This window comes from Lonchura striata, chromosome 2, assembly GCF_046129695.1.
Source record: "Lonchura striata isolate bLonStr1 chromosome 2, bLonStr1.mat, whole genome shotgun sequence".
NCBI classification, from domain to species: Eukaryota; Metazoa; Chordata; class Aves; order Passeriformes; family Estrildidae; genus Lonchura; species Lonchura striata.
Genome location: NC_134604.1, coordinates 80525017 through 80669195, shown reverse-complemented (window position 1 = coordinate 80669195; position 144179 = coordinate 80525017). Strand labels below are relative to the sequence as shown.

General features: G+C 34.6%; 1 long non-coding RNA gene across 1 annotated transcript; it reads right to left on the bottom strand.

The window, feature by feature from the left end:
• Positions 1 to 54746: 54746 nt before the first annotated feature.
• On the bottom strand, positions 54747 to 128894 carry LOC110470575 (uncharacterized). Its single transcript, XR_002465440.1, has 3 exons — positions 128876 to 128894; positions 116993 to 117062; positions 54747 to 54768 (listed from the first exon to the last, which is right to left on the bottom strand). It is a non-coding gene; the product is annotated as an uncharacterized LOC110470575 (long non-coding RNA).
• Positions 128895 to 144179: the final 15285 nt, after the last annotated feature.

Genomic DNA, 144179 nt, shown 5'->3' with positions numbered 1-144179 from the left:
GATCACTGCACTTTAGCTTCAGTTTTACCCAATACATATCTGCCCATAATATCCTCTGCTAAAGGTCTCAGGAACACTAATCATTACCTTGGCATGTGGGAAAATATTTTAATACCATTGTATTTACTTTTAGAAGGAGTTTTTGCTGTATTTGTTATTTACAACATTATCATTGTGTCCTCCTCCTTATGGCTTTTCACAGATTTATTGACATTTCACACATTGACTGTTACCTCCTAAAACACTAAAATCCTAAAACATCCTCTTAATCTCTCCTGTCACTTTTAATGCTGCTGTCCTTAATATTTCTTGCTCCAACTGTGTTTTTATTTGGACCTCTCCAGGTCTTCTCTGATTTCAGGTAAAAGCTGCCTCTGTTTCCCTCCTTAACATCTAGTGGTTATTCATAAATTTTATTAATAATTTTTGCTTCAGAATCTGGACTCTTCTTGTCTCACTTTTAAGATTGACCTGTCAGCTTTGAGTTGTAAGGATGCTGATATTTTACTGATAGATCAAAGGAGCAGACACAATTTAAATACATTTAAGTGAGAGAGAGATCATGATAGAAAAACATACCAAGGAAGCCAAGTTTGAAATTTGACTCTAAAAATGTTAGATTAGAAACAAAATACAGAAGGTTGAACAACTTTTTCTAGACAGTTCTGTAAGAAAAGTTTAAATCCACATTGGGGAAAGGAGGTGGGGAGAGATTTGGCTGAAGTAAATGTTTCTCAAAGTATTTAATTGAGTGGAAAATCCAAGAGCCTGGCAAATCTGTTTTAATAAAAAAAAAAAAAAAATCAGCCAGGCTTAATAATTAGCTACCAGCGCAAATTAAAAACAGTTCAGTCTCCCTCATTAGAAGTTTTGCACTAAAGCCTGAGCACCTCCACTAAGGCTGACTGATGCTTCTGTGAACTCATGAAAGTAATAATAGGAATGTTTTGCTGAGCTCCTACTTCTCTTATGGAAGCAGTCAGGCAAAGTGGTTAAAAGCCTTTTCACCTTGAAAAATACTAAAGATATTTTAGTTATATTATTATGTTTATATGTATGCTGTTATCTTTTGTTTGGTTCTTTGTTTCAGCTTTGTTTCTATGCCTCATTCCTCTGGATATATGAATTTGATCTACTTTTTAAACACTTTAGAGGTTCACTTGCCAGCAGTGTAAGTATTTTCAGGTGCTCATTTTAGCCATCCATCCAAAATTAAGAGCTGATGATATCTCTTGCTGATGACCTGTCCCTATTTAGAAATTGCCATTAAAACAGTCACAAAGGATAAATCTTTCTTTAAAGTATAAAAATTAACAAAAAATTGAAAGAGGAGACTTTTTTTGCACTGTCTAGTTCGTCTTCAAGCTGACATCACTCCACTAGCATCAAACAGTTCTGCAGTGGGAAAGGTGGTTCCTGTTGCTACCACTGCCCTTTCCAAAGGAGTTTCTGCCTCTTCCTTGCTCCTCCCAAAAATGGGAAATTAGCTACACAGTTGAAACAGGATGGGGACAGAAAAGAGTTGATTCAGAAGAAACTAATTACCTCCTGTCCTTTGTGAATTATGAATGTGTCTCCCTGGAGGCATTCTGTAATAATCAATTAAGCTCTGGGTAAAAAATGTTGCTGAAGAATTTGCATGTTCATTGAAAATCGTGTCGCTACATCTCCAGCATGAGTTTCATAATTCATAGTTATGAATTATAGATATGTAGAAATCTTGCACCAGATATTTACCAAAGCCACTATTTTTGTACATTGAAAATAATTTTATATTTTCACAAAAGGGATATGACTTTTATTCACCTCTGATTATACTAATTGGAAATGTGAAGGATCACCTTTTTCTTAAGTTGTCAGTATAAATTTCCATAGTCCTTCTCAATTCACCCAACAACATTATTCACTATTGTTCTCCTCCCTATTTCTGCTTATAAGAAAGAAATGCAAAGCATGATAAAAAAATACAAATCAAATATGCAATATTATTTATAGTTCAGAAACTAACATGTATAAAATAAATATAAAGTGGACTAAGCTTATTTCAAAAAAATGTAGCTCTCAGGAAACATCATAACATTATTTTTCATATACAAACCTTTCCATTCTCAACAGTATCTCTTCTTGTTAAAAGAAAGAGAAAGGCACGCATTTTCCAGTATTCTATGTATTTATCTGGTTGGAAAATATCTTTCTATTAGAAATGGTTTAGGTATAAAACTTTATTGTCCCCTTTCAGATATTATCCTTCCAAATTCTAGTTATTTCTAATGCATTCCACTTCTTTCCTCCACAGAACTTTTTATAAATAAACGCTTTTTTTTTTTTTTTTGCTTCTGTGTCTGCAGATAAAAATTTTGTTCTCAACAGGCTTGATTATCAAAAGATAGTACTGTTACAGTTTTCTCTGAGAATGGAGGATGGAATTGTCTGGTTGAACAGTGCTTGATTTTCAAAAAAATTCTGGCTTCTAGGCTTACCTAATTAGACTAGTTTTTTTCATTGAAGTCTTTAATTTTGTCCTGCTAAATGTAAGCCACTTCTGTTATGACTGAATAAAATAATCTTCATGATGAAAGAATGTCCCATAATAAGGATTATATGAAATGAGACTAATATCAGATAATACACTCTATGGGAATTGCAAAAGGCAGCATAGAAATCTTGAGGATCATACAGGCTTTTATCCAGAAATAATAAACTGTACTGTGCTGTGATGAAACACAAAAACATGGCTATCAATGCAAATGTCTTTTGTACAACCTATACAAAAATTGCAACCAGTATTAAATGACAATTATCTAAACAGTGTTGAATAATAAAGGCAGAATTAGGAAAAAAATAGGTCCTGCACTAGGGTCACAACAACCCCCTGGAGCACTACAGGCTGGGGGCAAAGTGACTGGAAAGCAACCCAGCAAAAGACGACTTGGGGATGCTTGGCAACAGTGGCTGGACATGAGCCAGTGTGTGTCCACGTGGCCAAGAAGGCCAATGGCATCCTGGCCTAGATCAGCAATAGCATGGCCAGCAGGACCAGGGCAAAGATATTTTTCTGGTAGTCAGCACTGGTGAGGCCATATCTCAAATCCTGTCTGCAGTTCTGGGCCCTTCATTACAAGAAAGACACTGAAAAGCTGGAGCGAATCCAGAGAAGAGCAGCAGAGCTGGTGAAAGGTCTGGAACACAGGTCCTGAGAGGAGCAGCTGAGGGAGCTGGGGGTGTTTAGCCTGAGGGTAAGGAGGCTCAGGGGTGACCGTATCACTCTCTTGTGATTGGGCAAACTGGGACTCAGTCTCTTTTCTCAGGCAACCAGCGATGGGATAAGAGGAAATTTCCTCAAACTGTGCCAGGGGAAATCCGAGTTAGATATCAGGAAGAATTTCTTCACTGAAAGGGTTGTGAATCGTTGCAATGGACTACCAGGAAAAGGATAGAGTCACCATCCCTGGAAGCATTCAAGAAATTATTGGGTATGATACTTTGGTGCCAAGTTTTAGTTTACCTGACAAGGTGGCAGTTTGTCAAAGATTGGATCTTGGAGGTCTTTACAAGGATACTTCACAGACAAATAAACATGATGCTTCCAAAACATTGCAGTATATTTCAGAGAAGGAAAACCCTGTACCTGTGACAGAATAATGACCCATTTATAGGAGAACCTTATAAGGCAATTCATTTCAAGGTGTGCTTTCCCCAGAGGAAGGCTCTTTAACTCTTCACATCCTTCTCAACGATAAAACCTATAAACTCAGATAAATTTATACCATCAGGAAAAAGTTTCTCAGATAGCAGTAGTGTGGAATGAAAACATTGCGCCGCAGTCTTATATAAGATCCTATATTGTCTTCTTACTCTCAAAAATGAAAAACAAACAAACAAACAAAAACAAACAAACAAACAAATGCCAACAAAAAAAAACCAAAAAAACCCCAAAAAAAGCTGTTTCCTTCAGGCTGTATGCCTTTAACTCTTAGTCTTCAAGCATTCCTATTTAACAGGCCAGACTTCAGGAACAATGAAGAGGGCTAAGTCAATCAAGTACTTGTTGGTGACTGTAGGTCAGCCTCAATAATTTCCTCCATGGCTGTTTCTTGACAGTTCTACCACAAACTGAACTGTCTATTTTTATAAAATGAATACCACCTACTCAAGAAGCAACTTTACTACACTATTAAAGGACTCAGAAAATTCACTATACTCCTGTAATTTTTACTGATTGCTCAAATGCCAGTAAAAAAAATTACCCTTATTTAATTCTTCCTTCCTCTGGTCCTGTAATTTCTCTCACACAATAAAGTTCAGCTATAATATGTGAAAAAATCCTATCTTGTCACTTAACTGTTTCTGGCAAATTCCTAATGAGTTTTATCTTTGCCCAATTAATTATCACAGTCTCTATTTGAGAATAGATAGTGACATTGATGTGAAAAATCTAGATTAATAAAGAAGAATTCCAATTTGAAATGTGTGGTTATGGTGAACTTTTATGAGCTCAGTGTGTCTCCAGTCATGATTTCTGGATGTCACAAGTAGCCAAGTAGAAGACTTGGATACTGTACTTCTTATTTCTTTGATAAAGAAAAGTAGCGCAAGAACTCTTAGATCTGTGGTACCAAAATGGTAAAAATGAAGAATCTTCATGATCTTGAGTAGCATGTCTCTCTTTATAAAGGAAATAATGTAAACATTTCAATAGGGTGTGGATCATTTGAATTCAGTAATCTGTTATATACCACATAATAAGCCACTTGCAAATGTAATGAAAACAGCAGGTCAGGAAAATTTAGTGAGAGCTATGAAAGTACTTAAACTGACACATTTAGATGGTTTATGTGCTTCTTAAGGATAAGTGTAAGATACAAATAGTGCCAATGGAAAGGTAAATCCTCTTTTTACATGCTAATTTCACTCTGAAGCAAACTCATATAAAACTTTGAGAAACAGTCATGCTACACAATATACATTGACTAGCAAATACTTTTATTGCACAGCAGTCATCTTCATACTCTAGCTAATTCTGCAATTATAAATCAGTCACACACAAATAATGTTGAATAATGTCTTCCAATTCTAGTGTTGCTGCATGTATTCTCTACAAGAACGAAGCTCAGTGGTCAGAAAATGCTGTAATGATATGTTCATATTAAATACAAATGTCAGTGCTTCAAAGAAATTTTGCTTATTTCTGTTGCAGCACTTAAGTGCCACCAATAAGTCAAAGGTTTTTTTAAAAAAAAGATATTAAAAAAATAATCAAAACAGATTTTTTACTCTGAAATGTATGATGACAACAGTGAAGAGAATGGTCATGGTAATAATTCTTGTAACATAAAACTAGTCTTTATATAACTTCCTGCACTGATGTCTTCCTTACCTCAAGATAAAAAAGAATGGATTTAATTCCAGTAATATTTGATATCTAAATCTTCTTCTTATAAAACTGAAAATTAGAGATTTAATTAGAAAACTTCTTCTATTCAGCCATTCCTAAATTTGCTGTTTATTCATTAGGCCACTCACAATATGTAACAACAGTTATATAAACAATTATACTGCCTGTGACTTGCAAATATCAGTCTTGCAACTGTTTTTCTTCCTGGCAGTAAATGTTCATGTTATATCATATTTGGACCTCATGTGCCTGATTGGAAAGTACAAAATCAGTAATTTGTACATGTACAAATGTACAAATTTCCTTATGTTATATTCAATTTAATGAAAAATTGTGCAAGAGCTTATTGGTTTTGAAATTGTTATAGATACATACACTTATTTATTAGTAAGATTTTATTTTTTGCATTGTTCTGAATTTTTCATTTGTTATCAAGAAAGTAATTTTAAATTAAAATCTTAAATTGACACAGAAGGATTCTGTAGATTTGAGTTTGTGGGAGTTTAAAGGTATTTTTTACAAGCTCAGTGGAAAGTACATATTTTTAATTTTAGAGAACTTCAATTTTCTACTGAAAATTAAATAAGAAATTTTCAATTGGTCCCATTGCTTGTATAATTGAAACACCATTTTTTCTTAGCAAAGTACACATGGAAGAGAGCATTTCTCTTTGTACCTTTATATGAAAACCCTCTCTTCTTCCCTTCTTCCAACTGTTTTTCTGTTGATTAAAAGATGTACATGCACAGTGTCTGTTGAAGAATATTGAGTTCAAGGGAAGGAATGGGTCAGCCAGGGGACATTCAAAGTTATTAACAGACATTTTATGTGGATCCTGGATGTCACACAGAGCTCTGAGTGGAGGCTTTGCATTAGACAGAAAGGTGGTAGAGACCTTATTCTACCAACAAAACACAGTAAGTATTTTTATGATCTCAAGCACTGCCACAATGCAGTCTACTAAAGCTGTAGTCAAAAATTCAAAATATTTTTTCTGATATATACTTAGATAAGAGAGCAGAGATAATTAAATTACTTGTGTTAAAAATATGGCATATGGAAATATGTGGAGCTTCCAGGAAATATTAAAACAGGTTTGGGATTTTTCTTGTGGTGAACAGGAAATCCACCCCTTCTATTGATATACTAAAGAATGCTTTGAAATACACATAAAAAATGGATAATTTAATTAGATATGCTACTCCTAACAGACATAGAGAAGGGGAGGGGGGGAAGCCTTGAAAAAACACTGTACTAATTAAAAATAACTAAGTACTACCAAATGGAAGATATTTTTACAAAATTCATTTTTATTCACATGCAGTCTTTTCAGGCTATGCGTGTTTAAGTCACTTTTAGGCAGTCACAATAAAATCTCAGCTATTCTATGTTAACTGAATCTCAGCTATTCCATGTTAACTGGATATGAGACAGATTTACATAAGTGTTATATAATATTTGATACCTTGAGGTTAGTGTTAGCAGTTATAAAATATCTCAGACCTTTCTCCTAGAAAAAAAAGGGGATTAGGTTTGTCAGCAGACATGATCCAAAATTTTCTTTTATTATTCAGAGGAATCACTGTTAGATGCCAATCTCCTCATTATGAAATATGCATTTTTGCTCCAACACAAAACAACATTTAATGGCCAATATTTATATTCATTAAAGTCAACTGTCAATATTTCAAAATAAATTTCATGCTATGATTGCTTTCAGGATTTCAGATATTTTTATACTATTGAGGCAAACTGCAGGTCCTACAGTTCATAGAATCATAACATTTTTAGGGTTTAAAAGACCCTTCAGACCATCGAGTCCAAGTATTAACCTAGCACTGCCCTGTTTACCAATAAACCATGTCCCCAGGTGCCACATCTAAATGTAATTTAAATACCTCCAAGGATGCTGACTCCACCTGAGCAGTCTCTTTCAACCTTTGAAAACTTTCTCATGGAAAGAAATTTTTCATAATATCTAATCTAAATGTTCTATGATGCAACTTCAGGAAATTTACTCTTAAAACACTTGTTTAGCATAATACCTCACATCACCAAAACCTCCTTTCAAGTGATTGTAGAGAGCAATAAGGTGTCTTTTTGGTAGAGACACCCAAAACTGAGCACAGAATTCAGTGTGTGGCCTTACCAGTGCTGATTACAAGGGGATGATCATGGCTTTAGTCCTGTTTGCCACACTACTTCTGGTACAGATCAGAATACCTTTGACCTTCTTGGCAACTGGCTCATGTTCAGTGACTGTCAACCAGCACACTCATGTCCTTTTACACTGGGTAGCTTCCCAGCCACCCAGCCTGTAGAACTATATTGGATCTGTGATCCAAGTGCAGAATCTGGTACTTGGTCTTGTTGAACCTTGTACCACCGGCCTCGACCCATTGATCCAGCCTGTTCTTATCCCCTCTACAGGGCCTTTTTGCCTTCCAGGAGATCCACACTGCAGTCCAACTTGGTGTTGTCACCAAATGGACAGAGAGGGTGCACTTGATCCTCCATCCAGATCATCAATCAAAATATGAAACAGGTCTGGCCCCAGTACTGAGCCCCAGGGGACACCACTGGTGACCAGCTCCAGCTGGATGTAACTCCAGCCACCACAACTCTCTGAGCTCAACTGTCCAGCCAGTTTCAACCCAGTGAATAGTGTACCCATCCAAGCCACAAGCAACCAGTTTCTCCAGGAAAATTCTATGGGAGACAATGCCAAAATCTTTGGTAAATTCCAGGCAAACAACACCCAAAACTTTTGTCCCATTCACTAAGCAGGTCACCTGGTCATACTATGAGATCAAGTTGGTAAAACAGGACTGCCTTCTCTAAACCCCTGTTGGCTGCACCTGATTCCTTGGTTGTCATGTGCCTGCCTGTGATGGCACTTGAGCTGCTCCATGATCTTTCAGGCACCAAGATCAGATTGACAGGCCTGTAGTTCACCAGATCCTCCTTCTGACCCTTCCTTTACATGGGTCTCACATTTACTCAGCTCCAATCAACTAGGACCTCCCCAGTGAGCCAGGACTGATGGTAAATGATAGAAAGTGGTGGGTGAATGCTTCCACCAGCTCCTTAACTTTTGTTAATTTATGTCCATTTTTATCAAGATTCTTGCATCTTGACTTCATGTTTAATTTAATTAAGAATCGAATCCCTATCTGCATATTTCAGAAAATCTTGAAGTGTTTTACAGTTACCATTGTGTTTACTGAAGTGATTCAAGAATTTATTCTAGTATATTTAGAGTTCTTTCTTCTTAGCATCTATATAGTTCACAATTTATAGAATGGTATTCTTAGCTGGTAAAAATGAGATTTGCTGCCATCATAATCAGTGAAAAGATTGTTATTGGAGGCTAGAGTCAGAAAATCTGTCATCATGGTGTGTATTGTGGCAGCTTCTGAATTAATAAAGGAGAAAGCACAAGTATATTCTTTGTTCAAATAAGCCAGGATAATTTATTTCGCAGATATTGTAATAGAGGTCATAGCTGGAGTTTTGGCAGTCTTTTGATTCTTTGTGTAACTAACAACATGCATTTAAACCAGATGGAATCATGACCTAAAGATTTTCATTGCAACTAACTTTTTGGCTTCTGTTGGTTTGCTTTTAGGGTTTTTTTAATTAACCCAATAAATGCTGCAAGAGAAGTAATAAACATCACTGGAACAATTTTGGCTGATGTGCTGGGTCAGCTGGAAGTAAAGAGTCTATTTCCATAAAAAGATAAAGACGTCTGGATTTGTTAATGCCCATTAGTGGAGACCTGTATGTGGTTTATATTTAATTTAGATCCCTTTCTTTTGTGGATTGAATGGTTAGTAAATATTTTTATCTTCAAAAAAAAAAAAAAAAGCTATTTTCCCCCTCCTTTTATGTTATATACTAGTAGGGAATATTTAACAAAACTGAATATTTAACTATAATAGACAATTAGCTATTTCTGATTACCAGTAATAAGTTAAAAATGTATCTTGATGATACTTCAAATTAAGTAGAGCAGGTTTTAAGTAACCAATTAATTTTTCTTTTGATACATAAATGTTTCAGGGTGAAAAAGGAAAAATAACAAAAAAATAAGAAAAACCCAAAATCAAAACCTTATGGCCATAAATAAAAATGAAACACAAGTTTAACATAACCAATAAAAATAAAATAAAAACTTCAGACATGCAAGTTTCTATTTCAGAATGCATTCATTGCTTTCAGATAAATGCTGCTGTGACATAAAGTAGCTAAATTCATTCTCTGCTGGAGTTTAATACAACTGTAAACTTTTATGTACAAGTATATTGGATACCTACAAATGTCCAGAAATAGTGGCACTTTTATGGGCTTTTAGTTGAGTTATTTTCCTTCAGTTGTTATGTGACATTCTTTGTTACATTAATCAGATATTTTCAATTACTCTTTGCATTGCTACTGCTTTTACTCTTTATTTTGGTCCATACCTCTAGCCTAATTATAGACAAGTAGCAATGGAGACTAAAAATGTATTTGTGGTTGCACAGAGTTAAACAAGATAAATACCAAAACTGCTGCTGAAGGATCACACCTGCTGAACATTCTCTTTAACCCTTCTAAAGCATGAAGGATAGCAAAGATGTCCAAGGAATGACTGCTTCTTAGATTTGCTACTATCAAGAAATCAAAGGTGGAGAATTAGAATCAATCAGATCTAACAATGGGTCTTTAGAGACACAAGTTATATGAAGATAATATATGCATCCTTATGTATAGGCTGCTATCCTATGTAGAAATATTCAGAATGTATATGAACCAATCTTAAAATTACTTGCATTAATTGTTTACTTGACTGGATTCTTCCTTCCATGGAGACAATGACTCTTGATAAGCTGACAGAAAAAGGAACATGGAAACACTAGAGTAACTAAAACCTGCCCGTATAAAAGCATTTGAAAGCATGAGCTCATGTGTGGTAGGGGACTTGGGGAAAGCCCCCCCGAATATGCCTTGGGAGGAGGCTGTTGTATAGGATCCCGCCTCCAAGCTGCCCATCAAACCTACCACTCCCCTCATGTTATGTAATCTTCAGTTATGCCCACCTTTATGTCAATCACTTTTGTACTTGCCCTCAGTTCTAGAATGTTCTTAAGTTCTGTGTTTGCAATTGGTTCTCCCCCAGTTACCACCCCCTTCCCTCATCCTCATTTGTTGTACCCCTATTATCTCATCCCAACTCCTCCTCCCAGCCCTATTCCTATTGGACCCTTTGTACCCTGTCCCTCCTACTTGCTCCTAATATAAGCTCTACTCCGCCCCCTGTTCGGGGCTCTCTGAGCCTGCTCCCTTGCTGTGTGGTCGGGTCACGGATCCTCCCTGACACCCACCCTCAGTGAATAAAGCAGAGCCTGAGAGTCAACCTGCCGTGGTGCAAGCCTTATTATTGTTACCATCGCGTCCTCGTCGGGGCTTCCACGCCTGAGATCCCCCAGGACGCACTCATGCATATTCCTGAAGAAATCTATGAGGTTTAAAGGATATCACTTCAAAAATATATCTTTTAAAGTGTTTGGGATGCCAGACAGCCTCCAGACCTGCGTTTCTAAGTTCTTCAAGGTTCCCCTATACTAACTGCTGCCAGCGTTGGTAACTCCCACTTGCACAGGCTTCTTTCATCTACAAAGATTCACTAATATCATCACCATTTTCAGCACCAAGTTTATTCATGCAGCAAAGCCTGAAAAATATGTATGAATCAATATCCTTTGCTTCTTCAGATATCCTGAAATGTTTACTTAGGAATCTATATTTAAACATGTATTTAAATGTAGACTACTAATTATTGCTATCTGATGGACATTCCTGTACTTACCATCTCAAAAAAAAAAAAAAATTATTATTATCATTATTATTGTTGTTGTTGTTATCATTATTATTATTCTTATTATTTATCATTTTATGTGTAGGCAAGTCTAAAAAAATGTTACCCTCTGGGACAATGATTAATTCCATACTGAGGTTTACTTAATGCATTAATGAAGTATGTAGGAGATATAGGGCTTTGGTGACTCTTCCCAATATTATCCTTATTCTTTATTCAAACATGATCCTAATACTAAATACTCAATTAATTCCTCCTCAGCTATGCCCCCCCCCCCTTTTTTTTACCCTATTTGTAGTCATTTTCTGCATAGTCTCTGATCAGTGATGAATGTCTTACAAAGGTGAACTGCTCCACCTGTTCCTTCAATAATTCTCCATCTCCAAGATGAATTCAAAGAAAACAGTAAAGAGGAATGACATTGCCTGCATCTACATGTTAGTGAGATGATCAACCTCATGACCATGTACTAGAATCTTAAGCGTATTTTCCCGCAGTCACTTCATGTATGGAAAAAAAAAGATTTTTCATAAGAAAAACTTTTTTGTATTGATGATTGAAGTTCTTTCCCTTTACACTTTTGAGAAGTAACACTGGGAGATTTTTGGTGTTGTACGTAATGAATCAAATTTGATTTGAACTTGTCAGTATTCAAAAATAGAACAATGTGATAATACCAAGGGAATACCTAAATATAGGAAGTATTTGCATCTGGGAGGTAGTTCTAAATTTTCTATATGCTTATTTGAAATTCTGTCCTACTTTCAATAAAACCAATAGTAAAATTTCCTTATTTCAGCTGTACAGAAAAAATAAAACCATAGGCATTATGATTATTCACCATAAAGAGGATTAAAAGAGAAGTCCTTTTAATCTGACATTCATTTCCTAGTATGTATTAACAATAAAAATAAAATAAAACCCACAGGTAACAAATATAGAGAACATGATATTTACAGAAAATTTCTTCCTAGTCACAAAACTGAGTTACCTCAGTTCCTGAAACAGAGTTTTGTCTCAAGTAGAGTATGGATGATCTTATTTTCTATATGAGTTTCTACTATTTTCAACTAGTCTTATCCTAAGCTTAATGCTAACTTGAGTTAGAAAATAATAAAGGCTAAAACAGCCATCTCCTTTTATCAAATTTAAATTTGTCTTTTAATACTTTTACTGTGTCTTCTTATTTTAGGAAAAAGAATTAAATGTTATTTACATTTTCCAACCTACACATTCCTTGTATTGTATGGCTCAGATTTGCTCTGTTCAACTTCAAAAAACCCAACATACTTAAAAAAAAAACCTGAAGACTTCCTTAATTTTCCATATTGACCTGAGGTCTTAGACATTGTCTCTTAAGGAAACAAACCCTTTTTTTCCAATTGACTTGTGAAAAAAGCCAGCAAAATAGCACCATGGTAGGATATGCTTATTCTAAATGTACACTAAATATAAAGTCTAAATTTAAAAAAAAGATGTCAACTTGACAAAAGAAATGTTGCATATATTCTAAGAAAATAAGAAATACATTGATGATAGTAATCTGTATTACCTCTACCAAAGTAAAGGTTAAACACTCTATTGCATATCTTAACTTTTAAAGTAATGCACAATTTTCAATATTTACATATCAATTTTTGGATGGCAAATACACCTTTATGACAGGTGACCTTATCCTTGTCTGAAAGAAATATATGTTACAGCTGTTCATCAAAATGAAATACATTCTTTATAATTCTGTCACTGTACTAGGGTAGAATGACATATCTCCATTCAATGAATATAATTTAATTTTGAAGACTGAAGTTCAAATAAAGAAAAAATACAATTAAAAATTATGACAGAATTACATATTTTAAGGTAAAATTGATAAACAGTGTAAAGATATTTTTCTCAATATCTTGACTTAAAAGATAATGGCAGTCTTTTTTCCTGTGTATTTTTTTTTGTACAGAGGATATTTTCTATCTTTTTGCTTACACGTTTTGTCCTATGAAATAAGCTATTCTGATATCCTATTGATATCAGTTCTAACAGTTGTTTCCTAGGGAGAAGGGGCAGCAGGGGAAGGACAGGAGTGGTGTGGTCTAGTTGATCTTTAGAGACCCCTTCCAACCCAAATTATTCTATGATTTTCTGTAAAGATTAATTGTTGTTCAAGTAAATTCTCAGTATATTCCAGGAGATGGAACAAATATGTACCTGAGAATTTGAGTTACATCTAAAACTACTCCCTCTTAAATGTCAAACAAGTGATGCCTTTGCCAAATGACCAATTTAATTTGACTGTTTTACTGCAAAACATAAAAGTCTGTTGAAGTCCCAGAAAAGAAACCTTTATTCCAATGACATGTCAAAATTTAGGTAAAGTCAGAAAGTCAGACCTTGACATTGGATTTTATTTAAAGTACAGGAAGGAGAAGAAGGGACCTTATGGCTCTCCATTTTGACAGTAAAGTATGGCAGCCACATCCTCAGATAAGACTGATGGGAGGATGATGAGTATCAAGCCAGCACTGCATCCCAGTTGCCCTGGTCTGTGGAAAAATTCCAAAGGCAAATGTTAAATTTACAACAGAATTGCAATAGAAGTCAGGTAGGCATGCAAACCTTTTTCCCCCTGTTTTCAGACAATTATGAAAACAGGTCTGGGTACGTGGTCTAAAGGCTTTGGTTTTGTCTGTGCTTTTTAATCCCTTCTCTTCTAAACACATAGCACAATCTCTGTGATACCTAAATTACACTGCAAGATAAACTAAGTATTCAGAAGGAGATGCATACAGCTTTTAAGAGTATAAACTTATTTTCCTCAATAAAAGATGTTTCCATACATTAATATAAATGGTGTTAAAATTTTTTCAATATTCAATACTTTAATTTAAGTATGGAATTTTAAATAAGATTATTCCAGGATAAAGAAAACAATTTCAGATATTTATTAATCACTGAATCTTTGTCAGATTGCCATTCCCCTACAAACTTTCAGCAATCAGTAGCTGTCCTCTGGAAACGTATTTAGTAAGGAAAAAAAGTCTGGAAGGACACAACAAACACAGCTTGAGACACATTTTCTATCTGTTGTGAGTGCCACGGTTGTGCACATTCCCATGTGCTTTGACTGGTGCTTTCTGCAAGCCTGTAATACCATCTCTCAGGCTGAATTTGCAACAAGTGTTCTCCAAGGCCAAGAGGTTAAATCAGCTGTTGGAAGGCTCTAAAAGCTGGTCCATGGTATATGGCAATATGTTGTACTCAAGAGGAAGGAGGAGGAGGGTGTTAGGAATCAAAACTTTTAGTAGTGAGAAGCTACTAGACCTGCTTAATTTTTGCAATGAGTGATACAGTTAAGATCACGCAACAAGTATGTTAGAGAGCAATAAAAACTAAAACAGAAGAGCTTTGTTCTGATACTCCCTCTTTAACAACATGACTTCTGTTCCCCTCAGTAATAAAATCTGAAGTGTGCCACTTTATATGTGCCATGTTTTACAGTACAGCTGTGTGCCATAGAGGGTTTTAATGTGACATCATACCTTATATGTCTTTAGTATATATACATAGTAAAATATAGTTATAGTATATAGATGATATATATAGTAAAAAGTAGGACAGGAAAAGAATATTTATTTTAGAAACAATATGGTGATGATCTCATTTAAATGACATGTTTTATATAGGAAATATTCCACAATCAATCAGGTATAACCTAGTGTTTGCAAATAGTTCACCATCAGGATACCTCAGAAATAAAAAAAAGTCATGTTAAAGAAATTGTGGCAGAAAACACACCTTTAAAATTTACTAGATAGTAAGACATTTGTCATTTCAGGAGGAAAAAGTCAGATTAGACACAACTGCACTCAACTTTATGTCAATTCTTCAACTCAAACTTCTATGGGTTAGTTAAAAAAATAAACAAGCCAATCCTAAATGAGTCATATATGTCTTAACTTGTTTACAGAAAACTTTTATTAAAGATGATTTTTTTTCACATTTTTCTCCTTATTATTTTCTTTTACAAGATTGAACTAAGGATTTTAAAAAGCCTTTAAAACTAAAAAAAAAAAAAAACAACTAAAAATGTTCAGTTTTTTTTTACTTCCTCACCCCTCTTTCTTAATTCAAAAATGTACAAGGGAAGTAACGGTAAATGTTCATAATGATAAATTTAATTACTACACTGGAATATGAACCCCACTTGCAAGCACTCCTGAATACTGGAAGGGCAAGTGTGGATCTGAGTAATTTCTGACTCTTGTCTAGAGTATTTAGACTGCAATAGTGCTGCTTTCTAGGTTCATTTCATACTTCTAAATCACTGTTCATTTCTTTCATCTAAACACACATCTACTAGCAGGGCAGGGCTTATTGGCAGCAAACTTTCCTCTCACAGAGGTCAGTCTCTGATGCTGAAAATGGTGGCTAATGGAGAGGAAAGCTTCAAAGGGAACATCAAGACATTTTGAGAGCAACAGGGGCAAACTTAAGGGAGTTAATTGACACTGCCATAAAAATGGGAAACACCTGAGCAAATACATCACAGATCAAAAGAGAGAGAAATGACCTACAGAAAATCAGACAGAAAGGAAAAAAGGAAAGTAAAATGCATTCCAAAACCTAAAAAACTGTGTGTGTAACTTTGTTACATTAGTTAAAGAGGTACAATCAAGCTTCAAAAGTCAGATTTTGTATAACTCAGAGTTTAGGGTATTAAATGCGCTGTTTTGATTCACACCCTTTTATACATGAAAGTATAAGCTTAGTGAAGAAAAAAATATTACTATACCCTTTGATAACCAAAATATTTGCACTGAAAAGCTTTTCTTCTTAATATTCTAAAGATAAAAACACATTTTCTCACGCAGTAGGAAATATGTATAAAGGTTGATTATTTTTTCCCCATTATTTTTCCTTCTAAAATATCTAGAGGTTTGTTCTAGCTATATGTAAGGTATGTCTTTGAATGGCAAAGCTAACATTTATAAGACATGCATTTCTTTTACTAGTTGATAATAAAAGGATTATTTTTTTCTGCTCTTCCTCGTCAATAAGAATAGGACCTTGGTTTTTATTCCTAATTTTTCTTTTAGACCTAGAAAACTGAATTCTTATAAAACTTGAGAGCTTGAAAGAAGAACAGATTTTAGGGAATGACACCCAGTATATGCTTTATCTTCATTTTATCTACTTAATTGCCAGATTTTCTCACAGTGAGCTTATTTTCATAGTTATTGCAAACCACTGACTACCTTTAGAGTGTTATAAAAATAATAAGACAAATATAATGCTTCAAAGGTGATTATTCTGAAAATATTATGTCATCCAGTAGTCACTTCCTAAATAGTGATTACTGAGGTACCTTCATAATCAGAAGTACCTCCATCATTAAATATGTGACATGATGACTTTTTTTTTTGTAGTTAACACAATGACTATTAAACAGCCCACTTATCTGAGCTTTTTCCATTCTGTGTAATTGCAAAGTTAATTATGACCATGATAACTATTAGTAACAATGAATGTCAAGTTACAATTTGTGTGGCTTAAAAGCTGTAATGTAGAGCTCTTCATCTAGAGTAATTTTTCTTACCAACAGATGAGCAGAAATGAAAGTACTTACTCCTTCCTGGTCCTAAAACCCTATTCATAGTTACTTCTCAAAGTCTGGGATTTCAGGATAGACTGGGTGAAAGTAAGATAAACTAAATATTTGTTGCATACAGGAGTTAAGGTCCTTCTGACTGGCTATTCTGCCTGTGCTGAACTTCCCAAGGCGTCAGTGTAGCCACAGCTTTTTACTGTCTTACATCAAGTCCAGGAACCAGTCATAGATGCATGATAATGGTGATTTCCTTGTAGACAATGTTATGACATGTCAAAATATGGAATTCTCATTACTTGAAACATTTATTAAAAGGGAGAGGAACGATGTTAGTTTTTCTTTTTAAAAATAGCCAGTTTCAAGTCATATGTTTAAATATTTTGTAGAGCCTATTTTGAATTGTAGACAGGTAACTTTGATGAATAAGTCTATCTTTTGTAGGCAGATGTCTCTAAATTTATGAGACAAAAGATATAGTGAAAGACCATCTTGATCACCAGGAGTTCAGTAGGGCTTTTTTCATTGGTTGCAGTAAATATTGTGAATATTTAGCCATAATACCCAGATTCCTGACAACATGTACAAAGCTAACAATTTTAATGAAAAGCAAGAGCAGTTAAGCTTCCATCTTCCATTATAAAAGGGATTTTAAAAGTGGTCTATTTATAACCTCACATTAAATTTAGAACTAGGGGAGCAAGTAGTGGTGATGAAAACATTGGCATTAAAGCACTCCAGGACTTTTATCTAGCTGCTACGGGCTCATAAAAAGACAAGAACTTGTGTTGCTTTTAGTTGCTTATGCCACAAAGAGTTTGAAATTATATAAGCCATTATCAGGCAGAGTCTGTGCTTCCAGACTATCACAGGCATACAGAAATGGATAAACATTCACACTGGAATTAGTTGCCATTAGCTTACAGAAAGAGAGTTGTACACAGCCCCAAAATACAAAACTAAGTGCAACAAATACTTATTACTCAGGAGTTAAAGATATGTTGAGCCAGGAAAATAATAAAAAATGACAAAAAGCAACAAGAACAAAAATCCATTCAGTTTTGAAAAGCTGCTTTCTGGTAAATAAAAGTCAGGCCAGTGATGTCATCAAAGGAAAAAAAGAAGCTCATTAACTGAAGAGAGTGACAGTGAACTTAATATAACTAGCCATATACATCTAGTGGCATTCTAACATGTCCCTCTGGAGAGCTCATGAGGCTGTCAGATAGGACACAAGAACTACAAGAGACCTATGCCATTTGGAGCAACATTTGATAGTCAGGAAAACATGCTTCTCTTATATAAATGTTACACACACACATACAGGTTTATGTAATTTACTTTAAAAATAAAAATGAAATAGTCACATTCTTTGAACTCAGTTAAATGAACCAGGTTTTCAGATTACACAGATGGACAACTCCAGTTTACAGAACAGAAACAGAAATAATACAAATATATTCATACTCGATTAGACTCAGACTATTTTTTCATTGTTTTTCTGTCTTCAACATCACACGTTCGCAGTACTTGTCTTTTACTATGAAAACAGTGCATTTATCTCTAGAGCTGGAATAGTAATATCTTAGGCTTAAAGAAAACTGTATAGCAACTACAAAAAAAATAATACAGAATAAATGAGTTCCAGATGGTTTTCTGTAGGATGTCACAAGACTGCTGATTAACTTAATCATATCTGTGAATTCCCTCTAATACTACCGACATACAGAATTAAGTCTAGGGTCTTTATTATCAAAATCTAGCCACATCTCAAATTCTAGGTTACTGGCTTCAGCTGGTGTGTGACTCCTCCATGTACAATTTCTGTTCAGAATACCTATCCTTAAGACAAAATACAGTAGAGACAGAATTAGCAATAATTTAGGGTCCCTCTCACCCTCTGCTACCCAGTACCAACCAAGTATAAGAGTTTCTGACTACAGGATCAGATGAATGTCATCCGTTTAATTCACTGGCTTTTGTGAAGGGAAGGAGATGATGCTGCTTGCTGCATTATATGCTAATCAATTTAGGACTAGGGTCTTAATATCACTAATAATTCCTATGGTTACAAGATCCCACTCAGATCATATATTTCAGAATCACATTAATTTTCAGCTTTATGTCATAGTCATCCTGTGATTACTACAAATATACAATTTCTTTCTCCTAAGCTTATAACAAAAATTCTTATTAGTCATCCTTTCCCTGTGAGCTCTTAAATTTCAACACATTTTGTTAATTGTAATAAACCAGACTGTAACCACAACCGAAGCCTTATGGACTTCTATCATGGTTTAACCCCAGCCAGCAGCCAAGCTCCACATCCAATCACTGCCCCACCAGTAGAATCAGGTAGAGAATCGTAAGGGTAAAATATGGAGAACTCATGGGTTGAGATAAAGACAATTTCATAGGGAAAGCAACAGCCGCATACAAGCAAAGCAAACCAACAATTTAATTCACTGCTTCCATGGTCAGGCAGGTGTTCAGTCATCTCCAGCAGAGCTGGGCCCCATCACATGTAATGGTGACTTCAGAAGACAAGCACCATCACTCCAAACATGATACCCCTTCCTCCTTCTTCCCCCCTCTTTACATACTGTTCAAGATGCCACATGGTTTAGAATATCCCTTTGGTCAATTTGAGTCCCCTGTCCTGGCTGTGACTCCTCCCAACCACCCCTGCACCCACAGTCCCCTCACCAGTGTGGCAATATGAAAAGCAGAAAAGGACTTGCCTCTGTGCAAGCCCTGCTCAGCAATAACAGAAAAATCTCTGTATTATCACCCCTATGTTCAGCACAAATCCAAAACACAATCCTATAGCAGCAAATAATATTAGATCTACCCCAGCTGAAAGCAACACAAGAATCCTCAAAATCCTTCAGTACCTTTCTCCCCTGATTTCTGTCATGCCTTAGTGTCAGGGTCTTCATTTAAATCTTCAGTCAAGGAAGTTATTTCCCTGGAACATTAATTGAGTCCACTATTAAAAAATAATTATTTTTTTTAGCTCCTGCATCTCAATAATAAAATATCCCTAAACTGTAGCTTTAATATGGTCTGTCTTCTAATCATTAAAATCTCTTCTGTGCCCCTAGGAAGTCTGCTGAGCTTCCATTTCTGCAGCTGAGTGTAGTCATACTTTCTTCATAGTGCTGGTTATTCCATTGACAATTCAGCTCCGTAGCATTTTCCCTGCTGTTATGTCCATTTCAGCCTCAGGTGTAGTTTAGCAAGATTCATCAATGTGTTCCTGGCAAGCAGCAGAAGCTTCAATTTCCTGAATCAACTCTAGGGTCAGTTTTCAAATTTTTGCTAAAAAGCAGGTCTTACTAATGGAGATTTGACTCTTGATATGAATGTGAATTTCTGGCTTTGTTTTCTGTTCTGCTACATTATACCTACAACAGGATTATACCTGTTTTCATGTCTTCTGTAGTGTATGCTCCTTGCCCTCTCTTGCTACCATTGATACATATTTTCTTTTGTATAACTTTTATTGTGTGTTTGGTGTTTTATTTTAAATTTGTTAAGACATGAATTTGTTATTTGTTGTTCCTGATATTTTATTTCTTCTTTTTTTTTTACCATTGCCAACCTCAGATCTCAGCAGTTGGTGTGATAATTTCTTCATTCTTGTTCTTAAAAGAAACGTGACCATCTCTGCAAAATTCCTTTAAATAAAAATAAATATTAATATAACCCTTGTGGGGAGAAGATACATACTGCAGTAATAGTTTTTAAATGGAAAATAGGTAAAGATAGATAATATAGGTAGTAGCATATAGTCCAAAGAAATTATGTTGAAAGATAAAAAAAGATAAAAGAATTTAAGTTGAAATATTTTGTTCCAATTTGCAAGCATATATAGGTCTCACAATGTTATTTTTGTGGTCACCTCTTACATTCTCACAGAGTACCCAGTTGTACAGAAATCCTGTTTTTAGAGTAGTTTAATGTAACACAATTATTGTATTCAACAATATCTATCATCTTCAAAAGGGCTGTACTCTTAAAATGAAAGTCCTTGGAAATTATGTCTTTATAATTTACAGTTTTGATCAATGAAGTAAATGAAGATTTTTGCACTTCAGTTAAATAAAACCTGTTCCATGCAACTAATAAATTGCAATGAGCCATTCAGAGTATTTGTTGTTGTTTTTTTTTCTTGAGTTTTTTTTAACAGTCATTTGTTTTGAATAGCCATATCTTAAACTTGCTAAAGAATTGCTTGACACAAAAGTTCTTCAAACCATGGACAACCGTTGACTGTGCAACAAAGAGCCACATTTTAAAAGGAAATTATATTTATTCCTGTCATACAAGCTAGACAATTGTACTTCTGAAACACCAGGGTTTTAAGTGGGACCTAAATTAATCTTTATTAATCCTTGTTATCATGATTGCATAATGTCTGGATTTAAATGTCTGATGTACAGCACTCTTTTTCCTGGATCTCTGGTAATCAGAAGTGTGAAAATAAACCTTACACTTTAAAAGAAACACTTCATTTGAAAAAAATAGATACAATCATCTGTACTATTAAAAAAAAGTTTTACTTCACACAAGAATAAATATACAGCATGTCAGAGTTTCAGACTTGCTATTTTATGTTAAAATATGCACTGCTACATGTCAGAGCTGTGAAAATGGGAGGTAAAACAAGAAGGCATTTGGCCAAATAGTTATAGCAAGATTTTTTTTCCATTAAGATTTTTATTTTTGAGAATACTGCTCCTACAATTTAATTACAACATTTAAAGCACTCTCTAAAATGGTCTCTGTGTGCCCTACTGAAACTTCAAACTACCCTAATTAATGATTAGATCAGAGTTAAAAACAAAAACAGGTTTGAGTTTGGGTCTTCTTGGGCTTTTTTACAAGCTTCTAAACTGCAGAAATGAGCCATAATTTGAAAAACCACTTTCAAACAACAGATACAGTGTATAAAGACATTTAAAGAACCTTCTACAGACACATCATTAGTTTAGAGTTAGCTTTACATTAACTTTACCATTGTAAATCTAAATTTTAAGAGAAGAGGGTTTCTAACTTTATTGCAAAACATGTTCTGACTAAAGAAGCTTAAAGAGAGTACTCAGCTGGAAAAGATTTCTTACTTAAGTATGTTAGTTCTCAGAAATGAATGAAGAGTTCAGGTTTAAAATAATACTATCAAAAGAATATTTTTCTCAACGTGTGTTTGGGCTTTTAAAACAATATTAAAAGTTCAATTACTCTAGTCTTAAATTAATTTGGTCTTATAGAGTATGAGTAAAGAAAGTCTATTTCTCTTACTCTAAGGGTGTATGTTTGTGTGTTTGCTTGCTTTGATTTATGGGGTTGAGAGAAGTCAAATCAAACTGTAGTTTCACACTATATGGATGAAATGTACTGTATAAATAACTGAAGACATATTTCCAGAGAAATATTGATTATTGACTTCTGTTTAGACAGTTATGCTGATACAAGATTTTTACTAATTTAAGGGCAATGTGCCACGAAAGATGTGCATTTACTGTTTAAATGATAATACAGACCATGTGCAAAGGTCTTTTATAGCCGTTTATGTCTCCAGTGGCTCATTCACGATCCATTACTGTTTAAAGTTTCTCTAATAAGTGGCTGCTTCTTAAGGGTTGACACAAGGGAAGAGAGCTACATCTACTGACATAACAAGCTGTTCTTGAGAACATTCATAACAATAAACTAGCTTAGATTAGATGCAAACTGGCTTCATTTCTATAGCATATTGTTATATATGTATATATGTACCTCCATATATGTTATATATGTTATATATGTACCCCCAATGCACAAGCAAAGACAGCCTTGACAATGGGTATGCCATTGTCTTCCTTGCAAGCCACTGGAATTTCCTCCAATATTTATAACACTACATGTGACCTGTGAGATCTTCTCAACATCAGGGTAAATGTCACTATGGAGCATGCAGTGAACCCCAGCAATTTTGTAGAGACCCTTTGAAAGATTTCCTAATTCTCATACTGTAGACTTTTCAAGCATACAGCAGGAGTAGGAATCTTCACAAATATCTTCCAATTGAAAAAACGGGAGTTATATTTTCCACTTGATGAAACAAATGCCACCTATTTGTCGTCCTATTTATTGCAGGAAGCTTATATATATATGGGGGATTTCATCGACCTATGAGAAAAGTGGAAAAGGAATGGCCTTTTTAGAAGGGCATGTAATGACAGGACAATGAGGAATGGCTTTAAACTGAAGAAGGGCAAGTTTAGAAAGAAAATAGGAAAAAATTATTCACTTTGAGCATGGTGAGGCACAGGAATAGGCTGCCCAGAGAAGCTTTGTTGATGCCCCATTCCTAGAAGTGTTCAAGGAACGACTGGATGATGTTTTGAGCAACTTGGTCTAGTAAGGGGTATCCTTGCCCATGGAAGGGGGCTTGAACTGGATGGTCTTGAAGGTCCCTTCCAGCTTGAATTATTCTATGATTCTGTGTTTGCATGTGATTTCAGGCCATATAACAGCCCTGATAAACTCAATCCTGAAGTCAGTCACTGCAACCAAAATACCATTGTCATTCTCCCATTGTTTTTCATGGTTTGTCTATTTTTACTGTAGCACATGAATATTTCTTCTTTTTTCCACACTGCATATAAATTTCTAAACTTTGAGTTCACTCTTCATAACCCAGTGGACTTAAATACTTTTCTCTTAAGAATTGTTTAAGAATCTAATGATTTGCTATAACCTCCGAAGAGTCAGAGAAGATATATTCTCCTCTGCATGCTTCTAGTTAGCCTCCAGATGAAGTGAAACAAATTGCCTTGAACCATTTAATTTAAACCACTCTCAGGGGACTAAAAATACGTATGAAGCCAGATACCCCATTTCATCTGAAAGGAAGTCATCAACAAATTGACATTTTTTTTCCTTGAACCTTTTTTTCTCATGTGTAGTGCATGATGAAAACTCATTTTAATGCAAAGGCAAATACACTAGATTGAACCTAATCCAGAGATGTTTTAAACCAGTCTGCTCTGACTTTATTGGGAGATATTAGAGATATTCTACTCCATGGCTGAAAGTGTTAATACAGTGATTACATACATTTTCAATTAAAAAAACCAAAACTATTAGAAGACTGCTGAATTTTGTACACATGAGCATGGATTAACATGGTCAGTGTATTCAGAGTAAAGTTTTGATTTGCATTTTGTATGCCCCAGCTTCCATCTGTATGAGATTTCATACATGCTAGGGTGAAAAATATATTTCTTCAAAACATATTCAAATATGAATGCAGTTCTCAACTGATTTCCAAGTATGATTAAGTCATAGATTTATTTATATTTCACTAAAAAATAATAAAACTTTTGTTTTTTTCAGGTATACTTTAGGTATGAAGTGTTCTGTATCACTGATCATTCATATTCCTTTCTTTTGGACTGTCTCCATCATTCTTTGAAAGTCAACATATTAGAGCTGCTGAAACTTTTTTAGTAGACTGGAAAATTATTCCTATTTCTGCATGAGATGGCATAAGACATAGGAACTCTGTATAACTCTTATTTTATTTTATTTTTTACCCAAGAATCTGAAATTTCCATCTAATTTTCATTTTGTGTGGCTATCATTAACATGATTTTACCTGGGAAAACCATACTGCTTGTTCAACACAAAATGGATAATACCAGATGAAGAAAACAAAACAAAGTAAAAGTAAACAAGAGAAAGTTTGATTTAAATGTCATCACATCTATTTCTCAGAGTTTTCCACTTTCAAGAGGAGTCATTGTATTACAAAACTGCTGACTTTAAGCTTTCATCTCTTTTACTAACTAGCTTTGTTTCATGTGTATATGTAGCATGATCAGCTTAAATGCTTGCTTAAATATGCATCAGAGTATTTCCAGGTGTGTGAGATGTGATTCATTGTAAGAAATATTATTGTTTCTTTTCTAATACTGAGATTACCTTACTACCTTAATATGCATTATTATTATGAGCCTTCAAACTGAACTTATATTCTAAGATACTCAATTACTTGACCATGAGGAAAAATAAAAGAATTACTATCAGTAAATACCTTCAGAATTTGCAGGAAAAAACCAACCAAACAAACAAAAAACTGTAAGAAAACTTGAGTACTGCACCTTTAAATATTACTTAGTTTAGTAACTTCACAATACTAATAATTAAAAAAAACTCCACTAGGTTACTTTGCACCTTTTCCTTGGCTAAATTGGACACTCTTGCTGCAGCTATGATATTGTGTTGCATATATGGAAGCTTGACATATGTCACACTGAGGACAAGAAGATTAAAGAGCTTTCCTTTTCCACTGTTTTCCTGACAATTAATTCTATATTGCTTCAAGACCTAAAATATGCAGCTTGCTTAATAATGCTCTTTGAACTTTGTAATGATTGATCTATTGCAATTAAACTTTGAACTCTGAATATTACCAGGTCATCTTATTGTTGGTGGTAGTGGACCTGTGAGTCCTCTTTAAAATGAAATCCTATGGCTAAGTCACTGATCCAAGAGAGGACAAAAACCATATCATCTCAATGACCAACAATACCCTCCCAGAGGGGAATTAACACATGGAAAAGAACAGTCACTTTGAAATGAGAACATATTTCTAAATTAACACTGAATTGTATGATTGCCATTATTAAATAGGTCCACTACTTCAGTATAAAATTTCAAAATAAAACAAAACAAAGTGCTGTGCTAGAAACCAGAGTTCTCAGGAGCTTTGAACAGACCATTTTCTTAAAAATGTCAAATTCTGACACCATATATTGCCACTCATATCCAAGCTTTTTAGTCAAACTGAGACATAAACCCCTGTGCCCATAAAGACATTATTTTTTTAGTAGCTGGGAGACTTAGATGAGATATGGCAGAGAGAAATGCAAGATTTTCTTCAGCATCAGACAGACCAAGGAATAATATGTCTTTCATTTCTCACTGAGTCCTCTGAACATTGAAACTTGGTGGATTTCTCTAGTGCCATAAGACTTCTTTACTAATTAACTTTAGCTTTGATATTTTTCTCAGTATTTGAATAACAGAAACTTTCATGTTTTCTCAAGAAATAGAATGATTGCTTTTTACCTTTTGCTGTCACATCAGGAAGCCAATCTATTATTAGATTTTTTTTTTTTACTATTTAGATTAATGATAAAAGCTCAGAAAATTGGGATAATTTCTTCTGAATTTTATGTTACATAGTGATTTTGAAATATGGAAAAAGGGGTCTGTCTTATTTTTTGCTTTAATTCTAAGTACTTAGAAGTTGAAATTATTAATCCAAATTATCTATATATGGAAGAAAAAATAGCAATTTTGCTTTTGTGGATCTTCCTAAAATTTTCCAGAATGTTGTATCTTTATATGAACCTGTTTAAATATGAGAATGGTCAAATTATGTAGAGGAGACAATGGACTATTTGAAAGTCTTGAATGTGAAATAAGTCTCAAACCTTTATAGATGCAAAGAACTAAATATAAATACATAGGTTTAGATAGGCAGAGGCATCACAGAGAGGATACAAAACCAGCTTCCAAAATTCCAACATTTTTCTTTCAAATAAGAAAATAAAATATTCTTCATGGTGCTCATTTATCACAGCATTATGTGTAGTTATAATTCCAAATCATCAGATTCATGAACAACCACTGTCCTTTTAATTTCTTCTACTAGACATCTTCTGTTTCCCTTCATGTTAGACATCAAAAACAAGACAGTGAGAAAATGTCAGTTTTATATTTTTTTCCTAGCACTTGAATATTAATAAAATAATGTATCCAAAAAAACCCTTTAAACATTTATTGCCTGCAGATTTCCACAGAGGCCGAATACTCTAGTTACTTTAAAACACCTCAGAAAAAGACAAGAACAACTTATAACAAAAGAAAAAATAGTGCTTCCTCAACTTTGCAGTATGCTTTCTATTTTCCACTCAGAGAAGATAAAGCATTTGTTTACAATGAAATTATACAAATATAATTCTCTCGATACAAGTCAAGGCAACACAGCTTATTTTAGTGGCTTATGGATTCCAAAGGTTGTGCCTTACTTTCCTTTCCAAAATATGTCTGTACATAAGATAAAGTGTACAAAATCTTACATTTGTATTGTATCTTCTGTTTCATAAATGAATTCTTACTTTTTCTTACAATCCTGATTGGATCTTCTATGAAAAATCAGAACTTGGAAGATCTTGTTGCTGCCATACTTTTTTATCCAGCCCTATCCTGGCTGCTGTTTTGCTGGGAGTCAGCTCTGGGCTGGGTTCCTCAAGATAGCTTGGATGAGCTGCTTTGAAAATGACTGTCAGATTTCATTTTTCATTTAAAGCAACAAGTAGAGCTATGCAGCTTCAGATTGAAGAACAACATTTTTTAAAAATGGTTCACAAAGAGTGTACTTTCCCCCCAAGAAAACAAATGCTTTCACCTATATCACGCATTAGGAAACAAGGAAAAAGAAATGTAACCTAAACTCAACTTTAGAAAACCATTTAGAAAAATAAAAACTATATCATAGAAGAAGACATTATTTCTGATGAGAGAGAAACAAATCACACACACTTATAAAATTTTTGTTTCAAATGACAGTAGAAGAAGAAATTAATTGTGGTGCCATGTATTACATGCTTACTCAATATACAAGTATCATATAGCTTTTTTCTTTAACCACAACAAAAACATATTACAGACATCTAATAGTAGCAGTTGATATTCCATTTTGCTCATTAGGTTTCTCAAAGGTAAACTTGTCCTTGAGAATTGACAGTGCTTTTTATTATCCATATAGATTATAAGATCCTATATGGGGGTATATTTGGATTATTTAAAACTTGAAGGTGCTTTCTAGATGAATTGGTCTATTGAATTAGTTCAAAGTCACATTAGGAAAAAATAAGAGCAGGTTTATTTTAAAGAGTAGGGTATATCTGCAACTTCTGAAATGATTTCTGTTTACTGAAGAATAGCACAGAGGAAGAAGAAACTAAAAATCAACTCTAGACTTCTGGTGTAAATTCTCACAAACCAGCCTACACACAGCCTTGAGTAATGAGGTCACTGGAGAAGTATATTATTGATCAAGAAAATGCACAGCAGAGTGCAATAAGAGCATCTAATTTCCTATACTGTTCCACTTTAACCACAGCAATTTTTCCTACATTTTACCTACATTAGTCAGGAAACATTAAGGAAATCACTTGTTCAGAAAGCTTACCAAACTTACATATAAGCTTTCCAAGACAAACCTTTACTTGCAAAAGTATACAACATATAGAATGCCTATAGTGAGAGTTTTAATTATTTAAGATATTTTTAAATCTCCCCAATGTATTTAATTATTTTCCCTTTTGCTATTAAAATAAAAATCAAACTTACTAATTCTCTTTTCCCCCATTATTTTCAACTTATTCCACTGATAATATAATTTAACAATAATCAAGCACCAGTCTTAAAATGAAAATGTTCCTCCTAGTACCAAAGCACCCTAGTTTAAATGTCTGGGGAGATTTGTCTATGTTTCAGTTCCGAACTTATTTAAATTTACTTACATATCCAATATTCTTAGGCCTAACACTCATAATGTTAGCCAGCTAAGACTGGCTAGCACATCACTTCTTGTTCCAAAATAATTTGAGATTGAAAGCTTCTTTCAGCTTTCTTTTTCTGTGCACTGACTCACCTTCCACCTTTACAAGAGATATGTTATTATCTTGTTCAGTTGACTCTACCACATCAGCTCTGACGGGAAGATAAAGTTTCCAGTACCATAGTACATGTCATTTCTCAAGAATATTTTTCTGAAAGTAACATAAATATGTAGTACTTCTTAAAACCTCCTGCCATAGTGAAAAAACTTTTCAGGAACTGAAGATATTTTTGTCCAAGTTTGAGGAAAGGCTTTAATTTTCCAAAGTGATTTTAATCAGTGGGGAATTATACTGAGCAATGATAAACAGACATGCAACTACCATACCCAGGCTGATAATAAAGATGAGGATATGACAGTTTTGCATAATAAATGTGGTGCAGAATGAAACATCTACACACTAAAGACAGAGTGGACATTATCCCATCTACACAACTAATACACTCACTTGTCAACTGATGGTCAAGTAATTCAAACCATTATCAAGATTAGTAAAAACAAACAAAAAAAAAAGATCCACTGTCTTTCATAAAGTTGTATATCAGCTCTGTGAGCTGCTCTTATTATGTTTTCTTTTTTTACAATTAATAGCCCAATTCAACGTGCAGGGCACAGGATATGATGTCTTCTGTGACTAGCATTACAGAAAGTAATATTCAAAGAAGTATATTATCTGCTGAGTTTGAGAGATGAATTTAGTAGCCACTTTTGGTAGAAATTTATTTTGAAAATTGAGAAACATATTTTACATTTAGATGGACATTGGGTTACTAGCAAAGATCTTCCTAGGAACAAGGAAAAATACCCTATAGACCTCCCACAAAGACTCTCATACCATTTTTTTTCCTTCTACTTTTTTTTCCATAAAAATAAAGAAAAATCTTTTCTGTTAATGATAAGTACTTGTTTTTTTTTTTAACTCTGTGACCACAGCAGCTTGACATAAATTAGAACTGACCATGTGTTCCAATGGGATTGCTATGAATTGGAATGTGCAAAGACATACTTTGAAACCATTTACATTAAAATTGCTATGACTGCATGCTTGGAGAGAGCTGAGCTTTTAGCTCCTTACTCTTATTTTCAGGATATGAAAGAGGGAAAGGATAAGAAGACAGGAAAGTCCCATATAGATGAATTATTGTTTTATGTTATTCTATGAAATGTAAGTGAAGATGATATTTTCCTGTTTGACTGAATAATTACCACAAATACCTAAAAATGACCCCACCTGACTGGATAATCAGAACCAAAACACAATCAAAGGAAAAAAATCTTGACAGTTTAACTAGACAAATGGAAGATTGTCACTAGGGACTGAGGGACAGAAATGCTGAATCATAAAACCAAGCTGGTTCTTCCAACAACTTAGCAAAATATGAGAACCCCAGATTTGTGGTAACCTGGATTTGAGATTTCCCTTTGGTAGGTCTGTGTGAGAGCCAGACCTCCCCACCACCATCTGGCTGTATTCCATCTGGATGCTCAATTCAATCCAGATGTGGTCAACAGGCTATCACATCATCAGACTGTGGAGCCAGATCCCTGAACACCTTCGCAGCTCATTTTTACTGGGACTTCCAGCACATGTGGTTGCCTTGCTGCTGTCTAGTGGCATAAAGCTTGAAAACGCACAGACATGTTCTAAGAAATTAATGTTTTTCTGGGGTTTTCTGCTTTGAATTACTATTTCACTATCTGAAGATATTCTGGTTCACAGAAAGAATTATAAGGTCTTAGATAACTTAAGATAGAAATTGTGTTAAGAAATTATAGATAAGTAACAGCACAAAAAACAAATTTTTGATTTAAAAAAATAACTAGAATAGTATAAAGATTAATTAAAATATGCATTTAGCATCTGTACTGCATAGCTCACACCTTTTTCATCTTTTTTATTTTTAGTGAAAATTTTGAAAGTTCTGTTGTCAGTGCCCAGTTGCTCAGGGTGCTTTGCATATTTCAATGTCTTTTCTTTCCTTCCCCTCCCCCCTACCCTTGATGCATGCATCACCTGCTTATCATCATACACATTGACTTCCAATTGTTCATTTAAATTAGAGAAAATGCTGCACCAAGGGAGGTTGAGGTTGGATAATAGGAAGAATTTCTTCACTGAAAGGGTTGTAACACACTAGAACATACTTCCCAGGGAAGTGGTGGGGTCATCATCCCTGGAAGTGTTCAAGAAACACTGGATGTGGCATTTAGTGCTATGTTTTAGCTAACAAGGTGGTGTTCAGTCAAAGGTTGGACTGAGGATCTTGGAGGCTTTTTCTAACCTTAATAATTCTCTGAATTTATGACAAGACAGGAATTAAACAGGAAGCAAACAAGAAGATATTTACAGAATGACTTAATGAATGTTTTCAAAAGAGGATTGGCTTTTCCTCTTTGTGGTAAAATAGCAAGACATTAGTATAAAACAATAAAATTATCAGGAATTTTATTATTTTCTTTTTCCTTATTGTCAGACCTCTAGGTAGACAAATGTTTAATGTCTTGATAATCCCCTGGGGTACCCCATGCCCCCCAAAGTTTTTGATAATGATCAGCTAGAAGCTTGTAAGCAGTCGTAATATCTTTATTTGCAAAAGAAACTTAAAAATTAATGTGCATGGTGAGAAAAAAGAGAGTTCTAAGTAGGATTCAAATTCTTTTATCTTCCTCAATAAGAGATAAAATATATTAATATAAAATTATAAAAATAATCAAAAATAATAATTAAATAGAGCATGAAACGAAACAAATGATATTTCTTTTAGGAATCAAACATCTGCAGTGCTTTTGTTTTTCATGTATATATAGTTAAGATTAAAGGAATGTGACTTGGTTCTCTCTCCCTCTAGAAGAAATATTACAACTATAAAGCAAATTCTATGGCAGAAGCACTTAGCTCTACCTAATGTAGTGTTTGAAATTTCTGTTGAATTATGTCATTCACCTTCTGCCAAAATGAATAATCCTGAATTAGCAGTTAGAGAAGTGACCTCTGTCTCTTCATCGTTAACACATTTCAAGTGTTCTCTGTGTAGTATATACAATGTAATTGACATTAATACTTTTACTACTACTGCAAGACATTTGATTTTATTTTACTACAATCAGCAAAATAGTCTCTTTCAAAATGTAAATTCTCTGGAAACATTGAGCACAGCTAGTGTTAAATGTGCCTTTCCTAATGAATATTCTACTTTATGTTAATATACTTTACTCTGATTTTTGTGGCAATGGAGAAGGAAAAGTTCAAATCACATCCAAGCAATGATTCCTGCAATCTTAGAGTGAATGATTGACTTTATATGGAATATTTTACTCTTGAAAAATGCTTATTTCATCCTACTAACTAAAGAGCAGATAAAATTCTTAATTTTTAAGTAGCTAAAGATAGATGAGATCAATATACTCTCTTTGTTATCATTTACAATAAACTTTGTGAGTGAGTAGCTTAGGGTCCCTTAAAGAATCACCATCAAAGGTACTAGCAAAAAGAGCTGTAATATGAATTTATAAAATCATAAAAATGATTTTCAATTTTTTAAAAATAAAAATGTTTAAAATCAGGATTAACAACATATTCATATCTTTATCCAATTTTTCTGTCTCAGAAAAGCTCAAAATTTAGTAAAGTTCAGTAACAGCCAGCCATCTAAACCAGACAGAATATATTATGGAATTTCAACAGCAGGCTACTTCTGATGCTAGCTGAAATACTAAATAAGTAATGTAACAAGTCTGTAGGTTACATTTGTCAAGATTTTTTTTTTTGTCCAGATGTTCCAATCCAAAACACAAAGAGTATCAGACAGATAACAAGCAAGGAGAAAACACTTCTGAAAATGCAGACGGTCTGAATTCTCAGAATTTATGTATTCTTTATGAAACATTTCACTACACAGTTTTATTCGCTTCACAGTTTTATTTTTAAGATGTGAGGTGATTCAGCAAATTTGCACTAAAAATATCCAAGTATTTATTAAGAAAATTATTCAAAATAATGCTGATGAGATGGAAAAGGATCTATTTTTAAATGTGATTACCTGCCAACAGCACAGTGGACCATATTACCAGACAAAAATTTAGAAAGCACCAGGCAGAACACAAAAACAGAGGTCTTCACCTAATATGATCCTTGGTTAATGTGGCTGAACTGTCTCAAAAACTTTGTGAGAAAGAACTAACATTCTGGCTTATCAAAAATCCGTCCACAGTCCTACCTCCAGTCTGCTGTCCATTACCATATATGTCCTTTTGCAACATTCATATGTATGTTGTTATTTTCTTATTCAATATTTCTGTTGCTTCTCAGTTTAATTCTCCAAGCATTCTCCCTCACCTTCTCATACTTGATCACCTATGCTAGATGCTCATACAGCCTCTATATGATATACTTTAATTCGATGTTGGCTCCTTTTTTATCTTTATTCAAACCAGTTTCTGATTCTTGGATTCTGCAGATACAGGAGGGTGCAAATAATAAAATTTACTTCCTATGTTTTCAGTGTTTGTATGCTATGTACCTTGAAGCCTCTGAGAACAGTGGAAGAAAACCCAGCTCACCTCATTGCAGTGTTTGGAGACTTTTTAATGCAAAAATTTAAGAAGCCTCCAGCTAACTCATTTTATATCACATCTTCATTTGACCAATATTTTGTACATTTTTATAAGATCAGTAAAATATGCACCAAATGTAAGAATAATAACTGGAAAATGTTGTTTCCTACTTTCAAGTAGGGAGGTTCTAGCACTGCTCAACGGAAAGGGCAGTAATCTCTTTTTCTATTGATTTTTCTAATAGGCATAATAACTTTTTCTTTCCTTTGCTCTATGTGGCCAACAGGTTAAGAAAGGGGATTCTGCCCCTCTACCCTTATAGGAGCCTCCCTGAAGTGCTGCATGCAGCTCTGGTGTCCTCAGCACAGGAAAGACATGGACCTGTTGAAGCAAGTCCACAGGAAGGCCACAAAGATAATCAGAGGGCTGGAGAACCTCTCCTCTGAAGACAGACTGAGAGAGCTGGAGCTGTTCATTCTGGAGAAAGCTCTAAAAAGACATTATTGCAGCCTTTCAATATTTAATATTTATCATATAAGAAAGATGGGAACAGATTATTAAGCAGGATCTCTTATGAGAGAACAAGATGTAGTGGCTTTAAGCTAAAAAGTAGAACCAGACTAGGTATAAGAAATATTTTTGCTATGAGGATGGTGAAACACTGGAACAAGTTGCCCAGAAAGGTTGCAGATGTTCAAACTCTGGAAATATTCAAAATCAGATTGGATAGGTCTCTGAGCAACCTGATCTCATTGAAGATGCCCCTGCTCATTCCAGGAAGGCTGGACTAGATGACCTTTAAAGGTCCCTTCTAACCCAAATTATTCTATGAATCTATTTTTGAAAGTAGAACAATTTGAGTATTTTATTCTTTGGCTTTATTAATAGGTCCTGATGCCAGCAGTAATTTTTTTTAAATAAAAACTCCCAGCAGAAAGGCTGTAGAGAATACAAGGCTACTTTTTACCTTTCTATTTAGGAGTCAGTACACATTGCAAATTAACAGAAAAATTTACCTACAGCTAGAATAGAATTGGCTACTTTGATCTCACACTGATTCAATTTTAAAAAATCAAGCAAAAATTAAAAAAAACACTTTTATAGTGCAAATCTTTCAGATGATTCTTACAGCAGTTCTGTTCTTTAGTTAATTCCTAGTATTTCAGGAAATGCTAATTAAACAATTTTAATCATAAAGTCATGCTACTTCAGATTTTGAAACATTTATAAGAGACTGCCAATTTTTTTTTTTCATTTAACCAACCACCATTATCAAAAATAACACATGAAATCACTCCATCTTAATTTCAAATATTTAATCAGAATAATGTGTGTCTTGGGGAAAACAGATGCACTCCTATCTGTAGAATTTGTCTTCAAATCCATGAAAAACCAATTAGACTGAAAACAGTACATGCTGCATACAAAGTAGAAAATGTCCTACAAATTTTACTGTTGTAAAAGTTATAAATTTCATATGCAGATATCAAGGTTCCTTCCTCTGTACTATGGTATGTTGTTGTATGGTAGCAATATTCGTCAATTAGACCTTTCTTACACTGACACTAAAATTCAATTTCTTCATATTTGGGCAACGTATCAATCCCCCTTAAACCATGTAATTTCTTTTCCTTATATAAAAATTATTATTGTTCCCCACATTTTATTAATATCTCGAGTACTGTCTCCTAGGTAAAAGATTAATTACTTGGCTCTGTTTCATAGGACTGGAGCTGCAACTAAATTACCTATGTGGCATGTCAACCACTTCTTTTGTTATGTCATGACGTACTGCTATTTAAGAGTGGAAACAAAGAAGTATTCATTTTCCTGTAAATTGCCATGGTCACATCTTGGGAATAGCATCAATAACCCAATCAACTGAAGATTATTAATCGGTAACAAATTTTTTCTGTCATCAACAAGCTTCATCTTTAATGCCTTCTTCACTTCAGTGCTTATTAATTATATTTAGGTCAGCTATACTTGTGTAAGCCTTTCACCACAGAAAGTATTATTTTCTCTTTCAAGTGGGTAGGGAATGGAATAAATTTTCAACTAATTAAAACAAAATATTGACTCTCATTTTTGGAAAAACCTTTTTTTTCACAATTACACTATACATGGGAGATACCATGAGTATAAATGAACTCAAAGGAAATTTTCACTCTTGTAATCAAGGAGAATTTAGTCACTTTACAAATATCAAAGAGAAAGAAATATCGTGGGGACAAGTTGGGGTGGGTTTGGTTTTTTGGTTTTTTTTTTTTTATGGTGTGAAGGACTGGTATTTGGGGGTTGATTTTTTTTTCCCCACTACAGCAGTGGGAAATGTAATATTTTGAATTGTGTGTCAATAAACTGTGCTGGTATTCCTACCACACATTTTAAAAAGCTGAAATATTGAAATCATACATGTATCAAACAACTAACAATATCACTGTATTATTTGATTGATCTTACCTGCAGTCACTGTCAACCCTTTTATCAATTTAGGAAAGAAATCTGAGTATTCAGATAAATTGACTTTAATACTATTTAGGGCAGACTGTCATTACTTAAAATCTTGAGCACTTTGTATATGATAAAATGGTTTTAATCTAACCTTTCCTATCTCTGTATAAATATGTCATTAATGTCGCTAAGCTTGTCTTTAAATGGTTTTGTCTCGTAATTACAGAACCTGGTCATCATCCTCTCCTTTATATTAGAAATACTGTACTCCTCCATTTTTTATATGACATACTGTTATATATGTAATATAAATACTTCCTACATTAAATATGCTCCCTACATACTCCCTTACAGTAAATAAGTTTTGCTGATTTAAAAATTTCAAATAATTCTTTACTTGCAAAACAATGCTTTCTTACAGTTTTCAATTCTGAGTATTTTTTTTTTTTGAAAAAGAGGTACAGTCTGATTATTAGTGGGAAGTGAGACTATTTACAAAGCAAATTGTTCTATGTTTAGTTTAAATTTCAGCTTTCATTTTAAATAGTAGGATTTTTTAAATGTGGCCTTTTAAAATAGACATAAACTGTAGCTACATTCCTTTTTCTAAGTAGAATTATTTATAAATTGGCCACCAAACTAAAAGTCAATGTAATCTCCCTTCATGGCCCATCTCTCCTCATTGCACTTTTCTACCTTTTTGATCTTCTTGGTTTTGAAAGAATAATTTCAGTCCCTCTGAAACACTTGAATTAGTAACATGTAACAAGTGTTATAAGAAATTATTCTACTATTTAAAAATAGTTCAAGCATGGAATCATAAAATCACTTGGATTAAAAGAGAACTTTCACATCTGAAGAGCAAAAGAATAAAATGAATAAGTGGGGTGTCAGGATATTGGCTGATGGTTTAGACTTTTATCATCTAAATAGTAAAAGGAGAAGGGATCATGTACTGCTTCTGTATTTCAATATTTGCACTTGTAAGCTTTGGCCTTATACTTCTACTAGAATGAGAAGTTTAATGATGGTTGAAAGACAGGGTATTTTTCTCCTTGGTGTTTTTCTTTGAAGACTCTGGTAATTAGAGAATGGAATGTCTTTGATGCAACCATGTAGAAATTATCTAAATGTATCTGCAATTCTATGACAGTAATTGTCCTTTTTGCTAATGCTAATAGAAGGGTAAAAAAGAAACCAAAAACAACCCACATACACTTTGCTGACCTTATTTTCCTTATCTGAATTCACAAACTGGCCTTTTAAAAATGCATGATAAGGATTAATTAGCTGGTAGCAAGAGAGTATGAGCTTGGGAGAGACTACATGGCTGAATTGAAGGGATTGGAAGAGCATGTGTTAGCTGTTACAAATTAACTGTACATACCAAGGCTAAGTGGAACACAGTTAAGTAACACTTCTACCTAAACAATTTCAACACTAACTCAGGTGGATCACAAGGCATATTATTATTACATAAATAACTGTAGTCTTCATGTAAGACAGCTATTTAAATAATTAGATATAGCTTAAAAAGCGACATTGTATGCTCTTAATGTTTCATATTTCTAAAATTTTAAAAATATTACTAGAAACATCCACCAATGAAAGAAAATAAAATATACAAAGGCTAATTGGTTAGAATGGATTTATATTATGAAGTCATTTTACTGACCTCTAAAATTCTAAAACTGATTTTGTTTCAACAAGGTGCTTAGACACATTTAAATTTATGTGTGAAAATGGTTTACCTGACATTTATTCATAAAACTCTACTGTGTGGAGTGGGAAGCAAGAGACAAAGTATCCCAAGATAAACAATCTATCACATTTCCTTTGCAAGAAAGGCAAAAATAGATATATTTCATGTAGAAATATGTGAGCAACTAGCTCTTTAAATCAAAACAAATCCAACTCAGAGTTCAAATCTGTAAGTATGTTCAGAAATTTTAACATGCCCTATTTAGAGATAGCATTTTGATTAAGTTATTTTTTCAGTCTGATTTGCCAGGTCATATTAGCAGATATTTACTTAGTATTCTTGACTTGTCTTCAGAAATCACTGTTTGGATTGATAAAAATATTACTCTAGTAAAACAGATTGATCAGCCACTTTAATTAAAAAATAATCTTCAGGAAACAGCACAGTGGGCAAATCCCTATGACGAGGGTAAGAGGTGAAGACAAATAACAAGAAAAAATAGTATCTCTCTACACAAGAATGGATATTCAAACCAAAGGTTTTTCATATGCAAGGGGGAAAAAAATGAGATTATAACACATGTACTACTCCAAATACATTTTCAAGCACTTTTCCAGAATTCTACAATGCTTATTTATTTTTTTTCCATTCTTTCTGTATACTATGATTTTTCTATCTATTGAGATGTGTGTTGTGTTAATTTCGAAGTCAAAGTTTAACCTTTGCTTCAGGAAGCTTAAAATTTCTCTTTGACCACAAGTATGCTATCATTTGAAAATTTCCTAAGTCTTTATGTGGGATCTGTGGGTGGAGAAATTCAAGATGTAATAAGTGGATGTAATGATTTTTCTGTGGAAAATGCAAGGCGAGTTTAGACAGACTTAAGGCACTTCCTCCCCATTTAGAAAACATTCCATTAGCAATTTCTGCCACCATATAAAGCCTCAGAAAGTATGAAATTCTGTCACATACTGACAGACAATACTGAAAACAATATAATTTTAATTTCTGCCAGAAACTAAAATTTCCAACATTTTACTGTAGGTGTAGATTTACCATTCTGATACCTGAGTCTGAGGGCTCTGCTGCATTCCAGTATTGCAACTTTCAGTTTGAAAACACAGGACACCATGGTTGTATCAGCAAGCAATTATCTTGCTTAATAATCAAGTGAAATTGCATTTTTGATACAGTTCAAGTTCAGTCTAGATATTAAAAAACGCTTCTGTGGGCAGTGATGCCATACAATTCTTGTAAAACAGATACAGCTGTTATTACTTAGTCTGAAAACAATGCAACCTTTTTAAAAAAGTATTTTAAGTATTGACCCTCTGGGTTTAAGATTTCTTTTCAAGCAAAGTACAGTAATTTCTTCAACTATGTCAGAATTTTTTAAATCAAAGAATATTAACCCAAATTGTAATGGAATTTTTTACATGGTGATAATTCAGGGAAAATGTTTTGAAACACTAACCAAGAGTTACAACAATAAAATGCCATAAAAGAGAGATGCTCTCAGGAAGAAAACAAAAAGTTACATTGTTCTTCAACATGTATTACTAACAATATATCTGCTAGAAATGTAAAGTAATAGTAAAAGATTTATATTTAATTTTATCTTTTCCTTTTGACCAATTTTTAAAATATTGAATTCATTAATTCAATTCATATTGACTATTTTTAAAATATTGAATTTAAAGTTGTCTTATACTTTTATTAATAACTCAGTTGTTGGCAGTCTTTCTCTGTAATCACAATAACAGCATATCTTGTTTCATAAAAGAGAGTTCTCCTAGACACTCACTCACCATGGAATCATAATTGATTTTTATGTTTTCTTACCTGAGAGAAAATCATATTATTTTGGGTCAAAATCTTAACTAAAATAATTTTGAAAAAAAAAAAAAAGCACACATATCACAGGTGAGTGATTGTGATGTTCATGGAGGACTCTTACAAATATATATAGGATGCAGGTGTGTATGTACATTTATGTGGTATGAGACCATGATTTTTTATACTGGCAGAGGAGTTGAAATGGTCCTTTCTTACTGATAAATGATTTAGTATACTGTGTACTGCAACACTGTCCAAAGACTTTGAAGCTGTTAAGTAATTTTATACTCAAGGAAAAGATTAGAGGTAGGTATTATTAAATGGCTTGGACAGCAGCTCTTTGGGGAAAGAAAAGGGAGGTGGTGACCTCTGCTCTGTGTACAGTACAGATATCAGAATCATAGACTGGCCTGGGTTGGAAGGAACCTTTAATATAATGGTTACCTCAACCACCTAACTTCATCCTATATTTTCTGTATAGTATGGTGAGGACCATAAATGATTTATGGTAGAGAGGACTGCAGAGAGCTGGAACAGGTTTGAGGAGTGTTTCTTTCCTTCACCATTCTTAATATTTGGACAGCAACAATTAGGTGAGGTAAGTGCAGGCAATTCAACCTCACAAAGCCATTTTCTCACTGTCCCATAGTGGAATGGGAAGAGAATAAGAAAAACACAAAAATCCATGGCTTGAAATAAAGATGGTTTAATAGGTAAAGCAAAAGCTGTGCACACCCCCAAAACAAAAGAAGGAATTAATTCATCATTTGCCATGGGCAGACAGGTGCTCAGCCATCTCCAGGAAAAATAGGCTCTGTCATATGCAGTTGTTACTTGAGGGACATCCCAGTCCTCAACATCCCTCCCCTCTTTCCTTTATCTTTTCTGCAACTTCTGTTGCTGGGCATGACACCATATATAAGATATGGTATATATATATAAGATAGTCCTTTGGTCTGCTAGAGTCAGCTCTGGCTGTGTCCTCTCCCAATTCCTTGGGCACCCCCAGCCTGTTCACTGACAGAGCAGAGTGAGAAGCAGAAAAGCCCTGGGCTGTGCAAACACTGCTTAGCTAAAAACCTCAATGTGTTGTCAACACTTTATAAAAGCAAGACATTGAATTGCCTCATACTTTATTGCCTACTATGAAGAAAATTTACCCTGTCCTAGCTGGAGCCAGTATCGAAACACAGGTATCAGCTGCGATGGTGAACATAATGAGTTAATGCTGCAAGATTGAAAGCAACAAAGAGCTTTTTGGTCAGGAATTATTGATAAGAAGGCAAAAAGTAAATTCTTTAGTGTAACTGCAAAAAAAGCCAGTCTAATCTACAACAGTAAAAATCTTCTCTTTCCCTATTCCATATACTGAATCAAAAATACTGCAGCAGCAAACTGACTGTGAACAAACTTTTTCTTTTTATAAAGGTGACCCTGAAAGCTAGAGATGAGTGCAACTTAATGCAGTATCAGGGCTGTGAATTGAACAATGCCTATAAACAAGAGGTAGGTCTATGATGTGTTGAATGTTCTTTCCACAAACACCAGTCTCTGAAGGATACAAAGCAAAGTCAAAGCTGCCTTAAAGCAGCAGGTGAATGTTTTGCCACCTGAGGGGCTCAGAACCTTTGTGAATCAGATCAATAAAGATTTGATGATTCAGGAGGACACTTTAACCCCTAAAAATACCATTATTTTAGCAGCAATTCTCAAAGGAAAGCTGGGGAAAGAAACAAAAATGTTGTGGTCAGCTGCTGCATAATCAAGTTGTCTACTAAATAAAACTGAGACCTTCTCTTTGTCCTACAGCTCTGTCATATTTTTTTCCTCAAAACATTCCAAAGAAAATCAATAACATATCAAGAACACAGTGATACTAGGCAGTTTAATTTCAGAAAGTCTGCAGATCAATAGCTGTAGAGAGGCTTACAGTTCTTCAGAATATAAGTACAGTAACTAATGCTGGGGACTGTGTAGGTGAGTGTGTCTGTGTGTGTGTGCGTGTGCATGTGTGTGTGTCCCAGAGAGAAGCTGAGATTTACATTCATTACTGGGATTTTCTTCAACATTGTATTTCAGTCACTACCTTTAACTGTTCCTTTGTGGAAAGCTTTTAGAGGTGGATGTTTTTCATTCCTTCACCTTAAATAGTTATTTGATTTAAACAGCTACAGAAATAACTTCAGATTCTCTACATTTTAGACTGAAATAGAATTTACATTGAGGTGTGGATTCAGAAGTTTTTAACTCGGTCAAATTTGCCACAGGTTTGTTTACAATATCTATGTTTGGGATTGAATTATTCCTGACTAATGATGGATGTATTCAGTTATTTTAAAGTGAAAGATAAGGACTGTTTTTGAAAAATTCTTTCTTGGTATAATTTCAAACTAACATAGCTTCAACACAAAAGATGCTTAAAAGGTCTAATTAAGAATTTTTCTTTATATATGTTTTGAACTAAACCAATTTTCAATTTCATTTATTAGAAAGAATTATGTATACAAATATTTAAAAAAATAAAACAAATACTCCTCATACACCAAACAAACATACACCAAATATTTGTCTGTCTACAAGAACGGCATATTTTTTGATCTATAAAATGTATGGATAATTATGCACAGATGATTCCACAAAGCTTTATAAAATGATAATTCTGGATTAATTGGCTGATGAGTGAGTTTGATCCAATAGATGAATCCAAAATATATAAGTAAAATATATATTTAATAAGAGGTCTACTACATTTTATGCCTTATTCAAATGTTTCTCTCATGGAGAAGCATGAGAAACAATACAAATATTTACCAGTCCTACACTAACATAATACAGAACATGCATTCTCCATTTTCTGGCATACAATATGATTGAGAAGAATTCAGTTTAAGATAGTCCATTTAAATACTAGAGATTTAAAAGATTATTTGTACTCTATTTTGGGTTTTAAAATTGAAACCTTAAACTATGCATATATTGGTTTGGATTTCTCTCAGCTTACTTCATGAACCTACTATAGTTAATGAAGAGGAAAGGAGGATAGACTCAGATCATGGATAATCTCCTGATTTTAGACATCTCTCATAGAATGAATGAGAAAAATATCCTTATAAATGTACATATAACTTCCCATTGGCTAGACAGGAATGGTAGACAACCAGACGTACTCTCATATTCTAACAAAACAAATTCAAAACAGATAAACATTCTGAGCAAAGTGTAACCTCACACACTTTTATACCTTTCTGAATAGGATAAATGCCAGAAAATGATTATGGTTTTTGCTTGAATCTCTTTTTTCTGCACTCCATTAATAGGATAGTAGCACTAAACTCCAAATAGAAAGCCAATGGAAAACTCAAAAACTATTTCTATTTGTTTAAAATGGTTTCCTTCTGGAAGTTGCGAAATGTATATCATTCGGTCGTGATTTCAGGAATACATCCTCCTTCTTAATTTGCACGTCTTCAAAGGACATTCTGCAAAACTGCCTTGATCTGGAAAGGCAGCCTAAGTGCTGAGAACAAGAAGCCATAATGCTCTAGATGTCACAGACACCTCACCACCTGGTTAACCTTAAAAAGATAAGGAATCTCTTTGACTTCAAAGAAGACACTTATTACTTCATGGGTAAGCACTTGTCTAGACAGAGTCATAATAACTTTCAAGAAGTACCTAATATCCCTATTATTTGTCTGGAGAAATCACAGTCAGGTTCAAGTGTTCTTGGCACCAGCAATAGGTGTGAGCTACAAGCACAGTAGTTTTGAGTAAGTATGTGGAAACTGATTCACTAGGAGAAAATAGATTTGGTCACAGGTAGTTTCATGTGACTGCTTCTTCTTTCATTTCCTTTCATTTTCTACAGACAGATCTTACTGTACTACTGGCTGTTAAAAAAAGCATTTCAGTTGTGTAATAAGTATCTTACATGACTTTCCATTCAGAGAGGCAGCCTAACACCTAAGTCTAACCAGCTAAAGGGAAAACTTCAAATACATTGGGGCTGTGCTGTCCTCTTCAATGAACTGCACTGATTGATATCAACTGAGTGTTTGGATCAAAGTTTCATTTAATGGAAAGTAGTTCCTCCAGCATCACCACTAAAATTTAAAAACTGGTTTCTATAATGGTAAAAAAACCACCAAACAACCAAACAAAAATAGTACACTTAATTCAGTTTACTTCTCACAATTTTATTTTTTAGGTGTGACATACTATTGTAGCTATAACACTGGCCTGATATTGACATGCAAAAAAGAATTTGTGAATTGTTTCCAGTAACAATGAAGTTGTAAATTCCTAGTCAATTTTACATCAGCCAATATTTACACTCCATTATGCATCAGCCTTGAATGATATATAAAGCTTCAGGTTTGCTGTTCATGCTGCCACTAATTATGCAATTCATTTATGACCATCCACACATGAATCACATGTATAATTATGTCTTTTTATCAGCTGACTTTAAGGAACTCCCAAAATATACTTCATTAGCTGCTGCAAGACTGATTGACCTGCTTGCTCTGTCACCCCTATAAAACCCTTCAGAAGCCTTTAAAAAGAGTCAATATTTTCTCATATTGAATAATATCTGAAAATTGTTACATGAGTTGAGAGGAAAAGGCTCTGGGCTTTCAGTGCCTTCAGGATGCTGTGAGTATCACTGACATCACGTTTTTTATATATATATAATTTTCACAGGATACAGGATTGGTTCAGGATAAGTCCTTTATTTCCAAGATACACAAGCAAATGAAGTGCCACAGCATTCAACATTAATTCTACTACTTTTCTGCACTCAAAATTCAGCATGCTGGAAAATAAGATGGACAAAAAATTTGGGAAGATGAGTGTTTCAACTGCAGAGGTACATGGAAATATCCTAGATATAGAAAAAAATAAATGAACACAAACAGATAATGAACAGAATGACAGAGAAATTAAAGCTACTGGATGACAAGTTGTAAGAAACCACGTAATAAAGAAAAAAAATTAAGACAGATTGAACATGCAGAATATACTGAAGAAGTGCAACCCTATCTTTCCTTGAAATTTGGATTTCTGCTCTGCCTAAAAAAAAGAGGAAGAGGAGGAAGGAATAGAATAAATCTGCTGAGAATTTTTTCACCATGACATGAAGTACTTGGGGTATTTGTTATGTTACCATAGTTAAATAAAAGGTTTAAAAAAGAAAAATCACTAAAAATGATGTAATTATAAATACATGTTAATCTTTGAACTGAATTATTGAGTTATGTCTAATCTCTGACTTTCAATACCTTTTTTTATATCTAAGAACAGGCTGCACTATAGAAAAATCAAAAATACAGCTGCTACAAAAGGTATTTTCTTAATTATATTTCTGAAGTAGCATTGCAGCTACTGTAAACATCTAATTTAGATATTTCAGTATATTGAAAACATACTTTTTTATAGTTTTATAGACATTTGAAAACAATATTCCTATAAGAATCTTAGTTCCTAAATTTTAAACACACTTCAGTTTTTTGATGATGTGTGATAAGCTAGGCATAGGAGACTCATTTTGCATAATTGCAGAGCCTAGGAATTAGATTCAAATGCCAAATGATGTAATTATTATTTTTTTTCTAAATTAATTCCATTCTTGTTTCTTTCTTATATTCTTATTTAATAGCTTGTACTTTTTGCAGTACTGTAAAGTATTAAACAAAGATAAGTGATAATATGCCCAGTGTTTTGTCTCACACTGCTGAAACAATTTGTTAAGTCCATACTTAATAATAAAAATTTCAAAAACTGAACATAACACACTTGTAAAAGCAAAGAAATAAAACAAACCACTGCCAACATCAGAACAAAGTTAAACAGGAAGTAAATTTAGATACTAGTGAATAGTCGACCCTTCTCTTCTGTATAATAACCACATTAAAAAAAATTGTTTATGAGAAGAATGTTATCTGTTTTCTATACAGGAAACTGAGTCTATATGAGCTGAAATCAAATTATGGAAAATCTATGTGTGTCCACATGCAGAAAATGAATTATTCCATATAGTCAGTGATATAATATCTTAGCTGTCTGGACTGCAAGCACCACTCTCCAACTACATGACAATACAGTTTATCACAAAGGGGGAAAAAGCAAGTTGTTGACACAGAAGGAGAAGTACTATGTGATACCTCTTAGCCAAGCCACGGTCACAGAAAGGGTAAGATTGGGAGAGACCACTAGAGGTCATCTTGTTCAGCCGTCCTGCCTAGACGGGCTCCCCGGCGCACATTACTCAGATTTGTGTCCAGACAGGTTGTTAAACATCTCCAGAGAAGATTCCACAGTGTCACTGCACATCCTGTTCCAGTGCTCGGTCACCCCACAGTAAAACCTACACTGCTTCAGTCTCATGTCTAAAATTTCCCTTTTCCCTCCCTTTTTCCCCCGCCGATAAATGGTCTCTATTAGCTAATACAGACCTCTGCAGAGAGATAGCTCTGAGTATTTCTGCACAGCATCTTTGTTTTCCAGTTAGACTGATCTTACTGTCACCTTTTTCAAGGAACAGCCACAAGCAAATCAGATCTCTACAATATAATATGCAAACACATATTATACAGTGCTCTGCTAGCAATAATAAAAATATGAATGAGGCAGTGCACCAGCCTGGGACAAGGAAACCTTAGCAAAGCCAGACAATAATAATTTGAAGATGAATTCAGACAAATCAGCCATTAAAACCTATTCTTTTTTCTTCTCCAAGCCTGAAGAAGTCATCTACTACAGTTGCGCACCTTCAGCACAGCTCAGCTTACTCAGTATTTCAGAAAAAAGTAAAATCATAGAATCATAGAAGATAAGTTTGGAAGAAAACCTCTAAAATCATCAAGTCCAAGATATAGGCTGGGACCAGAGTGTTCATCACTAAACCATACCCGCAGGCATTACCACTGTGTGCCTTTTGAACACTTCCACAGGCAGTGATTTCACCACTTCCCTGGGCAGCCTGTTTTAATATTGGTGTGCTATCAACATGGTTCACGGCAAAAAACTTAAAGACACCATAGAGGCTGCTATGAAAATCCATCCCATCAGACACAACACAATATTTTTCATCTTTAAAGTGCTGAAAATTTTCTGAAAAATATGCTCAATTTTGAGGAGCCATTAATTAATACAGTACCATTAATTAATACAGCACCATTAATTAATACAGCCATTACTTAATATAATAAGTACTACTACATTAAAAGTAAAACAAGAGTTATCCTCATGAACAGTCTGTAACTTTTGATTTTTTACTCCTGACAAAACAAACTAGGAAGAGAACATCAATAATTTTCAACTAGAAGTCATGCCACACTGCCTTCCTAATAATAACTATCATAATCTTAGAAATAGACAGAGGCTATTAGAAGCTCTGGTGACTGAGGAAAGAGGCAACTACTAAAGTATTTGTGGCAGCCAAGCCTGGAGGATAAAAAAATAAATGGAAAAAAGTCTGTGTTAGACTTCTGCATTTATCTGTTTCTTGTTGGAATAAATTAAGCTATAAGGTTGGAATCAATGGCTTGCCACTGTTTAATTTATTTTCATTCTGTTCTCATGTGTGGATGAAGTGAAGACAATTTTGAAAGATGTTTCCTTATTTTTAGAGGTTAGTGCATTAAACATAATCAATTACAACTTGAGAATCTGGGAAGCATCTAATGCTTAATCTAAACAGATTTTTAAATATTCAAAGATTGATTTTAATAGGTGCATTATAGACATCCATAAAACGAATTCACACAGTTTTTTATTATATAATTATTAATTGGCTTTCAGGACTCAGAAGGGTGCTAAGTATTTCAGAGCAAAGAGCAATATATTCTCTCCCAGGATGTAAGCACTGAACATAAAAAGCAACTTGCAGCTTAAATTGCCTTCCATATCTCAACAAAGAGACTGGTTGCCAACATTACCTACTCACAGCTCTCTGCTGAAACACACTAGAGAAAACAGGGGAACTGTTTCATTCAGAAAAACTCCCCTAGCCTTGTTAATCTCTGCAGTCAGGGAATAACCAGAGCATTTAACTGTCTGCAACTTCCAATAGGCTTAAATCACTGATTTCTAAGTAAAACACAATAATCTGTGGGTTTGCTGTATTCTTAAAATATTAGATTATATGAATCTGTATGTGAAGGTACATTTTCTCCAATTTTTTTACTTTTGTGTTACTGTTAATTTCCTACTCTGTTTATATTTGTGTCTTCTTCCTTTTGATGATTTTTATAATTTTAAATGCTGTTCCTATCTCTTAATTTTGTTTTCTTTCTCGCTCCTTGAAAATGTCACTTGCACTTTTTTATTGCCTTATTCTTTTACTCGGTCTTCCCAAACACCTTTACTCTTATATTTCACACCAGGTTTTCCCTGTCATCCCTCCATATCCAGTCTTCTAACAGCAAAGTGTGTTCTGTACTTAATGTTGTTTCTATCTCTCAATTCAGTCTCCTAGTTATTTTATTTTCCCAGAGTCTGTATAGCTTTCTAAAGAAAAAAATACTTTTCACACCACTTGCCTGAAAATTCTTCCCTACATAAAACTGTGTCATGGTTTGAAAGGAATTAATATCTTCGAAGCTGATCAGTTCCCATTGCATTACTGCTCTGTATGCTCTTTTGGTGCTATGTTCCTCCATTTAGGTGTTTTTTTCTTGTACCTTTTTGTTTGCTGAGGTCTTATTTCCCTTCTTTCCAGCCCTTGCTCTATCTCATGGAGTCTTCTTTCTTCTTGCTGTTACTCCTATCACAGCTGTCCTCCCTGAGTTTTCTCTTTGACTCCAAACTAAAAAAAAACAAAGTTGTTGGTGTTTTTTTGGTTTTTTGGGGTTTTTTTGTTTGTTTGTTTGGTTTTATGCTATCAGGGATTGCTGGTTAATTTTGAGGTTTGTTGTTGGATTTGGGGTTTTTTCTGTTGTGTTGTTGTTTTTTTTTGTTTTAAGCTATTGTTCTTCCACAAAATTCTCTGATCTATGTTCTTGCTATCACTCTGTCTCTTCTCTGCACTGTATCTTTTCTTTTCCCACTCCCAGCTTAGTTCCCCTCCCCCCCCCCCATTTGTTACAGTGCATAGCTGGTTCAGAGAAGTTTTGCTGGCAATGGATTCAGAAGCAGTTGTTGCTAGACTTTTTCCATATATGCATTACCCACAGATATTTCCATGACGTATTCTTCTGAGCAAACTCCCCATTTTCAACTCATTTTTAACTGTTCTCTTTTTAATTAAAGGATGAATTTAAATTGTTTTCATAGATATGACTAGGACAAGAGCAAACACGGCTATGTTGACTTTATCACTTAGGGACAAAATTGTTCAGCATTTATATATGTTTATGCAAACATTTATTTCAAACAAACAATAGAACTCAGCTAAAGTTAATGGTTAAAACAATTCGAATGTATGAGGAAAAAAAATACTTGTAAGCTATGCTTTACCAGGCGGTAATTAAAGTACGAGCTACTATCAATGTGGTAAATTACATATTCATATATGTTTTCTGATATACAGAAAATAGAGTAAGTTTTAGAAGCATTAGTGAAGACTATCTTTTAGGCTATTGAAAGATGCTAACATTTTATAACTGACTGCCTGTAGTTAATGCTTCACAAAAGGAAAAGAAAAGAGAAAGAATTATGGGGAGACAAAGTGGAGACCAATAGTTAGTCATTGCTTATGATAATTACTGTCATCCATCTTTCAAAAATGCTAAGGTTTTTTTTCTGCTTTCACATTTTGCATTCATTGCTGCGTTCCCACAAGCCCCCAAGCAATTCAGGATTCAAAACTGTACACTTCCACTACTAAGTCATTTGTTTTCACTTTGCATAATAATCACTTTTGTTTTAATAGCTTATGATACTTCATTTGTACATTTTCATTAAAGAATGATTCTTGTTTTTTAAATATCATGAACCAACAATCAGGAGATGAAACTACTGGTGGTAACAATGAATTATATGTGAGTGAATTTCTGACATCATATGCAAATGCAGCAATGAGCCACAGGAGCTGAGTGGTGCTAGTTTCACAATTGTTTAAGTAGCTATTCTTCATCTGCATGGCAAGAGAAGGAGCCACATTGAAGGTCATTATTACAGACTGGAGAATAACATTATAATGGCATAGGAAATAGGGAAAATTTCTAATGGGTAAGTTTTCCTCGTGCAGATTCTTGCCCTGGCTACCAGCTTGCATTCAAATAAATAATGTTTACAAAGCACAAAACTATCTCAATAAAGAGTAAAAAATGGAACATTTCCTTCCTAAAATAATGTTAGCTATACAATGCCCTTTGACACATTAACAACCCCTGCTAGTGAAAATACCCTGTACAGTATCAATCTTTATTTTTCACCTGCTTTATGAGAAAAAAAAGTGAACTAGAGACAGGTTTTCTGTTTAAAATGACATAAAAACATGAGGTTTATCCTGAATAGCATCACTTATAATATTTCAGATGTGTAGTAAAAGAACTGTCCAAAGAATACTGTACTTTGGTAGTCAGTTACTCATAGACCCATATAACTTTAGCCTTTAAAAAAATACAATATTTTAAAATAATTACATTATGAAGATGGTAGCTGAGTAGGCTGATTTACTGCAGCTGAGAAACATGTTCACTTATGAGAATGTGAGCGACATGGCCCAACCCTGGCTACAGGCATGCCCAGATGCATAACAAAAGATGACTTTTCTACAAAGCACATTAGAAATATCACTACAAAATTAGGGAAGCTTTTCTTCAAAGAATAGAAAGACAGACAAATGAAATAAGTGGGAAAACACTGCTCATTCGTGTTGAATTTCTAATTGCTATTGCCAGTATTAAAGGAAAACTTACTGCTTTTATCAATCCTAACTGGAATAATCAGACAAAATCCTTAGAGTGAGTAAACTATCAGCCTGGAGAACAGTGAAAAAAGTTCTTATTAAATGGAGCCAGCAAGAAATAATGACCCAGGGCAGAGGTTTCACCTCAGTAAAAGAAAGAAATGAGGAAGTGTAATAGTAAACAACTCACCATCAGCAATGACTTTGATGTTAGAAGTTTCCAACACCTGCAGAAAATAGTCTAGTGTTTCTTTTCACTGTGATTCATCTTGCAAATTATGCTGTTCAATGTATGAAAAAAGGCTACATATCAACAAGATTCTTTAGATGATTAATTGCTTTCTACTCTTTTAGGTAATATGAAAATATAGCATCTTTCTGAGGAAAACATAAAAAATAACCTGTGTTTTTTTTTGAGAAACCATTCGCAATTATAATGTCATTGAAAGGTTGCTTGTGCCTGTATTTATTGTAAGTTTGTATAGTTTGCCTGTATATTGAGCTTTCAGCTACAGTTCATGACTATAATTACTTGGTGTATTGTCTCATAAAACATTTTAATAGTTTTCCTTCACTAATAACAATGACGATCTAAACAGCAGTGATGGACGAAAGTGTTTAAGGAGGCCACTAAAAGTCTCACTGCTCCTATCAATTCCTAGATGATTTATGCAACAAGCTTGCATTAATGCTAACCTGAGTTTTGCATATAAATCCTTTGTTCATCAGCAAGAAAACAGACCCAAAAGTGTTTGATTTAATTAATCTCTTGCCTGTTCCTTTCACTAAGGAAATAATCTAAATAATGCATAGGGATGGGGTATTAGGTATCTTTCTACAGTTACAACATGATTAATTACAATAGCTAAGCCCCTAAACATTAAGATGAATATTAATTTGGAGGCAGAATCTTGAACTGGGAAAGTGCAAAGGACACATATTTTCTGACACAATTTTAATGCCACAGTAGTGAAAGAGAATGACAGAACTTTGGCTGTGACTTCTGGATACCATTTGCATAGATTAAGATCCCACAATTGCATATGTACTTTTTAAAGAAAAAAAGATTATTTTAGATCCTAATCATTCAATATGATGCAGACCTGGGTTTGATACAGTTTCTAAAAACTCACTGTCCGCCAGGAAATACTTTGTATGCACACAACATCTATAATTGCAAATCTGCTCATGGAATGAAAAGGGCAAAGGTCTGGATAGCTTTATTAGTGGTCTATTAAAAGACATAATTATTCAGGGCACAACTGTCATATGACCATCTGATGCCACAGATAATGTTTATGCAAATGTTGCCATGGCAATCTGATGCATTAATGTACATTAATGTAAATTATCATTCATTTTCTGCTGAGAGTAAGGCTTACGTGAGAATATGAGAACAATGCTTAAATGATAAAACAACCAATTGTATTTAATTCCATTTTCATGACAGTCAGCACAAATGACTAACTGAAAATGCATAATGGGTAGATTATGGAGTACTTCAGCCAATTTTGGACATAGTTTGTTGTGTATGCCCCATAGAATTGTAATTAAAATTTCAGATTGAAGTTTTCATCTCGGGAAAAAAAAAACAGTCAAATTGCCTTTCAGAGAAAACTGGTAAAAAGGCAATGGTCGTTAGGGGAATTAAAAACAAACAAACAAAAAGAACAATCCACAATACACTAAAACCTCCATATCTCAAAAAACTGAAGTAATCCCATAGAAATAATAAATGCCATATCAATCAGCCTGCTGGACACTTGCCAATACTGTTTGCTGTAGATCTGCTATATGCAGCACCGACCCAGGACAAATTCCACAAAAGGTCTGGATGCTGTACTACCACAAGTGTCCCAGTCAATATATTTTTTCTCAGGCTTGCCTGTGATCACTGGACATTCCTGCTGCATGACAGAGCTGCCCCTATCACTTACCTGTAGTGTCTCCTGCTGGAAAGTGACAAGTATGAAAAATACTTGGCTCCGGGGCTTGCAGAGACACTTCATAAAATGAAGCAGATGGATGGTTGTTTCCTCAAACCCAGTGTATGATAAATCCTGAAATCTCCACAACCACTATGCCAAGCCCATTGACATCCATTTGTCACCAGAGACCTGGAAGTATACGATATAGAAGAGAATCTAATAAAGCTATCATATTATCTGTCATATACAAATGCATAGAAAGCTGGGAAAGTGTTTTCTGCAACTTTTTCTTTGCAATGTTATCTTAAAACAAAAAAAAAGTGGAAGAAAATTTAGTGCTTATTTTGAACTGGATGATACACTTTGAGAGGATGGGGGAGGAGAAAAAAAAGTAATAGTGACCAGATTTGTCCCATGTGTGCTCCTAAAGTTTGCCATTTGGCACCAAACCCACCTAGGATGAAAAAATAACAATAAAAAATGCATAAAACAATAATCCATCTCTCTTCAGCAGTCTAGCACAGATTCTTCAGAGAACAACGCAATTTTACATGACAGGTCACACACATAATATATGAAATGAAAGCTATTGCTGGTAAATGGCCTGTCTGTTACACAAAAACAATTTTCTTTTGGCCTTTACCTGTGGTTCCCATTTCACAATATAAAGGGACACTGTCAGTTAATGTTATGCCTTTGTCTGCAAATGTCAAGTTTAGAATACCTCATACACTAACTACAAGTCTACAACTGAAACAAATAAATAAATATATTCTCCTATTATTTCAGACTTAAATCTATGCATGTGACAACATAGTACTCAATTTTCAGTTAGAACTTTCAGTTGGGAAACACATTTTTAAGCAGTCAATAATGTAAAGAGAACATACAATTTAAAGACCTAAACAGATAGGTATTGTTTTTCTCTAAGTAATTTAAAAAAAAGAAAAATATTGCTCTCTACCATGCCATTTAGATGAAAAAAAATATTTAAAAATATAGAAAGAAAAGTATAGCTTAATTTCTGTAGAAAAACAGTTCCCTGACTGCTTTTTCATCAAATGCGCTTTGCTGGCATCCGTTTTATTTTCTGGCCTTCTCCACCACAATTACTGATGATACTCTGTAATTTGAGGAATGTCTGCATGGCTGCAACTACTTGTTTTAATTCTATATTCTGTGTGAATGGACACAAAGTACTCACTTTGCAGTCATTGCAGCACCTTCCACAAAACACACTCTTTTGAAATATGTAGTGTATAGAAGGAAGCTGATAAAAAAATCCCCAACTATTCAAAGAGGTGCAATCCTCAAATCCCACTTGAGTTGCCAGTACAGTTGCCTCTTTGTACTTACATACACAATAGGCTTATCTTGATAATAACCTTCCGTGACAGTCCTGCTCTGTACTGATTCTGCAGGCTTTTAAGATGTTTTACACACAGCCACATTGTCCTCTTAGATGGATTTACTCTATTTAACTCCTGATATAAATATATACTCATTCCTCATGCTGGACATTGAAATCTGCTTTTGTGCCAGATGAAGAATAATGGAGAGGTTTATGCACTTCCATAATTTTCCATAATTTCCTTACCTGAAGATTGGAAACAACTAAAATCCTAGGAAAAAGACATAAAAAAGAATTGAAATTAAATATTGATTTATATTTAAAAGTTCTAGCACTCAAGTGTCCTCTGTTACTTAGAATGAAGTAACTGAGAGTTCATCTTCTATGCCAAGATGAAAAACATCAAGTTAAATACCATGTGACCTTTTTAGTGTAATGATTTCTCCACGTCTTGTACTCACTACCACATACTGTTTGGCATTCAGTGCCAGATATCCTTAAGTTGGACCCTTGTTTGATAAATTCAAAAGACTAAACCATGCTTTTTTATTGGAAAAATATAATTACATCTGATTTCTGTTTTACTCAATTAAAATTGGTGAATTAATGTCATTTACATCATATACTTATATTCATATGTCATATAATCTCATATATTTATAAATTCATAGTAATATTAAATTTTCTTATTAACATTTACATTATTTACTTTGATATAATATAATATGATCAACTTTTGGTTTAAATATGATATTCAAGGTTGTGAGCATTGTATTAAAATCTCTTCAGTTTATATGACCCTCTTTTTGAAGTCTTTTAAAAATATTCTAATTTTTATAAGGAATTCATCAGATGATATTGATTTCTTTCTTGACAACCACTTATTTTACTACAAAAAATAAAGCCAGATTCCATAAGCAGTAAAAAAACCTTTTAAATAAATCAGTCTATTGCCAGTGACACAAACCCAACCAACTACATTAATGACAAATACATTCAGAGAAGAAAGTGAAAAAAGCTAACAAAATATCGTCAGAGGTGAAAGGACATGCAAGGGGAGTAACATAGCAGAGGGAAGGCAGCAAAGACTATTTCTGGAAGAAAAGGAGAAAAGGATTTAGAAAGCAGAAAGGTATTTTCAGTCTAAGGAGAGAGAAGGAAAGACAGTGGTATGAATCTGAATGTCTGAATATCAAAGCAATTGTCAGATTAAGGTTTTCTTGCTGTTGGGTTTTTGCATTTTTTTTTGTTTTGTTTTGTTTCTTTCCATAAAGGAATACAAAAATGTACTTAAGAAAGGCATTGCATTTAGAGTTTTTTTTAAATTATTTCAAATTTGTTTTGAGTCTGAAACTGACTGACTAGTGGTCAAACATGAATATAAGGTAAAGAAACTCATGGAAATGAATTACAGAGTGTGTGACAAATTAACATTCTTCAAATACATGAGTGGAAATGTGTGTGTAGATTCCAGGCATTCTGAAAACATACCTTTTAGAGAAAAATTTAATATCCAAAGATGCAACATGATATAGAAGGTCAGCTGCCAATCTAAAAGAAAATGAACCACATGAATAAAAATGAGTCCTCAAACTGTAAGAGAGATTCTCTATCAAGACTGAAATCAAATAAAATATTGATAAGACTTCTGGCTTGCAAATTTATTTGTAAGTCCTTAATAATTGAGGGTGCTTGACAAAATAGGTTCTGCCTCCCAGACCTCCCACTTTGCAGTCATTATCTTGAATGAACTTCTCTTCACCATGAAGACAAAGGTGAGAAAGGTAATGTAAATCCATCTTGTGCAGGGTTTGTACAACCTCTTCTTTATGACTGGTTTCACACAACGACCAATAGACATTTTCTACTGAAATTTTAATTAAAAGCTATAAAAGCAGTCAGCTGTAGGCCATGAATGTGTTGATAACAAAAAAGTGCCATTATAGAGTAGAAAGATCAAGCACTGTACAAATTTAGTGTGAAACCATGTTAAGTAGATCCATATGCCTGCGTTTAATGTAATTCTAAGATCTACATGGTAGTGATGGAAATACTAAAGTAAAATGTCAATTAAAGCTAGGACACCTATTTTAACTAGAATCATGTTAATTCAATTATATATTAAGAATATTTCTCTTCTGATGTTTGCAAAGAAATCCTACCATGTGAAAAATACTTTTTTTTTCTCTGATTGTGGCTGCAAGTATCCAGGTATCCAGATTATCATAAAATAAAATGTTAATTATATACTAGTGAATATGAAATTTATTCAACATAGCATAGATTAGAACTATAATTTTATAGTAGAAATAATTTTGAACAAAAAAGAATATTTAGACATATATTGTCAATAAATTAAACTTTTAAATTAATTTATTCCTCATATAATTTACAATAAAATTTTATAAAATTTATGGTGTGGAGCGATTGTGGTTTCATAATAACATTTCATATTTGGAATTCAATTTGTTTTGACTGAAAGAATAAATCATCCTGTGTGATTTGGCTGCTTGTTAAGATCAACATTTATTTAGTACCACCTTCCTATTACAAAAATATTTAAGTATTTTATATTTAATTTTACATTAACTATTCTAATTTCCAAGGATATGCATTTTTTTATTCAAGAACCAGAATCCAAAATCACAATAAAAACAGTATTTTTAATGAGCCTAAAAAATACTTGATAAAAAATTTTAACTCAATTCCCTGTAAATAAAAAGAAAATATTATATTATTATAGCTCATACAAAAATTCTTAGGTAATGCTTTTACTTGATTAATCAAATGAATTATTTTAATGGTTAAATTTGCTATTCATCAATTTGTGGGTAATATTCTTATGCAGAATATCACACTTGAATATAAATATCAATGCCACACATCCATAGAAGACAATTCTCTCATTAGATTAATCTGGAAATACATATTCTAAATTATTTACTGAAAGCTGCTGTAGTTACAGAAGACACAAAAGACATGTAGAAGCACAAGTTCAAATCCATCAGCATAGGTTTTAACTTCTGTCCATCTGGTACGCTATCTCTATGGTTATTTACTGATAACAAAAGCACATAGTTATTAAAAAAGGACAGTACATTAGGCCATAGAATTGTGTTTTGTAGAAGCTTCTTGATTTAAGAGAGCTTCGCTGGGAATTTGAACACAAATTATTTCTGAAGTCTGTTCTGATTATTTCATACCTCTGCTCAAAAACACAGTCATCAGGGAGGTTGTGTATATTGTACATGAAAGCAGACTCAGGAAAGCATTATATGTCTTCACCCTTTCATTTCTCTTCCAAAGGAAATGGTACACTGACCCCTCAGAATTCAAGGCAAATATCTCTGATGTTTCTTGTTTGATTTCTACACAGCAGAAAGTTATTTAACATGCCTGAGACTGAAATGCAGAGTAGAAACAACTTTGTCTTTGACAAGTAAGGGAAGATATGATCCACACACAGGCTTATCCTCTGAATTTCTGGACCAGAAATTTATCTCCAATAAATACTGAAAGCCTTCCTGAGGATATATTCTAAACACTTCACAGGTAATGCAAACAGCTTTGGAAATCACTGTGGGTGCTCTGAAGCAATTCTAAAGCTCTTGGCATAATTTGGTGCCATGCAACTTACACGGAGGAGTCATTTTATACTAGAATTCCTTTTTACTCCATAAAATTATACCCAAGATGAAAGTGTTGCAAAGCCATTGTCATTTTAACTGCAACAGGCTCTTACTTCAGCAAAAGTCTTGGTGAAGTGCCACTAAGAGTCTGCTCAAGATCTGCTAGAAATGCATACTATTTAACCCTATATCTATTACTGATTTTAAAAAAAAAAAGGTGATGACAAGAGTATAGGGAATTGTTTATGAATTAGGGCACAGTACAACAGTCATCTGAAACCCAGTTATTCTTTCCAGACAGTGTTTTCCTATGATCTTTCTCATGAGCTTTTTAGCTAGTGTGCCACTCATATTATGTGAAAATACCATCTGAACAGAGTCAAATTTCCAGAAAGAACATAAGATTCAGCACAAGTCACAGTTTTGTGTCAGTACTATGCACAAAAAGATTGTGATACTTTCTGGAACATCTATATCTCTACATCTGGAGATATAAAGTGCAAGTGGGGATATAGGTTGTAGGTGACTTCAGATGGACTCTTGATTGTCACCTTCTGTGTGTTAGGTGACCATTGTAAATGCCAGTCCTATTAGCTGAATTTAAAATATTGCTTCCCTGGTCATTTTAAAACAACATACTTTACAATCCTTGCTCAGTATAACAGAGATGTGTTTTAGATTTAACTTTTTCCACCTGGTCATGCACCACAGTTGTCCCTGTCTGTAAAAATACAAAAAAACCCAGCTATCCTCTACTTTAAGAAGCACAAATTCTTTTCTTCTGTTTATATTTTTCCAGACATAAAAGATTCTAGAAAATGCATGTGCGATGGAGGCGTAGTGTATACAGGAAGCTGTGTAACCAACAGATTGACTTTGTGAAGTATTCATCACTGCAGGTGATGGAAAATTTTGCACATGCAAAAACATAACAAAATGAGCAGCCACAACCTAGCTGCAAAAAAGAAGTCTTCTATTAAATATCTTTTAAAATCTACTATAACCTCAAATAGAAAGTTTTCAAGAGTTTCTCAACAAGAAAGGTTTTTTGAAATCATGGCAGTGTACAGAGCTGGACACGTCAAGATGTATTCTCTGAAATGGTTGACCAAGAGCAGCAAAAAATCAAACCAGGCTTAGTTGAATCTACATTCTTGGAAATAATTCTAGAAGAAAAATCCAAAGTATGTAAGTGCTGTATGGTGGAGAGTTGAAAATATTTTGTACTGTCACTTTCCAAAACAGTTAAAAGACAAATAGTCTACTTGATGTTTCTTCACAGAAGAAAGCAAATTCAATAATTCATCTGATTTGTCAATAAACTTTTTTTAATATTTACTGAATTTGTATTTTTAGTCAGGAACTATTTTGGGCGAGATAAAATGGAGAAGCACATTGTACTGTGAAATAGAAATTCATATGCAACAACTTGGATCATATAGATAACTTTTTTTTTTTTTTCGCCTTTTAAAAATCTTTTTGCATTCCCTAACAACACTTTCAAGACAAGGTACCCTTTTGGTATGTAAAAGCAAATGTGATAAAATGCAGTGAGGACATACTGCATCTAGCTAAAGTATAGTAGGACCTTCAATACTTATATTACATTTTTCCCCGTAATCACATTCATTGTATAAATGCATACCAACTCATTCTTATCAAGGAAGAATTATCACAAAGATGAAGATAGTCCAACATGCATGTTTCCTCTATTTTTCTAGATGTAACCCATTGCAAAGAAAGAAATATTAAAATGTTTATTAAACTATAAACGTGCCTGACATTGAGTACATTTACTTCAGTAGATCCAGTATCAGAAAGATTATTGCCAAAAAGAAATTTTTAAATTATGATTGTCATGGTAACTACCAGCTGCTGTTGCACCAGTTCCACCAATGATACAGTTTTTTTAAGGATATGCTGGAACTGTAATGCAACAAAGAAAAGGAAAATACTTATTTGATCACACAGTGATTAATTTTTATAAGCTTTTCAAAACCTGCTTTTAGAAACACTCACACTATAACACATATAATAAACTATTAATAAAAATATGTGTACACTTAAACTACTGAAGACCACTTGATTTCAGCAATAATCTGCTTTGGTTTTTAACAGCCTAAGTATGGCAAGTGTGCACAATCTCATTGATAAATATGCACCAAATGACAAATTAATATGTCCTGACCCTTCTCAGCTACAGCTACAAATGTAATTATAGTATTTTGGACATCAGTCAGTTTTGTCTGTGTGGGGAAAGGTTGATTCAAGCAGCATATGGATCTGCTATAAGGAAGTATAAACTGCCCTCTATGTGAGGAGAGCGTGCATAATATGTGTTTAAAAAAAAGAAAAAAAACTTAAAATCATGACTATTAGAAAGCAATATATTTTATTAAGCTGCCAAATCCATTAAATTGTTTAACTATAGAGAAGACTGTTATTGAAATCCCAGTGGGACTTCTGTTTAGATGATCTGGGAGCATTTTTTCCAACAGCTAGCATGTAATTCCACATGCTAAGTTTCCTGATTGTTTTCACTCTGCTTTAAACAGGAAATTGAAAACCTGTAAGATTTTTTCCTTGTGAAATGTTCAGATGATTCTGTAACTCAAGAAAGTCAACAATACATATGATAACAATGATAACAGTGCATAGGACTAGAAAACAGGGTCTGCCATGTTATTAAGTTACCTAATTTTTGAAATTGAACAAGGATAGAAATTACAGAAATAGACTAAAAAAATCTCAAAAAAGTTTATTTTTGTAGCCAAATGGATAATATGTGTATATAATATGTCAAAAATATTTTCATTATAGTACCCTATATTTAAAGTTGTGAGCTGGCAGTTTTGGTATATTTGTCTGTTTAGTTAAAACCAGGGATTAAATGTCCGCTGAAAACTCAAAGATGCTTTATAGAAGCTGTCAGTCATTTCCTGACATTTTCCATTGTCTTCTAGTTCTGGTATTTTTTCTATTAACTGACTTCCTTGTTCAATTTATGAAGCAGATTTCCTCTGCTTTGAAACAGCCTGCACTGAATTATTACTGTACACAATGGGAGATGTACTCTGGTAACTATGGTGTAGAAAGGATCTTGACCTTAACTCTTGCAGAATTGAGCTAACTTGTAAACCAGTATGAGGGTGAGCTTGGATTATTTCTTGCAGGCAGCTATCAGTTGTCTGTAAAATTATTAGTTTTATAGCGGAGGTGAAATTTTTATTTTGAATAGAAATTGAATTTTTATTAAGTTGCAAAGAATTTGAATACAGCAAAAATCCTACAGGTAATAGATCAGTTAAAAATGTTGCAGAAAGTATCTTAAATCTAAACAATTGTTGCTTACATATTTCTTTCAAACAGTAAATAAAATTATACAATGATCATCATGAAGGAATAAAAATTTGAAAAAATAGGAGCAAAAATGCAAAGGAGACACACCAGGAAAAAAAAAAATTACCGTTTTTTTTAAACAAGGTAAAGTAACTTTTAGATATGTGCTTGATCCCAGAAACTAATATTAAATTTTCCTAAATTTATGGTATTTTTGCTGGAAGCAGTTCCAGCCCAGCTGAGAAGCAGAGACCTGGATAAACTAAAGATTTATTCCATTGTAATTATGTTTTTTTTTTAATTGTAGTAAATGCACAAATCATTGTTGTTCAGTTGGGTAGATCATAATAAGGCACAAAATTGGTTTCTGTGGTTCTCCTTGAATGATACTAAAGCCTCCATTCAAAACCTCAGAATTAGAAAATGGGAAAATAAATGTCATATTTGGAACACTGGAAAGGTAACAAGTTGTTGCAAAAGAAACAGATGCTAAGAATTTAACAACATATTTCAAAATAAGCAATCAGCTGGAAAAAAAACACAGAAAAAAGGTCTATGAGTCTGAAAAAGCAATGTCCTCAATCTGTTCTTAATTTGAAATATACACTGCAGTTCTACTTCTATTTGCAACTTTATCACTTCTCCTTAATACACCAAAGCCAAATTCAAAGACAAAATCATCCACATTCAGCAGAAATGTGGATGATGATGATATTGCAATATTCTGCAATGACTTTGCCAACTAGTAATCTCATGGACTCTCTAGAATTGCAAAAAAAAAAAAAAAAACATCAAAACAAAAATCAAATAAAACAAAAAAAAAATCCCACCCAGTTAGGACTCCAAATTAAAAATATAAAAGAAAATGCCAATGCACTTTAGCCTTCTTCCAGTGCAATTCTTGAACAGTGCTTTCTTGTGAAACTTACATGCTTTCAGAACACCCTGTCTCTAGAGCAAAATACCAAGTAAAACATAAATCCACATAGTGCTGTTATCCACTTATCAGCATCACTTATCAAGCTTTTGTAATTACTGGAAGTCATTTCTCTCTTTTTCATTAGATTAAAGACCAATAAAATACAATGAATACATTTAAAAAATTAATTGGAAAACAAAGTCAAAATGAAGGAAAGAAAGGAAAGAAAAAAACACCACATTACAAGATCATTTTGATGTTCCCCTGCATAACATTACAACATTAAATTACCTACAATCCTGCTAAAACCTCCCTTTGGCTGATTCATGAGAACAGGAAAGTGATGGATGCTTTTATTCTTGGTTCATCACCTTTGTCTGCTTCTGATACAATAAAAAGTCCCCAAAATCACTAGAAATAAATGCAAACCAGTCTGACTGATCCTGTCTCCCATCCCTGGTAGACTGCTATCTTGTCCTTTCAACCTGTTTTCAAAGCAATATATTTATGTGAAAGGGCTTTCTCTCCTAAAAGATCAGTCAAAAAAGCTCTTTGTTCAAACTAGAATCTGAAAATACCTCTGATAGAAAAAAAAGGTAATTTCTCTGCATATTTTTTTCACAAAAAACATATATACAACCAAAAACATCCTCTAAAAGCTAATCTAAAACAATCTGCAATTTTGGTTGATATTTTCCTTCATATACAAACTCTCCTTTTGTGTCACCAGTAGGCACAAGAATGTCTGAACAGCTGAAGTTCTTCAGTACAAAATTTCTACACCGTGGCTCTGACGCTGGGAGTACATCTATTCTTCTATTTATAGAAGGAGGACAAGGAGAACACTCAAGCTCTGGATGATATGGTCTTCACCTTTTTCAGAATTTCACACCCTTGGTTTCCTCACTTGCCCCAAGACAAATGCACAGCCATTTATTGGCGTAAACTTCCTGCAATTTCCCTAGTAAATTCTAATATGCTATATTGCTTCTTGTATTCACAGTATTGTTAAAATTTCTTTTCTGAGCAGCAATAACTAATTTGGAAGTCATCATTATCAGTGTGTTTCCATGTGTAGATTGTTTATGTTTTATCAACCTTAAATTTACATCCAGAATTTTTGCCTGGTTTTTTACTACTATCCAAGTCTTTTGTGACTAGGCTTGCTTTATTGAACCATCTTTAGCAATTTGTAACAGTGCCAAACATTGTTAATTCACTATTCACATCACTTACCTGAACATTCAAATGAGGAAGCTCAGGGATGTAATTTTATCCATCATGAGAATGCTTATTTTTAAATGAAATGTTTTACAGTAATTTTAGCAGCTTATAATGTCACACAGCACTTGTCGAGCTGACATAACTGCTTTGAGGTCTAAGGTATAATTAGTGAGAAAGCACAGCAAATTTGGGATTGACTTGAGTGAGATTTATCAAATATTTAGTTTTAAGCCCAAACTTTAGCATGTTGCTGAATAGGTGTGTAAGCTGAGATATAAAATTAAAGAATTAAACAAAAAGCCTCCATAAAACCATAAATTCACATTTTTGAATTCACTGATATTTTTGTGTATTTTATTCCAATGGAATAAATGTGTTCTAATTAGAAATAGCTCACAAACCAGCCCTAAATTATATCTGATTTTCATACTTTCAATACACTTTTTTGACTCTTATTGTTGAATGTTATTAACTCTGCAGACCAAGAGAAAAAAAGGCTTCAGAAGCCATCAGTGCAGAATATCACTGTGCAAACAAGAAATACAACAAGCTACAGGGTGTTTGGGAATGTTTCATTTAATGCACTAAAGGCAATATGTACTTCATTAATTGTATAAAGTCACTTTTTTGGTTTAAAATACCTAATAATGAAGAAAGCTGCTCCTTGCTAGGGATGTGAAAAGCCCTGTATAGTTTGATGACAAGATTGTCACTGTCAGGTAATAATTCTATTCTCATTGAACAAATCTGACAATGTAAAATCACTCTCAAAATAAATCCTTTTATACTAAGAAACAGTAATAATAAAATATATTGGGAATGTTTTTCTACATAGTTATTTTCCCACTTCATAAGCAAATGCAGCTACCAGTAACTGAACAAACTCTAGGTTAAAATTAGCAAAGTTACAAATAAACAGGTTTTTTTCTAAATTGTCATGGCTAATGCATAATTCAAAATGAGAACAAAGGCTAAATTATAAATCACCCGATAAATAAATTAATTATAATAATTCTGCATTCCCCATTTATAAGTATGCAAGCACTACACAGTCTGCACAGACACAAAAAACCCTTTCTTCTCTAGACTTCTACAGCCATGACCACAATACACATTATGACCCTTGAAAAGTTTAAACTTTAAATTAGGTCACTGCATAGATTTTGCTTTTTTGAATTGTCAGAACCTCTTGTGAAGTGGGAAACATTTGTAATTTATTTTGAGGAGATATAGAAATGGGGGCTGAGCATTAAAATGTTCATAAATTGAATTTTGAAATATTTTACAGTGCCATGTGTAAAACATGAAATGGAATTAAATTTGTGTGATACAACTGAAGAAAAAAATGTTATGCTTTTCTTGGTGTGATCTGTATATTGATATATGTAATGATCAGTCATACAAAGTCTGTCTGGTGGATTAAAAAGGTACATTAATAAAGAAATTAAGAGAGATAGTGAGTTATTGTCCAACATGTGTGTTTCCTGTTGCCCCATATTACCGAGAAATTAATCTGTCTTTTGATTAATAGAAGAAAAGGAAAGATCTTTATATGATACTGTGGTCTTGAACTTCTTCCAGTGCCTCAGACTAAACACACTTGGACATATCCTGCCAGTGAATTTACTGCCAGTTAAAAAATAGTGTGCATAAACGAACAATCAATCTCAAAGTAAAAGCAAAAGAAAGTATTTTTCAGTATGACATTCAGCAAATTCCATACTACAGGAACAGGTCTTCAATGATTTATTTTTCTATATTACATGGAAGAACAAAGCTATGAGCTATAAGATCACAAATATGAGAAATCAGACTGTCATATACTTTCCTCAAAAATTGTGTATAGTGGTAGGGGGTCAATTGAAAATTTGAGTGAGCCACTTAATATTCTCTCAGTTTCTTTAAATTATCTTCACTGTTGCTCAATGTAGTGTACTTAAGTAGACCTGCATGCATTTTTTACGTTTGTTTGAAAATATAAATAATGTAGAATAATAAAAATCTGGGTCAAGGTCAATAAATGTCTAAACATCACCTCCATGGGAAGTTGAGTATGGAGTAAGATGCAGAGTAACAGTATATCCAGGTATTGGAAGAGCAAACTACAAGATTAACAACAGTTCTCCCTTCTCCCTGGTCATAAATCATTTTATACTGAGAAGTTTACAAGAGATTTTGCTAAATTTATGTATCTTATTTAAAACTTTGATCAGTCTAAATAGACTGCTTCACAGTATATCTTATCATTTATATATTGACCAAGGTAATGTGAAAGTTTTGAATCAAGCTTTTCATTAAGAGGTCTTTTCCCTTAGGAAAATTTATCTTAATATAGTCAGAGAAAATTGTTCTGAGATTCATGAGGAAATACTAGGAATGAGGGACTTGTCCAACCAGGAGTAGAAATGGCTTCAGGAACACCTAAGAGTCTCTGAAAAAGGAGAACAGGGCTGTGCTTCTCACAGACAAGCATGAACTGGGGCAAGTGGGATGGGAAACGACAATGGACATGATCTGAAGTGAGTTTCAGCACAGTGAGAAAAGTCAGGCAGTGGGACAGATTTGCCTAGAGGAGTTGAGCAGTCTTCATTCCCAGAGTTTCTCATGAGATGTTTCAAAAACTACTGCACAACCTGGTTTGATCTCACAGCTGATCCTCTTTGTACACAAGTTTGGACTGAGGAGATCTCAAAGTCCCTCCACATGTGAATGATCCTGTGATCTTATGCTAATGTCAAATACCAAATTTCAACATTTAATATTTTGAAGGTTTTGTTCCAACATAGGTTTCTGCCTATTAGTGATTGATTTTTGTATTTTCAACTATAAGAAATAGTTGAAATATTTAGTGTAGGTTCACTTATATATTCCATATAAAAATAGTTCTAGATATGAAATGCTTGCCTTTTTTATTTCAAAATTACAGGCATTTTTGTACAATATGAACAAAATTTTAATTATATTTTTTATATTTCTTCATAGTTTTTGTTACTCAGAATAAGAGCAAGAATTGAAAAACCACAGAAATTACAGCTTGTGGTTACAAGTTAAAAGAAAACGCCAATCTCTGCTTTTGTTCCATAAAGTATATATTGTTTCATACCTCAAATTTTCACAGTTAAAAAAAGATTTAATTTAATTTTGAATTCTAAAATATAGTATTTTTTAATCATAAATACATTATTTTAAGTATATAAAAACACTCCCAAAATCTGTAATCACAACAGTGACCCTAGTTATTCTCTAGAGATATTAAAGCCCCCCCAAACCAAAACAAGCAAATAAAAAACCCTTTCTTTTTCTCTCCTACCAAATATTTTTTTTTTTTTTGTCTCCAAACTGTGAGGTTTCTAAGTGATTGAATTGCAGTGAAGAAAAATAACCTGCACAATAGGTGGTCTAGGAGCTTGTAGTAGTCTTCATATGCATTTTCTTAATAACATATCATCTGTAGTTTCAAATCTGTAATGAAAGATATCTTTCATTGATTATTCTGTACAATTTAGATTTATAATATTGCTGCATATCATAAGAAAAGGCCATGTTAAAGGGGTAATCAAAATTAACTCCAAGAAAGAGGTTGACTAATGAACCAATGTCACCCTTCATGCTATCATTTCTCACCCACTCTATGTGTGACAGTTCTTAAGCCTATTTTACTTGATCTCAATAACAATCATGACCAAATTTTCTGAAGGCCAACTCATTTATCTTGTACTTAACATTCAGGTTTCCTCCTATTCTCCTTGAGCTGTGAGCCTTCCATTGGCCTTCAAAGTCCAGTAGCAGGTAGGTAGCAATGGATTAATCCAAAAGTAATACACATATGAAGAAGACATAATTATCTTTCCCAAGAAGAAAATCTTCTAAAAGAAGAAAAGGATCAATGTTCAGCGGCTTTATCAAATTTGACAAGCAACCTCATTGCAACCAGAGCTGTGTTCCTGAGCTTGGGTACATGCAAGAAAAGCCAGAATATGAAGTTATTAATATATAATTAAGACAAAGTTAATTCTTTTCCAAAACTCAGAGAATTAAAGGAACAACTTCTATTTAGTGATGCTTAAGATGTTGCAAATTCTAACCTGAACAGTTGCTCTGACTGAGGCATCAATTGTACCATAATTACATTCTCCATGTTACAGTAATTTCTTTACTAGGACACTCTGAATGTCAGAATGACATAACAGAGGTGATAGTTTTAAGGTTTGCAAGATTCTGATCGACTCCTGCTGAAATAGTAACTACATAGAAAAGGAAGTAAAGTAGTATAGGTCCCATTGAATCACTCTGCAATGAAAAATGTAGGAGTTCAAACTTACAGGCCACATAATTAAGCAAGTGTATATTTTCTTTTTTTTTTTTTTTTTTTTTTCAGTTTTGGGGTGGGTTTTTTATTTGTAATAAGGACCCTTCCAAATATTCTTTAGAAAAAACAAATCCAAGGTCAGTCATGAGCTACTTCTGAATGGGGAATGACTATGTATGCTTTTGTTAGGTACCATTCATGAAGGCTAAGAGTAATATAGATTAAAAAGCTACAAAACTGTGGAATTAAATTCTAATATAAAAATCTTGCAAGAAAATAAAAATGAAAAATCCAATCCGAAAATGGTTGTTTCAGTGAAATCATAGTGAAAATTAAAATGACTGTGCATCATATGCAAACAAACCTGACAACCATACATGTCATCTTTATTTTCTTTACAAAAAATCTTGATTTACTAAATTTCACATTCAAGTAATGCAAAATCATTATTTTTAATAGGAAAGATAAAAATACAACCTATGGTGACTAATCATTTTCAGCAAGCAAAGCTTTTCTTTAAGTACAAAGAACCTTGTCCCCACTTTGAACAATAATGATTATTATTATTAAATATTCTGTTTGTGTTCTTTAAATGTTCATTAAAGTAGTTTCTGAACCTTTATAATTTGATTTAATAGGAAGGTCCTGTAAAATAATACTGAGATTCTGCTCTTGTGCTCTTAGCTATACTATTTGTTCTTCTTAGCACTTGAACAATTACTGAATTGGAGATTCTGTCATGCTCAATTGATATAGATTCCATTATTCCAGCAACTGAATTATCATCAAGCATTGTGTTGCTAAGTTTTATGTTATGTCATGCTTCCATTAGCATTAGCAGATTTGCTTTATTTCCTAATATATAACTTTTTTTTAAAACCCCTAAATGAAATTTGTATCTGGCTAAAATTATTTAATACATATTCTCTTAAGAACTGGAAAGATAGTTTAAAGAATTCTCTTTCCTGGGACAATATAATGGGAAGTTACTTGGAGATTTGCAAGGATTTGCATTAAATTATTTTAGAATTTCTTCAAAAAAAAAAGTTTAAAATAATCCATTTATTTTAATTCTTTTGATCCTAATAGGCACTAATGTACATAGTATTACCTATTTTCTATTAACTAAAAAAAAACAACTTCCCAAAAAAAACCTAAATTAATTGTCTTTTGGACAAATGTCACATCATATCTGAAATGTAAGAAATATTTTTCTTGATGTTATGATTAAGAAAGATACTTTTACAATTAAAAAACCTTTATAACAGAAAGCATAAGAAAAATTAAAATCCTTTCAGCCATTCAGCATTTTATTTAAGCATATCCAAATGCTTGTTTCTGCTTTAGAGTTTTAGGTGTGCCATAAGTGGCACATAACAGATTCATTTCCATGATGAGCAGTTGGAATTCCCCTAAAAAAGCAAAAAAAATCTCCACCAAAAACATGTCGAGGGTGGAGAAGTAGAGAGAGAGAAAGAGGGAAAAAAGAGAGAGAGATTACAGTGAGATATGCTTTATTTGACATATTCTCCCTATGGAACAATTAATTTGGGGAATTTAATGGAGTTTTTCACTAACTGATAGAGCTGTGTAATGTTTCTCCATTCTTCTATTAAAATATTCTAATTAAATCAGTCATCCTAGTCCCATCTGTTATATACTGCTCTCATGTGGGGTGGCTGCTGGATTCTCTCCAGGGCAGCCACTGTATTTAGCTCTCTTCATGGCTGGTTGGATGTCAGACACAGCAGAATCTTGTCCTCAGTTAGAAATTACTGCTAAAATATATTTTGCTGTTACATCACACATGAAAGAAACCCCAGGACAATATGCCCATTAGTAAAAATTGTAGGTTGACAAGAAAAACTGAATCATATCTCCCTGTTATTTTCTGTCGTGCTGGAATGTTTTTTAGTTCTTTTGAGACAAGGAAGGACAAATACATCTTGGAGGAAAAAAAAAGGTGTCTAATTAGCTTTCAAAGTATACTTTGAGCATTATTGTTCTCCACGTCAAAGAACACACTCCTTCATAATAATTGCTGTAGAAACTGTTTATCAAAGGAATGTTAACTGAGTAGATGACAGATTATCTTGCAGTGCTGCAAGGGCAACTGAAATCAAACACACTCACAAATCTTCACAAGTGCATCTCAGAGCTGGGTGTCACCAGACCACTTGCTTACAACACTGTGCACAAAACCCTGGTTCCACTGAAGTCACTGAATTTTACATTGACTTCAGTACAGCCAGGATTTCTGCCTCTGATGATAATCTATATGCATCTGTCAACTAACTTAAACTAAATATGGTTTCTTCACTCCCTAGAATAAATGAGCTTTATGTTTTTCAAGGTCAAATTTGTTTAAATTGGTTCAGCTCTGATTACTTTGTCACAGGAAGGAGGTACCACCACTTTAGCTAACGATATAGTTGTGGTGAGAGACATATGTTCAAGTGGAAAGATTTATCATGTTTATACATTGGGTTGATAGTTTATAGTCTGTGTCTGTAAAATTTGCAATAAATATGTAGAGTCACCTTTAAAACCAGCCAACCATCAGCTGATTCACTTAAATGGTTATGTTTCTCAGGCTTTCATACATTTTCTTTAAAACTTCCACACAATTTTCTGTATCTATTTGCATGAATAGAATACAAATACTTGTCAAAGGGCAAAACATAACTCTGAATTCCTTTAGAGGAGTCAAGGGGCAAGAAAAGTATTTTGCAGATTTGCACAGATAATGTATAACCCTACAGAGTCTAGTGAAGTATAATGGATAGCAAAGGAATTACAAACAGACTTCAGTAGAGCCCATGGACAGTACCTGTGAAAAGTAATGACAAATGTAGCATTCAGTACACCCAAGAACTTGAAGATAATTCTTGAATAATAGTTCCTATTGAAATAATACAACTTTTCTCCTCTTAAATGTGGTCCATTAAACTCCTAGAGAATTCTATGCCAGCAGAAGTAGGATTTACCACTAAAAGATAGGGCATACTTAGTGTACAGATGGTTCTCACATCTGCATATACACTGTAAAGGAGTGAGAGATTTGAATACCTGAACCAGTTTTATGTCATTCTCATTTTTAAAAACCAAAAGAGTAATAAACTTTCATTGAAAAAAATGCAGTCACTAATTAATTGAGCATTCCTTCCTTCAACTTAAAAAACAAATTATCCAATCAGAATGTAACGTACTGAAATTACCATTAAGTTATCAATTAAAATATTATGAAATCAGAAGTATACAATTAAGATAGTTTTCAAATTATTGGGAAAAAAAAGCACTCAAAATTTATACAAAACATAGAACAGGAAAAGATATATACAGATTTCTTCTGAGTTAAAAGCTCATCTGATCAGCATATCTTTACTCATAAATATCTATGTATAGTAATATTCTAAATTTCATATTAAATATCTGTAGCTACACATGTGAAGCCTAGAAGTTTTATGAAATAGAACATCAGGACTACCTAGCTCCAGTACTTTCCTAACTCAAAAACATGTTTCTTAATCATATGTAACTCTTAAAATAATATATTTTATAGAAAAGGAATCTGTCCCAAAATGTAAACTTATTAAAACTAGTCTTCTCCCATTATTCTATTTAAGATTTCAAAAATAAAAAATTTAGTTACAAGAATTTTAAAACCATCTCATAAAAATCTTTATGGAAAATAGTATAGATCTATTTTTAATATATCTTTTAATTAATCATGTCTCATAGTGGAAGGTGTCCCTGGCCATGGCAAGGGCTTTTGAACTAGGGCATTTTGAAGGGCCCTTTCAAACTAAACCAAATTCTATGTTTCTCTAAGTATTCTGCATTATTGAATTTGAATGCTGGTTTCATTCTCTTATCTTTATGAACTCCGGTACTTGCTGTTCTTTTCTCAACTACGAATATTATTATTACTGCCTAAATAATGGTTAATGTGTAAGTCTACTATGGTACGCTTATTTTTGCTGATTCTTTGGTTTTGATTGTTTTTATAGGTTCAGTAGTTTCTGTTAGAGATCAAAAGTCTTTGCCTTTTGTCAGCCAGATGATTCAGTTTCCATGTTGAGTGGGAGGGCCACCTTGCAAAGGCCAACTGGATTAAAAAAGAACAAGAAACAAAGAGTAGGAAACCACATTTTCAATACAAAGCCTTCAGAAATATCAAGGCAACTACAAAAAGCAGGAGGTGAGGCAGTAAAATAGAAAAGACAGTCAAACATATAATATAATATGAGTTTTGATATTTCATATTATTTTGGTAAGACACAAGATGAGCATGACTCTATCATATGCACATGCCACCCTCCTAACAGACTGCAAAGACTGTTTCCCTCAGTAATCACTGAAAAATTCAGTAAGATAAAAGTAATTTCATGATGCAAAATGGTTCCATTACTTAAGTGACTTTTCATAGTATAAAAATGGGTGATGGAAAATGTCTAATAAATCACTGTTTCATTTTACTGCTATTGAAGAATTGATCAATAATTTAGACATTCCTAACATGTACATTTAATTTTAATGTATTAATGAGTTATCACTGATAATTTATTCCTTGGGGAAATACAGCTTATCCTCAGTTTATTTTACCTAACATTTAATTTTATCTAATTATTTTTATTCTTCTGAATCATTGCTTTTACTTTCCTCTACATTCAGAATTTACTTTTCTCTTTTTATTTTGGTATCAGAAGGCCATTTTCAACAAGATTTCTTTCCTAAGCTGTGTTTTAGTTATGAAATATTTATCTTTTTTTTTTTCCAAAATAAAATTTCTTGACAGCCAGAAAATCCTGGAACTCTTCTGTTCAGATATTAGTGCTGATTTCTACACTGGTCCATGTATAATCATGTACTATTACAAGACTGCAATATGTCTGTAAAAGACAACAAATTTGAAAAGCTGGAGTTTCATGGTACAGAAGCAAATTACTCTAACCCATAATTTACTTTGGTGTTAGACATGAATATAAGATGTTTAACTATTGTTTGTTTGTTTGTTTCAAATGTCATATAAAAATATGGGTGCAGTATATTCAAAAAGACATTTTAGATTTTCCCACCTATGGGTAGCAATTTCACTGTAGAAGGAAAAACATTTTTCAAATACGAGCTAGTTCTCACTTCTAGTCCTACAGGACTAGAGATAACGAACTTTAGCATTGTGACATTTTTATGTACTGAAAAAATATCTCTAATTTTAACAGATGTTTATAGTGCTCTTTGAGAATCCTTTAAAAATGGGAGTGTTGGAGTAGTGGTTGCTGCTGACTATTGTCTGTTCCCAACAAGCCTCTCCTGTAGAAAAGCAAGTTGAGATAACCTCCAGGCAACGCAGTCAGACCCTCACTCAACACTCACCACAGCTGGCTCAGTAATAGAGGCAAGAAAGGCTCTTTTTGCAGGGTTTTATTCCAGCAAAGGATGTCACATTCAGCTGAAAGGAGCCCAGCAAGGCAGAAGGGGGTGACAAGGTGGAGAAGGCATTTTAATAGAGGGTAGGGGGTGGGGGTGGAGCTAAGGCTGGGCACAAGGGTTTGGTCTCCAGGGAAAGGGGGGTGGCCACTAGGGATACCTATCCAGTGAGGGCACGGGGAAAGGAGAAACCAGGGGAAGCTGTGGCCCAGAACTCCATCTGGGAGTCTGTTTTTGCCCTTTTGCCCTCCAGAGAACTGACTCTATGGTAAGCAATTACTGCCATTGCCAGAGCCAAGGACTTGGGAATTGACTGAGGTGGGAGAGTTCATGGGATGCTACAGTCCTTTTCTGTGAAGCTCAAAGCATTGCTATAAAGGTGAAGCATCATACACAAAAGTAAAAAAATTCCAAATAAATCCCTGGGTATTCTAAAATATTAGGATTTATTTTTTCCTGGTCCTCATTTTATGAAATATTGCACACTGTAGGAATGTGAGTATTGTGTCTTGTTTTGCTTAGGTCTTGCATAGAGCTAGGTGTTGACTCTCCATTATCAGCTAAAATATGTCCTTTGAAAATGGATTTTTCTCCTTCTCTTTCACAATATCCCCAGAATGGCTTTTTCAGAAAGCATTTTTGAATCCAAGCTAATCAGGCAAAGGAAGAGAATGAAGAACAGTCCTTGAAGCCAAACCCAGTGGAGCTTTATGGGCTCTTTTTGCTGGTGAAGGGAGCACTTGATAATGAACACTGAACACAAGCCATGGTTTTATAATAGGTAGTCAGAACAAGCCAAACCAAAATGCTTCTAACCTAACTCTCATAAAGAAAGACCTCATTTACATACACTGTCTCGTGCTGGAAGCTTTGTGTGACTTCCACTCATCTTCACTGACAAGCAAATGAGTGCAAGCAATCAGGCTCTCAAGAGGTAAGTAAAATTTAGGTGCATATTATATTCAAAAATTAGGTAGTCTTCACTGTGCACTTTTAGACCTCATCACACTGTCATACTCCACGTATAGTAGCAATTTCAGAAACAAACAGGCTTTTTTACAAAATCAATTTAAGCATAAAACAATTAAAATCACAATAAAATTGCTTACAAAACTGAAAAAAAAATTATATAAAAAATTTGCAGCTATTTTTGCCATGTTTAAGCAATTTTCACTGTTTTTTCCATAGTCATAGGGATGTTTTCCAGATATTAATACCTACTCAAGCATATATTTTTCTCAACAACTAAGATCTTTGGGGTGATTTCATTTGCATTGGTAAGAACTTTTTCTGATTGTGAAATGACATGTATCTCCTTGTATTTTCTCCTCTTGCCCATGTAAGATGAGTCTAACTCTGGCTTTGGCTGAGCAGGAACTCTGAGCTAAACATCTAAAGGACAGGCAGCAAGTTAATGAACATAATGCCTGATATTGACCCATGGCATCTGCATAACACATGTGAACAATGGAGCAGTTCAAAACACTGTTGACAACTCATGCTGAGTTCATTATCTAGCACAAAATAGGCTGGCAAGTATATAGGAGTGTAGTTTACAGAGAGAGGGAAAGTGGGAGGATATTTTATTTATTTATTTATTTATGAAAGAACAAGTAGGGCAGTTGGAACAGACAAGTCAATTAGTTGCAGGGAATAAAATGTTCTTGCAATTAAAGTTTAGGAGAATAAGAAATCTTGTATCAAATGCAGAAACCAGTCCATATCTGCATAGCAGTCATTACAGTAGTTATATTTAATAAATTTTGATTATTTAAAACTAAATTAAATTTATAAAAAATGCCAATCTATAAGAATTTACACTGCATATTACAAAAAATAAGGCTATCTTTGAATGATTAGAAATAATATCTACAGAGGATTTCTTGACTAGAAAACTGTCCTTTGTGCCCTCAAATGTTTTGGGATTTTTTTTTGTCCAGACACAGTGAATAAAAGTTGCAGTGCAGCTCTTTAGAGCCTGTGAGAAAAAGTAACAGAAAAATGTGAAAGAAGCAGAGACAGGGTTGTTGTTCCAGGAATTAAAAGGAAGAACATCACCCTAATCTTTCCTGAGGCTGGATCAATCATGTATTATGAACATGAAAATTTATTTACACTTTCAGTATAAAGGGCTTACCTACTTTTGTTCTGCATGTTGTTATAATATCTTTCTAAAAAGTACAAAACCCAGATATTAGCTGTAAAAAAAAAAAAATGGAAAAAAGTAAATTTGCAAGTTTTTTTAAATTTCTTAATATGCAAATCAAATTAGAGAGTATTTCAAATTGGGGCCACAGTCTTTGTAAAGAATTTGCTACATTCTTAAATGTACTTTCTTATTTCTACTTACTCATATTCTCTTACTTCTCTGTCTTTTCCTTCCTTCCTTTAGGAGCAATTTCCAAGTGAAATGCAAGGTAAGTCACACTTTGCCCTGATTTAACATTGACCATTTAAGTAAATGCACTCTAAGTAAATGTTGAAATTATATGAAAAAAATGTAATGGAAATAAAGTTAAGGTGCTCTGTGACTTTTTACAGAATTCTCATATTGAATATATTTTCTGTAAAAAAAATCTAGCAATTAATTTGCAATACAGTCAGCTAACATACAATTAATACATAGTAAAGTTCACAAAATCACCACTTCTAAGAGAAGTAATATTACAATGCCAGATATCACCAAAATGTCTGAGAAAACAGTTGTGAATCCTGAACATTTCAAACTCAGCATCTAAACTGCACAGTTTGAAAATGTACAATTCAGTAGCTATTGGACTGTGTCTTCATACCACTTCTTTTAATAAATGAGAATGTTGCATTAAAATGTCATCTAGGGAAAACTGGAAAGCATTTCAATGTTCCTAAACTTTTTCCACAAGTCCCAGTCTGGAAATATTTTGTTCTGTGTAAGTACCTCAGAAGGAAAGACGAGAGCAGGGAGAAAGAATGACAGGGGCAAAGAAAGAATAAAAGATAGGAAGGTAACTCAGGCAGAAAAATTTATTTCTGCAATCAACACTGTAAGTATGGAATGAGATTTCGGGTTATAGACTCATTTCATTCAGATGAAAGACAGAAATACATTATAGTTTCATGCCATGTCAAAATGGGGTGTTGTCTAACTTTGAAAATCTTCCAACTTAATTGCTTGCATTTATAATAATGATTAATATTTTTTCCAAATTCCATTTTAATCCTGAATATAGGCAGCTAAATTGATGACTGTTAATTCCCACAATAATACTTTGACCATTTAGACTGGAACACAGTTTAAAATAGATGCCACTTAGGGAAAAGAAAAAAAAAAAGGGAAAAAAAAAGGAAAAGGAAAAGGAAAAGGAAAAGGAAAAGGAAAAGGAAAAGGAAAAGGAAAAGGAAAAGGAAAAGGAAAAGGAAAAGGAAAAGGAAAAGGAAAAGGAAAAGGAAAAGGAAAAGGAAAAGGAAAAGGAAAAGGAAAAGGAAAAGGAAAAGGAAAAGGAAAAAAAAGGAGAGGGGGAGGGGGAGGGGGAGGGGGAGGGGGAGGGAGAGGGGGAGGGGGAGGGGGAGAGGGAGGGGGAGGGAAGGGAAGGGAAGGGAAGGGAAGGGAAGGGAAGGGAAGGGAAGGGAAGGGAAGGGAAGGGAAGGGAAGGGAAGGGAAGGGAAGGGAAGGGAAGGGAAGGGAAGGGAAGGGAAGGGAAGGGAAGGGAAGGGAAGGGAAGGGAAGGGAAGGGAAGGGAAGGGAAGGGAAGGGAAGGGAAGGGAAGGGAAGGGAAGGAAATATTAATCACTAGGACATTCCTGTCTCAAATATGGTGTTAGTATAAGAAAAGGACACCTATTCAATTGTGTGTACCTTTCACATGTAAAAACACTGACACTAGAGAAATATTTGTAACATCTTTCCAATATGGACAAAGACAAAAGTGTCTAAGAAATGGACCAAGCAAAACCTGCTGTCAAATTTTCTCTTTATGGGGAAATGCTGGCTATACATGCTGTAGAAATACCACACAAATGTTTCTAAATGTTACATATCATTAAGGTCTGCTGGTTCCCAGAGACCATGGATATGTAATATATTAAAAAGTAAACACTTTCCTGGCATAAGAATAAAAACATCGTTTAAAAAAATCAAAGAAAGAAACAAACAAAACCCAACAGTGAAATAAAGTAGTTCTGTTGTCCACATTTCCTTCATGGTTTCTTTGCCCCTATCTTTCATTGATTCTTCTGGGAGTTGATGTAGGATTTCAAGAAGGGTTTTAAGATTAAATTTCTTTCTGTTAATCCTCTAAGCTTTTCCCTTTGGAATCCTAACTTCAATGACAGACTGTTCATTCACAGTATTCAAACCCTATTTGTTTTAGTAATGAGGCACTAATGCAGCAGTGTTGCTCCATTCTCAGCTGTCTAAAGATTTGTTTTATTTTCAGAGGGGCAGATCCATCTCCTAGAGGAACACCAAAGTACTCTTTAGGTAAGAGAGTAAGAGAGAGAGGGAGAAAGAAATGAACCTTTACAGCTCCATGACTGTGAACAAACTATGCAGAATATTTTCACTGTGCTTAACAATTGACAGTAGACCACAAAAAAAACAGTAAATATAACACAATTGGAACTATTTTGTGATTTCTTTACTACAGCATCTAAATTACAGATCTTATCATGAATACAGCAAGATATTTCAAATTACTTCTATTTACAGTTTTGCAACATCCTGTGGAAGAAGTATTCATCTTCAAATAGTACTTTATGTTTTATTTTACCATGGCACTTAGCATCAAAGGTAGTTTTCTTTCTTCAAATTATCTTTAAAATTTAGTGAAGTATATCACTGTACTATTTCAATACAAATTCTCTATCTGCAAATTTTATCCTGTTATGAATTCTGAAGGGATAGTAGAAACTGTCCATTTATTTTATAGGAAGAAGGATTTTGTTTCTGGATGATACTGAGCCCAAAATATTTGGAGAAGTAGTGTGGAGTGATGCCCTTCCTCCTTCTTCCCCTCACTTTATACACTGAGCCTGATGCCACATGGTCTGGAATATCCCTTTGGTCAGTTGGGGTCACCTGTCCTGGCTGTGTCTCCTCCCAGCATTCCATGAATCCCCAACTTTCCCACAGGCGTGGCAGTACAAGAAGCAGAAAAGGCCTTGTCTCTGTGTCAGCCCAGCTCAGCAGTAACAGAAATATCTCTTTATTAATCAACCCTGTGTTCAGCCCAAATCCAAAATGCACAATTCCACACCAGCCACTGTGAAGAAACTTACTCTACCCCAGCCAAAATCAGCATAGTTTGTTACTTCTTAAAAAAAAAAATTCTGCTATCAAGATATCCATTCTATCAGTTAAAAAAATTAGTTATGGTGCATATATGTAGACCATTAAAATGAAATTCTACAGATGGTGAAAAATTCTCTTTTATTTGTAATTTTTCTAAATTAATTTTTACTTTATTCATAATCATGGCATATCCAGAGACTGACTTCCTCAAAGAAAGAATCCTTCTCTTCCCCTTGCCTTCTCCCTTTCCTGAAGGACAGGAAAAATGTCTGCTTTCTATTTTTGCAAGGTATTATCACAAAGTTTTAACTTTCAAAACTTTATTTTTTGGGGGCAATTTTCTTTGATTCCTAAATGTTTTATATCCTGTTTCCCTGTCTTTGTACAAGATTTTTAAAAAGTCATAAAAGTTCCATATGCTAAACATTATGCACATTAAAACAATAAGTATATATTTGCAACTCCACCTGCCTATTCTAGTCTGCAATACTTATTTTTCAATGCAGTAGAATTCCTTCCAAACTCACAAAGTTTTCCATTTCTTCTCTTCACCTCTTTATCAAGGCGAGCAAGAGATCAAAGGCAACACATCCAGTTTTTATGACAAGACTTCTAAAATTTAATTCCTATTAAAAATATAATACTCTTTCTCTAATCTGTTAATACTATGTGTGGAAATTGGAAGATATCATCTTCTGGAAAAAAAAAAAGAAAAAAAATGTTTTTCCTTCTTTGTCATCTGAGATTAATTCCACTGATCTAATAAGACTCTCTATTAAGTAAAGCTGATTTTAGGAGAACTGTTTATGAATAGTTAAGAACCAAAACCATCACATAAAACCTTGGAAAGTGACTCTACACAAATATTGTCTGACGGTGACCTAATTAGAGTCATTTGCATACTAATGAGACTTTGAAAGAGATAAGCAATAGCATGCTTGTAATAGATAATTAATTTGTGTTTCAAAATAAGCCATGGTTATTTAACCACAATTCTTATGACACATTGAATTAGAGGAGTTGAGCAAGTTATTTTATAACAATAAACAACTGTTACAGCTTTTCAGTTTTACTTAAACTCCCATTCAGGAAATTTCCTTCATGGCAAAAAGGTAATGCTGTTTATTAAGTTTTGGATTTTGAAGATTGTTTTGAAGAAACAAAAAAGAAGCTAGGGAATAAAATAGTTCTGTATATCATAAAAGCAGCACAACCTGTGCCACATGTTGCCCCTCATTTAGTATGTATATCAACACATCAGCCACTGCAGCTGGCATATGGCTTCTTTTTCCTCCTAATCATTTTTCTCTAGTCACATATTGTTTTATTTGTACAAGACATGACCAGACGTCATAACATTCCTTACAATTCTGAAGTTTCAATGTAAGAAATGAGGAAATGAGTGGTTTAAGGTATTATAAACTTAGAAAAGACACTTGAGTTGTGGCTCTTGACGTATATTTACTAAAGTGCTACCATTTTCAAAACACTAAATTTCACATCTTTTCCTGTAAGAATTATGGTGAAGCCATAAACCTCAGTTTTAGCTTACCTCAACTATATATAGTTGAAAATTAAAGTGTGTAACAGCTCTTTCAGGGTAGAAAACAACATTTCTCACATCTATGTCACTAACACATAAGGAACTGCATAAGCTCTGATGCATAAAGAACATAGACTTTTGAGAAAGCTATTAATATCTAATCAATATATATGTCTGAAAATGCTTATTACTGATATGTAAACCATACATTTAAGTCTTATGTCAACCTTACTTCTTCATTCCCCTCCTACAGTAAGGTGACCATGTCTGTGTACAGCTCCTCTTTAAAGTCCCTCTTCCTTCTGCGGCAGAATAAGACTAAGTGACTAATGTTTACAGATTATAAAAAATTACTGAATAGCTACATAGAAATGTGGGAGGTGAGGGTCTGTAATGACACAGAGTCCCCAGGCAGGTGCAAAGGAGAGATGCTTTATTGAAAAAAACAGCCTTTTTAAGCAGTTAGCCGGTTATCAGCTACACAAGTTTAAATCATAACATAATTCTACCAACCACCATACACCACGGTGTGAACACGTGATGGTTATATAACTTGTTTTTCTACCCCTAATTCAGCTGATTCTCTTCCCCATAGTCCTTCTCTACTTAGCCAAAGTAACAGGCCTGAGCCATGATTTTACCAGACCTCTCTTTTATAAAGCCTTACCTATCAGTAACAGAAATGTAAAAACAAAAGTTAAAAATGTAAAACTAATTCAGTCTGTCATTTTCAGCCATAAAATTGCAACTGGAAATACAACTTTGTTGATTGGGCTGAGTCCCTGTAGAAATCACTGATAAGTGGTGTCCCCTGGGAGTCTCTATTGAGACTGGTATTATTTCATATCTTCTTAGTGACATAGATCAAGTGCACTGTCAACAAATTTGCAGATAACACCAAGTTGAGTGATGCTGTTGAAACACCTGAAGGAGGGCATGCAATCCAGAGAGACCTGGACAAGTTCAAGAATTGGGCTATACTGTAAAGGTTTCATAAAAACTATGCAAGTTTAAAATGATACTGACATTGAAAATGTCTGTGTGTCAAGTACAAACAGAGCCATCTTTACACCCAAAGAAAATATATGGCATTAATCGTACCTGTATTTCCTCTTCTACAATTAAAAACTGCATTGCATTTTTCTTCATTCTTACCCAATTATGTAAAATTTCCCATTTCTTTTGGTAAAATTAACTCAAAACATAACTTTAAGTATCTATTCACTCGGCTAAGTTTGGACCTCATCTTTTTGTGAAGAGAATTTCTCTGATAAAATCTAGAAACTGATAAGAGTAAAATTTAGCTGTAATATTTACCTTTTTAAATGTCTTGTTTACAACAAACCAGACATTTGCAAAAAACAAAAGTAAAAACACTCCAACCCCCAACAATGAGATTTATATTAAAAAATCCCTAAACAAAATCATGGGATACAGGACAAACTTCTTTTGAAAATATTCTATTAAAAACTTGAGACCTCGGTGAGGTACAAGGCCCTAGTGTTTGAAAAAACTTCCCAAATGGATAAGTATTTATTCTGTTTATATAAACTTCCCGCTAAACAAAAGTAAAGTTTAGTATAAAGTTCTACTATTTTCAAGAAACATGGTGAAACACACTTGCCTGATATATGCCCAGAAGTATGAATAGGTCAGAAAAAAACCACTTCAAGCAAAGATGGAGTGTATCAATGTCTCCCACATTTTCATCTTTCATGATGCAAATCACAAAGCATAGAGTTCCAGCTAATTCACTGCAACTTAGTACAAAACTACAAAAGCTTTACAATATCTTCCTCTTCAAAACCATCAATCTCCATTTCATGTAAAACTGAGATTTGCCTTTGGTTTATTTTCATAAAGTCAAGTCACTCCACAGTAAAGCATTGCTGCTAACAATTACAATGCACTTTGTAATGCTAAAAATATGCACTAAAGATATAATTGTGGGTGTGCAGTTCACATAATAAAAGGACTCTACAGAAAGACTTTCAGACATTTTATTTATCTTCATGGTAACTGAAAGGTCACCAACCAAGAATGACATTAACATGTATTTACAGCAATGAACTGTCTGCCTTTTTAGACACAAAGGTACCTAGATGATTAATATCACATTTGAATGGGTCCACAGAAAGCAGAAGGGAGGCTGGCTAAAGAACAGTAGTATCTAAAAACAGATTTTTTTTTCACAGGTTTTCCATATGTAGGCTATTAGTTGGAGACCAATTTTGAAAAGAGTAGCCAGGGGTTCTCATGTGTAGGAAAAATAATTCACTTGAGTAGATATCTAAAGGTAGAGACAAAAACTTTGCATAGAGGATTTAGGATCCTTGTGGGGTTTAGATAATTCTGGGGTTTTATCAGACACAGGAACCACGCTTTTTAAAAATATGGTATTGCCACAGGAGATAATTTAGTTCCGCAAAAATTCAATCAGAAAAATGAAGGATGAAGAAATGAAACTTGATATTAATAAATTAAAAGTTGTTGAAATAATATCCTTCAAAAAATGAAATTTATCTTATTTGTTGATTCAGAATAAAAAATAAAAGCATACTATTTTAAATTATAAAGTTTTACATTTTTTCAGTGCTTGTTAGCATTGTTTTTCTTGATAATGCAGAAATATATAAATCAAATACAGTAATGCTGGTTTTTCTGCAAGCTTGGTAAAACACTATATTCTGGCATCAATTTAAGACATTTTCTTGCTGCAAGCTACAGGAATCAGCCTTTATACATAAAGCTGGGGAGCACTGAAAAAATAAACAGATAAAAGGTATAAGAAATATTGTAAGAGTAGTTCCTTCTCTCCTGAGAAGTCCCACTAATGGATATTATGGTACAGTTTCTGTCAAGCAATGCTAAAGATAAACATTAAATTTTGCAATGAAGATCATGAACTTCTTGATTTTTGTATTAAAAAAATTGTATGAAGCAGCAATTGTATGATTCATTATACAACTAGACAAGGTAAAATGTAGTTTAGTCTAATCTGATCTAACTGAAAAACACATATTGTAGTTCAGAATGATGTCTTGAGGTAAGCCTTGTAGAAAACTAAACTCTGAAGCTTCTCTACAGCTAAAAAACCTGCATATCCTAGTGAGGAGAGGATGCATCAAATCCCATGTTTGGTTTTGTGCCCCTCACTGGGAGAGACATTAAGGTGCTGAAATGAGTCCAGTGGAGGACAGTGGAGTTCGGGAAGGGTTTGGAGCACAAGTCTTATGAGCAGCAGCTGAGGGAGCTGGTTGTGTTCAGCCTGGAGAAAAAGAAGCTCAAGGGTGACCTTATTACTCTCAACAACCACAAGGCGGGAAGAGAGGATGCAGTCTCTTCTCCCAAGTAACAAGCAATAAAATGAAAGGAAATGACCACAAGTTGAAAAAGGGGGGTTTAAAATTTGATATTAGGAAAACTTTTCATACTGAAACAGTCACTGGACATTGGAACACATTGTCCAGGGAACTGGTTGAGTCACCATCCCTGGAAATGTTTGTGTAACCTATGGATGTGGCACTTGAGGATATGGTTTAGTTGCAAATGTGGCAGTACAGGGTGAACAGCTGAACTTGATGACCTTAGAGGTCTTTTTCAAACTTAACAATCCTATGATTGTATTACTGTAAGTAAATATGACATTGATTCTTGGTGAATCATATGATGATGTCCATAGAATTATATCCTGAAATCTTCAGGATCGTTTTGGTGTTTGATAGAGATTGTAAGGCCATTAGATTAAGTAAACTAATCTCATGTACGTCATAGGTTACTTTATTGACTCACATTAAATCTTCTTTTAAGCAGGATCATGTTTCAAAATAAAACTTTGCTCTCATTATGTTATAATGCATGTTCTGGCAGATCAAAATATATATTGGCTTGGTAACAAAATGTAGAGCCTGAGGTTTGGAACTAAATTTAAGAGATGTACAAAGTAGGTGGGTGAGGACTTGAGCCTCAGTTTACTCTGTAGAAAAAAATAAGCCAAAATAAAAAGGAAAAGCAGATTAGATATGGGAAAACAAGTGCTTGGTTCCTTTGGCTGCAAGATCTATTAGGTTATTTAGGCCTGGTGAAATGGTTTGGATAGAAATAGCAGACAAGAATTCTGAAAATATTGAGGAATATTTTGTGGCAAGACAGATCATCTACCTAATTGCAGGGTTAATTTAGCCCTAACTGAGCTCTCCTCTTCTTCTGTAAAATCTGTACACTTGAGGCTGATAATTTAACTCTCACATTACTCCCGTGAAGTATAGAAGAGGAGAGACTTACTCAAGAAACTAAAATAATGACAGTGATTTGAACAAGACTGCATCAGTTAAAAACAATTTTCTAGAGCTGGTTTCATGCCTATTCTACTAGGCATGTAGATACCACTCCTCTACAAATGTAAGAGTTAAGTAATTGTGCATGATACTTTTCCTAGTCTCTGTCAGAGTATTCAATAACTTGCTCAAATCTATCAGTAGTTAGTTAGAAGAAGACATTAGTATATAATGTCTCTATGACAGTAAATATGTTTTTCTTAATATCTGAAAGCAATTCTTATTGCTATTTTTATTTTTATTGCATTATTAAAAAAACCCACCTATAACAACAATAAAAACTAAAAGACTAAAAGAGCCTTTCTTTCTAAAAATCCTGGCTTGTGACTCACCTTTCATTTCAAGTATTCAAATTGTGGAAGGTTTGTTCAGATGTACAAATCAAAAAGTATTTTTCTGTTCTTGGGCTATGTGTTATTACAAGAACTTTCAGAGTGAATACTGATATTATAAAAACTTTCAATTACACTGAAAATAATAGTTAATGCAGAAAATTCTCACATTTATTTAGAAAGAAAGATTCTAAGAAGTGTTGAGTGAACAGAAATTGTTTACAAAGCCCCTATATTTATCTGGTCTAAGAAACCCTAGTGCAGTTTCTTCAACCTAGTCTGTGTCATACGCCAGACATTTAGGCTGATTACTGAAAAAGCAACATGCGGCTTTGCACATTTAATAGACTCCTAGAAGGCTGTCTCGAGAAGGAAGCCAGAGACACTGCCAATTTTCCCGTTACGTTTCTTTTCTTTATTATCCCCAGACACCTGGATGATCAGTCAGGTCCAATATCACAGCAGGCACAGTAGGAAGTTATTGAAGAAGCAGATGCCTAAAGACACCAAGACAACAATGGTGCTTTTACACCCAGCCTTGTATTAGATATGAGTAAAGTTCTGTACCTTCAAAGAAGAGACTTTGGATAATTTATATTTTTGGGGGCATGTTAATGTACAGCAGTTTGTTTCTATCCACAGTCCAGCAGAAGTCAAAATAATCATTTTCCCAGGTCACTTTCTCTCCAGCACTCAGCATCTCACTTTCCAACTTTCTGCCAGCAAAAATTAAACTTCGTTTTTATTCTTACAAGTTCTGAGCTTACAGCACCAGCTAAGTTCAAGTAAGCTTAAAACTTAGCTTTTGCTTGCCTGCTAATGACAAAATTTACAGGTAATGAGACTAGTAGTGACAGAACAGAAATCCCTTCTAAATCTAATTAAAAATATCATTAAATTTGGTCTTTTCCAGACAGAAATTAAGACAAATTAAATAAACATATTGTCTATTTTACAGTAAACTTTGATGTTATTCTCATTTCAGATGCTTTTCCTTGTTTTTCTTCTCTAAAATTCCACTAGTTCTGTGGTAGTTACAAGTACACTTTTATTTTTTTTGCTATGTTATGGAAATTTTTATTTCCCACTTGCTTTCCTGAAATTTGTTTCTTCTGCATGGTTAAGAACAGTTGCACTAGCCTAAGTCACTGTTACACATTTTATAGGAGTCCAGTGTAAACATCTGGAGTCACAATTTTCCCTCTGGGATATCCTTTCCTCTTTCATTCTTCATTTAATTGTCTAGGATTTCAGTTCTGGTTTTCCTTCATTTTCTACTGCTAATGAAATACTTGCAAATGGAGCAACAAACAGAAGTACAGAAAACTGGTAGTCATTGCACTTCATCAGTTTCCCCTTATGTCTCCATGTAAATTATTTTGGAATCTTCTGAAAGAAAAAAAATTATGGCTTAGCATATTCTGGGCTTTTGTTGTTTATTTTTCTCCTCCCTCACTCACCCTTTCATAATGACTTAATAATGACTAGTAGTATGTCCACAATTTGTCTCTCAATATACCTCCATATTGTCTCTTGATCAATCCAAATAGGAGTGTCTGGTATTGAGATGGAGGATTAGAGGGAATCAGTAAAGAAAATTGGTTGAAGATTCCAGTGAAATTCGAAACTTCTTTACTAATGTACACTTATTTACTTGCCCCACCAAAACATCATTCTCTTAATAACATGCCTCACCTAACCTGGAACTTGTAAGATTAACTATATTATAACTATTATAACTGTAATATTATAACACAGTGAAAATGCTTCTTCATATGACAACACAAATATAAAACTCTAATGCTCTGGGAACTAGAAGAAAAGATTAATAAAAATTATAAGACAGCTAACCCATACAGAATTATATTATATTATGACTACTTGTTTTGGTATTATGTCCAAGTAAAATGCATAAACTTCAGGTGTATCTTCTATTTCTAAAGTTCTATACACAACCACAAGAGTAGAAAATAACAAAAAAAAACCCAACAAAACAAAAATAAAATAAAAAAAACCCACCACCAACCCAAAAATGAACAAAAAACCAGCCACATCCATTACTTAGTTTCTTCAGCTATTATACATTTATCAAAACAGCACATAAACTTGGCTAAATCTGTATCAAAACTTCAGACTCTACTGAACTGCACACTCTGAGGTGATGAATCCTGATTCCTGACCTAAATCAGCCCTCAGACTTTCCAGTTGAGCTACCACTAGGTTTTATTAGGTCACATTTCACTTTTCATCCTGAGTGCAGAAATAAGAGAGAAAAGTGATTCTGCTAACCAGATTCCCACATACCATGAGTTCTATTATAGAAGATTCCTCGTTTTAGAGCCTTAAGTTAAAAACAAATTTATGTAGCTTCCCTGACAGGTGAGAAAATACTGCCCCACTATTGAGGAATGTTGTAAGGAGCTACTCTTTTCAGAGTATAACCAAACTCTGTGAGGGACTGCATTAAAAGTCACCTTGGTGATGTGCAATAGAAGCTGGAGCATATCACAAAAATGGCATTTTCTTAAAAAGAAAGGTCATCTGTTGTATTGACTCCAGGTAAAAATAGCAGAGTCTGCCAGCGCTGCTCTTGTGCAGCTTTTTCATGTCCTCATAGCCCAGAGAAGCCAACTGCAGAATTCAAAATTGAAGTTCTGAATTAATCCCATTTTCCAAACAGACATGCTGTTACTTTAAAATCTGTGGTTCTTCCCATTAACATTTCTCTTGTACAACACATGGCAGTGGATTTTCTGGGCCACTGAACAAGTGTGTGATGTGACAACTGAGAGAAGAGCAAGGGTTGAGAACACAGGTGGTTCAGTTATCATAAATGTAAGTAAGCAGTACATGCAGAGGCAAAAAATCCTTTTCACTGCATAAAACAGCACTTGAAGGGAAATGTAAAGACATCGGCACTTTATACCTTGTGCATTAGAAAAAACAAAAATACCACAAAATTCTGCTGAGAGACTCAGAAAATGGACACAATTAAGCACCATTGCATTCACTTAGGCTCTGTGAGCTGCAAACTTTGACCTCTTTACTGACACAATTCTACATTGGTCAAGTGCATCCTAATCTTATACAGGGAAGTGCAATTAAATTAAGAATAGATCTCTTTACCACTCACACAGTCACACTGCCTTTTTTTAGTGGCTTTAACTATTGTGCTTCTCTTTTCTGACATTTGAGTTTATAATTTATACTGTGTCAGGTTTCTAGTGGCAATTTCATTATAATACATAAAAGGGTGTAAACAGATTTTTAACAAGGTGTGAGCCTAATAGTCAATTCCGGCATGAGTCAATTGGGCTGATGTCAGTAGAATTAGAATTACAGTGGTATTACTGAAAGAAAAATTTCATCCAAATGAATTTTTAGATACATTGGCAATAACCATAAAATATAATCATAGAATCATATAATCATTAAAGTTGGAAAAGACCTCAAGATCATCAAGTCCAACCTTTGACTGAACAGCTTAAACTGAACCATAGCACTAAGTACCACATCCAGTTGTTTCTTAAAAATTTCCAGGGATGATGAGTCCACCATTTTTCTGAGCAGTCTGTTCCCATGTCCAACCTGAATTTTCCCTGCCACAGCTTGACCCCATGTCCTCCTATCCTTGCCTGGAATAAGCCAAATTTTTGTTTAAATTACTATCTTTAAATTAAAATTTTACTATTAGATTGATTCAGAGTTACTTTTGCATAATGTGTGAAAGTCTTAGAACAACTGTTTTTTAACTCTTTTATAAACTGAAGAGAACAAATTGAGTTATTTTTTTTCTCTTGGCAACACTGGTTGTCCAGCACAAAGGATGAATATGTCCACAGTGATCTGAAACTTGTTTTTCAAATAAATTGACTATAGTGGAATACAGGTCCTTCAGCTGGTACCTATGAAACTACAGGCCACTATAGCTATACCCCGTGTATTTGTAATGGCTAGAAACCATTCAAAACTTGCATTACGACCTCTCTGCTGCACAATACAATTTAGTTTCTATATACTGAATTTGTGTGAGGGCATGTTTACCTGGGTAAGTGTTTTTCTAAGGGAATTTTGTAAATTCAGCTAGGATTCCATTGGTGCTGTTTCATATGGAAGTCATCTTGAACAGTGAACTGCTCTCAAGTGTTTTCAGAGAATGCAGTTATTATGCATTAGTGTTAGAACACAAAGCATCTTATGCAGCTACTTGAATATAGATTTACATTAGTCAATTACACAAAACCACCTGGCATGATCTTTTCCAAAACAAGGATCAGAAGACAGATCCGCCCTTAAAAGATACTAATTGGCACAGGATGATTTTGCAGTCTAGCTAATAATTTGAGATATGCAATCATACACCCATAGAGAAAGGTTGAGAGACCTGCATTTGACCTGCCATTTGTATATTGGATTATAGACTAATCTCAAGGCAATTACTTCCCTCACTGAAAGACAAATTACAATATGAAAACTGAATTATTGATGTTTTCTTGCTTCTTAAATTTCTTTGACGTATCTGCCCCAAAACTACCGTATAGAAATGAAGATTATAATGTCCACTCCTATGTACCCCATTTTGTCATAGATTTAATTTTGATTTTATTACATGGTTTAGAGTAATCAAATCTGAATGATGTTGCAGGTAACAGCAAGAAAAACATGCATGAACAGATATCACTTATTGTATTTACTGCAATTACTATTCTAAAAAAAATCCCACTATTTACTTACATGTTGTAGGTATCACTTGAACAGATATAGAACTTTCCTTTCCTTTCCTTTCCTTTCCTTTCCTTTCCTTTCCTTTCCTTTCCTTTCCTTTCCTTTCCTTTCCTTTCCTTTCCTTTCCTTTCCTTTCCTTTCCTTTCCTTTCCTTTCCTTTCCTTTCCTTTCCTTTCCTTTCCTTTCCTTTCCTTTCCTTTCCTTTCCTTTCCTTTTTCTCCCCTTCCCCTTCCCCTTTGCCTTCATGCTACTGTGATTAATCATTCCTCCAGAAACTTTTTATACATTGGGAAACAATTCGTATAGTATTTTTAATTCTGAAAAAAATACTTTTAGGAACATATCTACAAATAGGAATATATCAAAAAGAAATGTTATATCACTACGATGATGTTTAGTTATTCAAGATCATGTCTGAGTTCCCTGCTTTAGATTATAATTTTAATAAAAGTATCTGTGAAATGCTATTGCATTTTCCAGTTGCACCTCTGGTCTTTAAAAAACCCCCAAACTCCTCTTATTTTTCAGCAATCAGTTTCATTCTTTAGATTTACTACTATTCTTAGGTTTTTTAATTTCTTTTAATATTTCCTGTTAGGTTCTTTTCTGGGAAAAAGTACACACCCAAAATATTTTGGTTTTAGTTTCTGTTTTGATTATTATTGGTACTTTGTTGGGTAGAAACATTGATAGACTGTCATGAATTAATGAATTCACATTTTTTCTTTTTAAAGATGACAAATTGTTGGCTTAAAGAGGTAGGGTCAACCAATAGCTACTGAAACCAGATGTGCAGATCACATGATTATAGCAAGAATGTTATAGGCAGTACAGAGACCATGGAACACTACATTAATCATTATCACACCTCTATCTACAGGTGGTCAAGGTTTCTATAAACTTTTAAAGAGATTTCAAAGAAGAAATGAAGAAAAAAGAAATGTTTTTTCACACATGATGGAAAATGTAATGGTGAAAAATTCAACAAGCATGCATTTAAGCAGGTCAACTGATGGGAGACTGTTGTGAATTAATGCAGTTGTTGCAAATGTGCAATAATCAGTAGAACCAGCACATTTTTTTTTTTTTTTTTTTCTAATTCTTGCCTCTTTTTTTTTTCCTTGTGGAGTAAATTTTTTATAAACCTTTTATTTTCTTGTCTTTAAATCAGCCCCTAGGCATTTGTGTTACTGATGGAGGCAAATTTCCAGATCCCTAGGCTTCTGCTGCAAGTAGGTCTTTTACTTTGATCTTCAAATTGTTTTGTCTAAGCCCAACTAGAATCTAGACTCCTCTGGGCAAGAACTCTGTACAAAACACACAGTTGAGACTTAGGAAATGCTAGCATCTTTTTGTAAAATAACTCTTATAGCCCAAATATAAAAAATATGAACAGCTCAGATATAACATATGAGCTATTATCTCAGTCAACGTATTGAAAAAATGGAATTTAGCAATGTAGGAAAAATCCTGGTAGAATTTTTTTTTTAATTTAAAAAAAAAAAAAAAACAAAGAAACAAACAAACACCTCTCATAATTGAAATCATATTTTTGGAAAAAAGGTAAAAGGAATTGAGAGGTCATTAGTTTCCATCTTATTGTCTCCCTATGCCAAGTTTTTTACCTTCCCTGCCAAAGATCTTGCTAATTCATTACTGATTATAACATTTGTGTTAAATTCCATATCGAACAATATTAATAACCAGTTGATGATTTTTGGCTCCTGCCCCAGAATCTTTCATTCTTTCCTATTCCCTGTTCCAAAATCTCATTTGCTGTCCTGTTTCTCATTATTACAAGTCCTTTTCCTGCCTATGTGAAGAATTGGACAACTTATTTCCCATTTGAAATCTTGCAGACTTGGATAGGGAAATACAGTAATGTAGTGTGAATCCTTAGCCCACACACCTGCAGCTAAGATTTCATCTGCTGTGATTTGTCAAGTGAGATTTCAGGAGCCTAAACAGAGGCAGCTAATTCCATCAGAGACATCCAAGTATCTGAGACATCTGCACCAGACTGATATATGATGTAAAACCTCAAGGGAAGTTTTTATGTCCCAGACTAGCAGCTGGAAGTTGCAAAATTTCTTGGAGTTACTAAGGTGATACTGTACAACCTGCTCTACCTATGCATATGTGCTCACAAGGTGAGAACCAAACATGATTCTAATATTAATGGCAAAAAGAGCCAAAGTTACATTAAAAATGTGTTTCTGAATATCTTTTTTATAATTTGTGGATAAGAAGAACAACTGTGTGAGATAGATTTGTCTACACTAGTTTAAGGAAGTTAGAAATAAGCAACAGTATATTATAATCTCTTAAAAGCAAAACTTCTTTTATTTGAATTTTTGAAAACGTAAATTAGTCAATCAATCTTTATCTAGCTATCCAATTTTTCATCAACTTAATTATTTTTCAGAAGTCTCCAGTTTCATTTTAGCCAGGAGAGTCTTACTTTCTCACACCTTTTACTAAACTAAAGCCTAAAATATTTTTCCACTCATTTTACTCTAAACACAGGAGTCCAAATGATGTTACTCATGTAAGTGCATAAAAACATGTAAAACTCTTTCTAGAATCAAAACACATCTTACAGATCATGAACTGACAGAGAACTAGGTAAAGGAAAAAATACTTCTGCAGAATAATGATTTGATTATTTATTTCTTTTTACACTAGATACTTAGATGTATCTAGGAAAATACAGATTTGTTTTGCTGTTAAATAAACCTTTTCTGATCTTTAGCTAGCAGCTTTTGTCTGTTGTGGTCTGGAAATGGCTTAAATTTTGCTCTAAAGTAATAAATGTACAGTAAAGCATAATTTAGTTAGAAATACAAAATAGTTTCAGCAATTTATAAGGAAGAATGAAATATATTATATCAACTTACATTGTTTACAATATTATAAGAAGAAAACTCCAGCGGAATTTCATTCTTGTTTTGGCAAAAGATTAATTAATCAGCCTTAACTTTAAGAATTCTTTAGCAGCCTTGGCACCCAGCCTTGATGCATTTCAGTTACTGCTTGGACACCCAAAACCCAATTGTTTCAAATATGAGTTAAAGAAACAAACACTATTTCGTCAATATGTTTGCTCTACAATGGTAGCAGCATGGCCAAGTGAAAACAGAAATTTAGCTGTGCAAATTGGAGTGACCAACATGACAATACTTCTGGCAAAAACATAAGTCAAAGTTAGCAGCACACAGTCTCCTCCAGGAAGACCATTTTTCTACACGCAAATCAATTTAGATTTCAATCTGCTTCTATACCATGGTGAATTGACAGTAATTATTCTGAAGTCAGATGTAAAAATAATATGTAAAAGAGATCATGACTCAAAGTATATGATACATTTAAATCTCTTTACTTAATTATCTTGAGGTCAGATTATGCTTAATTTTCTAGGGTGAGCAGTAATAGAAGGGCAAGAGGTAAGTCTACTTTTTCAGGCTTAGCTTGTCTTAATACTACCCATTGGAACAGTTAGAAATCTCAACCTATATGGTGTTGCACAGCTGCATGGCATTACACCAATCAAGCTGCAAATGAGCACAGACCAATTATTTAGTTCTTCATTCTTGACCTAGGGTCAAAACAATTAAAACCATCTAAGGAGATCTAGTAAATTTATGCAAAATGAATGCCACAGAAAGGCACATCCCATGATCTGTTATCTCCCTACTTGCTGCTGTGATCATGCCCTACGTGTATAAGAATTGATTTCTCAAGTACAAATTAAGCTTATTTGTTCCGGATATTTTTTGTTTTGTTGGTTGGTTTGGCTTTGGAGATTTTTGGGATTGTGCTGGGTCTGTTTTCTTTTTTGGCTGGTTGGTTGGGTTTTTTTTTTCATGATGAGGGCTTAATTAAATAAGTCTTTTATCTCTAACCTATATGCATTTTCCATGGGTTTCTCTCACTTGAGCTATATATCTGACTTGTATAATAAACTTCGTAATACTAAATTGCTGAAAGCATTTTGTATCACCTGCAAATTAGATGTGTTTTAAATCTCAGCAATTGCTGTGCATTAGCAATGTTTTCAAGTTTTAGTAAAAGTCAGCAAAAATAGCTGCTGTCTTGTTCTGTTCCTGTGGTAACAAATACTTAGTACTATAATCAAACCAGTGAAATAAAGAATTTTCAAAGAGGAAAAACAGCTTTTACTCCAGAAACATCAAGTTTCAAAGTGGCAAAGCCTTTATTGGCAATTTCTTTTTTTTTCTGAATGTATATAATCTGGCAATTTTTAGTACTGTAATCTAACAAAGATTTTCTATTTGACAAATGTATAGAAACTGCTTCCTTCTTTTATGACTGACTAATAACTCCCCAGAATTGCATGAAGGGTCAATAGAGATAGACAAATATGACTGTTGTTGTTTAGGGATGGTCATACCTAAGTAATGGAATCACAGAGTTCACTAGTTTGGGAAAAAAGCTTTGAAACCATTGAGTCCAACCTATGACCTAACACCACTTTATCAACTAAACCATGGCACTGAGAGCCATGTCCAGTCTTTTTTTAAACACATCTAGGACAGTGACTCCACAACCTACCTGGCCAGCACATTCCAATGGCAAGTCACTATTTCTGTGAAGAATTTTTTCCCCAATGCTTAGCCTAAACTACTTCTGGCATATCTTAAGACTGTGTCCTCTTGTCCTGTCACTGGTTGCCTGGGAAGTCCATGGGCCCTCTGTGGGATGCTCCCATGAGTGCCGAAAGAGCTGACAGATGTCATTGCCAAGTCATTTTTGGTAATGTTTGATCAATCCTGGCAACAGGAGGAAGTGTTCAAAGGCTGGAGAAAAGCAACTCATATTTTAAAGGAGGGCAAGAATAAGGCCCCAAGGAATCATCTGTCAATCAGTCTCACCTGGTGATGGAGAGAGTTGTGACTGCTTAGCCTAGAGAAGAAAAGGAAGTTGCGGAGAGGTCAGAGCAAATTCTTTTCACTGATGTCCAGTAAGAGGACAAGAGACAATGGGCACAAACTGAAACACGAGAGATTTGTCCTGAACATTGGGAAACACTATTTGACTAAGCACTGGAACAGGTTGCCCAGAGAAGTTATGCCTTCTCCATCCTTAGAGATATTCAAAAGCTACCTGGGCACGGTTCTGGATACCTGCCTTTAGGTGTCTGTGCTCAGTTAGGGGCTCAGACCAGATGACCACCAGAGAACCCTTCCAATTTCAAACATTCTGTGAATCACATTGGTGTTGAGATTGAATTGTATATTGTAATTCATGTACTTTATAAAGTGCAACTTAAATTTATATTGTATTTTTTGCATATTTGGTATCATTGCTAAATCAAAGATCTCATGTAATACAAAATATCTTAAGTGCATTTCATATTGAATTTTATACCCTTCCTGTATGGAATATCTAAAATATCCTTATTGAAGAATATTAGAATCTGATATCTTGTCATAAAGATTACTTTTTACTAGCAGAGACCATTATTTTTACTGTAAATATGAGGTACACAAAAAGTTAATTCCATATGAAAGAATTAAATATTCACAGACTGTGAAACAAAAAATTTGTTGATGGATTTTATCATCCTATGCTATCAGACCTATGGGTCTGATATGTACTTTAATCATCAAGATTATATTTACTCTATTGTACTTCGGTACTAAGAGAGGGTCTTTAAGAAGAAACTCTAGAATTTTTGCTCTTTTGATCACATTTGATTTTTTAAATGACAGACAGTTTGATTGGTCTATGTGTTTATTTCCTATCCAAACTCTCAAAAATACTGAAATAACTGTAAGACTTATAATAATTAATTTCAACTTCTGAATGGATAATAATTTCAGAAATCAATTCCCTTTTATCTCCTATTTTATGCCTTTGCTAGAAGCCTAGTGTCACCCACAATTCTTGCTGGGATGGATTTAACTGTGGGGAAAACTGATGGTGGTATGACCCTTTTTTTTTTTAATTTGCCTCAAATTTTCCAACATTATATGCCACATGTATTTTAAAGCTATATTTTAAAGAGAAATGGAACTTTTGTCAAAATTTATCCTACTGTTTAGCTTCCAGCAACCACAGGAAGAATTGTCCATTAGGAGTAAGATACGCTCCTTGGATGTCCAACCCATAAAAGATTTTAGTTTTTCCTTTTATTTGATGCAGCATATTACCTCTTTTCCTCTTTTTTTTTTTCTTTTTTTTTTTTTTTCCCAGAGCAATAACAGCACATTTTTCATTTATTTTTTTCCATGCAATGATATGGCATTTAATATATCCAGTTAATTTGTATTGATGAATACCTAGTTAAGGTAAATCTATTTTTCAAAGGAATGTATGGGCATAAACATTGAAAACTATTTCATTAAGTCAGTGACCTTTATAAAATGAATTCCTGTTGATAAAACTGGATACCACCTAAAGGCAGAAAGAAGGGAAATAGAATTTATATGTGTATTGGTTTTCAAGATTGATATCCAGGAAGAAAACTAGAACGACAGCTGACATCAAAAGCACGAGAAAATATCTACAACAGTTATTCTAGCTCTCAGAACTGCAAAATATACATTTATACTTGATTTTAATTTGAAATAATAGCAAGTTCACAATGTCTGGTTGATTTTAATTTAATACCTAGCAATACTAGAGTTTAACACTGTAATTTTATCTAAAAAGTTTTGCATTTATGCAAGCATGAAACTAATGAACTTTAAAAAGTCTTTCTTTAAACATTAGGTAAAATATATATTATAGTAAACCACAGAAAGCTGTAAGCATGTTAACTATTTTCTCCTTTTACTCCATAATCAAATAGTTTAATTGCCCAGTGAATCTGTAGATACTAAGCAGGCTTCTAGCAGTTGTCCTCCAGATTATCGTCAGGGCCTCCAGGGAAAATAATCGTTGCAGTAATGACAACTTTTAAGGTAAACAGTGTTTCTATTAAATCAAAACATCAGCATTTGAGTAGACTAGAATCTCATTTATTTACATCAATTAAATATGCACCTTAGGACATGCTGGGTCACAGTTGAGTAATGTATTGCATTTCCTAGTGTTTTTAGAAAGAATGAATAATGTCAGTGGAAAGGCTTGGATTCATTAAAGAAAAACAAATTTTGGAGCTGTGCAGGTCTTTATTTAGAAGGAGTTTGTGATATGAGTTGACAGTTGCTTTGTTTAGACAAGTGTCATAACTTTAGTTCACTGACCAAATTTGCTGAAATCAAATAGGACAATATTTCTGCACACACACTAGGTAAATGATAGCATCAACAGGATAACAGTTTCAAACTGATTTGGAGCAAAATTCTAAAGTAAATAATCTTCTTCGGAAAGGAATGGCATCATTTGACTTAATCTAAACTTCTGTCAAAGATGAGCTGCAAACATCAGGACTGAAAATTAGTCACCAAATCTCTGTGTTTCCTCTTAAATTATAGTTTTATTCTCTAGCCCTTTCTTGTTCTCCAAATCCTATTTATCCTTGTACTGGATTTGCATGGCCAGATTTTGGTCGCCAGGTGCTACAGATGTGGTTTTTGTGAGAAGCTGTCAGAAACTTCCTCTGTGTCCAGTAGAACCATGTCCAGTGTTAGTCAGCTCCATGACAGACATGCTGCTGGCCAAGGCTAGGTCGGTCAAAAATTGTTATAATTCCTCTGTGATGACACATATTTAGGAAAAGGAAAAAAAAAGAAGAAGAAGGAAAAAAAAAGCTATTTTGAAGATCTGTTCCTGGCCAGAGAAGAGAGGGGTGAGAATGTGAGAGGAAGAGCTCTGCAGACACCAAGGTCAGTGGAGAAGGAGAAGGAGAAGGAGAAGGAGAAGGAGAAGGAGAAGGAGAAGGAGAAGGAGAAGGAGAAGGAGAAGGAGAAGGAGAAGGAGAAGGAGAAGGAGAAGGAGAAGGAGAAGGAGAAGGAGAAGGAGAAGGAGAAGGAGAAGGAGAAGGAGAAGGAGAAGGAGAAGGAGAAGGAGAAGGAGAAGGAGAAGGAGAAGGAGAAGGAGAAGGAGAAGGAGAAGGAGAAGGAGGAGGTGCTCCAGGTGCCCAAGCTGAGATACCATGAGTACATGGTGAAGAAGTTTGCTCCCCTGCAGCCCATAGGAAACCACAGGGATGCAGAAATCCACCTGCAGCCTCTAGAGGAGACCCACACTGGAGCAGGTGGATGCCGGCAAGTCCATGGGAAATTCACAATGGAGCAAGGTCCTGGCAGAGACCTGCAACCTGTGGAGACAGGAATTCATGGGCCGGTTTCCTGGAAGGTCTTCCAACCCTCTGTGGGACCACTCAGGAGCAGCCTGTTCTTGGAGTGCACTGCATGGAAGAATGTCCCACACTGGAGCAGGGGTAGGACTCCTCTCCCTGAGCAATGGCAGAAACATGTAATGAACTGACCATAACCCCTATTCTCCATCTCCCTGCACCACTGAGTGCTAGGAGGTAGAGCTAGGAAGGAGGCAGGGGTGGGGGTAAGGTGTTTTTGAAGACTTAATTTACTTCTTACTATCCTGCTATTATTTTTTTAGTAATAAATTCAATTAATATCTGTAATTTGAGTCTGTTTTGCCTGTGGCAATATTTGGTGTATGATCTTTCTCTGTCCTTACTTCAACTCACAAATCCTTCATAATATATTCTCTTCTCTGTCCAGCTGTTGAGTAGAATGATAGAGAGGTTTTGCTGGGTGTCTGGCATCTGGCCACAGTCAATCCTGTAGTTCTCAAAATCATATTACTGATTTCTTAGGCATTCAATGACCTATTCTGTGATACCTAATGCAATCTGTCTTCTCCTTCCTTTTTTTATAAGCAGTGTTTATTGCTATTCATTGGAGTCCAAACCTGACTCCCAGTGCATATTTTTTCCTTGTTACAAATCAGTGTCTTCCTGAAACAGATTATAAATAAAGCATTATGGAAAAAGCAGAGACTGAGAAAGGGATTTTAGGAGTAGGAATATAACAAAATTAAATGAAATGACAAGCTATCTCAAGATAAGAGTTGTTTGGGAATTTTTAGGGAAAAAAAATGGTATAGATTTAGAGGAAAGAATTAAGCCTGCTTTCTTCCTCTGGTAAGAAAGTATCCTGCAAAAGTTAGTTGTGATTATTGCTTCCCAATGCTTCAAATAAATCACAGTTGTCCAATGTTCTCAAAGGGAGTTTTCCACCAATAAATGATTTTTTCCTATGCCAGCACTGTCTGCTATTTAGCACAGTAGTTTTCCTTCCTGCTTCTTTATGTAGAGGATGTAGAGAGTAGCTGTATTCTGTCACAGGCACCACTTGGCTTTTCTAGCAAATCCACCCTCTCTCATGACTCACTTATTCTGTATGCATCAGAGAATAAAGATTTGCATCAAAAGGCATACTTTGGAATACGGAGTGCTATGACTTTTTGTGCTATGCCAGATTAGGAAGCAAGACTGATCAACTCTGGCAGTCTGCCAAGCTCCTAGGATACCTAGATTATCCATGAAGTTCTGTGATGCTAGTTTGGGCCACAAAACACTAGAACTTCATTTCTGTTCTACCTTGCATAGTATTATACTTTAACTTAAGGCTTTTCTATTCTTATTTTTTATAGTTCCCCTATTACGGGAAGTACTTTATCTGAAGGCTTTGAATCGACCCACCTGGTTCATAACTCTTCAGCAATTAACAGTCAATGCAGATTTTTTTTTCTTAGCTGATCAGGCTGCAGTTTCTAGCAGGCATAATTGTTAAGTCATTTATGTCACTTAAATCTTGGTTTATTTTAAAATTTGAAAACAGATCATAAATACATGACAATATTCATGCCACATTCCCCTGGTCAACACACTGTATTCATAATGTATTATGGAACATGGTTTTACTTATACTGCAGGAAAAAAAAAAAAAAAAAAAAAATAGTTATTCTCTATAATTTTCCACTGCTTTCTGTTTAGTTTAATATGCACATTGTTGTTTCTTTTCTTTTAATACTTATTATCTTTGTGTACAAAATCATAAAGTTATGTTTCCCAGGCAGCAAGGTCTCAGTAATCTTTTAGTATAAAGGGTTGTCATTTTTTTCAAGAATGTCTTAATGTTTCTTCACCTAAATAGGAAAACCTCAGTCAAATATGTTTGCTCTTCCTCCATAAGACTGGAAAAAATAAGTAAAACAAAAAATAAAGGCATTAAGATTAAGGATGCCTTCATCTATATTCTCAGTTTCTTCCTCTGCTTTTTTATATTGCTTTCAAATCTTTCATATCAAAGACAGAAACCAAAATAATCTTTTTTTCTGCTAGTTCAAAAATATTCTCTTTCTCTGGAGGGCATTCTACTCCTAACCACAGCAACACAGCACTACAGTTATGTTGGTTATGCTGCCCTCAAAGCATTGTCTATTTGCTGTTTGTTTTTGTCTTCCTTGTATACTCAAGCTTTAGTGTTCTTACATCATAAAGCTGGCCACCACTGCCTCTTTTTCCAATTCTACAGATTGCTTTCCTGCTCTTTGAGTGCTTTCCCTTAATGGCTATATGGGCATACTCTTTTCTCAAACCTTTGTATATGAAAATCCTAAAAGCCCTACATATGTACTTTCATCTCTAGCAACTCAATGGCAGATAATGAAACTTTAATTAAAAAGAAATGGAGCCATCAAAGTGTTTATGTATCTTGCATAATGGAACACTGGAATGGTAAATTCTTGGAACAGGCTTAAAGAGGAATTGCCCATGTTTGTTTGCTTTTACTCTAATCTGATTCAAGAGAAATCAAAAAACTACAGTGTCTCATGTGCTAGACCAAACATTCCTCTGAAATATCCTCACAGAAGTTATTATAAGATAAAGAAAACAAATGTACTTTCCTGTGTCTTCCAAAAGAGACCACCTGAAAGTGGCACCTGTTAGTCATTCTGACAATAAATGAGATATGCTTTTAAAAAAATTCCTTTGCAGAAAATTGAAAAAGAAAAACAAAAAAAGATGCAATAAGCAGCAGTGTCAGCTCAGTGATCCCATATGATTCCTCTTGTCTGTGTGAGTTGAAGACCCTGGTTGGACTACATCTTGTGCTCCACTGCACTCATCTGAGTGAATCCTACCCCAAAAAGGTAAGCTAGTGAATTGTGACATAATAAGCACATAAAGAGCACTTGTGGCATCATGGAACACTGATGTAAAGATCAAGGTTCTAATATCTCAAGTTTTGAACCATATTTTACAGTTTTTATCTCTGATAATCTCTTCTAATTTTTTTGTTATTAAAGCAACAAATTTTTTTTTCCATAATTATTTTCTTTAATGAACCTTAGTCCTCTACAGCCAGACTGTATTTATACAGGCCCTTATTTCCTTCCTACATAGTGTCTGTCTGAGACTCTTGCCAAGATTCTGCCTACAGAGATTCCTCCACATTCTGGTCTCTAAATCAAGCAAGTCTTAACCTGGCAGAAAAAGCATAAAGTATAGCTCTTGAGCTTGAGCTGAGCCTTAAAATCAAATTTGTCTGTACCAACCCAGAAACAGCTGTGCAAGAAACCAGTTTAAACAAGCCTACTGCTGTAACTGCTTTATTTTACATTGCATCCTCCATCTGCAGTATAAATCCACTCTCCCTACACACTGTATTGTAAAATCTTTGTCCCTAAAACTATATAAGCAAGGAAATATGTCAAAGTCTTTAATATCTAGACAGAAGCATCATACCTGTAAAATCTTTCCTCAGTTGATCATATAAGAATACTGAAGAACAATTTAGATCATTAAAATTTTGAGGAAAGTACAAATGTCTTCTCCTAGCAAGTTTTACTCGAAAACACCATATTTGTTATGAAAATCTTTAATGTGTGTGATTATTTGCAAATAGTTAGGACAAAAAGTAATGTCTTTATTCTTCCATGAAAATTCAAGATGAAACAAAAATGAAATTATAAAATTTACTCAGTTTGATGCCTAAAGATTTTTAGCTTTTTAAATATTTTTCATACACTTGCAGCTTTGTCGATTGGTAATACATAGTTATAACTTGTAGTACTTCTCATGCCTTTTCCCATATTTTAACAAACCGTTACTAATCAGTTCTTGAAACTCTGTTTAGTCTTTCCATTAGTCTAGCAAGGATATTTGTTTTGCAGTATACATTGTAAACACAGTAAAGTTCAGGGCTACTTTATCGGGGAGGTGGAGGAGGGGTGGAGGATCAGGAGGGAGGACTCCAATAGGGCAGAAATCAGGGGAAAATGACCTAACCAACTGCTCTTCTAATTGGACAATATTTGATAGATATACTAATTAACTAACCTTTCAAAAATTGTAGAAATGCAATATATCACATGTGCAAATCACCATATTGTGCACTTTGAAGACTTTCAATTAAAGATTTGCTTTTATGTTATGATTTTAACACTGGAAAGATTTTGTATTTTACTCTAGGCAACAAGCTAACCAAGTTTGGCAATTCACTTTTTAAAAGTGAGAAGTTTTGAAAAATTTCCTTCCCTTCCAAATCTATAAAAATGTATTATTTTCATTTTTTATGGAATTGGAAATAAAGAAATCTTAAAAATATTTGTACCTTCTTTTATCTATGCTTTTAGATATCCTGAAAAATAATCATAAGAATTAACTAAAAGAAATCATTGCCTCAGCACTTCAGAATAATTGAATAGCTCTAGAAATTAGAAATTGAGCTCTACTCAGGCTGAATTCACCTCTTCTAAAGTAATTTTACCATTAAAAAGAAAAAAAAAAAAACAAAAAACCCCACAAAAAAAACCAAAAAAAAATTAAAAAAACAAACCAAAAACAAAACCCAAAACATCCAACCAAACAAAAATCCCTACCTATTAATTTATTAATTTTTAAAATTCCTGAGATCTTCCACAGATGAAAGCTAGAATTCCAGAATGTAGAAAAACACTATTGTTGCATTACATATTTGATATATCATGGCTTAAAAGACTTGATTTAATAAACAGCAGCTACTACTGCTGACAACTTGAAAAATATTTCTCAGATGTTTCTAAAGTCAATTCAATTAAAGTGGTTTTCTTTTTTTTTTTAAACCTCACAATTCAGTGTTCCAATTCAGGAAAGTCTTGTAAGTAAAAAATCTAAATAAGCAAGATGAATGAATTAATCCTAGGCTGCAACAAAAGGAGTAGGGCTAGGAGGTCAAGGGAGGGGATTCTGCCCTTCAGCTCTCTTCTTGTAAGACCCCACCTGGGGCACTGCATTTGGTGAGACATCCTCATCACAGAAAGGACATTGACCTGTTGGAGACTGTGTGGAAAGGGCTGCAGTAATGATCAGGGGAATGGCACACCTCTCCCATGAAGGCAGGTTGAGACACTTGGGGCTGTTCAAACTGGAGAAGAGTTTCAGGGAAATTTTATAGCAGCCTTCCAGTATTTGGAATGGTTCTATAGGAAAGTAGAATTAGTCACCTTTATCTATACTTGTGATTGAAGATCTTGAAGATTCATTATAGAGATTCCTTTAGTACCTAAAGGGAAAGATGGAGACAAACTTTTTAGCAGGACCTATTGCAGAAGAACAGGAGGTAATAGCTTTACATGAAAAGAGAGCCAATTTAGATTAGATGTAAAGAAGTTTTTTTTGCAATGAGGGTGGTGAAACACTGGAACAGGCTGCCCAGAAAAGTGGTAGATTCATAGTCCTTGGAAACTTTCAAGGTCAGATTGGCTGAGGCTCTGCACAACCTGATCTAGTGGAAGACGTCCCTGCTTATTGCACAGGGGTTGGACAAGATGGCCTTTAAAGGTCCCTTTCTACCCAAACCTTTCTATGATTCTATGAGCTCATTAGATACAAGTGTATATGTCTGCATACTATAATTGAAACTTAGGCTAATATGTGATATTTTTCCCCAAAATATATTCAGATAATGACCTGGATTTTATAGGAACTTCTAACAATTTTTATAGGATTTATTTTATGGCATCTCAAGCACTTGCTTTCAATTTTAGGAAATACCAATTAGTTTTATTTTATATATATTTTGTGTGTTTTGCACAAAGTTGTATTTGCAGTTTGCTATTCTAGTCTCAATGTTTGACACTTTCAATATTGCATGAAAAGGAGGTGATCACATACATTTTAAATTTTAAAAAATTGATACAGAATGTTATTTCACATTTTGTGAAATATTTTTCAGAACAAAAAAAAATTAAGACAATTACAATTTCATTTATTTCTATTCATCAAGGAAGTGTAATGCAATTGAATGTGACATTGTGAAAATTTTAAACCTCTCCCAAAGAGATAATTAAAAAAAAAGGTACTTTTCCTATTAAAGAGGAAGAGGAGAGCAAGTGAATACAAGCTCATAGTTGCAAAATCAGATGTATGACAAGATATTTGAAAATTTAAGAAAAAAATCAGAAAATAAGTCTTTAGAATATAATACTAACTTTTTAATTCACTTTTCAATTTTTAATTTTTATCAGCAAGAAAGTTGATAGTAGGTCTTCAGTATAAATAATCCTACTAAAATCACAGATAAATTTTCATCATGTTATGGGCAATAATGGCCACTGATAAGTAATAACTTTAAAATATTCAGAAAGCAATACAGATGACTCATGTTATATCTCTATTTAGAAGCCTAAAAATTTGATTTCATTAACCATTATAGGTACTGCAGACTTTCAGCTCCGTTTCATTTCCTTGGAATTTCCTTGGCATGCTTTGCATTTTCTGTCCTGCAGGACACAGAGATCTACAGCATCTAAAACTTAGTTAATACATTCACAGCATATCAACAGCTGTGCTTCCACATTGTGGTCTATCCTATGGGACAATCCCAAGACCATCCCTAATGTATACATATGATTAGGGAGTTTTTCTAGCCAGAAGGAAAGATCAGTTCAGCTGCTACAATGCCCACAGCACTGTGGATTGGGGTTTCTTTTTGGGTTTTTTGTGTGGTTGTTTGGCTGGGTTTGGTTTTGAGTTTGTTTTTTTTTTTTTTATTAATTGGGTATTGTTGGTTTTACTTTATTGTTGGTTTGTGGTATTTTTTGTTTCAATTTTAACCTTACTAGCCTTTCCTGATCTAAATCAGTCCACTTTAAATAGCTTAGCTCACAAGTTACTCATAATTAAATAGAGCTTTACACATCACTGCAATATAGTGAACTCAGAATGAGGGGCTACTTTGCACCCTATTTCATTCTGCCTTACATATTGAAAGCCATGTTATGAAGAATAAATTTTGAGCTTAAGACTGTCTTCCAGAATAGGCACTGGTATTACACTGTGTATTTGGCATTTACAGAAACAAGGAATATTAAAAACATTCCTTGTGCTTCAAAAATATTCACTGACCTCTAACAATACTGCCAGCCAGAAAGCTCCCATTTCCAGGGATACTGGGATTGGAAAATGTGCCCAGTGCATCATTTTTGGGCATCAACACCTTTCAAATCTAGAACACCCATGGAGACTGGAAACTTAATAGCAACACCAAGATCCCATTAGGGTTAGAGTTGGGGTTCAGCTAGCCACAGAGCCTACAGCTGCAGGAACACTGGCACCAAAAAAGGCATGCCACGGGAATCACCAACAATGCTGCATCCATGTTTTTCCATTCTAGGCCACTTGCTGTAATGGGGACCTCACCTGCAGTGTCATAATTCCACTGTGGCTAGGATCAGTTAGGGTTCAGAGGGTCATTGAGCCTACACCTCCAGCAACAGTAAGGCTGGAATACAAATGCAGAAAAACAGTGAAAGAACGCCAACACTGCTGCATCTACAGCTTTCTAATCTGGAACACCTCTGGTGGAACAGAACAGACTTATTTATGGTTAGGGTTTTTGACAGCCAGAAATTCCACAATCCCAGAGAAAATGCAGCTGGTAAATGTATGCTCAGTGTGTCATTTCATGGCACCAACATGCTGCCTTCATGTCTTTCAAGTCTAGAATACCCATGGAGGCTGGGAGCTCAAGAGCATTTTTGGGTTTGTTTGGGGTTGAGTTAGCCTCAGAGCCTACAGCTCCTGGGGTACTGCTACTGGAAAAGACATGCCAACAGGATCACAGCAGCACATCTACATAGCTGCCTCAACACTTATCAGATCTGAGTCACCCAAGGTGATGGGGACCTCAGGTGTAGCACTGAGTTTTTATTCTGGTTAGGATTAAGGATCCCATTACCAAAGAGCCTGAAGCTTTTTCTGCTCCAAACCCATCCAGCCACTTCAAACTTTTGTCCTTGGCTTCTGTATCTCACTTTGGCATTCCAGTGTAATTCCACCTATTTCACACTGCTTGATATTTACATACATGAGAAGGGACTCCCTTCTCATGTATGTAAATACCTGGGAAATTCATAATTACATTTATATAGATCTTGTCCACTCAATTTTGACATCCCACCATACCCTTCTTGTCAGCAGAAGTGAGCAAATTAAACCACAGCTGATTCCTAAGTATCATACTCCCAATTGACTTAATGAATATCAGCACTTTATCCATTCACCTAATCTATCAAATTAAATAATTAGGACATAATGAATTGAAAGTAGCCCAATCAATGAAGTCAAAAAAGAAAGGACACTATCTTTTTAATGTTTTCAACTGCTGAGAGCAGAAAAGTCTCTGTTGTGAAATGTGGCTGCTATTTGTTTACTAATTCAGATGACTGGTTTTGGGTCAAACAACCACCAGAATGAATGCAAAAGCAATTATTGCCCTATTGGCCAAAGTCACCTTGAAATTAAACTTGAATAAGGTTGATAACATGCCTTTATCATAGATCTAAAAGCCAAATGTTATTGCCAGTCTCTCACTGCCCAATTTACTTGGGAGTGAAAAAGTTTCATACTGCTGAAACTTCTTGTGCTGTCTTGACTGGCAAGTATATGTCTACATATGTAAATTGGATCAAAACACAGGGAAAGGATAATTGGAGAATCCCATTCAGCCCACTGCAATTGTAAGTGAAAAAAGGGTAGAGATTTAATCTAAAGGTGTTGACAGAATATTGAAGTTATATGCTACCACATATCACAGCCAAAGAAAGAAGAGCGTCTCTGGGGTAATCTACCCAAGATTTGAGCCTCAGTAATTTTGTACACAGTATTTTGACTTACAGGGACAGTCCTTGCCTAATCCTCTTTCCCTGTGTATTAATTCTAAGGCCTACCTTAGGCCTTGCTTCAAAGTCTTAGGAGTCTCTAAAATTGCGGAAAGAGTGAACAAATAAAATCATCTCAAGATCAATCCATCCGTCCTCCATGCTGATCGGTGTGAAGATAGGAGGTATGAGAGTGAAAGTGGCTTGAAAAGAGGTCTCATGTGGTTTATGTCCCAGTCTTTTTGAGAAGCATAATAATTCTTCAATTGGAAACTGGCAAAGGATTAATTTAATGGAACTAGTGTTGCATAGTACCTGTTCTGATCTGTCTCTCATATTACCAATTTATTTACCATGTTGCCATTGATGATCCTGACAACACTCTTCTATAGCCATGTGATTCAACAGAATCAGTAAAAACCTGAAACTGTAATTATCGGATTGGTGTCTCTTATGAAATAACTAAGCAATGCAAAACTGAGTAATTGAGTGTCTTCAAAATGCAAAGATCTAATTGAATGAAAAGATTCTGTTCTTATAATATTTATCTGGTCCTCTTTAACTTATCTCAGCAGCTCAGTGGTGATCTGTTTGGTTATTATACTCACATATTGAAGCAAATAAATGTTTACCATTTCAGATTTCTAAGGCAAAACTGACTAACACTTTTCATTGAGCTAATCAGAACTTTAAGCCATCCCTATCCAATTTAATAGTAAGAACCAAAACTTCACATTAAATGTAAACATTAATCAATTTTATGGTAATAAAGTCTTACCAGTAAATTGGCATTTAAGGTTTTTATTTCATTTGCTCTGTCTGTGATTTTATTGTGTATATTCAGACTATGGAGATACCAAGTAAACCTATGAATTCATAATCATATGAATAAAAGTCTCTGCATTAGTATAAGGTATCAGCATTCAAAGCCAATCACAAAATGTCTCATTCTGATGTCTAAAGATCATGAAACTCCACTTCCCCTGTAATTCAATTACAGAAAATCACACATACTCAGAAGAAAGCAAATACTGAGATCCAGACTCCAAAAAGTACTTAAGTATCTGACTTCAAGCAAATTAAGCAGATATTAGATATTTGCATACATTTGTGGATCTAGGACTAAACTGCTTTCAATTTCATTCTGCCAATGAAGTGAGCAGTTACAGCAAATTCTGAATGCTGTACCATAATCACAGCTATATTCAAAAGAAAAATTTCTGCCTGAAATTAGGTGCTGAATTTTACCAATGGGATCAGCCTTGAAGAGAGAGAAAAAAGAGCAAGATCAGAAGGCAACAATTGAACCATCTGATGAAACTGGCAGGAGGTTGTGAAGGGAGAGGGACAGGATGAAAGTGCCAGCACTTTGTTACTCTCAGCACCCACAGGAAATCTACTGTATTTGGCTGCAGCAAATATACCTTGGCCCACTCTGGTTTGCTACCTCCTTTCCTGCTCAGAAACTTGCCAGGCACTGCAGGAGAGCTACTGAGGGAAAACCAGAAAGTGGCGGTGGTTTTGCAGGATGGCTGAAAAGATACAACTGCTTCCACAAAAACCCAAGGCTTTCCTGGGGAAGCAGGATATGCTGCTGCTTGTACAGCTAGGCTGCCACTGCTGGAAATAAAGGAGTGTCTGTTCTCATTGAAAGGCATGTTCTACCCTGGGCAAGGGACCCAGTCCCTCAACTCAGCCACTCCATCCCCGCAAAAGTATGAGAGACAGACTGCCATGGGAAGGATAAATGGATATGGTGTTACCATCCAGGCATATATTTGTGATGAACTAAGAATGAACTTTCAGTTAGAAAGAGACAGAAAGCTATTGAAGACAAAAGGTAAGAAACTACAATTCCATTAGCATAATACAGCACAAATTTGAAAGTTCTGACTGTGCTAGTCAAACATTTTATGTACAGTGGTCAACTGGAAATAAGATAATGTCATGCTGCTGCACCTCCATTCAGAGCTCCCAGCTCTAAAGATATTTTATATGTGTGATCCCACCTGCTTACCTACATTGGCAATTTGATGCATTTTTCACTAAAATAATCTGCCTTGATAAATGAAATAAGATGTTAAATTTTAGCTTGGCAGCTTGGGGTTCTAAAGACATCAACTATCAGCATGTTCCATGCTGACCTAGTGAATTACCTGAAAATCTTATTTTTTCAAACACTTAAGCCACAAGGAAAAAAATCTATCCTCATCATCAATAAAGGGAGCTAATGGTGACAAATTAGTCAATGTGGCAAGTACAAGACTCTTTTGGAGAATAATTCTATTTTATGCCTCTTTCTAGCACTAAGCTATTATGTTCCAATCTACAACTCCATTGAAGGCTGTTATAAAAATATCCTCATGCAGCTAATCATAATGTAACAACTTCAGTGCCTTAAATATCCTGTTTCTAAAGATTCTGTCATTGGATTGCTCTCTGCATGTCCTTTCAAAACATGAGTAACAATTATCAATGTTTCATATTATTAACCTTGAGGGTGAATAGAAAAAAGACACCAAATTTAGCTTGACTTTTGGAAGTGCAGCTTATGAGTGTTCTTCCATTCATTAAAAGAAACAAGTAAATAAAAATAAGCCCTCCCAACTTTCTGAACTCAGTGTTCCATCCTATTTAGTGTGGAAATGTGCTAGCTCTGTAATTCACCATTGCTGCTTACTTACAGTGATGTCATGAATTAATGAGATCATGCATTGTCATTTTCAGTATTTTTCCCTCAAACAGACTTGTTTCACAGAACTTTGATCTTTTAGCCTCAGGCCATATGCAGTATGTGATTGACAATAACATTTTATCTATTTGTTTTGACAGGTAAGACAGTATTGACATGGTACTATGGAGGAAAAAAGTTAATGTCCTTGTTGAAAAATAAAAATTCAGGATGTGTACCTGTAGCAGCTTTAACATGTTACCTAATCATCTGACAACCACCACAAACCTGAGCAGATATAGTTTCAAACATTTCTAAAGTCATTTACAGTTATTCACATTAATGATAGATTACACTTATTTAACTTTTCATAATAAAACTCCTCCTCATTGCAATCTCTTATGCCAGACAATTACAAACAATGATATTCCTGTTTATAAAGACTTAAAAATATTTACTTTTGCTATTATTTAAAATTACATATGTATCTCAAAGGAAATTAACATATATAACACGATATATCAGTTTTGTGATGTTTGTTAACCATAGAGTGATGTTGGATTTATTCATATGAAAGTTGACTTTTATTATTGTCAACACTTACTTTAGGACATGCTTTTTCCAGGAATTCTACTACATAATTTTATTTTTTAATGAATCTTAGCATTTGTTGTGATCTTGTCCATCTCCAAACTTTAATAATGTTTCTATCTAGAAATATGAGGAACATTCAAGGTTGTATTAAATAATTATATAAATTGTTCACAAAGTCTTTCATCCATGTTGCTGTTATGCAAATATCAGGGAGAATATTTCTTAAAGCTTGTCAAGAGTACAGTAAAATATTCAACTACATACAGAGGACTTACAATATAAAAACTTGAAGAAAAACTAGTTGTTTTGAATGTTGGGAATGTCTGCAGACAGAGAATTAGATGGATTATTATTTGTTATTTATTTTATTATCTGCGATCTTAGCTTCAGCTGCTTTAAAACACATTTAAAAATCAGATCTGAATCCTCTTTGTAAATGTTTTCAGGGAGAGAGATTTTTTTATCCCAGTGAGAGCCATCATGGATATGGATACACTAATATTATTTAAAGAAAACTCTTGAGAATACACACAATGGCCTCCTGCTAATAAGTGTAGCACAATTGCATTTTTTTTGAAGTTCTTTTGTGTTAATTATTATAACATTATGAAATCGAGCCCAGGGAATGATTATTCAGGCACTTTTATCACTGACAGCTGGATGCTAACATGGATTATTTTATACTGCCCGACTGTATTTCAATAAATTAAGTTACAACTGTGTCCACAATTTTAATATCTTTCTAAAATAGTTATACTTTTTTATTATCTTTTTTTTTTAAATGTTGCCCACCCACAAGTATTACCACAGTCTTAAGGAAGCTCCAACACAAATAAGACAATGAAGGTGCAAACATTTTGATCAAACTTACTTTCACTGTATGCACCAGGTTTATAAAAGTTAAAGCAATTAACTTTTATATCATTATCCATCTGTAAAAATATGCATTAATTAGCACTCAACATTTTCATACCCTGAAATGACAAAAAAAAATTGAAAGCAAATCTTACAGATTTGATTCCGTAAATATTTATTTGCTTAACTAAGGAGAATGGAGTTAAAAGTCATTATAAGGTATATTGCTCGGACCATCACAGTTCTTATTCTGAAGAAGTGGAATTTAGTTTTCTACAGATCTTTTATGACTTTTTAAAAAGCATGGTTTTCACTAAACCTTTTCACACTGGAGAAGAGGTTGTATTTTCTATACTGCAACAGAAGCACGGACTTCATTGCAGATCAAATATCTACAAATTTGTGCAGCTCTACATCTTTGAATTTTAACATAACCTTGTTTACATTTGTTAAAGTCACTCAACTTTCACAGTATTATTTTTCATTCTTCTTTTCTTGAAAAGGTTCAAAAAGTAGCAAGTCATTATATTTTTCTGCTGGCAGACTGTGATACATTGAGTGTAATCCAGAATTATATCAACTGGAACATTCTTTTGTGAAGAAATCTTAGAGGTGACTGCCATGTTATTTGGCAAAAAAAAAAAAGAATAATGAAAGAGCTCTGTTGTTTCAGCTCACAGATTGCCATCAAACATTATTTTATGGCTTGCTTCTGACAGAGGAGGAGATTACAAACCTATGTTAAACCAAGAAAATGATGAGCCTTGGGACCACTCACAAGCTTCCATGAATATATACACTAGATTCATAGGTAGTAAAGAGATTGAGTATTCTGCTGGCTTCCCAGGTGACCAGAGACATCTCCACAGCTGAAGCAGAGTTGCTCTGACTCACTGGGAACCCAGCACAGGCAATGTCACTTATGGGCTTCTGGATCCTCCATCTGGTGCAGCTTTGAGGAATGGCAATAGAAGAATAAAGAATGGTGAAAGAGAAAGCAGTCCCATGCTTAAGTTTTGCAGCAAATAGTGTGAACCTCTACAGAAAGGATTAATATCCAGAAGCCCTAGCTGTACCTTAGTTCTGTTTCAACATAGCCTCTTTGTTCAGACAAACAGGGCATGGCAAGCTAGATGAGTGATGTAGATTTGATGAATATTTAAGATCAGCTTTCTCATAGAAACACACAGAAATTCTCTCCTGGAATTTCTTCATGTCTGCATGGATGTCAAAGCCTTATTGAACTCTAGTTGTTTAAACAATCTTTTCAAAACCCAATAGTTTTCTTCTTTTAAGACAATGTTAAAAGTTGTGATAGGATTAATTATGCCATTGCACCTAAGGCTGGACAGTAACACATGTACCAAATTCTTATAAATAAAATATAATAATGAAACAAACAAACAAAAAAACCCCACCAAAACCCCCACCAAATCCACAACTTTTAAAAAGTGACACTTGTTCTTTTTTTTTAATTGTAAAACATAACTATCCCATATTTGTTACTGTTTTGAGACTAAAACCTTGATCAGTTAAGTCTTTTGCACCAAAATTACATTTCTACCATTATATGATACAGTCTTCAGTTGGGGAAGTTAGCAAAAATATAGACTGGAATAGTCTGATGCGTACTCTTTAACACAGCTTCACAGCCTGAAGATGCATAAGTGTCTTTTCTGTCTGTAAAAAATTATCAAAATGTTTCTAATTTCCAATGGAAACTCTGATAAGTTATCATCACAAAATTATGGACATTATCAATGTTGTTACTTAGATGTAAGTACTAAAATGGTTTTAATGCTTAATGAGAAATAAGATATGAAAAAAAAATTTCTAACTCCAAAGCAAGACCTTCTTCTGAATTAATCATTTGTTTCTGTCACACATAACTGTAAAATCTGAACATAGTCATGAGGTACCACCTTCAACACTAGCACAAGTTTATGAGACACTATACTCATAACAAGTGCCACAAAAATGTGTCAGAAAATTCATGTTTCCAAAATGTCAATCTAAATCATAAAATGTAGAGAAAAGGGAAAAGAACATTCATGTGCATCTATGATCTGTAAATAAAACAGATGATAATGCAGAGATATGCCATTTCATGAGCTTTAATAATTTTTCCTGTACGTTTTCTTTGTAAGTTATCTTTTAGCTTAGTTTGGTTGTGATGTTAGTTAGAAAATAAAAAACATAATTCCAAAAGAAATATTTTCAAAATTTTAAATGTGTTTGTATTTGCTAGAAAAATAGAATTATTATCTTCTTTTCTCTCCCCTTGCCTTTTGTAACTTTTTTTGTCAGAGAAAGCCTCCCATAAAACTTAATTTAAATTACAATTATTTTCATTCTCATTTCATCTGTAAGTCTCAGTGCTACCTCAAAATGGTTGTGAGATTGACTATGTTATATGGCATTTCTTATTATTTGACATTCTCCAAAGAATTTCCATGTGTAAATGGTCATAACAGAAACAGCAGCCTTTTTTTTGTATATATAATTTTTCTTTTTAGGCCAAGGAATTATTCAAAAGATTATCTTAAACTGTTATATTTATGATAGCAAATTTTATTTGGAGATTATATGAAGGATCCATCAATGAGTTGTTGCTGTTTTGCATCTCTCTGACACAGTAAAGCAGCTCTAAGTTCTCTGAGCTTGTTGGATTTGCAGCTGCTTTTTGCTGCCATCATGACACAAAGCAGTGAGATCATCCTGGTGAATCTGGTCTGTAGCTGATATCCCTTAGATTAGTTATATGTCTTCACACAACACTGTTCAGGACTTTGGAAATTTAGTTTACAGACCATACAACATAATGAGAAGAACAGGACAGACAGACCGACAAGCTGGCTGGCTGGCTTTGTAAAGTTCAAAGCTTTTAGACCAGGCATTTCTCATGGATTTCTGAAGGATTTATTTACTCTATCTACAGTGTAGTAGAGAGATATGATTTCTCATTGCCATGCTAAATCCTTGACTGCCATAGCTTTAGATTAGTCAAGAAAACTTGACTAAATTAGCAGCATGTTCTACTTTTTTTCTGGGTTTTTTTCTTTTACAACCAGAACCCATTCTTCTGCTATGTGGATCAGTTTGCATCATGGTTTTATTTATTCCATCTGTTAAAAATGATAGCTTCCTCTAAATAAATCTAATCTGAGTACTCACATATTCATCTATGTCGCTGTGCTCATTGAATTCGGAAGTATCAGCTTGCCCTAAGCATTTCAGAGCTCAGGAATGGAAGGCGAACTGCTTAGACATTCACAGAATGATTCAAAACCAACCAATCCTCTTTGATTACTTACAGCCATATCTCAAGTCCTGCTTGAAGCACTTCTGGGTTATGTCAGGAAGAACAGTCTGTCCTTGTGTGTCTCCAGAGTAAGCTGTACTACCCTCTCTAAGATAGAAGAGCAAATGGTTTCCATGGTATGTAGGTCAAGCAATGCATTGTAAAAGTCTGTCCAAGTCTTTTTCTCAGAATTAATCAGAAGTCTTTTTAGTGGAGCCAGGCAAAATAAGAAATAGCACCTATTTAATTTTTTAATTTATTTTTTTTCTTGTACTTAAAACAATCTTTCAGAAATATCAACATGATGAGTCTTATTCTAGCCTACTAAATATAGAAATTAAGTATTCCAGACAAAATTACTATAGGTAAACAAATACAACTATTATTTGAAACCAGATAATACTTCTATATAATTACTTCTTTTTTTTGCTTATACTTTGAACAGCAAAACTGATTAATACAGCAAAGAAAATAGAAAATAAAGAACAAAAGCAAAACACTAAATCATTCTATCTCTACAATATCAGATTTGTTTTATTTTATTTTATTTTATTTTATTTTATTTTATTTTATTTTATTTTATTATCTTTTAAGGAGTGGGGGATTACTCTGTTCTTTTAAATTGAAAGATCCATTCCCAAGGTAGCTATGAGTGTCTGGGAAACCACTGTATTTACAATAGAGAAGCTTCACGATGGCCTTTGTTTGTTATGGATTAATTATTATGCAAAATACTCTCTGCAGTTAAGGTGGGGATAATGGTCTTGTTTAGAGACACTATATACTATTTTCATGTGAAAGTTAACCAGTTAGGTTCTATGACTGGAAAAATAAACTTTTTAAGTCTCTATAGGTTTTTCTATATGGAATCAACCAAATTATGCATATAGATAGATGTAGATAGACATGGAAAACTCATACATAGAAACACATTAATTTTCAAGAAAAAGTACATAACTTCTGTGCTCACACCCCACAGTGTGAAGAATGCATTTAAAGAGCAACACATATACCATAAGCACCTTATGAATTTCTAACACAACCTGATCAGCTGCTAGTAGTAATTAACCCTGATCACCTCCCACATGATAAAAGCATTGCTACTTAAAAAATTAAAATATGGCCCTTTGCTGGATCTCTAAAGAGGCATATCCTGTTGGGGTTAATTGAAATTATGAAATATGGCAGATTAGCTGCTTTGCACTGTCTTTGGCAGAAAAAAATTAAGTCTGAAACATAATCCTGCTTCTCAAATATATTTCATATCTCTCATACCTTGCTTTGCCCTGTTAGTGGAGTTCTTGACAAGAACTCAGGACATCCATTTTGATGTGACTGAACTTGTTAGAAGAAAGAATGCTGTTAGTTTACTGAACGGGATTTTTACAGAATAATTTGGCATTGAAGGCAAATTGAAAATTAAGATTTTGAAAAATAAATTGAGATGTTTTCACTGCTAATGACCACACAGATTTACAAAAAAAAAATTAAAAAATACAGTTTTATACATGTTCATGCAGTTGACTTAGATGCTGCATTTAGCAGACCTCAGTGGAAACTGCCCAGCCTGCACTTTTGTTGAGAACAAAAAATAGTTATGTGTTCTGCAACAGTTACCATGTAATTACATGAAACTAGAGAATGTATTTGACATTTATGTTCCATAATTTATAACACTAGTGACTGAATAAAACAATCCTGCATAGCTGTGTAAACCTGTTCTAACATGTAGCACTTCAGAAAGATAATACTGTAGGAAAGAAGGCACAGCTTTCTTCGCCTCTATCTGTCTCTCTTTTTGTTTTTGCTTTTGTTTTGTTTTTTTTTTTTTGTTTTTTTTTTTTTTTTATGAGAATACTTGTTCTTAAAAACATATTTCCTTTCCTCATTAAAAAGCAGAAAATTCTATAAAACAAGAGCAGGACAGAGAGATTTCCTCCTGACTGGACATGTTACTTGTGAAGCAAAATATAGATTATCATTGAAGCAAGATAGTTGGCAAAAGTCTTTTGAGCAGCATGTGGCTCTTAAGCAGTTCCAGTGCCTCCCCATGCTGAGACAGCACCATGTGTCTGACAGGAAAGCTGCTGAAAAGTCTCAGCCTCCAGCTGTGGGAGGAAGCAAGTCAGCCAACTCTGCAGAGGGGTTGCCCCATCACCCCAGGCTGTAAATGCCTGCTTGTCCAGATGCACCTCACATTGCACTGAAGACATTTTGAGTACCAAAACCAGGCCTCGTCACCTGAGCTTTCCCTTGGCATCTCTTTCCAAACTGAATGCAGTATATTTGGGGATTATCAGCCTAATAACCTTATGGAAATCTGAAATGCACTGGTATTATAAAATAAAAATACTCTTGTATGATTTTGCATCATACTAATGAGAATAATTTCTTTTCTAATTACATCTGAAACTAGCAAGAGTTCTAACATTACACCATAGAGCCTTTTCTGTACTTTTAAGACAGCTTTCCTTGAAAAGAGACTCAGGGACTTATTTTCCTAATTTCTCAAGTTAGTCAGAAAGCAGCTACTCATGTTTGCAACATAAACAACTTTGAGAAAATATCATGGATATTTTCCTCTGATGTTTAATATGGAAATTTAAGTGAACTAATTCCTAAAAACTTTTGTTTAGGTTTATTGTAAATTACTAGTACTGCTGTAATTAAAAAAAAAATGGTTTCGTGGTGCAAGATTGTTTGTCTATGATTTCTAAAAGGAATGAATACATTAAATATTTTACGAGGCTTTTAAATGCTTGATGATAGAGATTCAGCATGGTCTATTCTCATGCTGAATGGCCAGGAACAAGAGGCCTCTTTTATTGTTCCCTGTAAAACCAATGAAATGGAACCAATTGAAATATTGAGCACAGAGTCACAGGCAGAGGATAATAGCACTTTCTGAATGGCAAGAACACAACAAAGTGCATCTCAAGAGCTTTGTTTGTGTGGAGCAGATCTCTCCTCAGAATGGACTGTCTGAAGAGGCTTTGCTTAATGCACTGTTTAATAGCAGGGCTCTTCAAGGTCTCCCCACTCCATTATGACATGTGCACTGCTGCTCCTTGGATATGAGAACAGAAGTAAAACAGAGAAAAAACACCGAGTTTACTTAACCCAAATGACTTCCACTCATTTTCCAAATTGCACAAGTATCTAACAATGAAAAATATTAAATCCAACATTCACATCATATGAATTTATAATTATAGGAGGAGACCTTCTACACATTAAAAGCTTGTTTATGTGGTGGAACTGGTAGTATTTTTACTGTAAATTGAAATCGCAGAAGCTTTGTGATGGTGAAGATTAATGAAATACAAATTTCAATATAATAGCAATACTTCTGCTAGAACTCTGCAGTCAGAAGTTATAAATAAGGTACAAAATTGATATAAAAATCCTTCTTACAGCAATTTGTTTGACTTACAGCATTTGGTTCACTGAACTGTGCACTTAAACGCCTTTGCAGACCCTGAAAGTGTAAATACCTCTACTAATCATATGTGGGCACTGCTTGCTGATGCAAGCACATCTTTTAGTTACCTTTACAAATAATATGGTATATTGAGATGGCAAGCACTACTAATTGTCTAAAAATGCTTATCATCTGGGAAGTATTGGTTTCTTTTCCTTAAAGAATGACCAGGCCATGGGGTGAAGGAGATGCAGAGAAACATTGCTCTAAGAGGGAATTGTGTTTTGCTTCAGTGAGTCCATTTTCATGAGAAAATCAGATTGCATTAGGGCATATGCATGTGAATTCTTTAGGATATCCAGTATGTAAATACATTGAATTCTGAAGGCTTAATTGTAAATTATTGCAAGAGAACACTGGGATCCCAGTCAAATCCTAATGCTGATACTGCAGCAACTACTCAATTGCTTCCTCTTTCTAACAGAATGAGCGGCTGAAAAATAAAAGTCAAAAAATTAAAGACAAAAGAAGAAAACATATTGTACTAATGTCATCTGACTAAATAGAATCGACTGCTAAGTTTAGCTGATCAGAAAGTTGAAATTGTGGAGCAGTCAGTGTAATATGCTGTTTTTCAAAATACTGAAGACTAGAAGTATGGTTTTATCTCCCACTGCAAAGGACCACTAGTATTCCTAATTAAATAATTAGTACCCAGCATCTATATTCAGAGTATATTGAAGAAAAAACTGATGAACATATTTGATGTAAAAGTCTTCCAAAGAAATTACTTACTTATTATGTAAAGGATTTTACTGACTCCTCCCATGATTATTTCTCATCTGAATAATGAAGAATGGATATTCTGAAATAATAAATGAAAAAATCAGCATCCATTTTTCCTACATGAGTGGATTTCATACCATTCCTTGGCTATGATGAACAGGCCATGTATCACTGCTCTGGATTCTGAGGTATGCACTACTCATCACCTCCCAGCAGTGGCAGGGAGGAGTAGCTGCCTTCTCCCTTGAGGCAGCAGTAGGTTCAGTGTCTGCCTCACTCCATGGAACCTTCACTGGTGGTAGAGGGATCTGGTGACTACACATTCTGGCCCAATTGGTTCTTTGTCTTTCTAGTTGTTTTTTACTTTTTTTCTCACCTCTCCATCCCACATGGAGATTTCTTGCCTTCACACTTGTAACTGCTCAATTTACTTTCTTCTAGATGCTTATTATCTCTGCTTTCTGGTTTTCTGTCCTTTCTCCCACATGCTCTTCCTTATGATACCTCTAGCTCAACATAATCTTAGTCATCTATGCTACATCTTCACATATTATCTTACAGCAGCAGGGTTTCATTTCAGGTGATAACATTTCCTTCTGTGACTGACATTTCCCTTTTTTACATTGAATTTTCCTTCAAGTGAAATGTTAGGGAAAATATTTGTGTCTGAAAATTATTTCCGTTTATTTATACAGCAATCTTAGAGGCACACTAAAACCTTTTTTTATAAAATAAACTAGAATGCAACATAATACAAAGATGAAACTTAACAGTATCCCTCCTTGAACAGAGATTCACTTTATCCTCGGATATAACATCATAATAGAGAAAATTGAGAGTTGAGTTTGAGAAGCCAGAAGAATGGAAACTTAAAACACATATTAATGTTTTTTATTTTGCCTTTCCATAGCAGATATTTGTACCTCTAAGACATTTTTTCACATGTCTCTATTTTTTGATTTCTGGGGTTTTTTTAAAGAATGCTTCACAAATTAGCTTTTTTATACAACCTTGTGCAGTAAAAAAAGTCATTGACATTTAAAAAAAATATTCAATTCCACATAAATGTGTCCTGTACTTGCACAGGTGGGTGCAAACAGAGTTTTGGAGCCCACATTTATTATTGCAAATATATTTAACGTCTAATAGTTACTCAATAAATGAAGTTTTTATAAAAAGTGTACAGAAACAGTATTTTTAACTTTAAATTGGTTCTCAAAGAATGCTGAAGTTGACATTTATGAATACAAAACAAGCTTGAGACCTGAAAGAGTCTTATAATAGCTGCTGTCCAAATTTTTACACAGCTTAACTAAAGCCCCTACTTATGTTTTGTTAACAGACCAAAAAATAAGGACTCGTCATAGATCAGGAAAATTAATTGTATTATTTTAATTGCAAAGAAATCCAGAGTTTTATTTGGTTTTCAATTTAAGATTTGTAGTTTACTTATGATTGGCTTTACAGTACAGCTCAGGGTTTAAAACTGTGACAAATCAAGGGTTTAACACTGTAACAAATCAAGGACTTCTGAAAACTGAGCTGTCTTTCTTCCTGTTGTTCCCTATCCCTGGGCCTCGTATTCTCTGTGTCTTACAATACTCAAAGTACTTCTGCCACTCTTCCTCTGACTCCTATTTTGGCCAAAGGTGCTAACTTCAAAAGAAAAGAATAATAAACCAATTTTAATTATTCTTTTTTAATCCAAGATTAGCAGGCTGAATTAACAATTAAGAGGTATTGGTATTCTTTCTCTTCTAATCTGTGGGTATTCTCCTGTTGGGTCTATTATATTCTCAGCCTTTGTTTTACTACTTGATACTGTTAGCAAATGTCAGTGTTCATCAGTATCACAGTTTGCTTTACTGCAGGAGATGCTTTCAGTTGAATAGAAATGAAAGGTGAAATGCCATTAGAGAAACAGTGTTAAGCACTGAGACTCAGTTCTTCAGAATGATGTTTTTATTATTATTTTATGGCTCCAGAGGACTATCCTTTCTTGATAGACAGCAAAAGTGAAAATTTTAATACACTGTCATGATTCATCTTCCCAGTACTTGCCTATTTTTTCTCCTACAAGAGAGAGAAAGCATATTGAAAAAACCAAATAAGAAAACCAAAAACATCACCATAATACATGTAATTACCTACAGACAAATTTTATGCTTCTTGAATTTGATAGAAATTCTGCAGCAAATGTAAGTGTAGGAATAACACCTTGCCAGTTTTGTATCATGTGTACTGTACCACTCATCCAGATCTGAACAAAGTAATGGGAAATGGGAAAAAGGGAAGGGAGAAGGGAAGGGAAAGTGAAAACTGAAAGGGAAAGGGAAATACTTGAATAGGTGTCTCTCAGTCAGTCAGGTAATATGAACAAACTTAAATTTATATAACTTAAATATGTTTATAAATATATTCACTTTATGGGTCTGCCTGGGTTGGAGTTGATTTTCTTCATAGTAGCCAGTATTGTACTGTGGTTTGGATTTCTCACTAAAGCACTGTTGATAAAAACAGTATTGTGACTATTTCTGATCATTTCTTGTATAACTCTAAGGTTGTGGCAGTTTTGGATTTTTTGGATAATTTCTTTTTTTTCCAATCTGCTCCCTACAATGAGTGTGCTGAGGATAATTTTGCTGAGGATGCAAAAGAATCTGGGAGGTGACACAACCTTAGCAGATGACCCAAACCAATCAAAAGGATATTTGAAGTAACATAACATAATTTATGCTCCTCATTAAAAACTGTGGGGAAACAGTCATTGCTCAGAGAATAGCTTGTCATGCCTGTGGGAAGTGGTATGGGATTACCTTTGTATTACTTGCTTGTTTGGTGTTATTTCCTTCATTCCTCCCCCCTTTAAATTGTATTCATCTAGACCCAGGAATTTTTTAGTTTCACTTTTCTTGCTTACTGCCTTGTCCAGCAGGTGCAGGGGGAAAAAGCAGTTGGCTGTGTGATTTTTAGGTGCCTGATGGGATCAACCCACTGTTATATAGAAAACAGAGGTTTTCAGGTTTGTGAAATAAATTGTTTCTTTGCTTAGCAAGAATAAAGGGAAAGGTAACAGTTTGAGTGGTGGCAAAGAGATCTGGTGAAAGTGATATTGTAATTTACAGAATGGTCCTGTGAAGGTGATCTTAATTTTGTGTGGTATGTATAAGCATGAGTACTGAATATGTAAATACTCACTGGGGAGATATAGAGAAGGAAATTAGACATTATTCAGTATTACAGTAACATATTTAGGAAAAGACAAATACCAGTGTTAGTTCTTTCTATCAATATTTTTCTCTAGATTTATTAATTCAGATAACATTAGAAAGTTCTGTCTTCTAACAACGTGAATACTGGTGGTTAATGTGTAGTAGATAGGGACAGGCAAACGGAAAATCTCGGGTGTGACGGAAAGAAAGACCCCCTTCCCCCTCTCTCAGAGTGTGTTGTTAGCCCGAGTAGCCCAGGTGAAGCCGGGCTGCCGTGCTGTTCCTTGCAACCAGGTCACCTTGCCTTCCTTGAAGGCAACATATCTGATGCCGAAACCCGGGAAAAATTCGCTCGGGTAGTGGGTGTCACCTGGACAAGAACAACGGCCAAACCGGTGAAACCGTGTTCTCGGCGAGGGAGACGTCCCGGGACCCGCGATCGTCATGGATGCCATCGCCAGGGTCCTAAGTGCGATGCATAAGCAATGGGGTATTGAGTGTAGGCTCAAAGACTTTTATCTTGCTATAACAAGGCTGCTTGAGCTTGGGGCAATTGAACGTCCTGTGGATGTTTTGCATCTGGAGATATGGGAGAAATGCACAGCCACGCTGGCCGAGGACACGAAATCCTCAGGCAGTGGCAGAAGCCTTAAGGCATGGGGCAAAGTCAAGAAAGACCTACACAGAGCAATAGAAGAGCAGAAGGCATGGAGCGCGGCGGGCAAATGTTTATTGGTTACACCCAAACTAGGCGTAGGAGCGGCAACGCAAACCGCCCCTGAGGGTGATCCGCCCGGGAGCGGGGATCCGGGGGGGCCCGGCACGTCACCCCCCTCCCCAGGCCAGAGCCCAAACCCCCCCGCGGAAACCTCCCGAAAATCTGCAGCTTCCCCATCCCTCCTGCCGCCACCAATCGGTGACCCGTTGCCGGAGGTGCAGCAACGCTCAGAATCCTTTTGGCAGGGACTGGCGAGGGAAGCCAGAGACACAGAAACCGCAGCTCGGGAAAAGATCCTAACCACGCTGCCACCCTACTCCGTTGAAAATGGCTCTGGCAGCCGAGGAGAGGGGCGGGGCGTGGGCGGTCTTGGCGCGAAAAGTCTGGAGGCACGGGGTATTACGAATGAGCGTATGCGGGAAAAAGAGGAGGAGAGCGGCAGAGGGCTCGGAGCTAATCAGCAGCCATGCCAGACGCTGCTACCATGTAAGGGAGAAAACCCCCCCTGCAGGAGGCAGGGCAAGCCCAGGGGGCGGGAGCGGTGCCACCCCCAGGGGGAGGAGCAGGGTTGGAGCCGGACAAAAAGGCACCGAGCCCCGGAAGTTCGCTGGCATTCGACTTCCGACTCGGAGTCCGGCAGCAGCTCCGCCAGCTTGGAAGAGCTGACGGAAGCCAGCTGGGACTCTGAAACAGAGGAAACGGAGCCAATGCGATTTGAAACAAAACCGAGTAAAGCTTTAAGCCGCACCGAAAAGCAGCCACAATACGAACAAGCCCAGTTTACCGACTGGAGAGAAATAAAAATAGCCTGTGCTGAATGGTCCCCAGCGGCTGCCATACAAACCTTCCCGGTGAGGATCACCGGCCCAGAAGGAAACCAACAAAGGGTATATACCCTGGTAAACCCAAAAGATGTACAGTCAATTGTCAAAGCCATTGCAGAAAAAGGAATCAATTTGGCCATGGTTTCCACTTTAATTGATGGTCTTTTTGGTAATGACGACTTGCTTCCCTTTGGTATAGAACGAATAGGTCGCATGATACTTGATGGTGCAGGAATGATTGTGTTTAGACATGAACGGGAGGATAATTGTACAAAGCTATTAGCCCAAGCATCTGACGCGAGGCACGTGGTGGCCACTTGCCCTCACTGCCAGAAGTCACCCCTATGGACCGGTGGGGTCAACCCGAGAGGTCTCAAGGCCTCAGAAATCTGGCAGTCAGACTTCACTTTCTGCGAACTGCTGAAGCCACGAGCATGGCTTGCAGTGACAGTAGACACTTCCAGCGGAGTAATCATAGCAAAACAGCACCTCAAATCCAACTCTAAAGCCACAATCCAGTACTGGCTGACAGTTATGGCACGGCTTGGTATCCCCAAGCAGATTAAAACTGACAATGCTTCCAATTTTATCTCCAAATCAGTGCAGGAATTCGCCTTGGTGTGGGGCATCACCTTAGTACAGGGAATCCCATATAACAGCACCGGACAGGCCATTGTTGAGCGAGCAAATCAGACCCTATAAACCAAGTTAGAAGTATTGGCAAAGGCAGAGGGCTTTGCCAATTCCATTCCCTCAAGAGACCAAACACGCATGCTGGCAACCGCGTTGCTAGCACTGAACCAATTCCCTAGGGGAGATGAGACAAACAGTCCCATTCGAAAGCACTGGGCCACCCAGACACTAGAGGAGGGCCCACAGGTCATGATCAAAAACAAGCTAGGCGAACGGGAACGGGGCTAGAGACTGGTGCCTATGGGATGAGAGTATGCGGCAGTCAAAAAAGAGGGCAGAATCAGGTGGTGTCCACTCAGGTCAATCGAATCTGACCTTCAGAATGAAACTAACGAAAAACTGTGAGTTTCTGTTTGCAGGGCATGTTCATGAACCGTCCCCGTGACGCGTACACCCCTGTTCCAGAGAGAAATGACGAACCACCAAGCTGCCAGACAAAACCCAAGATTCCCACACCGGTGAGACCCAGACATGCACAGTGTCTTTGTGCGATTTCGCTGTTAGGGCTTGTGGCTGGGGGGCAAGCCGACCCAGGCCACTACCCTCATCAGCCATTTAGGTAGGTCATGCATCTCTCAAGTGACAAGGTGCTCAAAGAGGTCACCACAGAGAACACAGTCAGTCGCAAAAGCCTTAGAAACTCACCTTGCGAGAATTACTCAGGTTTACCAAACCCCTTTTTCCTTACCAAGTTACAAGTTTGTACCTCACTCCAGTGCCTATATCTACGACTACCTCATTTTATTTATGAAAAGGAGGGGGGAGATGTAGTAGATAGGGGCAGGCGAATGGAAAATCTCGGGATGTGACGGAAAGAAAGACCCCCTTCCCCCTCTCCTCCTGCAGCACATTATCCATTACCCCAAAGAATGTAACCACACCTAACCCAGTAGTTTTCCACTCCTGACTAACCCTAGGGACCCTACCAAACCCCCCCCTGACGTAGCAAAGTCCCCCAAGACTATTTAAACCCATGAGATAAGATAATAAAGGCTTTTGACCGTCCACCACACTGGTGCCTGCGTGTGTTGTTAGCCCGAGTAGCCCGGGAAAGACCGGGCTACTGTGCTGTTCCTTGCAACCAGGTCGCCTTGCCTTCCCTGAAGGCAACATTAATGAGCACCTTCAACAATGACATAACTTAAGGTCTCCTAAATTTTCCTGTTAAAAACTAGTCAAAGACCTAATTTTAGTCAGATTTTCTTAGATGTTGAGTGCTAAATATGGCTAATTGAGATAGCAAATTTAGACTCACGTCTGTAAAAAGCAATTCCTCCCTTACCTGGAGGTTGAGTTCCACTCTATTTAAATCATGTGACTTAAATCAGTCTTTTCATAAGTTTACACCACAAATGTTACCTTAGTATTTACCTGTATGGTTATTTTGTGAATTGTATTCAATAAGTCATTTTCCTTATCCACAGTTTATGAAAAGAAGTTACCCTTTGTAAAGTTTATGTGGAGTGAATATAGACTTGAAATAGTAAAAATCAGAATTATGAAGATGAAGGAAAGGCTCTTAACTCAAAGAACTTTAGAAAAAAAGATTATTTCTATTTAAAATATTAGTCAATTATTATGAATTATATTTAGCACTTTAATGTTCAATACAAAAATAGTAGATAAAAAGCAAAGAAGAATAGCTTACAACAAATATGAACAGCTCTAAATACTGCAGCTATTTCACAGGAAACATTTTTTCCCCACTTTGTACTGAAGTGGTAGTTAATCACAACCTTTTTTCCTAACTTGTAACCTTTTTCTGTTGCTTTCTTCTCTCCACTGACTCAATCTCCATTAAAACAGTCTGCTCAAAAGGCAAAGCTTGCTAAAAGCACTCATGGGAGGGCCAGCATGTAAAATCCATGTAACAGTTCATTATTTTCAGGAGTAAGTACAAGCAGCATTGTGAGAATATTTTAAATAAGGAGTGAATAAATAATACAAACCAATACACACTGGTCCTAATGTGTCTGAAGGATTTTTATTTGTCATTGCTATTTTAGTATTTTGGCTGACTTGATTGAAAACTTTTTTTTTTTTTTTATGTGAGCCTTTATAATCTGATTTCTAATGGAAAGCAACAGGGAAAATGATAGAAAAACAAATCAAGAAGTAAGTATCTGGAATCATACTGTGCACACAGAACTGTGCACCATTCCTCTCAAATAAATCAAACCAGTTAATGGACTTGAGTTACTGTGCATCATGCTTTTGACTGTTTTAGATTTTTTTTTTTTTGTGTTTTGGAGGTGGGTTTTCAAGAAGTTTTGGGAGGATTAGTTTTGTTTTGTTTTTCTTAAAAAGGTCACTTGCCCATTTAATAGTTTCTACTGATGAGAATTATCATATGGATTCAAAACCTCCTTTTGACAAAGGAACTGTACCTGGTACATGGTTTAGACCTGTCTTTTCACACTTAGACCTAGGTATTTTCTGTGTCAAAATTCTGGGACTAAATAAATAAATAAAATTCCTATCAAAGATCTACCCAGACATTTTAACTTCTAGTTTAATTAAGGTTATGTAACATGATATTAAGAAATAAAGGGAGATATAATCCCAAGCAGCAATAGAATTTTACAATTTTCTAGTCTGAAAGGTAGGTGTAGACATTGCCAGATTTATATCAAAAAAGGGTTCCTATTTCATTTGTGCATACTGAGAAAGAAAATCCATGGCTCTGACAGTAAAGATACATGTTAGCAAGATAACCCGAATTAATGAGGAATAAAACACATAGATAACATAAAAGTAAAAATTAAGAAGTGAAACTTAGATAGATAAGGGTTGGGGAAAAAAGTGAAAAACAAGTCTGAGTTTGCTTATATCTAAAAAAAACTGTATTCATTTTTGTCCACAGTTAGAATTGTCCTACCATTTTAGATGGTAAGTTTCAATCAGCCTCCCATCAAAGTGTCCTTCAGTGACCATGTTATGGCACAGCCATTCCAAATCATCAATGCAAAAAGCAAGCACAGAAGTTTCTATATGATGCTGCATATTTCAGGGTCTGAATTGGTGTATGAGAAAAGGTAAGCTACTTCCCAGCTTGGGATGGGAAGCAGGGAATTAATAAAATGTTCCTGATAGTGAACATGACAGAGAACAAAAATTTCAAAGTCAGTGCTGAACTGCTGAACTGAGTTTGTGAAGTTGAGTTATTGTTCATGTTTTCAAATTTACCTTAGTTGTCCCAGAACTCCGTTGTCACAAATGGTTGAAGATGATTATATGTTTTACTTAGCATAGGCATTTTGGGAGATTTTTCCCTTGGTCTGTCCACACTTCTAGGCAGTTTCCTTTCCTACTTTGAAAAAGACATTTGTCCTTTTCTTATTCTACTGAAATATTTTTACATGATTACTCTAAAATTGTGATGAACAACAAATTTAATGATAAAGAACCTATTAGGCTCAGCATAAGAGCAAGGACAATAATGTAAGCATCATCTTTGACTCAGTCTGTTCTCCAGAGCCTCATAGCCCAGCTACATCTAATTTTTGTTGATTCATTCTGCATAATGGCTATAAGATACCATAATCCTCTCTGTCTGTGCAGTTAAATCTCTCCCAAGATCCTCATCATCTCATATCTTGCTTATTGGAAAGTCTTTTCAGCTTTGAGAGATGATCTTGCCTCAGTCAAATCTATTCAGAATGCTACCATAAGGAATTTTCCTAGCTCACTTCTCTTCCCTTTATGCCCTTTCACTGGTTTTTCTATCTCATCAAATATACACTATTTTTCTTTATTAACAGGGACCCTAATGGCCAATCCTCACACTACACACCTAGTTTCTGTTTTCTATGAGCCCAAGCCTGCATACCTTCATCACTCTTGCTACATTTTGCAGCATGTAATTTCAGGCTTACTTTCATACTTCCTTTCATGCCTGGGAAGATCTCCTTTAAAAAACCCCTAGAGCTATCTTGTAATCCACCATCAATTCTCTTCCTAAAGCTGTTATTGGCTATGATGCATAAAAGAAACCAAAGCCCCTAAGCAATTGGTGCAGTAAAACATAGTCTATATTGCTAAGCAGTGTTTGTCTCATGGTCTTTTTGCAGTGCTCTCTTTTCATCTGCATTCAGTACAAAGACTGTCGCCTCAACCAGAGCAAGAAAATACTTTAGTTCTACCTCACACCACATGGTTGAGAAGGATCATAACTCATTATTATTTGGATTCTCAAGCATTGCCTAAATACAGCAGATGATGTAGACATCAGCAGATGATGATATTCTAGGATTTTTAGTGCTCTAGCATTCTCTATGAGTACGTGTTCATTTCCTACAAGAATTTTACTTTTTTTTTATTTCAATGTATATTGAAAAGAAAAACCCGACCAAATAAAACACATAAAATTATATATTCAAATAACTAACTAAATGTGAATAGACCAATCTGCAAAAAATCCTACATTTTATAATGCAAAATAATTATTGCATAATAATTGGACAATAATTAGACAATATTTTTTTGATAAATAGGACTCCTTTGGTTATATTATAAAAATTACTATATAACCCGTCCTCTATATGCAGACAAGAAAAGGAAAAATTCATGGGGTTATATGCCCGTTGGTATCTCCTGCTAGTGAAAGAGTTCCTGTGTGACAGGCCTTAATGTCAACAGGCATTTAAACTAAAGTTAAATTAATTTCTAGCTATCTTCTTCTGTCCTTAAACTTTGTGCCAATTACAGTAAATAATGTTGCTGGCAGATAAACATCAATTTAAAAGTAAATATTCGAATGTATCTATGTCAAACCTACCAGCACGGATTAAGACCATTAAATAAGGATGCCGTAGGACTCAAGACTTTGTATAAATCTGTCCAAATCCCTTTCCTGGATTTCCATAGGTATGGGGAAGAGGAGGTTCTACATCAAGACCTTGCCCCCTTGTGGAGGCAGGGCAGAAGCAGGCATGAATTTATGCCTGTAACTGGAAAGACCTTCTAGGTTGTCTAAAGGAATGAAATCTCTTCAACCTATAAAACGCTTTCAATTAAATGTCAAAAAAAACCCCACCAAAAACAAAACTAAAAAACTTCAAGAGAAATACTATATGAAAACAAGTAAATCAAAGTAAATAAATAGTGAAAACTGAATACTCTGCTTGAGTCCTAGTTTCAAACTTGGCAATACAACTAGCACTGTTCACAGTAGGAGATATTTCAGTCATAGATAAAAGGCTTTATATGTCTGTCATATAAATTAAGTGTGAAAACATAAAAATACTCAAAGCATTGTTAGTATAGCAAACATTTTAAAATTTGAAAAAGAGATTCTTCTAAAATATGTCTAAATGAATTTCTGTCACGGGGTATTATATAATTAATATGTATAACATGCTAAAAAAACCTGAAAATAAGAATGATCTTAATATTACCATAAGGCTAAATGAGGTTTTATACTTTTTGAAATGGCCATTGTAGATATATTCTTAAGGGCTTCTAAAAGCAGAGAGTACAAGCTACTTCTAGCACAAAAGTCCAAAAAGTAAGACTTCTGGGTTAGAAGAATGGAAAAAGTTTTCACTCATATTACCTGAAACATGTGCTCAGGCCATTCTTGCATCTGTCATAGATGAAGAAACTACTGTTATGCATCATTTATCCATTCAGTGGTTTACAGCTCCAACTGTTCCAGGGAAGTCACAAATTCACCAGCTATCAGAAAGAACTAGATTCCGCTTGGAACTATGATTTAGTGTGGAAGAATTCATAATGTCTGTGTAGCCAGGCAGCTGGTTAGACATCTGAGGTAGCTCAAATGTGTAGAAAATGTTGCTTTAGTTCATTTGAAACTTATGTTCCATAAAATAATTAAAGATTGGTCTTTTCCATGTGAAAGTGTAGATATTCCACAAGTCTAAGAAGCAAGCTTGCCTATGCTAGTAAGATTTAAAGGATGTGATGTTTTTGACTGGTATCAATCCACTGCAGAAAGAATTAAGGAGATCACTGCAATTCCTTCTCTACCGCTATGCTAGACAGGCAGATTACAAGAAAATGGCAATTACAAATTTGGTTTTGAAAAGGACTCTAAATAGTTTGGTATATCAGACATGAATAAAGTTTAGTGCTATTAAGGCAAGCTATGTAATTCTAGCCTTACTAACTTACTAGAATCTGAGGGAGGATTTTCCTTCTACCCCCAATATATTATTTGTGGAAACCAACTTCCTAGAGGGTCTATAGATGAAATTTTCCCAATGAGAAGGTCAGATTATTAAAGTGTTGCTTGAAGGCTGCCTATTTTAAACTCACCTGAGACTACCCATCTGGTAACAATTACAATTAGACTCCTTGTCAAGAAATTATGAAAGAAAAACCATTTTCTATCCAACCTAAAGAAACCCCTCCGCCTAAGTAGCAATACTTATGTGAATTAACAGACTCATATTTCCAACTGCAACACATTTCTTGTTTCCAGTACCTGATACATGATGCTCATTATTCTTTAAATCGAATAAATCTGCAGCCAGTTCTCACGTGTTTGTTCTCTGCAGAAAAAAAAAAAAAATAAAAACCAACAGAAACTAAACCAAAAAAGCAACATAAAACTACTGCATTCATTTGCTTCTGATACTTCTTGTAAGGACCACATAATTACATTGCTGCTTAGTTAGTCAAAAATTCCAACAGCATTTTATTATCCAATGCAATTCTCACAAAAGCCTTCAATGCTTAACTTCCTTTTTTTTGCAAAATTGCAATTTTTACTGCTAGGATAGCATCCTCTAACTGACTTAGTGGCTGCACTGCTAATAATAAGTGGGGGAAATGGCAGAATGAACCAATTTTTATGCCCTACCAAGCAGAAAAGTTTGGTTTTGCCTTCTACATGAAATGATCAATAAAAATAAAAAATAACTCCTTGAAAAGTCTTAAAAAATACCTTAAATAATCACAACATAATTTTAACATCACAGCTCTTAATAAGAAGAACACTGAACTGAAACTAACAACACTAAATATGATGAGCTTGAAATTGTTTTGAACTGGTGAGTAAAGCAAATACAATTTATTTAAGGCCATATCCAAAAGAAGAATGAGACACCAGTTGCAGGTTGCCCTCATATTGTATATTTCCAGGTGCTTGAAATTTTTCTATGTGTCTGCATTTTCCTTGCTAAACTGTGTCGGGTATAGAAGATCCATTTTTGCTTCCTGTACAATGAATGAACACAGAGTAAGCACTTGAGGTAAAATAATTTGCAAAGGGTGCACAGCAAGCTCCAGGTGTTGGGATGTTCCAAAACTGCAGCTGGAACTGGTTTTATACTTTAAAAATGGACAAAAGAGTAGATAGATCAATCATAGTTTAGCTATGATATGGAGACTGAAAAATTAAAACAATCTATATTTTATTGAATCCTTAGTCAAAGGACATAATCACTGGACTTCAGACTATACAAAAGTAGGTATATTACATACCTGAGATGGGGAAATTCCACAGAAATAAAATCAACATCTGTGAGTGCAAAGAACAACTATAAAAGAAGCACTACTCTGTATACAAGGGACATCTTCTAAGGCACATTTGTGAATTCAGCTAAGGATCATCTCTTTTCTTAAGCTTGTGTATATATAATGTAAAAATTATGATGTTGGGGCAATATTTGACTAAATTTGTTGGTGGTTTGCACCATTTGAAGGACCTACCTCTGCCTTGTTCCTCTGACTCAAGGGTAGATTCATCTGTCGATGAATGTGTAGGTATTATTTAAAACTCTATCATTTTCCCATACTAAGCAGATATTAAATACAGGCAAAGGGAACAGGAGGAAGACAATAATGTGGAAACTTAGAATATTTTCATTCAGATCTAAAAGCAAATTAAATTAAAAATAGGTGACCTTATTTAATTCTGCCGTATTTTCTATTAATAAGTTAGTATGGGTTAAAAAAAATACACTATGAATATACTGTATTAAAAGTGTATTATAATACACTCTATTATAATACACTCTATTATAATATACTTTGTGTATTATACACTTTCTGTATTAAAATCCAGAGAAGTGACACATTTACTATTCTACATAGACTACTGTCATTTTTTTTATCCCAGTCAGCAGCTGAGCCCCACAGAACTTCTCATTTACTCCCCACTGCTAGGATGGGAAAAGAATCAGAAGTGTACAAGTGAGAAAATTCATGGATCGAAATAGAGTTTAATAGGTAAAGCAAAAGATGCTTTTGCTGACAGCTACATGCAAAGCAAAAAAGGGAAATCCTTTGTCACTTCCTGTGGACATAAAGGTGTTCAGCCACCTCCAAGAAATCAGGTACCCACTACATGTAGTGGTGACTTGGGGAGACAAATATAATCTCTCCAAATGTCCCCCTTCTTTCCCCTGTATTACGTGCTGAGTGTGCCACCATATGGCATGGGATGAAGAACAACGTCCTTTGGCCATTTGGTGTTGGTTGTCTCAGCTGTGCCCTTCCCAACTTCTTGTGCACCCCCAGCCTGCTCACTGATGGGGTGGGGTGAGAGGCAGAAAAGTTCTTGACTCTGTGTTAGTGCCATTCAGCAACATCTAAAACATCCCTGTGTTATCAACGCTCTTTTCATCACAAATTCAAAGCATAAAGACATACAAGTTCCTAGCAAAAAAATAACTCTATCCCAGCCAAAATCAGTACAAGTGCATTAGATTATAAACACGTGTTGCAATCCTTATACTGTAAAACTGAAAAGTAAAATATCTGATTATTTCAGGGCAATCCAGATAGAAATATCCATGAATTCCAGACTATACTTCTGTCTTTGGTTTGGTTGCACATTGAACTGTGAGCAAATGTGTCCCATATGGATCATTGCCAAGTTTGCTGTGTATTTTTTGAGTGAAAACTGACCTCAGAATTTGACAAAGTCAAATGGCCATCAATATATATATCCTTATATACAAACATCATTTTGCTCACTATAAAATGCTCCTTTCTATTTAGTGGCCAGATGTATTCTGTCACTTACATCCTCAGCATGAATTTAAAGTGTCTTTCTATTTTTGCTGTATTCCACCATTATCGTAATAAAATTTTAAGTCACCAGAGAAGGACTCTGCTCAGAGAGGAAATCACACAAGCTCTTAAACAGATGCAGGTGGAGCAAGAAGGCTTAGTACTATTGCACTGTTTGATCATCTAGAAGAAACTGCAAATCTAATCAGATCCCTATGTTGAGAACTTCATGAACAAAAACCAGGCACATACACTCAAAGCAGAGGAGATGATATAACCCCATCCAAAGCCTCCTGTTGCTTTCCACATCCCTCACTAATCATTTAAATCTGAATTGTACGAGACTTGGCCAGCTTGCTCTCATCTGTGCCTGAGACTTACCCAGACAAAGAAAAACACTTGACAGCTTTTTGTTTGGGGTGAGAGAGGTATAAAACTCCATGTCATGATCAAGCTGAAATGATCATATCTATATTTTCATTTTATTCAGTAGAGCAATAGGGGTTTTGTGTCAAATTTGATTAAATTTTACAGAATTTCTATAGCAGTTGTTACATATATTTTTAATTATCTTTATTATTAAAAGGAGAGAGGTTGCCAGTGCTATCCATATAAAACTACTGCAATACTTTCTCCAGTGAGGCACTTAAAGTATTAATTAATAGATTATATGCAAGATTAAAGAGTAAGCCTATTTTTATATTGAAAATGTTGCTAATGCCAGTTTTACTTCCATAAAACGGCAACTTTAACAGCAGCTTTGATATCATTGTTTTATGCACATGACAGTTTTGCAAAAGTTATGAGCCAGCAGTGTCCTGGCAGCCAGGAGAGCCAAGTGTGTCCTGGGTGCATCAGGCACAGCAACTCCATCTGGGCAAGGGAGGGGATTGTCCCCCTCTGCTCTGCACTACAATGGCCTCACCTTGAATACTGTGTGCAGTTTTGGGTGCCACAATGGAAGAAAGACATTAAACTATTAGAGAGTGCCCAGAGGAGGGCAACAAAGATGGCAAAGGACCTTGAGGGGAAGCTTATGAGGAGCAGCTGAGGTCACTTGGTTGGTTCAGCCTGGAGGAGACTGAGGGGAGACCTCATTGCAGTCTGCAACTTTCTTGAAAGGGTCACAGGAGGGGCAGGCACTGATGCCTTCTCTATGGTGACCAGTGACAGGATCAGTGAGGGAAGGTCCTGAAGTTGTGTCAGGTGGGGGTGAGCTTAGTTTAGATATTAGGAAAAGGCTCTTCATCCAGCAGGTGGCTGTGCACTGGAGGAGGCTTCCCAGAAAAGTGATCACAGCACCAGCCTGACAGAGCTCAAGAAACATTTGGACAATGTTCTTGCGGCAGTCCTGAGCTGGGCCAGGGGTTGGACTCGATGATCATTGTGGGTTCCTTCCAACTCACCTTATTCTGTGATTCTGTGACAATTCTTCTAGGAGGTATGCCTAAGGAAAGATAATGGGACAAATGAAATTAAATTTAGGGACATGGTTCAGTGCTGAATTTGGCAATGTAATGTTTACACTTGGACTTGATGATCTTAAGGACCTTTTCCAATTTGTGGTTGTATGATTCTATGAAAACGCCCATGCATTGCTGAAATCAATGTCACAATATTAGAGGCAACAACATAACAAAGAGAGGGAAAGACTGTTGGTATGCAGTGCAGAATTTTTTAATATAGCTTTGTCTCTCATTGACCAGATCTGAGAGGGATCAATTATTTCCAGCACTACAGTAGAAATATAACCCTGAAATACAGTACCTATTTGCATTTCCACCCACTACTAGATAACTGAAAAACTATTAGAAAAATTATTAAATTGTCAAAATAACTACAAAAATGTACAGAAGAAAAGATAGATAAAAGATAACAGGTGTTTACCAAAGATCACACTTTTTTTTGAACAGCAAACAAAATTTCTTAGAAAAAGTTAATGAACAATCTAAGTTTCTTATCTTAGAAGAAGAAGAAGGAGAGAAGGTACTTTTCTGAGAAAATATTTTTTGCCTCTCATTTCTTTTAAAGTGAATACAGGGATTTGTTGATCAAAACTATCTCAGCTACATAAGTCAAGAACTAGAATCTTAATTCCACCCATATTTTTATCCATCTTCCCCTTTTAGCCAAGACATAAATAACCAGAAAATATCTACTAATGGAGGTCTGAATTTCGGATAGTCAAGAGAAAGGTAAAAGGAAATATTGCTTCTTTCTTCTTAATCTGAACACGCAGTACAACTTTCTCTCCAAGGACATATACCATGTGCTTTGGAAGCAAATAATAGTAGCAATAACTATTATCATTTGTACAGAGTTTTACATTTACCAATCTCTATGAAGACAGTAATTACTTCACTGAAACAGAGGTTCTGTCATTTACATTTCTCCAGGACATACACACTGTTATATGTGAACAGACTGAGAACATATTGTAGGTATATATTCTATCATCAATTAAGATTCCTTTTTAAACAAAGGGCAATCATTCTCACAGAAAGCCAAATAAGGACCTGCCAGCTCAAACTTTGCTATTAGACCATCAAAATTCTGTAAAAGAAAGAAAAAAGAAGGCAAACTGGAAAGCCTAAGGGAGTTTTCACAACCTCCATCAGTGAACATGAGAGAATATTTTTTAAAAAACTATTTTAGGTATCATGACAACAAACTGACCTTTGCTAATGATGAGCAGGCTTCTACCCAGTGGTGGTTCTCCATGGCCATAAAAATCACATGTGTATTAATATAAAAATGGATGAGGGTGCCTTTTCTCTGGTCCTGAAGGCAGTATCTCTTCTCCCCTCAGAATGGGGTGGTCTGGCCCACACAGGCTGTGATGGACAATTCCTGACCTTGCTTTCTCCCATACTGTGCTGGGTTAGGACAGGCAAAAACAGGGGGAAAAAAAGCAAGGAGGAATTAAGTAGTGGATAAATTCATGGACCAGTGCTCTTAGCCTGAATGATGGGAAACATAGCTTCAAGCTGCAAGAGTACTTCTAAAGTCAGATGTCAATTAGTGAAAGCAAAAATTAAAGAATATAAGAGCACTGGAAAGGATGTGTGCATATGTTACTTATATGTGGTTTTTCTTTCAAATATGTTACAATTTTTTCTATATAATTCAAATAGCTTTTTGCCAGGACCTATAATTGTGGAAATATTTTATTTTTGTTAACAGATGTTGAGCAAATCTTCATTAGACAAACTCACTCGCAATTTATCTCCTTTGAAATTAACAGAGTTGTCTCAGGAGTGAATTTGATTCAATCTTTTCAGCTGTGTCCTAACATAGATTGGAGTAAAGAATCTTTTCACAAGTGACAATACTAGAATAAAAATTAATAAAGGAGTGTAATCAAACTGTTGGAAAAATTAAAAAATAAACCTTTTCCAGAAATGTAATTGCACTGTAGCATTGACCATGATCTTGCTTTCCTATGGCTTTTTTGCAATTACAAATATAGGTCTCCAGACCAACATGGCTAACCCAGTGTAATAGCACAGGCATGACATCAGAAAAAGATATATTAAATGGAGATCATATCATGTGGGATATTGATCCTGATTTACAGTAATAATATTCTGTAGTCAAGTACAAAACATGCTCTCTGACTATCCTTCAGCAAATGAGAGCCTCTTTTTTGTTCCATTGCCTATTATATTTGTATTTTTTCTAACTATAGCAGCTGTTTTGGTTTAAAAAAGAAAAAGGAATACGACACTTATTTCAAATATTTGTACTTAGTTATTTAAGACAAAAGTGAGCAGTATTCTACACATTATTGTAAAAATATTCTACCAATATTGCCTTACCAAATCTCTCCCCATTTATCTTCTTTGCTGTCATTCATACAAGATAAAATTTTAGCAGAAGTCTCCAGATCAAACTTCTGAAAAGAGACACTGAATAATTTTGTACTAGCCATCCAGAAAAGAGAGGCTCTGAATATAAATGAATGCATAATTCAAAAAGATATTTTGCTTCCTTGAAAGGAAAACAAACAAACAAAACCTCAAAAACTGGCAACCAGACTGTAGCTCCTGACCAAAAAAACCCACACAATACAATATAATTAAATAAATAGTGATATTTAAATGTCATGAATTATGCCACTGCCTACACAACTCAACACAGAAGTAATTTCAGTCATCCTCTTATTATTTTTTTTGGTTGTAGTTTGGATAACTACCTTTACATGAACTTGTTTCTAATGTTACCAAGGCAAAATAAAGATGTGCTTCACTTGGTGTTACCATTCTAGAGATTAATGCATTTTAGCTTGGATTTTTAATTGTTAGCAGCTATTCCCATTATACTTTCACATTTATGCTTTAAAACTAATCCAGAAGAGTAAATAAAAATAACTTAATTATATAGTACGTGATGAAAAAAAAAAGAAAAAAATATCGGATGTGAAGTTTAACTGAGACTTTTCCTTCTTTTTTTTCCTCTTTTTTGTCCTTTTTTCCCCTGGTTTTGAAATATTGCTGCTGCTTTTCATGGACCTGACAATAAAAAGAGACACTTATTCAGCAGGGCATAATCAATCCACTGCTGGGAGAGGAATTTTGGCACAACTAGAGGAGACTGTCTCTTGAAAATCTGTTCTGAACTTACAGATTCTTCCAGGTTTCAACTCTGACCTAAATTCTTTGTGTCTGAATCCTTGTGACTAAAAGTCATAAACTGAAATTTTGAGGGGACTTATGAATAAGAGTTCTGGAAAACACTGATTTTAAATTTGCTGTTGTAAAATTGTTACAAAATTATTCATCCAAGGTACAAAATCAACTGTGTGACAATGTCTGTGGAAATTTAACTCTTAATACATGGATTTTCTAAAACTGTTAAATGCAATTGCTATTTATAGTTATGTGAAACCTGGAAAAAAAGTAGCAAAATATGTTATAATATTTGTCTCTAAATCTGTTTCCAAGAGAATTCTTTGCCCATTTCTTTAAAAGAGGGGGAAGATAATGCTTGCAGAACAATATAAAATGAACTGAAACAAATTGCCTTGTCTTCCAGGAAAAAGGAATTGAAAAAAAAAAAAAAACATTGGGCTTTTCCCTAAATTACCTTGCTTTGGTGAAATATCTCTACTAATGAAAATGCATTTTGATTTACTAACTAATATTTCAATATATGGTAAAATGTTAATACTACTTCTTCATTCCAGCTGATAGTTTTGTCATCTCCATGACAATCAAAATGCAAAGTATAGAAAGTAAAAAGGAGCACATTAGATAAACTTAGCTAGTAAAGAAAAGACAGAGCCCATTTGTAGTTATTTCAGCTTTTCGATCCCAACACCCATTAGTTTTATTTCCGTTGAACTGCTTAATACGTAAAAAGAATTCCAAATTGATTCTGCAACAGATGCCTGTCCAGTTAGGTCTGACTCCATATCCTCTTATTAGTGAATGAAATGATTGAGCTCCATCTCCAATGGTGTCTGAGCACACTAAATATTGAAAGTCAAAAGCTTCATGGAAGTCTGATTTTTACAGTGCAACATGCTTCTGAACCCAAATTGTTTAATCCTTCCCTTTGAGAGTATTGCCAACAACAACAATGTTCTGCAGTGTAATTGACTGGTGGAAAAGGTCCAATATGTTAAGGAACCAAGAAGGGAAAGGAGGGGTAGTAAGGGGGTGTATCTGTTCTTTCTCAGTGTCATTTGGCAATCTGATGAGCTCTGAGAATTTGTCAAAATTAAAACTGACCATGCCCAGACAGAATTGTTCCTTTTCTCTTTCTTGGAGCAGCTTTGATGGCAAATGGGATATTATTTCTATCTTTCTGCCAGACAGTTATAACATACTGTGTTTATAAATCCACCACCAGTCTGATTTTTGCTAAATGGTCTTTCAAAATCCCCTTACCTCCTTGAATAAGCAGTACTGCCTAAAATGTCATGAGGTGCCAATATATATTAAGTTGAAAGTTCCCTTGATGTTTTACTTTTTCCAGAACCACTAGCTACTCTATAGTATTTCTGAGAAGCATGTTTTCTTTAAGGTCATAGATGCCAAGACTAACAAGTATAATTTTATGGATGCAGGAAAATAATATGATTCTAATTTGGAAGTATGTGTTCTCTTACAGAAAATACACCTGTGGTAAAGTTTTTTATGAAAAGATATTGTAGTATTTTTTCTTTATTAGTGAAATGTTATCTCTCTATAGGGTATTCCCCTCCTCCTCTCACAGGCTTAACCTGCAATTACTGCTATAAAATACTGTAGGAGTCCCAGAAATATCATTCTAAAAGGAAAGCACTTCCTGAAAAGCTGCAATATTCATGCATTAGCATTTTGAAAATTACATTCTTTGAAATTAACTACTGTTGGAGAACGTGGTAATTCTGAAAGATTCAGAGGCAAATATACTGTTGCACTGGAAGATAAAACTAGTTTGGACTTTTCCAAAACGCTAAATTTGAAATGTTAACACCAAATATTAGAGTCAAATCATGTTTCAGATTCCAGAAAGGAACTGTAACATGATAAGCTGTGATGAATCCAGAGAATTTCTGGCTTGTTTTTTGAGCTCCACAGAAAAGGAATTTTAGAACTGTTTAATGCAAACTATCAGCAAGTCAAACCTGAAAATGTAATGCAATTAATGGCACACTGATTTTAATTTTCTTTTAGCATTAGATATGAATTTATAGCTCAGTTTAGTACTTATTCATAAACATGAGCCTAATTTTCTGGCAAATACCTTTCAAATTGAGTTTGTTTAGAAATATTTCAGGTTTATTTTGACTAACTGTGATACCTATAGACGTTTTTTCCATATCTATTAATTTAAAAGATATTTCACTAACAGTGAAATCAAACCTATTTTTCATGCACACATTCATACATTCCATAAATACCCATTCATATACATACACATTATGCACAAAGTGCATACATCTGTATTTATACATCAAAGTGATTATGAAATTAGTCTGAGTAGAAAAATTTGAACAAAAATTAGAAAATGATGAGTCAATCTAAACTTAAGTATTTTTTATAAACTTCCCAGAGACAGTTAAGGCTGAAATGGCATAGAAAAAAAATGTATTTTACGTATATTTTTCTGATTTCTTTCTGATTTTTTGAATTTTATATTTTTTGAATTTTATATTTTTTCAGAACTTCTAAATGCTATGCACAAAAATCTGAAAAGGATAAGAACTGACATGCTTGATCAGAACAAGGAACCCCACATACAAGCATCATATCTCTGATGTTAATTATCAGTGAGAGATACCTAAGGCAAAAATTACAAAATAAAAAAAAAAGAAAATAAATAAACAAAACCAAAACCAAAACAAAACAAAACAAAACCCCAAACAGCCAAGGAAATAACTAAGAAAGAAACAAAAACAGAGAGGGAACTGATTGAATAACTCTTTCAGTCTCTGGTAGGTAGAATACTTGGATATTTTACTGAACATTGAATTTGGATTACACCATTTTAATATACAGATGAGTGGTGCTCTTTACTCATACTGCGTTGCCCACACCTGCTGATACTTAACTGCCCTTGTGTCACTTTGTGCCAAGTTTCAGATTTCAGTTCTTCACCAAATGAATAATGTCTGGAATATTATTTTTAGAAACTATTAATGCATTTCTTCCTTTCTTCAGCTGTTCTTTTCTAAACAAAAAGTTTTAATCTATTTAGCCTTCCCAGAAATAGCTGGTCATACTTGCCATTCTTCTGGCATTTCTACAAGGTCTTTTTCTGACCATTGCTGACAGTTTCAGAGATCTGAAATGACTTGCAGAACTTCTTGGCAATTAGAAGTAATTTAGAGTCTCCTGTTTGACATATATTGTTAGTATTATTTTTATTTTTTACTTCATGCAAAAGTAATTTCATTTACAAATGTGTCACCTCTTCATTTGATGACCTCCTTATTCAGTGCTCTTTGCACAAGTCTTTACAGCCACATTTAGATTTAACTATTCTCAATAATCTTATGCCATTAAGAAGACTGCTACTGGTTTCCAAAAGTCAAAATGAAAGCTTTGCAGCCAAATAAGAGGTGAAATTAGATTTTAAAAGGGTATTTGATGTTTTTAAATCCTCTTTTTGCAATGTTCTATCCAAACTGATAAATAAAAATTTATTTATTTTAAAAGTGTCTGAGCAGTCTTATCATGAGCAATCTTATCCTGTGGTGGGATTGGGAAAGGAAGAGAGGGAAAAAGGTGGAGGAAATAAAATTGAAAAAATCCAGCATTTTTCTTCAACTAGCTTACATTTTTGCAGACAATCTTTTTATTATTTGTTGATAAATGAAAAAATCTATTAACATCTTTTTTTCTCAGTCGCTCATATACTTTGCTTAGGCAGAATTGTTAGCTACTCCATAAAGTCATACCTGCCACTTACTACAAATAATATTTTATTTAAGAAAGTTTGAAATAGCCAGTGGACTTTTTTATGCCTTTGCATGAACAGTGTATGGTTTCCTTGATAAACAGGATTCACCTTTTACTATTGATACCAGGTGCTTCGCTGAGGAGGTGGAAATGTGATCATGCTAGTGACAGTGGCTGTTTCTGCATGGAAACTGGAAAGGATGTCTGGATTTCCCACAGTCACTTCTGCATCTTGTAAAACCATTAGATTCTTAAATATCCCCACTTATATGTGAAATTATGTCTATGGAAATTTACAGCTTAACCTTGAAGAAAGCATGTTGTCCTTCTTTTTTTTTTTTTTTTTTTTTTTTGCCTATATCACAAGAATAACCAGGGGCCCTATTCAGCCTCAGGAATGCATCCAGGTTTCTAGTTAAAAAAATGCAATCTCCATTCTGCAGAAATCTTATGCTGATAATGACTAGATGGCATATAAGGATGAAATAAATCCATAGATGGAGAAGAGAGGTTTAAGGTGACAGCAACAGCAATATCTTTGTATAGACAAAGAGAACATGCTGCAGCTTTGACCTGTTGTTGCTGATTGATTGCAGTTCATGCAGAATCTCATGGAGATGGATATTCCATGTCTCCATGTTATGCCCTTGCTAAATCAATGTATCCTACATGTTGTTGCCATAGATATTTCAAGTAAAAATTGCAGGTATTGGTATGTTATTTCCATTAGTTCTTATATTATTGAAGCTTGTTGAGATAAAAGCTTTTCATCTTTTCTCAAATTTTGTAGGATTGTTTTCTTCTAAGATGCAGCAAAGCACCTTTTTTTTGCCTGCTTTTTGCTTCTTAAATAATTTCTCAGCCGATAGATAATAGAAAATACCTCCAATACAAACTAATTTTTAATTATCCTCTGGATTTGAAGGCATGGAAATGTAATGACTGACAAAAATATTTTCATAAAATTCTCAGAGGAGGTAATCATAATCCAGGAGATACCTTCAGGAAAGATATTACCCTTTTAGCTGCATTAACTTTCCTTAAGCAGTGCATTGTGTTGTTAATCCCAGATCTTCCTTACCCTTGGCTGGCTTTTCTCAACATCCATGAACCATGAAATATTCAAATCAACCTGCTATTTAGAAATGAGAAATCAATGGTTTTATAAAGGTACTTATAATGCTCAGCCTAAAAGATGAGCAAGAGTAATATGAGATGATAATATCAATGTGGGCACCTTAATATTAGGCTCTTTACTTATAGCCTCCAGAGATTGATTTCTAACCTTTAGATACTCCAAATCTCTCTATAAAAATTCCACTGACTATATAAACAACACAGGTTTCCAAATTCAGAATTTTCTATTAAGTGTTTGAATTATTTCCTGCTTCTGACCTTTTTGAGTTCTTTTTTTTCTTCTGTTTTCATCTCTTTCAGCTGTGAATATTTAAAATAAGAATACTTAAAAAAAAAAAAAAATTAGTGCAATAAAATATTTCCATAGGATAGCAAATTGAAACATCCGTCTTATGGGACTCTGAACTACAGAACTTAGTTCCCAGAAGCCTATGGAATTCCAGCAAGATTCCAGCAAGAAGCTTTCTTTGTGGTGGTTCCTCATTGCACCCTCTCTGTAAGGTTTGTTTGTACAATTAATAGCCATACATACTTAACAGCTATACAAGCAAAATATAAATAACAAGAGGATTGTGTTCTCATTTTTAAAAATTACTTTTGATAAATACAGCTCTTTTTCAAACACAGTCATGGACTTTTCTCACTTGGCAAAAGCCATCACTACAATGCAACAGCCTCCATCAAGTGGGTTTCTACCCTTTGGTCTGCTTCATTAAATATCTCTGATCTCCAGTGTCAGTGCTGGGTTGTGGTCATCTGAAAATCCATATCAAATGATATAGTTAATTTCCTGAACTCTTTGGATAAACAAGTTCATTTATTCTGATAAGTGAAAGCACTTGGAAAAGCATATGCTGTTGGTCTGAGCAAAAGACTCACTGACTTTCTAGATAGCTAAGATTTCTTATGCAGGTGGCCTAATTTCAGATTTACAATGCAGGCCTGGAAATCTACTTTGATTTCTGTTTTTACTATACTACTGGAGCTATAACAAAGCTGAGAATTAAGTAACACATTTTCCAGCATGTACCTCACAGTTTCTTCCACGTTAGTCTTCCATTCCTGCAAAATCATAGCCCTTTGCAGTTATGGATATTTAATTTGGACAAAGGTCTCTTTGGAAAGCCAATTAGGGTCTGCAGGAAGTTCCACTAAATTAGTACTTCAAAAATTGGCAAAAAACCCCTTAATTTTGGATAAAATTAGTAAACCTGCAATATATTTTTTCTAACATATTCTTTCTGCAGTGAGTTTTTGCTTTTAATAATCCAATAATTATTAGATGGCAAATTGTTAACAAGGAAGTTTTCTCCAAAGTGGTGTGTATATACCCAATGAAGTGCACAAGACAATCCACTGGGGTGCAGAAGGAATTTTTTGTGTCATTAAAAAATAATATATATATTTTAAAAAAGCAGATTTCATCTTTGTCTCATATTTTTAATATCTAATTTTATGCATGTTTTAGAATGTCTATAATATGCTAGCGTAGTAATACATGTATACAAATTCTACGGAAAACACAAATGTTCATATATTGGCAGTGTATGCTCATATTTTTTTTATATGGTTGCACAGTCAAAAAAAACTTAGATACCACTGAAGTAAAAAATCCATGGCATTTACAAAACCTTTTTAAAAATACAAAAAGTTTAATATACAGGAATCTCTTGTCTAAATTTTGTGAACAAAATTAAAATTGCAGTATAAAGCACTAATCAAAATCAAGATAGTGCATTAAAAATCTGTGAACAGTTCCATAAATAAACACTCTTCATAATCAAAGCAGCTTGTAAAAATCATCTTCCTGTCTGATATGAGTGGTATTTAAATTCTTCCCTATTCCTTAACAATTTCCCTATTAGGAAAAAGGTCAGAGATGAAAAGAGTTACAGATGAATACACTTTAATGTGGCATGGAAAAGAAAAGCCTCTTTTGTAAAGCAGACTCATCTCTTGCTAAATCTAGCTAAAATATATTAAAAATATATATTTCCTGCTCAGCTATAAAATATAAGCAGCTACATACATGGAACAACTATTTTTTTTATTTTTTTGCCGGTCCTTGACAGAAAAATTATGCTTGGGAATTTGAAACTCTTATATACCATTCACATGTACCTAATAAATAATGACAGAGAACTGGGTAAGCCTAGTGGCTTACATGTCTGAATAATATTTACTTAACCAGAACATTAATGCATCACTTTTTTTGTTTTGTTTTGTTTTCCCTGAGCTGAACGGTTCAGCTAACACAATTGCCACAGTCATTCTCTCAGCAGCACTGAAATCTACATTTAAGTGCCATCTGTGAGGCAGTCAAAAACTGGCTGATTCTGTGCCTTTGTTGTCCTGTATGATGTTATGCCTTAGTTAATAACTGAGAATTCAAGCACAGAGAAAGATGAATCTCTCTGATGTCATTCCCTTCATTGTATGTGAAGATCTGTGCCCCACCACCTACTAAGCTTTCCCTGACTGACCCGTGTTTACCTTCTGTTGGTGCCACTTCCCACTGTGTTATTGATGTGCTTTTCTGCCCAGGAAACCTCCTTCTCAATGCACTTTGTTAAGCTCAGGCCATGGGCACACACTGTTCTTTGTTGTACTGTATATGAGGAATGTTTTTGGAGGGGGACATTGATGGTATCAACAATTAGGAGTTAAAGTGTCTCCGAAGCCACAGATTCAACAGGCTGTATTGCCAACACACTGTATTGCAGGGATTAAACTGAAAAGCTACTCAATTATGATATTTTCTCCTCATACCTAAGTGCCTTTCATTTACATAACAGAAAGCTATGTGCTTCTAAATACACCGACTAGTCATGTTTCAGTCACTTTTTGATTATCTTCTCTTATTTATGTTTTCTTCATTTAGCATTGTTGAAAGCTGTGTGGAATGGTGGTCAACATTTAAGATCAGCAATACTATTAAAGGAACAATGTTGATTAACCTCTAAAAAAAACACATTTGGAGGCAAGGAATTTCTGATTTTATTTTTTTTTTGTCTTATATTTAAAGGTATTTCCCAAAAAGTGGAGTATGATCTCAGTCATGAATTAGGGAAAGAAAGAGGAAAAAATGGTATGCAAAAACTCTGGTTGGCAGGAGAACAGTTAATAAGGTTATGGTTTGGTCAATACATGCCAGGGCCAGATCATGATCATTTTCAGTTTAATTTCCCAAAAGAGCAGAAATTCACCCCTAAAAATAGTGGGAAATGCTTCTTCTGGGCTTGT